Source organism: Pelophylax lessonae, assembly GCF_965119305.1.
Source record: "Pelophylax lessonae genome assembly, chromosome: 2".
Taxonomy (NCBI): Eukaryota; Metazoa; Chordata; class Amphibia; order Anura; family Ranidae; genus Pelophylax; species Pelophylax lessonae.
This window is the reverse complement of record NC_138769.1, coordinates 9,598,920-9,732,478: the sequence shown is the minus strand read 5'-3', so window position 1 is coordinate 9,732,478 and position 133,559 is coordinate 9,598,920. Positions and strand designations below refer to the sequence as shown.

The following is a 133,559-nucleotide window of genomic DNA, read 5'->3' as shown; positions in this document are numbered from 1 at the left end:
TTTGGAACCACGCAGGTCGGTGTGTGATTTGCACACTATACCCTTCTCAAATGTGAGTGCTATATATCTTTGCTTTACATCCAATAACGTTTATGGAAATTACTGCACTATGAGGGGTTTTATTTCCTTCTTTTGAGTGGCTCCCTTAAGGCATACTGTCAAGGTATCAATTCTGGGATTCATCTTTGTGAAGAGGTCCGGTCCAATTCGTCACCGAGTGTATTGCAGTTCTATGATAGTTCAAGGCCCAATATACATAACTATCTGGTAAGCGTGTTTTGAACACTCCTTTTGGTGGTGGATTCCTTTCACTTTACTGCAAATTGGTGCCGTGCAATATCACTGGTGGAAATGGACTTCATATTAAAATATGTAAGCATGCAGAGTATATTGGCTCATGTATTTTTTATTTATCTTTTATTTATTTATTCATTTTTTTTTTTTTTACTGTATAAGATAACCTCATAAGGAATCCCCCCCTCTTGTGTGATCATTACCAGAGATGTATTGGTTCATGATGTGGGTGAATGATACTGAGTTTAACAGCACCGCATCCCTAAATATAGAAAACTTGAAAATGGGGGAACTAGTCAGACATTTAAGGGTGCTTAATACAGACAATGATAAACTTTATTAAAAATTCAATAATCTGTACATGGTCTTATTGTTGTTATTTCCATAGTGGTGTAGCAGTATAAACTCCCAACATGTTTCGCCCTTTGGGGCTTCTTCAGGGATAACCGCTAATGATCTGAAAGCTATGTCAGAAAAACAGAATATAAGTGACATACTAGTATGACACACAAATAATTCACATAACATTAGTTATTCAATATTCACAGTGTTGGCCTTGTCCTGCTTACCATATAGTTTACATTTTGAAGAAACAAACAATTTTCATGGCAATGTCCAATATCAGGTTTATGTGTGACCACAGAAGGTTCAGAAGGACCAAACTAAAGTAGATACATGTACTGTAAATAAATATAGCCATTTAAAAAGAAATTGTATAAAGAGAATTATCTTCTCTTTAGACAAAACATTTTAAATGGCTCTATTTATTTACATATATCTACTTTGGTTTGGTCCCGCTGTGTTTGTATGTAGGGTAACCCGGACAAGGTTAACACTCTGAATATTGAAAAACAAATGTTTTGTGAATTATTTGTGAGTCATATTAGTATTCTGTTTTTTTGACATTCTGCTTTCAGATCATTCGTGGTTTTTTTCCCCTGAAGAAGCCTCAAAAGGCAAAACATGTTGGGAGCTTATACTGCTATACCACTATGGAAATAACAATGTACAGATTGTGTATAATTTTGTTATGAAATGTTTTAACATCCTGAATGAATAAATAATTGTTGATATAGTTTATCACTGTCTCTATTACCCTTACAATTCCCACTAGTCCCCCTATTTCCATGACCGGAGATGTGTGTATCCCAATCCTCCCTTATATTGCATATAATATATATATATATATCGTATCAGGTCATCACATTACCTCACTTCATGTAACATCCCAGCTCTCAGTCCTGTTCACCCCTCTAGGCTTTGCCGGGAGTTTGGGTAGTTTTTACGTCTCCATGCTATTACCAAAGCATGCATAATTTTCTCTTTTTTTTTGCATCTTTGTGAGATGAGAGCCCAAAATGTATGGGCATCTCCCATGTATCAGTATTCCACATACTACAGATATACAGGTCAAAAAATGATATACAAAGTCGAGCCACTGAAAGTCAAAGCCCCCTATGGAGGAATTGAACCAGGAAATCACTGTGTGAATAGCGAAACCAATCCCTGTGCTCAGAGGCGTAAGTAGAACATTCAGGGCCCTGGTGCAAGAAACCATGAAGGGCCCCCTGGACCCCTGGCAGAGGCGCTTCCCTTCAAGCTTGGGGCTCTTCCCACTGATCCTGGGGCCCTTTACTCTCGTTGCGGGGCCCTTTGTTACGGTCCTGCATCGGGACCCTTTCACAAGTGGGCCCTCTTCCTGCCATCTTGGGGCCTCCTCACGGTGGTAGAATGCCAGGGCCCGGTCGCAAGTGTGACCTTTGCGATCCTGGAAGTTCACCCACTGGTGTCAGTAGTTTTTATTTTTTTGTTATTTTAATTGTATTATTTTTTATCCTTGTATTTTTTTTTTATTTTTTTTACAATGTGACTGACTATGACTCTGTCCATTCAGAAAAGGAAGGAGCTGGTAAATTACATATTTACCGACCCCTTCCTGGTTCCCTATTGTGACACCTCCCCTGCAGCAGCCGGCAGGAGAGGGGAGAGAGCACAGTGGGGGGGGGGGGGGGCAGCACTGTGGGGGGGGGGACCAGGGGAGCACACAGTGGCCCAGAGACAGCAGCCGGAAGGAAAGGAGAGGGAGCATAGTTGGGGGGGCAGCACAGTGAGGGGGGGTCCAGAGGAGCACACAGGGGCCCAGAGACAGCAGGCAGCAGGAGAGGAGAGGGAGCACAGTGGGGGGGGGACGCACAGAGGGGGGACCAGGGGAGCACACATAGGTCCAGAGACAGCAGCCGGCAGGAGAGGAGAGGGAGCGCAGTGGGGGGGAGCACAGTAGGGGGGAGGGACACCGGGGGAGCACACAGGGGCCCAGAGACAGCAGAACACAAGTGAGCTGGATAGGAGGAGTGGCGGGGGCAGCATACAGAGGAACCAATCTCCTCCATTTTCATCCTGCAGCTACAGGAGGAAAAAGGAGGACAGTGATTTCTCTACATGCTGCCCCTGCCACCACTCCTATCCAGGTGTACAGGGGAGCCCCTGGAGCATGTGGCCTGGTTGCAATTTCAACCCCTGCAACCCCTGTAGTTACGCCCCTGGGATCTCCCATGTATCAGTATTCCACATACTACAGATAAACAGGTCTAAAAAAAATGATATACAAAGTCCAGGCGCTGAAAGTCAAAGCCCCCTATGGAGGAATTGAACCAGGAAATCACTGTGTGAATGGAGAAACCAATCCCTGTGCTGCCAGTCCCAAGCATTGGATGTAGATGCAAAGAAATTTAGCACAATATATGGACAGCGCACAGTGATGGTATTATCCTGTGAAAGAGAACCCAATGGCAGTTATTGATAATGAATGCCAGTTTATTGAGCGATTAAAATCAGGGAATACATTAGTTACCACACGGTTCTGGATGGCAGTAAGGACGTTATAGATGGATGATTACCAGTGGTCAAACCGGAACGTTCCACGCTGTGCCTCTCAGAGTAAATGGATGCATAGAAGGCCAGAAACCAAACACCCTCCATGGAGCAGGAAGAGGGATACTGGCTGGGCACCGCCGGCGCGTGTATCTGCCATTGTACAGGAGTGCCAAGGCAGCGCGGCATCCGGAATTAACGTCACTCAATGGAGACGAGCCAAGTGCAGGAACCAGCACTTGGCACTTGACTTGACAAAACGCAATGCATGTGAAACGTGTAGTCACGGGAACAGGGCTTGCTTGCGCTCCATGCTGGTTCCTGCACTTGCTTGTTTTACTATTGCTAACCAATTTTCACAATTTGTATTTAGATTGTTTTAGTGGTGCTGCGGCTTTTTATTTTTTTTATATTTTATATATTTTTTTTTATATTTATATAATATTTTTATCACTTATGGTTTGCTTTGTTTTTTTGTGTATATAGTTCTACTTAGTATTCTTTTTTTTTTTTTTAAAGAATTTTATTGTCATTTGCACAAAGAGAATACAAGTTACAAACTTCAAATACATACTGTATAAGCAAGTAAATTAATGCTTTTTTTTTTAACACAAAACAAGTATTCCATGCATATCTGCATCATTTGTACATACAACATTTTCTTTTATTAGGACAAGATCAACCTCCAATGGGGAAGAAAAAAGTGGGGATTATTTCATGCATATTACATGAATAATTATTTAGATGTACATATAAAATGTATTCAATGCTGTATATATTTATTTCTTATATATATATATATATATATATATATATATTTATTATTTATTTATTTATTTTTTTGTTATTTTACAAGTAGCCTAAAATCTATCCCCTGAGGAAACCGCTCCGGTGAAACATGTCGGGATTGCTACTCCATGCATAACTGCAAATATATATATATATATATATATATATATATATATACATATATATATATATACATATGAATTTTTTCAATAATATATACAGCAAACAACAATTGGTTTTAATTATGTTGTATGTCTGTCTATTAGTAATTTTTGGCTAATTCCTTTTTAACTACCGAAATAAAATTTGTATGTTTTAAATAATGTTCTGATGTTCAATTTACTGGCACCTTAAAAATACCCACTTTTTTCTTCCTCATTGGGGGTTGATTTTCTTGTCCATTTATATTGGGATGTGGTGTCCTTGAGTCACTCTCCAGCAGGGCTTTTTTTCTCAGAGAATAGGTGCAGGAACTCCTCCTTTCTGGGTATCCCCTTGTCTCCGCCCCTATCAACCTTCGAGAATCGTTCCTTGGTTCCAAACTCCACCCACCTCCCAGTACTGCCCCTTTCAGAGAATATAGAACATTTGTGGTATAAAGTAATTTGCATGGCATTTGTTAACGATAACAAGAAAAGCAGTAAAATACATCCCCTGCAGCCAGGAACACTGGATTCCCCTGGCAACAATGGACCACCTGCAACAAAATACTCCCCTGCCCAGCAACAATAAATTCCCCACAGCAACAACAGACCTCTCCCTCAGGCTAAAATAGATCCCCTCTAATGACAATAGATCCCATCAATAGATCCTGTAGCACACCCCAGCACCCCTTGCTATTGCATACATTTAGTGCTGGAGGTGCCGGAACTGCGTTCCCCCACGTTCCCGTTGAAAAAAAGCCCTGCTCTCCAGGCAACTCCCTTTCTTTCCTATTTCCTTTTATTAGGAAACAAGGAAAAGAGATAATTCTACACTCTTCCAACCAGAAAGTATTACCAGAGAAACATTAAAAAAAAAAATAAATAATAAAGAAAGGGAACGAAAAAGGGGGGGGGGGGTGAAATAAACTCCTAAACTTTTTGAAGTTATTACTTTTCATCTTATAACATACAATTTGTGGTAGCATCATCGGAGCCATTATGCTAATCCAAAGTAAAGTAAACTGTGAGCAATAATAGAAAAACTCGGAGACACTTTATCCTTTCCCTCCTGTTAGGGGCAACCTGCCCCTGTTTCCATGGACTCCACCCATCTAGCCCAAATTCTGGTCAATTATTTAGGACACCTTCTAGCGTCATATGTCATTCTGTGTAAGGTGACATTAGAATTGACCAAAGATTTCCAGGCTGATAGTGTAAGGCAGGGTTTCTCAACCAGGGTTCTGTGGAACCCTAGGGGCTCCTACTGAGGTTGCTAGGGGTTCCTCCTGAGATTCCTAGGGGCTCCTCCTGAGGTTGCTAGGGGCTCCTCCTGAGGTTCCTAGGGGTTCCTCCTGTGGTTGCTAGGGGCTCCTCCTGAGGTTGCTAGGGGCTCCTCCTCAGGTTCCTAGGGGCTCCTCCTCAGGTTCCTAGGGGCTCCTCCTCAGGTTCCTAGGGGCTCCTCCTGAGGTTGCTAGGGGTTCCTCCTGAGGTTCCTAGGGGCTCCTCCTGAGGTTGCTAGCGGTTCCTCCTGAGGTTCCTAGGGGCTCCTCCTGAGGTTTCTAAGGGTTCCTCCTGTGACTGCTAGAGGTTCCTCCTAAGGATGCTTGGAGTTCTTTCAGCAATGGGCAATTTCTGCATCTCAGATAAGTTCCCAATGCCACCATTGTTCCTTTTAGCTATCTGTAAGGGGTTATTCTTCCCAATGATGAGAAGAGTAAGGGGCATTCTTCCCACTGACTGTCACACTAATGTGTCATGAGTTGTAGATTTTAAATTTTTAGTCGGGGTTCCCCGAGACCAGAAATTTATTTCAAGGGTTCCTCTGTGTTGAAAAGGTTGGAAAAGGCTGGTGTAAGGTGTCCTGTCCTTATTCAATTGATTGCACACAGTTTTTGAACATAAAAGAATAATAATCTCAGAAGAGTTTTTACATTGTTATCCATAAACTCATCTTCTATTATTCCCAAAAGTCCAACCATAGGACTGCAACTTTGTATTCCTTTCAGTTATTGGGTATTGGGGTTGATCCTTTATTAAGCTAATATGATAAATAAAGTGCAATAATAAAGTGCATAATAACATTATTTAGGTATACAATGTATATCTCTCCATGTGTTTGGTTTTTTCTTTTTTTTTATTATTATTTATTTTTTTACTTTAGAAAATTAGGACCTGAGAAATCACTTGCGTGATCATTACATATTGCACAGATTGGGTCACCACATTGACATTGTGTAATGTTCCAGTGGTCAGTCCAACCTCTTCCTTACAATAACACAGTGTGCACCATTTTTCTCTTTTAAAATAAAATAAAAATGACATAAATCTTTCCCCTAGTTTGTAGACGCCATAACTTCTTGCGCAAACCAATCAAAATACCAAAAAAAATTGTAGCAGAATACAAATTGGCCTAAATTGATAAAGAAATTCAATTTTTTACATTTTTTTTTTATTGGATACGTTTTATAGCAGAGTAAAAAATATTATATATATATTTATTTATTTTATTTTTTTTAATGATCGCTCTTTTTTTTGTTTATAGCACAGGAAAAAGAAATCGCACAGGTGATCTAATACCACCAAAAGAAAGCTCTGTTTGTGGTAAAGACGTCAATTTAATTTGGGTACAGCGTCGCACGACTGCGCAATTGTTAGTTAAAGCAAAGTAGAGCCATATTGCCAAAAATGGCCTGGTCAGGATGGGGGTACAACCTTCTGGAGCTAAAGTGATTCATTTTCAACCGTGATTGGCCGGTTCCTTTAACCGATTGCCGACCGCCGCAAGTACATATACTGCGGCGGTCAGCCCCGGCCAGGCAAAGTGACGTACCGGTACGTCACTAGCCTGGGAGCCAATAGCGGGCGGGTGCGCGCCGCCGGAGGCGCGCTTCCAGCTCGGCTCGTTCATGGACACCTACGTGCGTGTGACCGGCGGACCCGATGTCCGCCGGTCACTCGCGATCGCCCGCTGTGAAGGGAGAAAGGCAGGCGTCTAATGTAAACAAAGCCGCCTGTCATTCTTCCCTGTGTAAAAGCACAGATCTAACGGTTCTGCTATGTAGGACCGTTGATCTGTGCTTTTACACACACAGCCACATCCCTGCACAGTAAGAATCACGCCCCTAGGGACACACATAGTCACTGCATCTCTAATAAAGTTAACCCCTTCCCTGCCAGTGTCATTTTTACAGTAACAGTGCATATGTATAGCACTGATTACTGTAGAAATGTCACTGGTACCCCCAAAAGTGTCAGAAATGTCAGTCAGGGGTCCGATCTGTCCGCCGCAATGTCGCAGTCCCGCAAAAAAAATCGCAGATCGCCATTACTCGTTAAAAAAAACACAACAAAAATGACAAAAATCTTTCCCTTAGTTAGTAAACGCAATAACTTTTGCGCAAACCAATCAAAATACGCTTATTGTTTTTTTTTTTTTTTTACCAAACATAGGTAGCAGAAAACAAATTGGCCAAAAATTGGCCAAAAATTGATTTTTACATTTTTTTGGGGAATTTCATATAAAAAAAATGTGAAAAATATTGTTATTTTTGAAAAATTGTCGCTCTTTTTTTTGTTTATAGCGCATGATCAAAAAATCGCACAGGTGATCAAATACCACCAAAAGAAAGCTCTGTTTGTGGGAAAAAAAGGACGTCAAATTCATTTAGATACAGCGTCGCACGACCGCGCAATTGTCCGTTAAATTCACGCAGTGCCGAATCTTAAAATACCCCCTGGTCAGAAAGGGGGTAAAATCTTCCGGGGCTTAAGTGGTTAACCTGCCTGCTTTGTGACTTCAATTTATTATGAAAAACCACTGCGCTTGCTGGGGCTCATGCTCATGAATGGTTTGGGGCACAAATATACTCAAGTGTAATATACTAGCGCACCCAGAGAACAGAAGGTGGCCCATACAGCTGGTCATAGATGGGGATGGCAGTACATGGCCATACCTAGGCTAACACCAATGTGTTCATGCATTGACATTTGCATGTCACATGTGCAACCAAATACTCGTTACTAGGAAAAATTGGGAAGCTTCCACCCTCTGTCCAGACTTGTTATACCTCTAACATACCTCTGGGGGCTTCACAGAACAGCTGTATTTATTCTGAGATTAAATGACACACAGGTGAACTATTTACTATTTAGGTGACTTCTGAAGGCAATTGGTTACTCTAGATTTTAGTTAGGGGGTATCAGAGTAAAGGGGGCTGGACAGGGCTTCTGTTAGAAATCACAGGGCTCCATACAGCCTACCTGACAGGACCCCCCCCCCCCCCCCCGGCTGAAAGTGACTGAAGACATAGATGCATCAGTCCCTTTCTCTACAGTCTCAGCTGCACAGATGGAGGAATAGGAAGCTCTCTGAGGCTTCCTGGGCATTCACAAACTGAAACATGGTATACACAGTTTACTATGCTTCGGTGATGAATGGACACAGGAGTGATTAGTACTGATCACTCACTGTGTTCATTTAGGAAAGGAGGAGGCCAGGAAATGATTTCCCCCTGTGTGCCCGCAGCAGCTGCTGGCGGGAGAAGAGGGAAGCTGGCAGCACTGCGGGGGGAAAGGGGAAAAAGGGGGGGGGGCCCAGACAGCAGATGGAAGGGAACCAATCCCTTTGCAGTGCAGACGGAGGGAGGGAGAGGAGGAGAAGCTGGCAGTGCTGCAATAGGAGACAGAAGAGTATCGGTGGCTGCAATAAGACAGCACAGCTGGCTCTTCTGCTCAGTAGGTACTGATGGGGTCCTGACTGGGCCCGGACCCCTTTTGAACTGATGGGGTCCGGGCCCCCCCCACACCCACACACACGCACACACACACTTTTCACAGATTTAGTTGAAAAAAAAATTTGAAAAACCTTTATTATTTTCCTTCCACTTCACAATGATGTGCCACTTTGTGTCGGTCTATCTACAGTGATGGGGAACCTTGACACCCCAGATGTTTTGGAACTACATTTCCCATGATGCTCATGCACTCTGCAGGGTAGTTGAGCATCATGGGAAATGTAGTTCCAAAACATCCGGGGTGCCAAGGTTCCCCATAACCGGAATCCCAATAAATACATTTATGTTTTTGGTTGTAACATGACAAAACATGGGAAATTTCAAGGGGGTGAATACTTTTTCAAGGCACTGTATATCTAGTGCTAACAGCTGCTGCTAACTATGGGGGTTTATTTAGTAAAGACAAATCCACTGTGCACTACAAGTGCACTTGGAATCGCAGTCGCTATAGATCTGAGGGGGACATGCAGGAAAAATAAAAAACAGATCTTTTGCTTGCACGTGATTGGATGATAGAAATCAGCAGATCTCCCCCCCCCCCCCCCCTTAAATCTACAATGACTGCACTTGCACCATGGATTTTCCTTTAGTAAATCAAAGGTGTCAAACACAAAGCCCAGGGGCCGAATCTGGCCCGCCAGGTCATTTCATGTGGCCCTCGCACCTCTCCTGAGCTGAGGCACCCCCCTCTTCTCCACCCGCCTCCCTGACTCAGCAGTCAGCAGCAGAGAGGAGGACAAAACTGCTGAGAGACTTGTCTCTGCCCTTGCCCCTCGTTTGAGGAGTCAGTAGCTGAGAGGAGGACAGAACTCCTCCTATAGATCTAATGCCTCTCTGTGCAGCAGAAGTTCTTCTCTCCGCCTCCCCTGGCAGAGGCGTAACCAGATCCTTCAGGGCCCCGGTGCAAGAAGCCATGAAGGGCCTCCCAGACCCATAGCCGGGGCCCTTCCCTTCAAGCCTGGGACTCTTCCCACTGACCCTGGGGCCCTTTACTCTCGTTGCGGGGCCCTTTATTACAGTCCCGCAGCGGGACCCTTTCACAAGTTCTGCAGTGGGCCCCCTTCTTGCCATCTTGGGGCCTCCCCACAGTGGTGAAATGCCAGTGCCCGGTCACAAGTGTGACCTTTGCGATCCTGGAAGTTCACCCACTGGTGTCAGTAGTTTTTATTTTTTGGTATTTTAATTGTATTATTTTTATCGTTTTATTTTATTTTTTTGGTATTTTAATTGTATTATTTTTATCATTTTATTTTTTTATTTTGGTATTTTAATTGTATTATTTTTTATCACTTTATTTTATTTTTTTGGTATTTTAATTTTATTATTTTTTTATCATTTTATTTTATTTTTTTGCAATGTCACTGACTATGACTCTGCCCATTCAGAAAAGGAAGGAGCTGGTAAGTTACATATTTACCGACCCCTTCCTGGTTCTTTATTGTGACACATCCCCTGCAGCAGCTGGCAGGAGAGGGAAGGGAGCACGGGGGGGGGGGGGGGGACCAGGGGAGCACACAGGCGCCCAGAGACAGCAGCTGACAGGAGAGGGGAGGGAGCACAGTGGGGGGGGGGGGGCAGGGGAGCACACAGGGGCCCAGAGACAGCAGATGGCAGGAGAGGGGAGGGAGCACAGTGGGGGGGGGGCAGCACCGTGGGGGGGGGGGACCAGGGGAGCACACAGGGGCCCAGAGACAGCAGCTGGCAGGAGAGGGGAGGGAGCACAGTGGGGGGAGCAGGGGAGCACACAGGGGCCCAGAGACAGCAGATGGCAGGAGAGGGGAGGGAGCACAGTGGGGGGGGGCAGCACAGTTGGGGGGGGACCAGGGGGAGCACACAGGGGCCCAGGGACAGCAGAACACAAGTGAACTGGATATAAGGAGTGGCGGGGGGGGGGCAGCACAGTGGAGGGGACCAGGGGAGCACACAGGGGCCCAGAGACAGCAGAACACAAGTGAACTGGATAGGAGGAGTGGCGGGGGGGGGGGGCAGCACAGTGGGGGGGGACCAGGGGAGCACACAGGGGCCCAGAGACAGCAGAACAGAAGTGAACTGGATATGAGGAGTGGCGGGGGGGGGGGGGGCAGCACAGTGGGGGGGGACCAGGGGAGCACACAGGGGCCCAGAGACAGCAGAACACAAGTGAACTGGATAGGAGGAGTGGCGGGGGCAGCATACAGAGGAACCAATCTCCTTCATTTTCCTCTTACAGCTACAGGAGAAAAAAGGAGGACAGTGATTTCTCTACAAGCTGTCCCCGCCCCACCCCCCCCCCCTCCTCCTATCCAGGTGTACAGGGGAGCCACACAGGCCCCCTCGAGCATGGGGCCTAGTTGCAATTGCAACCCCTGTAACCCCTGTAGTTACACCCCTGGTGGGGGGGGGGGGGCTCTTGACATCTCTGATGTAAGGGGATTGAGGTGCTCTGGACATTTAGTCTTACAGATAACAGGGGAACCATAATGCTGATGCAACTGAGTTTGACACCCCCTGCTTTAGACCCAAAACAAAAAAATGCATCAAAATAAAAAGAGAACACCAATCTCTTGGAACAATGTTAATGTATACAAAAACACCATCCAATGAAATAAAAGTCACTTTAATAATCCTAATCCATATATAAAATTGATATCACATTCTGTGTTGACCATTTCCACAACATGCCTTTAATTCCTCTCTGTTACATTCCCCTGTGCGTTACATTCCCCTGTGTGTTACATTCCCCTGTGCGTTACATTCCCCTGTGCGTTACATTCCTCCACCTTCTACAAACCGGAAGAGACTGACTTTCATCCAGTACTGGGACGGGTTCCTCCGATGCCCAGGCCATGGATGTGGAACTGCATAAAACAAAGCAGAGGCAGAGTGCTACTACCCAATAAGAGTAGGGCATTTTTTTCAGAGCTGCCTGGGTGCACAAAAAAGCAGTCGCACAGCCGCAGTGGCAATCCTGAGGAAAAATAGTCCACAACTCCTTTCTTGCTCTTTAAAATGCATTGATTCTCCATAAACAGACAGCCAAATGTAAACGTGTTCCAGCCTTGTGGGCCTTGTTCCCTACTAGCTCCCCCCCACTGTTCAGGCATGCCATAGTGTATCATGTGTCCATTTTCTTGCTCTGCTGTGCCCAGGGACAGCTGTCCCTCCTGCCCACCCCCTTGTCTCAGCCCTGCTTTTATCTAGAGGAGATTCAATCACCACCTGAGGACCCAGGACTGGTACAAGGGGAGGGGCACCCCACCATAATATACATCATTATTTCAGGTACTTAAATAGCGATGTCAATTTACACAGCACTTTACATATACATCGTACATTCACATCAGTCCCTGCCCTCAAGGAGCTTACAATCTAAGGTCCCTAAATCACATACATACACAGTAGGGACAATTATATATATATTTTTTTTATACATGATCCAATTAACCTACCAGCATGTCTTTGGATGTGTGGGAGGAAACCGGAGTATCCGGAGGAAACCCACACAGGCACAGGGAGAACATGCAAACTCCAGGCAGGTAGCGTCGTGGTTAGGATTTGAAACAGCGACCCTCTTGCTGCGAGGTGAAAGTGGTAACCACTACACCACTGTGCGGCCCAACCACTACACCACTGTGCCGCCCAACCACTACACCACTGTACCGCCCAACCACTACACCACTGTGCCGCCCAACCACTACACCACTGTGCCGCCCAACCACTACACCACTGTGCCGCCCAACCACTACACCACTGTGCCGCCCAACCACTACACCACTGTGCCGCCCAACCACTACACCACTGTGCCGCCCAACCACTACACCACTGTGCCGCCCAACCACTACACCACTGTGCCGCCCACTACACCTGTATTCGGACATTTTTGTTTAACTCAGATTAGATACAACTTTAATTTGCTAGCAGATTTGGACACATACATTTTGTGTTTTCCTGATTTCTATTAGCAACAAGTGGTTAAAAAAAAATAGGAATAAAACCTCTTCATGTAATTTTTTTTCCAACGCTGCGTTTATGTGATTTGCTACCACCAGGAGAAGTCACCACACTATGCAGAAGCAATTCTTTTATGCAGCACGCCCCTAAGGATTTGTAGAAGGATCATAAGCCTTGGAGCTGAAGCTGGGCAAAGCTCCGGGTCCCAGCTGTCAATGACAACCAGAGGTTCCAGTGCTGGTGCTGGTGGGGGACTCTCAGGAGATCTGGTCTGGATGCAGTTCTTAAGCCCCATACACTCGAGTAGCAATTCGGCCGGGAAATTTCGTCCGACGTCCAATCTGCCGATTTTCGGCTTGTTAGTATGATGCTTCCGACAACCGACTCCGACTTTTCGGCCGAAAAAATCCTGGTGTGCAGGCTATATAATTTTTGTTGACCGTCAAAACACGTCTGGTTTTCGTCTCATTAGTACAGATTTGGATGGGGAAAAATCTTATGAACAAGACTGGGCATGCTCAGAGGAGAAAGAACACAAAGAAAGCAAACCAACACATGGCATCACTTCTGAAGTAGAATTCTGTCGTACGGGAAAATTCGTGTGCAGTCTAGGCACATTCCAACCAACAGACACCACTCTGGACAAAAGACGGACGACCGGTCGGCGGAAATTCGTTGCGTGTGTACAAGGCTTTAAAGGACACCTTGGATTCAGGAGGTTAAGCTTCCAGTAGAGGATATCCACACAGAGAATATCAGAGAATGAAGCTCACGTGAGGAGGAGATGTCAAGCAGAACGATGGAAGAAGATCTTTTTTTCTTTTCATGCAGATGGCCCCCTTCATTGCTCACTCTGGAAGTTTCATTTCGGTAACGGTCACCGGTTTCCCATCTGTAAGATAGTAAATGTGTCACCTTCATCCAAATATTCTCCAAAACTGAGCAGTAATACAATAGAAATTCATTTTGAAAAAAACACCCAGTCCAACCCTCCAATCCCTTCTGTAGGACCTGATGATGTTTAGCGGTTGCTCCTTCCTAGAGCCCCTGGTGGTGACTTCACTCTCTGACCTCAAGGCAGACTGTGGAGGAACCAATGGAAATGGCTGACAGCCACTTTGCCATCTACCTACAAGATCATCCAGAGCAGCCGTTCTCAACCTTTTCAATGTGGAGGAACCCTTGAAATAATTTTCAGGGTCTCAGGGAACTTCTAAAATTACCATATTTACAACTCATGATACATTAGTGAGATGGTCGGTGGGGAGAATGCTCCTTACACTTGTGGATACTGGGAAGAATTACCCCCTTACAGATAGCTAAAAAGATCAATGGTGTCAGAGGAACTTATCTGAGAGGCAGAAACTGCCCATTGCTCAAGGAACCCCTAGCATCCTTTGGAGGAACCCCCAGCAACCTTTGGAGGAACCCCTAGCAACCTTTGGAGGAACCCCTAGCAACCTTTAGAGGAACCCCTAGCAACCTTTGAAGGAACCCCTAGAAACCTTTGGAGGAACCCCCAGCAACCTTTGGAGGAACCCCTAGCAACCTTTAGAGGAACCCCTAGCAACCTTTGAAGGAACCCCTAGAAACCTTTGGAGGAACCCCTAGCAACCTTTGGAGAAACCCTAGGTTGAGAACCACTGATCTACAGCCCAGGATGAATATGCCAACCTGTGCCCCCTTCCCCCCTCCCCTTCCAGATGTATGAGCGTTGTGTCAGCAAAAATTCCTCTAGCAACCTTTGGAGGAACCCCTGGCAACCTTTGGAGGAACCCTAGGTTGAGAACCACTGATCTACAGCCCAGGATGAATATGCCAACCTGTGCCCCCTTCCCCCCTCCCCTTCCAGATGTATGAGCGTTGTGTCAGCAAAAATTCCCCTAGCAACCTTTGGAGGAACCCCTGGCAACCTTTGGAGGAACCCTAGGTTGAGAACCACTGATCTAGAGCCCAGGACGAATATGCCAACCTGTGCCCCCTTCCCCCCTCCCCTTCCAGATGTATGAGCGTTGTGTCAGCAAAAATTCCCCTAGCAACCTTTGGAGGAACCCCTGGCAACCTTTGGAGGAACCCTAGGTTGAGAACCACTGATCTAGAGCCCAGGACGAATATGCCAGCCTGTGCCCCCTTCCCCCCTCCCCTTCAAGATGTATGAGCGTTGTGTCAGCAAAAATTCCCCTAGCAACCTTTGGAGGAACCCCTAGCAACCTTTGGATGAACCCCTAGCAACCTTTGGAGGAACCCCTAGCAACCTTTGGAGGAACCCTAGGTTGAGAACCGCTGGTCTAGAGCCCAGGAGGAATATGCCAACCTGTGCCCCCTTCCCCCCCCTCCCCTTCAAGATGTATGAGCGTTGTGTCAGCAAAAATTCCCCTAGCAACCTTTGGAGGAACCCCTAGCAACCTTTGGAGGAACCCTAGGTTGAGAACCACTGATCTAGAGCCCAGGACGAATATGCCAACCTGTGCCCCCTTCCCCCCTCCCCTTCAAGATGTATGAGCATCGTATCAGCAAAAATCTCCCCACAAAAATTGAGCACTAATCTGCATGCTTACCCCCTAAGCATAAATTCCCCCTCCTCCCATTAAAAATCCACCCCCCTGCCAAATTTACCAATTTCAGCTCAAATCTTGGCCCCCCCCCATGCCAAAAAATCCCCCCAGCACAAATGACCCCCCCCCCCCATTAAAATTCACCCCTCCTAGCACAAATCCTCTACCCCTAAAATTTCCCCTATTAATATACATCATCCCCATACTTCAACCCCCCCCCCCTAGCACAAACTGTTATTATTATTATACAGGATTTATATAGCGCCAACAGTTTGAGCAGCACTTTACAATATGCAGGAAGACAATACAGTTACAATACAATTCAATACAGGAGGAATTAGAGGGCCCTGATCCTTAGAGCTTACAATCTAGATGGGAGGGTCAAGTGAAACAGAAGGCAGTAACTGTGGGGGGTGAGCTGATGGAAAAAAGGAGGTACATTTGTTAGGGGTTGGTAGGATAGGCTTCTCTGAAAAGGAGGGTTTTCAGAGATCGTCTAAAAGCTAATAGAGTAGGAGATAATTGGACAGATAAGGGTAAGGAGTTCCATAGGATTGGAGAGGCTCTGGAAAAGTCCTGGAGGTGAGTATGAGAGGAGGTGACGAGGGAGCTAGAGAGCAGGAGGTCCTGGGAGGAACGAAGAGAGCCATTAGGTTGGTATTTTGAGACTAGGCTAGTGATGTAGCTGGGGGCTAAATTGTGGATGGCTTTGTAAGATGTTGTTAGTATTTTACCCCCAAATACCCCCACCTAGCACAAATCTTCTTCCCCCATCCCCCTCCCACCACAAATCCCCCTAAATCACCACTCTTAGCACCCCCTCTCCCGAATTTTCCCTCCTAGAACAATACTTACCCCCTGTGGCCCCTGATATTCCCCCTTCCAATACAAATCCCCTCTGCCCCAATCTTTGTGGTGCCCCCCAACCTCACCCGATACCACAGTGCCCAGGGCAGCCGCCCCTTCCATCCACCCCTTTTCCCAGCCCTGATACTACCTCCGAGGACAACTTAAAGTGCTTCCAAAGCCAGAGAGCTTTTTTTATTTTTAACCTTAATGCATTCTACGTTTTAACCACTTCAGCCCCGGAGGATTTTCCTGCTCAAAGACCAGGGCCTATTTTTGCGATTCGGCACTGCGTGACTTTAACAGACAATTGCGCGGTCGTGCGATGCTGTAAGCAAATTAAATTGACGTCCTTTTTTTTCCCACAAACATAGCTTTCTTTTGGTGGTATTTGATCACCTTTGCGATTTTTATTTTTTGCGCTATAAACCAAAAAAGAGCGTAAATTTTGTAAAAATAACAATATTTTTCACATATTTTTATATGAAATTCCCCCCAAAAAATGTAAAAATCTAAATTTTTTAACATTTTAGGGCAATTTGTTTTCTGCTACATATTTTTGGTATAAAAAAAAAATCGCATTAAGCGTATTTTGATTGGTTTGCGCAAAAGTTATTGTGTTTACTAACTACGGGAAAGATTTCTGTCATTTTTATTGTTTTTTTTTTTAACTAGTAATGGCGGCGATCTGCGATTTTTTTTTTTTGCGGGACTGCGACATTGCGGCGGACAGATCGGACCCCTGACTGACATTTTTGACACTTTTGGGGTTACCAGTGACATTACTACAGTAATCAGTGCTATACATATGCACTGTTACTGTAAAAATGACACTGGCAGGGAAGGGGTTAACTTTATTAGTGATCAAGAGGTTAAGTGTGTCCCTAGGGGCGTGATTCTAACTTTAAAGGGGCGTGGCTTGTGATGTAATCACAGAGACATACGATCCTACATAGCAGGATCGTATGATCTCTGCAGTTACACCAGGGAGAATGACAGATGGCTTTCTTTACATCAGCCGCCTGCCTTTCTCCCTCTCCAGCGGGAGATCGTGGGTGACCGGCGGACATCGGAGCCGCCGTTCACTCGCGCGGGGAAGGCAGGGAACGAGCGGGGGCGGGAGCGCACCTCCGGCGGCGCGCGCTTGCCCCCTAGAGGCTCCTGGGCGAGCGACGTAGCCCTACGTCGGTTTGCCCAGGAGAGCCAGACTGCCGCAGTAAATAGTCGTGCGGCGGTCGGCAAGTGGTTAATATCACATTAAAAAACATATAAAATAGCAAAAAAAGAAAATGATATAATATATACAAATGCTACAAAAGTTTTATTGTAATTAAATGTTATTATAAATGACTTTTTCTTTTCAATCTGCAGTCGCTGTTATTTTCTGTAATATGCAATATGGCCACCTGGAGGCGCTCTGTAGACACAGAACACTCCCATAAATGTCATTTCCTGCTTGTGTGATTGGTTCACTGATTTTCCCAGAAGTCTGCAGTAAGATTTTAAGCATCCCCTGCAATGGGAATTTTTGGTGAGATACTCCCGAAGGGAAATCACATCCAAATAGGGGCTGCAGACCCATCCCACTTTCCTCATTAGAACCCTGCAAGTGCAGCAGCTGATTGATAATTATAAAGTCGCTCCTATTTACATTCACATGGACACAGAGAAACAAACAGCTATTTCTACAGGATAACAAAAAGGTAAGAATCTGCCATAAAAGTTTGTTACAGTCCCTGCAATGTTTTTAGATCACCCAGTGGGGGGGGGGGGGGAGGTGTCTTAACAGTAGTGGAGTTACTCTCTTACCCCCTTCCCTTTTTTTCTTTTATATTTTTTCACCTAGCAATCCTGCCAATGACAACACTCACCTACTGTCCTGTATCTATGGAGGACCAGCATGTTACCCTTTAGGATGGGACACACCTCCCAACTTTCTGAGATGGGAACGAGGGACACCTAGCAAAGGTATGTAGGCATAGGACACATCCCCCACCACGCCCCCCTAAAGGAAAATTATTTTTAAAAAAATGATCCATTAAACCCATAAGCGCTTTTTTTTTTTTTACCACTACTATTCCTTTATACCAGCTTTTGAAATTTACAAATGCAGACAGGGCTGTGATAAGGGGTGGGCAGGAGGGGGCAGCTGCCCTGGGCACAGTGGAGATTTGGGGTATTTTGCTAGAAGGGGTAATTTGGAGGGGGGGTTGTGTTAGGAAAGGGGCATTTGGAGGGGGAGGGGGGCTGGATTTGTGCTAGTAGGGATGATTGGTTGCTTTGCGCCAGTAGGGGAAATTTCGGGGGGGGGGGGGGGTTTGTGCTAGGAGTGGTGATTAGGGGGGATTTGTGCTAGGAGTGGTGATTTGGGGGGATTTGTGCTAGGAATGGTGATTTGGGGGGGATTTGTGCTAGGAGTGGTGATTTGTGCTAGGAGTGGTGATTTGTGCTAGGAGTGGTGATTTGGGGGGGATTTGTGCTAGGAGTGGTGATTTGGGGGGGATTTGTGCTAGGAGTGGTGATTTGGGGGGATTTGTGCTAGGAGTGGTGATTTGGGGGGATTTGTGCTAGGAGTGGTGATTTGGGGGGGATTTGTGCTAGGAGTGGTGATTTGGGGGGGATTTGTGCTAGGAGTGGTGATTTGAGGGGATTTGTGCTAGGAGTGGTGATTTGGGGGGAATTTGTGCTAGGAGTGGTGATTTGAGGGGATTTGTGCTAGGAGTGGTGATTTGGGCACTGGATGACCTTGTCCTGGCACTGATTGCAGTAGGGATGATTTGGGGATCTGTGCTAGAAGGGGAAACTTGAGGGGGGATTAGTGGTAGAAGAGGTGACTTGGGGGGATTTGTGAAGGGGTGGAGGATTTATGCTCAGTGGAAAATATGAATGGTTAAGGATTTGTGCTAGGGGGGATTTAGGAAGGGAGAGGATTTGAGTTGAAAGGGGGAATTTGTACTAGACGAGGGCGGATTTTTGTTTGGGGAGAATTTTGGCTTGCTAGGGGGATTTATGGTTAGAGGGTAAGTGCTTAGATTAGTGCTTTCATTTATTTTTGGAGGGGAGGGAGGAGATTTTTGCTGACACATAATGCTTGGTGTGGGGGGGGGGGGGTGCTGTTTGGCATCTTCACCCTGGGCACTAGATGACCTTGGGGGGGGGGGGGGGGGTTAGTGTTAGGAGAGGTGATTTGGGGGGAATTGTGCAGGGGGGGGATTCGCAGGGAAATATATAGGGTTGAGGAATTGTGCTGGGGGGGGGGTGAATTTAGGAAGCAAGAGTATTTGAGCTGAATGGGGGAATTTGTACTGGAAGAGGGCGGATTTTTGTTTGGGGAGAATTTTGGCTTGCTAGGGGGATTTATGGTTAGAGGGTAAGTGCTTAGATTAGTGCTTTCATTTATTTTTGGAGGGGAGGGAGGAGATTTTTGCTGACACATAATGCTTGGTGTGGGGGGGGGGGGGGGTGCTGTTTGGCATCTTCACCCTGGGCACTAGATGACCTTGGGGGGGGGGGGGTTAGTGTTAGGAGAGGTGATTTGGGGGGAATTGTGCAGGGGGGGGATTCGCAGGGAAATATATAGGGTTGAGGAATTGTGCTGGGGGGGGGGTGAATTTAGGAAAGGAGAGTATTTGAGCTGAAAGGGGGAATTTGTACTGGAAGAGGGCGGATTTTTGTTTGGGAAGAATTTTGGCTTGCTAGGGGGATTTATGGTTAGAGGGTAAGATTTACATTTTTACATTGTTTTTGGAGGGGAGGGAGGAGATTTTTGCTAACACATAATGCTTGGTGGGGGGGGAGGGGAGTGTAGTTTGGCATCTTCACCCTGAGCATTAGGTAACCTTATATAGGGTGAAAGGAGCGGAACCCCATCGCTGCAAATAATTTCATTAGCGCATGGATGGGGTTCCGCTCCTTTCACACCCATATGTGTGTATGTGTATATATACATATATGTGTGTGTGTATATATACCCCTATACAGAAGTTCAGATGTCATGCCTGCCTCCAAAGATGCCCAAAAAATGCCCAATAAAACGACTGCAACAAAAACGCCCAGGTGTGAAAGGAGCGGAGCCCCATCCCTGCTCTACTAAAAATTCTAAGAAAAATGATCTTTTTTTTCTGGTTCTGGACATGCTACAGAGCTGACACTTCACAGGTACACTTTTTAGACCTCCCCAGACACTAAATCCAAAGAAATCTCATTTTTCTTTTTTCAATAATTTTTTCATTAATTGGCTCTCTATCAAAAATGACAATTTTTAAGAACTTTTTTTTGTGTGATTAATAGTCCCTGGGGCATGACCCAGAACCCTGGGCACTTTTTAGAGGCATTTATTGGGTTTTAGGGCTTCAAAATTGTGTTTTTTGATTACCGAAGTTCAGGTCCCATTGATTTCAATGGGGTTCTGGAATCCAGACCCAAACTTTCGGGAAGTTCGGGTGTTCTAGCAGTTCGATCATCCCTATTAAAGTTCATGTGCGTGTAAAGGCAGGTGTCCCAATACTTTTGACAATTCAGTGTAAATACACTTTACCCGTGCTGCTTGTTGAAGAGAAAGTGATTTTAGTTTCCACCTTGCGTTGAGTTTTCAGATCCTGTTTTATTTTCAGCTATTTCTCATTTTCTATATAAAGAGGAGGTGGAAGTAAATTTTCACAATCGATGTACACAAAGGCGTTGCAAGAAGAAGAACCATAGAGTTCCTGAAACAGATGCACAGCATTTAACCTCTTCCCATCCGCACTATAGCCGAAAGACAGCTACAGCGCGGACCTTAATTGCCGGGAGGGTGTCCATGTTCATCCTCCCAAGCACGAGCTGCCTGTGCGCACCCTGCGGAGTGCGTGCAGCTCGCTCTGTGATCAGTGAGTCCATGAGACACGGCTGATCACAGATCGGAGTAAGGGGGCGATCCCAACCCCTTACCATGTGATCAGCTGTCAGCCAATGACCGCTAATCATGTGATATAAACAGCAACCGACGATCAGCTGTTTTTTTTCTCCTCACACTGTCAGTGGGACATCGGTCCCGAAGAGGAGAGGAGCATCTGTGCCCACCAGTGCCACATATCAATGCCCACCAGTGCTACCTATCAATGCCAATCAGTGCCCCATCATCAGTGCTTCCTATCAGTGTCAACTACCAGTGCCTATCATTGCCCATTAGTGTCACCCATCAGTCTCACCTATTAGTGCCCATCAGTGCCCATGAGTGCCAGCTATCAATGTCCACCAGTGCCACCTATCAATGCCAATCAGTGCCCCATCATCAGTGCTGCCTATCAGTGTCCCCTATCAGTTCCTATCATTGCCCATCAGTCTCCCCTATCATTGCCAACTATTAGTGCCCATCAGTGCCACCTACTAGTGCCCTTTAGTGCTGCCCATCAGTGCCACCTATCAATGCCCACCAGTGCTACCTATCAATGCCAATCAGTGCCCCATCATCAATGCTTCCTATCAGTGTCACCTACTAGTGCCTATCATTGCCCATCAGTGTCATCCATCAGTCCCACCTATTAGTGCCCATCAGTGCCCATGAATGCCACCTATCAATGCCCACCAGTGCCATCTATGAATGCCAATCAGTGCCCCATCATCGTTGCTTCCTATCAGTGTCACCTACCAGTGCCTATCATTGCCCATCAGTCTAACCTATCATTGCCATCTATTAGTGCCTTTCAGTGCCACCTACCAGTGCCCTTCAGTGCCGCCCATCAATGCCACCTATCAGTGGCCATCAGTACCACCTATCAATGCCAATCCGTGTGCCATCATCAATGCTTCCTATTAGTGTCCCCTACCAGTGCCTATCATTGCCCATCAGTGTCATCCATCAGTCCCACCTATTAGTGCCCATGCGTGCCATCTATCAATGCCCACCACTGCCACCTATAACTGCCAATCAGTGCCCCATCATCAGGTTTTTCATTGCCGATACCGATATTTTGGTCAATGCATATCGGTATCTGCTGATATTTTCGTACATTTAAAAAATGATTATTATTATTTTTTTTTTCTTTGACCGGTACTCTTGTGGAGAGATCTGGGGGTCTAAAAGACCTCAAATCCCTCCTCTGCACTTAAAAGCATTCAAAACGCCAAGTTTGGGTGTTTTGAATGCTGTTATTTTTTGAATCTGGCGCCGAGTACCTGGAAGTGATGTCATGACATCACTTCCGGGTTTTTGCATGGAGACCCGATCAGAGCCGAATGCGACTTTGATCGGGTCTTCTCTTCAGCGGTGGTGGAGGTAGGATGCCCCGGTCTCCCGGCTGGACGGGAGACCTGGGGGAGCCACAGAAGGCGGTGGGAGGGGGGCTATGGACGCCGGTACCGGGGTGATACCTCTAGCTGCAGGGATCACTCTGTTACAGCACTTTCCCGAAAGATCGGCAATATCGGTAACCTCCGGGGCCGATTCCGATATATTGGGGAAAGTGCAGATCGGCTTTGCCGATAATAGGTCGATCCCTAGTCTAAACAGACCTTTGATGTCTCACCATGGAGACAGACAAAGAAGATTGAGGACACAACCCTCTGCCTCCATCTCTGCACCCTCAGCTGCACACAATGAATGTACAGGAATAGCTCTGTACAGAGGCTTCCCATTTATTCACAAACTGAAGCATAGGAAACACAGTGTACTATGCTTTAGTTATGAAAGGACAGAGTAAGTGATTGGTACGGATCACTGACTCTATTCACTCAGACAAGGAAGGGTCCAGTAAATGACACATTTAGCGGCCCCTTCCCTGTTCTCCATCCTGACAGCGTCAACCACAGCAGCTGGCAGGAGAGAGGGGGAACCCCACAAAGCTGCAGGGGAAAAGGGGGGCCAGGAGAGAGCACAGGGGCCCGGGGGCAGCAGAAGGAAGCTGGATAGGAAGGGGCAGTGGAATACAGAGGAACCAATCCCTTCCATCTTCCTCCTACAGCTGCTGAATGCCTGCGGGAGGCAGAGGAGGAGAAGCAGGCATTCTGTAGGAGAAAAATGGTGGAGATCAGTTCTTCTATTTTCCACTGCCCCTTCCTATCCAGGTGTACGGGAGGGCCACACAGAGCCTGGAACATGGTGCCCGGTCGCAATTGCGACCCCTGCGACCCCTGTAGCTATGCCCCTGGCTCAGTGGGAAGGATTTCCCCATCCGCACTGAATGTATGGATGAAAGAATTTGGCACATTTTTTTTCGTTCAACTTTCTGGTCGAATGAACAAGACAGGTTGAGTGGTCATGCTACACTGTACCCAAATAAAATGAATGTTCTTTTTTCCTACAAATATAACCTTTTTGTTGGTATTTTATCACCTCTGAGGTTTTTATTTTTTGCGCTATACATAAAAAACCGACAATTTCGAAAAAAAATAAAAATTTGGAAATTTCTGTGATAAAACATATCCAATAAAAAAAATGTAAAAAACAAATTTCTCCATAAATTTAGGCCAATTTGTATTCTGCTACATCCCAATAAGCGTATATTGATTGGTTGGCGGAAACTTTATAGCGTCCACAAACTAGGGGATATATACTGCAATTGTTTTTTTCTTTTATACTAGCAATGGCAGCAATCAGTGACTTATACCGGGACTACGATATTGTGATGGACGAATCTGACACTAACTGACACATTGTGGGAACCAGTGACATGAATACAGTGATCAGTGCTGAAAATATGCACTGTCACTGTACTAATGACACTGGCTGGGAAGGAGTTAAACATCTAGGGCAGGGGTCTTCAAACTTTGGCCCTCCAGTTGTTTAGGAACTACAATTCCCATCATGCCTAGTCATGTCTGTAAATGTCAGCGTTTTACAATGCCTCATGGGATGTGTAGTTCCGCAACAGCTGGAGGGCCGTAGTTTGAGGATCCCTGGTCTAGGGTGATCAAAGGGTTAAATGTGTGCCTAGCCAGTGTTTATGTGTGTACTGTGTGCTGTTTTTACTAAGGGACGTGCTTGGCAGGGAGAGAAAATACATTCCTTCCCACGTCACAACGTCACAATGTCACAACGAAGCTCTACCTTGTTTATCCCATTCCTCGTGTTTTCCCGTCGATGGGCAGTCATCCATTCACCGGCTGATAAGCTTCTGCTGTATGAGCAAGGATGATCAAGTTTGGGGTGGAGGAACTTGACTGACCTGCACAGAGTCCTGACCTGATCCTGATAGAACACCTTTGGGATGAATTAACCACTTTACCACCGGAGGATTTTGCTGTCTTACGTCCAGGCCACTTTTTGCGATTCGGCGCTGTGCGAATTTAACTGACAATTGCGCGGTCGTGCAACGCAGTACCCAAACGAAATTTACGTCCTTTTTTTCCCACAAACAGAGCTTTCTTTTGGTGGTATTTGATCACCTGTGCGATTTTTATTTTTGCAATATTAATAAAAAAATGCAAAAATTTTGAAAAAATAACAATATTTTTCTACTTTGACAGTTAAAAAATATCCAATATATTCAATTTTTGTCATATATTTAGGCCAAAATGTATTTAGCTACATGTCTTTGACAAAAAAATTCTCAATGAGCGCTTTAAGACCGGAAGATTTGACCCCATTCCTGACCAGGCCATATTTTGCGATTCGGCACTGCGTTAATTTAACAGACAATTGCGCGGTCGTGCGACGATGTACCCAAAAAAATTGATGTTTTTTTTTCCCCACAAACAGAGCTTTCTTTTGGTGGTATTTGATCACCTGTGCGATTTTTACTTTTTGCGCTATAAACAAAAAAAGAGCGACAATTTTGAAAAAATAACAATATTTTTCACATTTTTTGAAATTCCCCAAAACAAAATGTAAAAATCAAAATTTTTTAACATTTTAGGCCAATTTGTCTTCTGCTACATATTTTTGGTAAAAAAAATCGCAATAAGCGTATTTTGATTGGTTTGCGCAAAAGTTATCGCTGCTATCAACTACGGGAAATTTATGTCATTTTTATTGTTTTTTTTAGCTAGTAATGGCGGCGATCTGCGATTTTTTTTTGTGGGACTGCGACATTGCGGTGGACAGATCGGACCCTTTACTGACATTTTTGACACTTTTGGGGGTACCAGTGACATTACTAGAGTAATCAGTGCTATACATATGCACTGTTACTGTAAAAATGACACTGGCAGGGAAGGGGTTAATTTTATTGGAGAGGGAGGGGTTAATGTATGCCTGGTGCTTACTAACGTGTGTGGGGGGAGGGGACTATGTGACACAGACACAGATCGCAGGTTCAGCTATGCTGAATCCTGCAATCTGTCCCTGAATGTCACTTAGGAGATCCGCCCGCTTTGTTTACACAAGCGGGCGGATTTCCACACTCGATCCCTGACGATCGGGGAAGAGCAGCGGTGATCACCGCCGCTCCTCCCCTGGCCCGACTCCCGCTGTGACTGAAAACAGCGGGAGCGAGCCTCCAGCGGTGCGCGCACGCCGCCCACAAGTGGAGGAGTCCAGTGACGTAGGTCTACGTCGCTGGACGATATCGAGCCACTTTGCCGCAGTACGGTCAATGTGACCGGTCGGCAAGTGGTTAAAGCGCCGCCACAAAGTTGGGAGCATGAAATTGTCCAAAATGTCTTGGTATGCTGACGCCTTAGGAGTTCCCTTCACTGGAACTAAGGGGCCAAGTCCAACCCCTGAAAAACAACCCCCAGCCCATGATCCCCCCTCCACCAAATGATTTGGACCAGCGCACAAAGCAAGGTCCATAAAGAAAAGACATGGATGTGAGAGTTTGGGGTGGAGGAACTTGACTGGCCTGCACCTCAACCCGACAGAACACCTTCGGGATGAATTAGAGCGGAGACTGCGAGCGAGGCCTTCTTGTCCAACATCAGTACCTGACCTCACAAATGTTCTTCTGGAAGAATGGTGAAACATTCCCATAGACACACTCCTAAACCTTGTGGACAGCCTTCCCAGAAGAGTTGAAGCTGTTATAGCTGCAAAGGGTGGGCCAACTCAGTATTGAACCCTACGGACTAAGACGGGGATGCCATTAAAGGTCATGTGCGTGTAAAGGCAGGCGTCCCAATACTTTTGACAATATAGTGTATTTGGGCGCAGCACTAAACAAATGAGAACATTAGAAAAATATGTACCATTAATAAGTGGAAAAAAAAAAAAAAAAAAAAAAAAAACCTCTTTGCAAGCAGGAAAAATACAGAGAAACTATAAATGTGAAAAAATAACAACTATGAGACCAAGTAATAGTCCATTAATCAATGTGTGTAATAAGTCCACCAATTACAGAGCATATGGTGCATAAATTCCTCCTTTACGTCTTTCGTGATTTGTGAATTACACTGTGAAAATCCACTGCGCCAAAAACCACCACCAGAACTCCACACTCACCGTCAGGGCTGAACTGGCCTACCAGGATACCGAGAAATTGCCCAGTAGGCCGGCAAGTCCCCCTGCCATGGGGCTGCTTGAAGGGGAGTGGCACCCGTAAAAAATGGCTGCTGCTGGCCCAAAAAGTCAACTGCGCATGCGCCGCCGCCACTAAGGAAAGCCCATACACGCATGTGCAATGACGTGATGGCGCAGAGCGGCACGTTTTTGTAATGTAAGGCGCCTCACAGATCGTTAAGTAAGACCCATTTGCTGTGCCTGCATCTTCTGTACCATGCCTGAAGCCTCTGCCTCTCCTGTACTGTGCCCGCAGCCTCTGACATCTCCTGTACCATGTCCACAACCTCAGACATCTCCTGTACCATGTCCGGAGCCTCTGACATCTCCTGTACCATGTCCACAACCTCTGACATCTCCTGTACCATGTCCACAGCCTCTGCATCTTCTGTACTGTGTCCGCACAGCCTATGACATCTCCTGTACCATGTTTGCAGCCCCTGCATCTCCTGTACCATGTCAGCAGCTACTGCATCTCCTGTACCATGCCCGCAGTCTTTGCATCTCCTGTACCATACCCGCAGCCGCTGTCATCTCTTGTGCCATTACCACATCCCCCTGCATCTCCTGTACCATGTCCGCACAGTCTATGACATCTCCTGTACCATCTCCGCAACCCCTGCATCTCCTGTACCACGTCTGCAGCCACTGCATCTCCTGTACCATGCCAGCAGCCTATGACATCTCCTGTACCATGCCAGCAGCCTATGACATCCGTACCATGTCCGCAGCCTCTGCATCTCCTGTACCATGCCTGCAGCCTCTGCATCTCCTGTACCATGCCTGCAGCACCTGCATCTTCTGTAGCATGACCGCAGCCTCTGATATGTCCTTCTGTACTAGGTCCACACAGCCTATGACATCTCCTTTACCATGCCCGCACTTTTACCACTTTTAACCGGAATTTTCTCTGATACAGTCAGGTCTATAAATATTGGGACATCAACACAATTCGAATCTTTTTGGCTCTATACACCACCACAATGGATTTGAAATGAAACAAACAAGATGTGCTTTAACTGCAGACTTTCAGCTTTAATTTGAGGGAATTTACATCCAAATCAGGTGAAAGGTGTAGGAATTACAACAGTTTGTATATGTGCCTCCCACTTTTTAAGGGACCAAAAGTAACGGGACAATTGGCTGCTTAGCTGTTCCATGGCCAGGTGTGTGTTATTCACTCATTATCCCATTTACAAAGAGCAGATAAAAGGTCCAGAGTTAATTTCAGGTGTGCTATTTGCATTTGGAATCTGTTGCTGTCAACTCTCAATATGAGATCCAAAGAGCTGTCACTATCAGTGAAGCAAGCCATCATTAGGCTGAAAAAAACAAAACAAACCAATCAGAGAGATAGCAAAAACATTAGGTGTGGCCAAATCAACTGTTTGGAACATCCTTAAAAAGAAAGAACGCATCGGTGAGCTCAGCAACACCAAAAGACCCGGAAGACCACGGAAAACAACTGTGGTGGATGACCGAAGAATTCTTTCCCTGGTGAAGAAAACACCCTTCACAACAGTTGGCCAGATCAAGATCACTCTCCAGGAGGTAGGTGTGTGTGTGTGCCAGATCAAGAACACTCTCCAGGAGGTAGGTGTATGTGTGTCAGATCAGGAACACTCTCCAGGAGGTAGGTGTATGTGTGTCAGATCAGGAACACTCTCCAGGAGGTAGGTGTATGTGTGTCAGATCAGGAACGCTCTCCAGGAGGTAGGTGTATGTGTGTCAGATCAGGAACACTCTCCAGGAGGTAGGTGTATGTGTGTCAAAGTCAACAATAAAGAGAAGACTTCACCAGAGTGAATACAGAGGGTTCACCACAAGATGTAAACCATTGGTGAGCCTCAAAAACAGGAAGGCCATATTAGAGTTTGCCAAACAACATCTAAAAAAGCCTTCACAGTTCTGGAACAACATCCTATGGACAGATGAGACCAAGATCAACTTGTACCAGAGTGATGGGAAGAGAAGAGTATGGAGAAGGAAAGGAACTGCTCATGATCCAAAGCATACCACCTCATCAGTGAAGCATGGTGGTGGTAGTGTCATGGTGTGGGCATGTATGGCTGCCAATGGAACTGGTTCTCTTGTATTTATTGATGATGTGACTGCTGACAAAAGCAGCAGGATGAATTCTGAAGTGTTTCGAGCAATAAAATCTGCTCATATTCAGCCAAATGCTTTAGAACTCATTGGACGGCGCTTCACAGTGCAGATGGACAATGACCCGAAGCATACTGCGAAAGCAACCAAAGAGTTTTTTAAGGGAAAGAAGTGGAATGTTATGCAATGGCCAAGTCAGTCACCTGACCTGAATACGATTGAGCAGGCATTTCACTTGCTGAAGACAAAACTGAAGGGAAAATGCCCCAAGAACAAGCAGGAACTGAAGACAGTTGCAGTAGAGGCCTGGCAGAGCATCACCAGGGATGAAACCCAGCGTCTGGTGATGTCTATGCGTTCCAGACTTCAGGCTGTAATTGACTGCAAAGGATTTGCAACCAAGCATTAAAAAGTGAAAGTTTGATTTATGATTGTTAATCTGTCCCATTACTTTTGGTCCCTTAAAAAGTGTGAGGCACATATACAAACTGTTGATTATGCTACACCGTTCACCTGATTTGGATGTAAATACCCTCAAATTAAAGCTGAAAATCTGCAGTTAAAGCACATCTTGTTTGTTTCATTTCAAATCCATTGTGGTGGTGTATAGAGCCAAAAACATTAGAATTGTGTTGATGTCCCAATATTTATGGACCTGACTGTATATATAAAACCCTATGTGCTTTCATATCTGTCTTATCTATATATAATACATTCTTCAAATGTGCTTTAAAATGCATGGGTTTCCCTTTTATGAACAAGAAAATAATGGCGTTATGCTGTTGGGCCGGTATAATAATGCTATGAGGCTGGGATGAAATGATTTCCAGGGCTGAATTTTATTCCCAGTCCGGCCCTGTTCACCATAACATGTGGCTGTGAAAGGTTTTAAGCTGTGTAATCACCCAGATGACAACAGCGGTCCCTTTAAATGGATCCACCCACCAAATCTTAAAGATCCAGATCGAATGAATGTAGAGTGTGGCTGTATGGGATAAACACTCACCAAATGGAGCCAGATATACTCACAAAAGTGAGTACACCCCTCACATTTTTGTAAATATTTTATTCTATCTTTTCATGTGACAACACTGAAGAAATGACACTTTGCTACAATGTAAAGTAGTGAGTGTACATCCGTTTGTCACATGAAAAGATAGAATAAAATATTTACAAAAATGTGAGTGGTGTACTTACTTTTGTGAGATACTGTATGTATTTAAAACAGTAAAAAACATAGGTTAAAAAAAAAAAAAAAGTCGCCAGCACTTACAAACACAGAATCCAGGTGGCGGCGAGATGTCAGCATTCTAAACTCCGTCAAACGCATTTCCCGCTCTAGCGGATCTTCAGAGGCATGAGTAACTGAGTGGACATATTGCATCTGGAAATTATAAAATGATTGACCTTTGGTGTAAAATTTGAAATAAAATCATGAACCGATTTGCACCACAGCTTAGAAGATTTTATCAGATAGGCCATAATTTCTGAGGGAGAGAGCAAGAACATTGCATCTGGAAGTAAAAAAATGATTATAATTTTGTTTTGGTGACTGAGGATGGGAAAGATTTAGGCTACGTTCACATCTTGGCGTTGCTATTACAGGCGTTTTTATGGGCGTTTTTTCAGGTGTTTTTATGGGCGTTTTTGCAGGCGTTTTACAGGCATTTTTAAATTGAATAGAGACCAATGGAAAACTCCTGTAATCTGCCCAAAAAGAAGCTCATGTACTTTTTTGAGCGTTGGGCATTTTGCTCACGGCGTCAAAACGCTCAGATGTGAACAGGGGCCATTGAAATGAATAGGATTTTTCTTGTTGGGCGTTTTGAGAGCTGATCCTAGAGCAGAAAAACGCCCCCAAAACGCCCCAAAATGCCTACATGTGAACGGAGCCTTAGGGCTTTGCACCACAGATATCAAGCCTGTATGGGCAGGCCACAATTTCTGACTGACTAAAGGCCCGTACACACGCACCGATTGTTGGCCGTAAATTTTCGGCCAACGTCCGATCGGCCGATTATCGGCTTGTTAGTATGATGCTTCCGACAACCGACTGCGACTTTTCGGCCTAACAAAATCTGGTGTGCAGGCTATAAAATTTTTGTTGGCCAACAACAGAACGGCCGATTGTTCGTCAGTCAGTACAGATTTCGGCCGACAAAAATGTGATGATCAAGACTGGGCATGCTCAGTGAAGAAAAAACACACGAAAAGTAGACCAGAACAAGACATCACTTCTGCAGTTGGTTGTTGTTGGCCGACAAAATTTGTGTGCAGTCTAGAGCACATTTCAACCAACACAACAACACTGGACAAGAGACGGCCGATCGGTCGGCCAATAATCGGTGCGTGTGTACGGGGCTTAAGCATGCATATTTCGTCTCGAACACAAAAGTAAGTTCTTTTTGTGTAATATTGAAAATATAAATGTTGGATGAAATTGCACCACAGTTTTCAACCATTTCTTTGAATAGGCCACAACTTCTAAGGGAGAGAGCAAGTAGATTGCATTTGCAAGCAAAAACCCTTTTCATAGACTGAATTGAGGAAAATTTGACAGATTTGATGCTCAGCTTGTAATCCTCTTCAGCTGGAACACTTTTTCTGAGAGCGAGAGCGCAATCAAAATTAATCAAGTAGAGGTTAACAGATTAGCACCACAAAAATACTGTTTAGACAGGCTGCTAAATGTTAGCCATACAACAACCAGATTGCAACTTCCAAATGCAATGGTTATTCCTTCCCAAATAGGAGAGAGAAAAAATATTAAGAAATGCAGCACAGATTTTATACCCCTGAAGAGGCCAATAGTGTTGATATAGAGAGAGAGCAGGAAGATTGCATCCACTGGAAAGGAGGATTTATTCTATTATTATTTGAAATTTAAACCCGAAAAATTTTATTGATTTCAATGACACCTTTTTCAGCCTTTTTGGATAGACCACCAATTTCTGAGGCAGAGAGCAGGTAGATTTCAGCAATAAATATAAAATTTGATAAATCGTTACGTATATGTTTACTGTACAGATTTGCTGTAGCAAATCTCATCCTTATTAATGGAAGAATGGTTTTAAGCAGGGGCGTAACTACAGGGGTTGCAGGGGTTGCAATTGCAACCGGGCCCCATGCTCAAGGGGGCCCATGTGGCTCCCCTGTACACCTGAATAGGAGGGGTGGTGGGGGCAGCATGTAGAGAAATCACTGTCCTCCTTTTTCCTTCTGTAGCTGCAGGAGGAAAATGGAGGAGATTGGTTCCTCTGTACGCTGCCCCCAGCCACTTCTCCTATCCAGTATACTTGTGTTCTGCTGTCTCTGGGCCCCTGTGTGCTCCCCTGGTCCCCCCCCCCACTTCTGTGCTGCCCCCCCCTTCAGAATTCTCCCTTCCCTCACCGTAATAAAGGGCCCCGCAACTAGAGTAAAGGGCCCCAGGGGTCCAGGGGGCCCTTCATGGTTTCTTGCACCGGGGCCCTGAAGGTTCTAGTTACGCCTCTGGTTTTAAGGCAGAGATTAGCCCAATTTTAGCCAGAAATATAACCTGAATTAGTGTTGTTTCATATATGGGTTTTTAAAAATTGCACATATTTTCAGAAGAGAATCTCATCCTTTTCCATAGGAGGCACATTTGGAAGCACAAAGTCAGCTTCTATCAGCCAGAAATACACTTTATCAGGTACACCTGTTCAATCTCTTGGCAACACAAAGTGCTAATCAGCCAATCACATGACACTTAGTGCCGGTTCACACTGAAGCGGCACGACTTTGGGGGGCGACCTGTGAAGTCGCGTGCACAGCTGTGCACCGCGACTTCATCGCGACTTGCACGGACTTCATATAATGAATGTCTATGCAAGTCACTCCGAGGTCGCCCCAAAGTAGTACAGGACCCTTTTTCTAAGTCGGAGCGACTTGTGTCGCTCCTATTAGAACGGGTCCTGTAGCAGTCAATGGACCGCAACGGACCGCGACTTGTCAGGCTGACAAGTCGCCTGACAAGTCGCGGCAGTGTGAATGGGCTCTTTGAGTCGGTTCAGACTAATCCGACTTAAAGTCGCCCCGACTTCGGGCAACTAATGAAGTCGCCCGTGCAGTGCGACTTCAGTGCGGCTTGCAACGACTTCTCATAATAGAAGTCAATGCAGGTCGCTCCGACTTTGCCAAAAAATAGTGCAGGAACCTTTTTCTAAGTCGGAGCGACTTGAGTCGCTCTGATTAGAATGGTTCCATTGCACAGCATTGGAAGCTACTTGTCAGGCAACCAAGTCACCTGACAAGTCGGAACAGTGTGAACCGGCACTTAGGCATCCAGACATTGTGAAGACCACTTACTGAAGTTCAAACTGAATGAGGAAGGAATGGGATTTGAGAGACTTTGAACATGACATGATTGTTGGTGCCAGATGGGCTGGTCTGAGTATTTCTGGGATTTTTACACAAAACCATTTCTTGGGTTTACAGAGAATGGTGGGGAAAAGAGAAAATATCCAATGAGTGGCAGTTGTGTGGAGGAAAACACCTTGTTGAGGTCAGAGGTCAGAGGAGAATGGGCAGATTGGTTCCAGATAATAGAAAGGCAACAGTAACTCAAAAAACGACTCATTGCAACCAAGGTATGCAAAATACTATCTCTGAACACACAACACATTGAACCTTTAGGCAAATGGGTTACAGCAGCAGAAGACCACACTGGGTGCCACTCCTGTCAGCTAAGAACAGGAAACGGAGGCTACAATTCACACAGGATCACCAACATTGGACAATAGAAGATTGGAAAAACGTTGCCTGGTCTGATGAGTCTCCATTTCAGCTGCGACATTCAGATGGTCGGGTCAGAATTTGGTGTAAAAAACATGAAAACATGGATCCATCCTGCCTTGTATCACCGGTTCAGGCTGGTGGTGGTGTAATGATGTGGGGGAGGAAGGGGGGGGGGCAACAGTTCAGGCTGGTGGTGTAATGATGTTAGGGGATATTTTCTTGGCACACTTTGGACCCCTTAGTACCAACTGAGCATGGTTTAAACACCACGGCCTACCCAAGTATTGTTGCTGACCATGTCCACCCCTTTATGACTACAGTGTCCCCATCTTCTGATGGCTCCTTCCAGCAGGATAATGCACCATGTCACAAAGCTCCAATCATCTCACCACTGGTTTCTTCACCATGACAATGAAGTCACTGTCCTCCAATGGCCTCCACACTCACCACATCTCATCCAATAGAGCACCTGTGGTGGAATGGGAGATTGGCATCATGGATGTGCAGCCGACAAATCTGCAGCAACTGTGTGATGCTATCATATCACTATGGAGGAAAATCTCTGAGGAATGTTTCCAAAACCTTGTTGAATCTATGCCATGAAGGCAACAACGGGTCCAACCTGGTACTACCAAGGGGTACCTAATAAAGTGGCTGGCGAGTATACAGGTCCCTCTCAAAAAATGAGCATATTGTGATAAAGTTCATTATTTTCTGTAATGTACTGATAAACATTAGACTTTCATATATTTTAGATTCATTACACACAACTGAAGTAGTGCAAGCCTTTTATTGTTTTAATATTGATGATTTTGGCATACAGCTCATGAAAAACCAAAATTCCTATCTCAAAAAATTAGCATATTTCATCCGACCAATTAAAAAAAAGTGTTTTTAATACAAAAAAAGTCAACCTTCAAATAATTATGTTCAGTTCTGCACTCAATACTTGGTGGGGAATCCTTTTGCAGAAATGACTGCTTCAATGCGGCGTGGCATGGAGGCGATCAGCCTGTGGCACTGCTGAGGTGCTATGGAGGCCCAGGATGCTTCGATAGCGGCCTTGAGCTCATCCAGAGTGTTGGGTCTTGCGTCTCTCAATTTTCTCTTCACAACATCCCACAGATTCTCTATGGGGTTCAGGTCAGGAGAGTTGGCAGGCCAATTGAGCACAGTAATACCATGGTCAGTAAACCATTTACCAGTGGTTTTGGCACTGTGAGCAGGTGCCAGGTCGTGCTGAAAAATGAAATCTTCATCTCCATAAAGCTTTTCAGCAGATGGAAGCAAGAAGTGCTCCAAAATCTCCTGATAGCTAGCTGCATTGACCCTACCCTTGATAAAACACAGTGGACCAACACCAGCAGCTGACATGGCACCCCAGACCATCACTGACTGTGGGTACTTGACACTGGACTTCAGGCATTTTGGCATTTCCCTCTCCCCAGTCTTCCTCCAGACTCTGGCACCTTGATTTCCGAATGGCATGCAAAATTTGCTTTCATCCGAAAAAAGTACTTTGGACCACTGAGCAACAGTCCAGTGCTGCTTCTCTGTAGCCCAGGTCAGGCGCTTCTGCCACTGTTTCTGGTTCAAAAGTGGCTTGACCTGGGGAATGCGGCACCTGTAGTCCATTTCCTGCACACGCCTGTACACGGTGGCTCTAGATGTTTCTACTCCAGACTCAGTCCACTGCTTCCGCAGGTCCCCCAAGGTCTGGAATCGGTCCTTCTCCACAATCTTCCTCAGGGTCCGGTCACCTCTTCTCGTTGTGCAGCGTTTTCTGCCACACTTTTTCCTTCCCACAGACTTCCCACTGAGGTGCCTTGATACAGCACTCTGGGAACAGCCTATTCGTTCAGAAATTTCTTTCTGTGTCTTACCCTCTTGCTTGAGGGTGTCAATGATGGCCTTCTGGACAGCAGTCAGGTCGGCAGTCTTACCCATGATTGCGGTTTTGAGTAATGAACCAGGCTGGGAGTTTTTAAAAGCCTCAGAAATCTTTTGCAGGTGTTTAGAGTTAATTAGTTGATTCAGATGATTAGGTTAATCGCTCGTTTAGAGAAGCTTTTCATGATATGCTAATTTTTTGAGATAGGAATTTTGGTTTTTCATGAGCTGTATGCCAAAATCATCAATATTAAAACAATAAAAGGCTTGCACTACTTCAGTTGTGTGTAATGAATCTAAAATATATGAAAGTCTAATGTTTATCAGTACATTACAGAAAATAATGAACTTTATCACAATATGCTAATTTTTTGAGAGGGACCTGTATAGTGAATATATATTCTCAGAAAGACACTTTATGAGAACATATGTGTGGAATATAAATATGCATTAGCTAAGAATAGTGCTTTCCATTTTAATGGGAGCTAATCTTGGAGACTAGCATTCGTCTTTTTTCAACATGAAAAATAAATGAAATTGTACTTTTTTGGGACATCACATGTCAATTTGTATGGATTTGATTACTTTATCCTTTGTCATGATAACTCATGGGAACAAATGTAATTTTTTGCTGAACATAATCACATTTAAACATGTGCAGGCCGGGAAATTTTAGTTTGGTTTCGGATGCGTCCGTTCTTTAAAGAATTAATTTTGTCATATTTGTTATGTTGTTAAACCGATTCGTTTTCAGAATTCATTTTGTATCTTTGGCATTTGTTTCGTATGTTCGTAGGTCTGGGTGGATTCAAAACATTTTGCAGTTTTTCCAGAAGATTGCTACATATTCTAAATATTATCAAATTGTGCGGATTCAAACCAGAAGAATTCAATATGATTGGATGCTAGTCCCAACCCACCAAGAAAAAATGGCATGAGCTGATTGGACAATATCGACTAGTGTCATGGGCATTCGACATAACAAATGGAATAAAAATTGGATCTAGTCATTATCCAAATCCAAACTAACTGCCAGTTCGTTTGGATCCAGACGAATCCAACTAGCTGCCAGTTAGAGAATGAGAAAAGGTAGTTTCTATTTGAAAAATCACTACTTTAAAGAACACGTTTTCACAAAAAGTCTGGATTGTGCCAATGTAGGGTCAAAATGTTGATATGAACAACATGATAAAGCTTGCATGCAAGTCTAAACAGTTTCAATACTGAGAAGGACATGAGTTCATAAACCGTTGTCCATCCTCAATGCACTATAATGAAATGCAAACAATAATCACCAATGCAGTGGTTAGCCAGCCACAAAATCTAGAAAAATGCTTTAACTTTGGGAAACAGCAGCCTAAAAATGTGGCTTTGAGTTTGGTTGGTGCCACGTCGTAAACCAACACAAATATTCTTGCAGAGCACAAGATGTTACCTTTCAAAAAACATTTTATTATTTGCAATTGTGAAATGACTGCAGAAACATTGGGTGTGATGTGTTAAGTGCAGTGCTATTGATTAAAAAACATACAAAAGTCTCAAATGCAGACTAAATGAATTTAATGAAAAAACAAAAAGTAAAAACCACACAAAGTGATCAGAATATAAGAATGTGAAGAAATATAATAAAATTAAAAAAAAAAAAAAAAAAATCCGGATATGTGTAGTAATCCTAAATCCATTGACTGGTCTTCCACAAAGTAAAACAGTTCCTCCCGTGTGACACAGAGGGTGGCAGTCCACTCGCCAAACATATCAGGAAACAACAGCCATGAAATATCAATCATGAAACACCTCTTGTGTTATAAAGATATCTTCATTGTGCTCTCCCTTCACCATTCAGGTGCACTCACCAGAAGCTGGAATAAACCAAGCCCTGTAATGGTGTCAATCATATTGTTGTAGACATAGCCTGTTATACCGGTCCCAGTCCCACGATCACCGATCATATAGGGCGTACTGCACAAAAAATCTCCGCTTGGATGCACACATGCTGCAGTTGAGCTCAGATCAGGCTGCCATGTTCATCTTCACCTCTCCGAGGTAGGTTCATCTGGCCGGAGTGCTGCTGTGCCTGGCCAGGTGGGGGGGGGTCAAGGAAACGTTTGCAGAGGGTTCAATCAATCTTAAAGAGGTTGTAAACCCATTTAAAAACAATAAACAAATCCTGTAAGACAAAGGCATAATGAGCTATTATGCATCGCATACTAGCTCATTATGAAATACTTACGTTAGAACAAAGCCCTCGCAGCAACGCCCGCGCAACGCTGACACGACCGACATCTTTCCCTGTGTTTCTTCCAAGTTTGCGGACTCCTGCGCTGTGATTTTCCAGAGCCATGATGACATTGCCGCCATTCACGGCACAGGTCTCTAAAGGAATGGCACGGGTGGCCGTTGTCAGGGCTTACCTTGGTTGGAGTCTGTAGCGCAGAGATGTACGCTCACCCTTGCAGATATCCCCAGTCCAAGGTGACCAGGTAAGGAAGCCACCTGGACTGTGAATCTGAGCACGGGGGCATGGCAGGAAAGGTGCTCCAATTAGCAGGAATACAAACAGGAGGATAGTCCAGGAATAACTGTAGTCAATGGATGCCACAAGTCAGGATGAACACGGAGCGGAGGTAAGGACAGAAGCTGGAGTCAGTCTGGAAAACAAGCTCAGGAGGATAAGAACACAGGAACTAAGTCTGTCAACCAGGAACAATGAAATGACACTGCTCTCAGGGAGAGGCAGTGTTGTATACTTTGCTTAAACAAGCAATTAGCTTCAGGTGGACAATGAGAGATAGGAGCATACACAGGTAAAGTCCAGCCCCCTAGTGCTGCAGGCAATGCCAGATAAACAAGACTGGATCCATGAGCTGAACTGTGGCTCAGAAGCAGGATAACAGGACAGAACATCAAAGTACCCAGGTTCAAATCCCCTGTTAGGTACTTAACGGCGTCCATGCTTGGCCGTCTGTAAGACACGGCGAGAACCGTGACAGCCGTTCCTTCAGAGCGCATGTGCCAGTGATGTCACTGGCTGCATGCAATGTAAATATCTCCTAAACGGTACATGTTTAGGAGATATTTACAGTACCTATAGGTAAGCCTTATCATACGGGTACAAGTTACAGAGGGAGATTTACTTCCTCTTTAAAGATGGCCCTGGATCCAGAAGGGGTAATTTTAACCAGTCAGCCAGTCAACTGTGTCTAGGGATGGACAAAGACCCAGCAGTGCTGTATATTCGGCCGGGATGCTGGTGCAGGGCATTGCACACTGGGCAAGCTCTGGCAAGTGAGCCATCTTCATAACTTAGTAATCATGGGGGTCATCCATTGAAAGGGTGTCAACATTCGCCATTGACCCCATGCAATCCTCTGCTATATGATTCAGCTATTGCCAATAACTGTTGGCTGTGAATAGCGCTGGGGGCTGGATATAGAAAAATGCCTCACTTAGGCAGGTACCCCAATGACTGCTCCTTTGTTCAATGACAGTAGACTCCAAGCCATATTGTCTGTAAGACATTATACTGATGGCATTTGGAAAGAAGATTAATAGATTCCTTGTCCTCAAGGTGTTTCATTTTTTTGTTCCCTTTGCAAAGGCAGAATGCACTCTGTGCCTTAACCATTGTAACATGGATCCAGGAGGGTTCCCAACCAGTAATGCAATGCTGCATCCTGTATGAGGAGCCACTGATATGGGGGGGAGAACCCCAGCTCTTGCGAGCCTGTCCTCATGAAATACACGGTACTCATTTATGGACCACTGATGTATGTGCAGCTGCTGCAGGGGTGTCAAGGTGACCAAGGTAGAGATTTGCTGAGTGGATGCTAGACAAGGCACATGTTTGAACTTTCCCTGCTGAAGGGTGAATAGCAGGTTGGTGCCATTGTCACGCGCAACCATTCCTGGCACAAGATTGTGTGTGGTTAACCAACTCTAGGCCTGTCCCTGAAGATCTGACAGAAGCTCTGCTCCAGCATGGCTCCTGCCCCCTAGGCAAACCAGTTAAAACACTGTGTGGCATAATTTTTCCTGAGCCATTGCATTGCCTCTTGAATGCTTGCAGGATACTGGTGGCTCAGAAGGTGACTTTTGAAGTTGACATTGAAGAGGAGAAAATGGAGGCAACTGCACTGTCACTATTACCAGCTGTGAGGATAAAAGGTAGATGTCATGGTTAGGGTTAGGGGTCAGGTTTTAGAGCCTGCAACTGCAGCACAGCACAGACCACAAAGTCATGCGAAGTGGCTGAATCCACCAGCTTGAAAGGCAAGAGCTGTAAAGCTAGAATTTGTGCCACGTTGGCCGCTTGGCATGGAGGAGGCTAGAAGTGTACTTCTTTTGTTCCAGCAATTGGGAAAGAGTAACTTGCCTGCCTAATGCTACAGCTAGAGATAGCAGGGGTTGACAGAATCAGAGCATGGTAAAGAAAACACTTGCCCCTACTACGTGTTAACCCTGTTACCTGCTGTAAGAGCCATAAGGCAAACCTCTGGCACCCCTTAAAAGACTTTGATCCCTATCACCAAAGGCTGCTGATGGGGAATCTTGTATAGTGAGGGTATAGGTGTAAAGAGAGGGGGCTAGAAGAAGAAGGAGTGCATCCTTAATCTTGCTAACAGCTAGCCTTCAGGTGCTTCTCTCAACGAGCTGCATGGTTAGAGGTCACATTTCTCTTCATACATGCGTTACTCAAATGTCCAATGGTGTTGCCACTCCTGATACACTTTAGGCAGAGATTTCAAATTACTGTTGTGTGGTCTATAGCACATTTGTCCTAAAATAGTCCACACAGCTGAGCTCTGGTGAGTGGACATGGTAATAATAGTGACCTGTACCCATGGAGGTCTGCCATCCGGTGTAATAGGATAAATACCCCTTCCACTCCTGTCCCTTGATGCCTGTCAGGGAATCCCTGTGAGACGTCTGGGACATGGCCGTGCACATGCGCAGGCTATTCCCAGAAGAATGGCTAATGGGCATTCGCGCAAATGCGCATGAGCGCACGCACAACGGCGCTTGGTGCCAGACGGGCTATTTAAAGGAAGTTCAATCCTGTTTCCTTTGCTGACTGATCTTCAGCTGTACCCTGTGACCTGATGATATCTGTATGCTTCCCTGTTGCTGACCTGCCGTGTTCTGGACTTGATCTTGGATTCTGCTTCTGCCTCTCTGCTAAACCTGACCCGACTCTGTCCCCGACTTTGGCTCTGCTTATGATTTGGTACCTTGCTAGTCCGCCTGTTGATGACCCTGGCTTTCCCGCAACTCTGACTCTGTCTCTAACTTCAGCTCTCAGAGCTACTTGAGTGCCTGCCTGGCTGTCTGCTGCACCTGTTCCATACATCACTGCATGTTCCAGTTTCTGGGATCCGGACAAGCTGCCTATCTTGACCCATTAACAACTACAGTCACTCGTGTTCCTCCTGTCCCTTGATACCCTCTGTCTCACCTTCAGTGGGGTCAGGGCGGGAGATATAAGAGAGGCCGACCTCGTCAACTCAGTCTCCTCCCAGGTACGTGACAATGTCTCTGCATCACTAATGTTGTGCCTCTCCCTCACTTTCTTTCTCCTCAATATCTGGCAGAGACCTCGTCATCAACCCCTTTGCTAAAGCCAATTTGGCAGTAGTCTACAGTTGCAGGAATATCTGTGCCAACTGCTTCTCCCTGCCTGTTGTCACCTCCCTCTGTGCTCCCGTTGCTCTGTACCATTTTGGCATGTGGGTACAGATACTGCTTTCCCCCCGATTGCTACCTGGAAACCACTTCTGCCTCCCTCTTTGGGTCTCCCAAAAATTATACTGTTAAAGTGGGGCTTCTTCCCTACATTTATTAGTAGTTATTTCAAGAGCTACAGTATATGTGTATGATGAGATGCATGGGGGCACTGGAAACTGCGGTGATACTGTATGTGGACTAAACTGCACCACAATGATATGCGGTGCACCACTGCAAACAATGGGCAGCTTTTGTGGTGTCATCAACAACTTCATGCTACTGCTGACCCCCTCAGAAATGTTAAATAAATAAAAATCCTAATAAAGTTAAAACACAAACAGAGCTGAAGGGCAAACAGCAACCCTAAGACCCCATTCACACTAGTCGCGGTGGGTCACCTGTCATTGATTAGCACAGGACCCATTCTAATAGGAGCGACACAAGTCTAGCCTGTACTACTTTGGGGCGACCTGGGGGCGACCTGCATTGACTTCAATGATATGAAGTCCGTGCATGATGCTGTGCACCGCGACTTCACAGGTCGCCCCAGCAAGTCGGGTCGCCCCTGTGTGAACGGGGTCTAAAATCCTACAAGGAAGATTTAAAAAAAAATGCTAAATTGAAATAAAAAAATAAATAAAAAATACACCCCTGAATAAAACAAAAAATTGGGAACAGCAGCAATACAGCAACAGACGTTGTTGGGACCATCTTATGAAATTACAGTGAATGCTGGTGGGTTCACACTCCACTCTTCCCAGCCATATAAACTGCAATTCATTGAAAAATATCAATAGCAGTATACAGCACTGAATATAGCACTATATACATATACAAAAAAAAAAAAAAGCATGACTGCCAAAAGAAAGTAACAATATTTGAAGTCAACGGGATTGAAGGTGAATAGATATGCATAATATAGTTACATGCAAAAATATCAAACAGGAGTACTATATCCGCATAAATCCATATATCAGTCATCTCGGTTAAAGTGGAGTTCCGGCCTATTTTACAACTTTAGTGATTCCTGAAGTGCTCGCTATGCTGATCAACAATTGGGCATTTTCAATTTTTTTGGGGGGTCCCTTACCTTATTTTCAGGGCATTTTTGATTGTACTTCCTCCTTCTCCCCCCTCTGTGGCCACGGCCACCGACATCACTTCCGCCTTTGCATTGCATCCTGGGAGCTGTTTGTCATCACTCCCAGGAGGCTGGAATCAGGAAGAACTCCCAGAACACTCCCTGGAATCAGGAAGAAGGACACAGCAGATTACACTGTGGCTTCAGATGCCCACATCCAAGATGGCCGCACCCAGACAGCGTTTTTAAAAGTACGATTTTGACTAAAATCCAATACTGTTCACCTTGTAAGTATGAGAATAGCGGTTCTGTAAAGGGCGATGGATTAGTATTATAGGGGTATTTTTAGTTAAAAAAGGTATTTGAGGCTGGAACTCCGCTTTAAGTTTAACCCTAAACACTGAGTGCATAAATGAGAGGACAGATGTTAAAAGAAAAGAAGAGGAGAGAGGGGATAAAGTGGGCAAGTAAATGCAGGAAGAGAGAGGGGGAAGGGAGAGGTTAAGCACCTTGCTCAAGGACAAGATCCCAACCATGTTCATGATGAGATATATTTGACAATTATTACTAAGCAACCAAAAGCATTAATACCCATTAAATTATTATGGACTCATGGAGTTGTCGTCAGAAGCCATAATCTCTGCAGAACGAGAAGTGGACTTGAATTCTAACCAGCATACCCAAATTTTAATAAAGATAAACTGAGCCTTACGTAACTCATAGGTAAGGTCTTCCATTGCATAGATATGGTCTAAAGCAGTGGTCCTCAACTCCGGTCCTCCGAACCCACTAACAGGGCAGAGTTTAGGTATCACCTTGGGGAGATGCAGACTAGAATACTGCAATCACTGAGCAGCAAATGAAATCACCTGTGTATTTCACTTATAGAAACATAGAATGTGTCGGCAGATAAGAACCATTTGGCCCATCTAGTCTGCCCAATTTATCTGAATCCTTATCACTTATCTTGCAAACCTGGCCTGTTAGTGGGTCCTGAGGCCCGGAGTTGAGAACCACTGGAACTATAGTTTTAGTGATGGTACTTGTTTTTTTTTCCCAAAATAGGGGGGAGCAAAGCTTTTGTTGCATTAAGTAGATGGGGGGGCTAAGGGAGCATTATATAGGCCTATAGATTCAGGAGAGCAGTGGAATAGAACTAGGCAGGGGTCATCAGGCACAGAGTAGCCTTGTTTGGATAAAATTAAAGACCTAATAGAAGACCAGTAGTGGTGCATTAAAGGGCATGTCCACCATATGTGGGCATGTGTGGCCTCCAAGCCACATGCTCGCCAGCAGAGTAATGGATAATCAGGTAATAGTTGGCGTAACCTATCTGGAGAGTAATGCCCTCATGACAGCAACTTGAGGTTCATCTCAGCTGTTTTGGAGGATGATGAAGATATATAAGCCAGTTGTAATATTTTATCCCATTGGGCATCCGTGAGCGGTTGTTGTAGTTCTGTTTCCCATGCGGATAGGTAGGGTAGGATAGGTAGCTGGGTTATTCGGTGTACTCCACCTCTTGAAGGGCCAGACAGAACTGTGATATCTCCCTTGGCATGTTTCGAGGCAAATAAATGCTCTATTGAATTTAGATCTTTGTATGATCTTAGAGGTTTTCGGCAATGAGCGAAGTTGGAGAAAATGCCATTCATCCATCTTAGTAATTGTGGAAGGTGACTTAACTAGGTGGAGTAGCAACTGAGGAGAGTCAGTCCATATATGAAAACCAGTGTCCATTTTAAAATATAGCACTATATATACAGAACTGAATCTAGAACTGTATAAAGCACTGAACATAGCATTAAATATATATGTATGTATGTATGTAAAGCACTGAATCTAGTACTGTATAAAACACTAAATATAGCACTGTATATATTACTGTATATAGAACTTAATATAAGACTGAATATAGTACTGTACATAGCACTCTCCTAGTTAGGCGGCTAGGTAAATTTAGTTTGTGGCTTGCTGTTTAATTACAGGAGCGTGATTTTTCTGGTCTGATCTGTTCAGAGCTTCACATGCTGAGGGTTTGATTACTTCTCCCTGCCTCTGTAAGAAGTTTCTAGAGCTTAGGGAGGGAGAATTCAAATATCCAGCCTGAAAATTAAGCAGGGACCAGCCAATCCCTGGTGAGGCATGCCCAGATGGTGGCTGGGTTGCTGCTAAATAGTCTGGAGCCCAGAGAAGATTGTCTTTTTGCCTCTTAGGGGATGGAACTAGGAGCTGAGAGGAGAGGGGCTGCTTGCCCCTGGAGCCCTTTTGGACTGGATGCTGGATTACTTTACAAGACAATACGCCTATGGACTGATTCTGTTCCAGGATACTGTTATAGACCCTCCTCTGGAGCTGCACATCTAATTCCCCATCTGTGAACAGTGGACTGTCCCATTCTACCTTTACCTGTGCTAAAGTTAAAATATTGGTCCCCATCTGGGAACAGTGTACTGCTTCAGTCTACCTTTACCTGTGCTAAAGTTGAATTCATGGTCCCCAGCTGTGAACAGTGGACTGTCCCAGTCTACCTTTACTTGTGCTAAAATTGATTTCATGGTCTCCAGCTGTGAACAGTGGTAGACTGGGACCAGCTGTGGAACAATGTAGACTGGGACAGTCCACTGTTCACTGCTGGGGACCATGAATTCAACTTTAGCACAGGTAAAGTTGGACTGGGAAGTCCACTACTCACAGCTGGGGACCATGAATTCAGCTTTAGCACAGGTAAAGATAGACTGGGACAGTCCACTGTTCACAGCTGGGGACCATGAATTCAACTTTAGCACAGGTAAAGGTAGACTGTCCCAGTCTACCTTTACCTGTGCTAAAGTTGAATTCATGGTCCCCAGCTGTGAACAGTGGACTGTCCCAGTCTATCTTTACCTGTGCTAAAGCTGAATTCATGGTCCCCAGCTGTGAACAGTGGACCCTCCCAGTCTATCTTTACCTGTGCTAAAGCTGAATTCGTGGTCCCCAGCTGTGAGTAGTGGACTTCCCAGTCTAACTTTACCTGTGCTAAAGTTGAATTCATGGTCCCGAGCAGTGAACAGTGGACTGTCCCAGTCTACATTTATCTGTGCTAAAGTTGAATTCATGGTTTTCAGCTGTGAACAGTGGACTGTCCCAGTCTACCTTTACCTGTGCTAAAGTTGAATTCATGGTCCCCAGCTGTGAATAGTGGACTGTTCAAGTCTGCCTTTACCTGTGCTAAAGTTACATTTATGGTCCCCAGCTGTAAACCGTGGTCTGTTCCAGTCAATCTTTACTTGCATTCAACCTACTTCATGGTCCTCAGCCGTAAACCTATAGACTGTTCCAGTCTACCCATACTTGTGCTGCAGTCATCATCATGATCTGTGCTGCAATCAACATCACTACTTGTGCTACAAACTAACTCATGATCCTGACTTTGAGATTACAGACTGCTTCAGGCTAACAACTGCTTTATAATGTGCAGCTGTGAGAGAAAGACTGTACTATTTCTGCTATTTTTCTAAAGAGAAAAGTGTCCTCTATCTACTATGCCTAAGATTTTTCAATCAACCGGCGTGAATGCACTGTTGTTGCTGTGACTGGCTGCCTCTGCACTGTTTTGGGAAATAACCTCTCAAAATTCCGGCAGCCCCTACGGGGGTAGCGCTACATATACAGTATAGCTGTAGTAGCGCACTACAATGTCAACTCCTTCTCTCTCACCAACTAAATTCTCATACAGTGACCAAGGGCTGCTGGAACAGCAAACTTTTTTTTCGTGATCGTGCTATGACTTTGTTAAAAACCATTATTGGCCGAAGGTTTGACCTAAATAAATAGTGTAGAGAAAAGACAGGCGCCACTCTAAGTGCAGTAGGAAGGTTTAATGTAGCATGTCAATATACACCAATATACTCACAATTGAGCAAGTATGGAGGGCAACATATTGTATGTAATCATGTCCGTCCATAAGAAGAGTTCGTCAGGATGTCTCCGGCAGTCTCTAGTACTCCGTTGCAGCCGCTGGATATCGGCACTTCCTGGTGACTGGGACGCAGGGGTAGCATCTGGCGGCACTTCCTGGTCGTGACGTGATAGCGTGATGACGTGTAGCGTGATGACGTAGGCAATGCATTTACGGAGCATGCGCTCCTTCTTCAGGCCTCTCTTCGTAAACGCGTTGCCTACGTCATCACGCTACACGTCATCACGCTATCACGTCACGACCAGGAAGTGCCGCCAGATGCTACCCCTGCGTCCCAGTCACCAGGAAGTGCCGATATCCATCGGCTGCAACGGAGTACTAGAGACTGCCGGAGACATCCTGACAAACTCTTCTTAAGGACGGACATGATTACATACAATATGTTGCCCTCCATACTTGCTCAATTGTGAGTATATTGGTGTATATTGACATGCTACATTAAACCTTCCTACTGCACTTAGAGTGGCGCCTGTTTTTTCTGTACAGTATCCTTCAAGTTTCCCTTCTTACTTGTGGCAGAGCAGCCTTCAGTGCCAAGGACTTTTATATACATATGGACTTATATATGGACTCTTTCATGTGTATATGTGTATTAGACATTTTAATTGTGTAAGGTAGAAACCGCTGGCTTCCTTCTTCATTTGCGCCAGTATACTAATATGTTCTAAATAAATACAGGGAGTGCAGAATTATTAGGCAAATTAGTATTTTGACCACATCATCCTCTTTATGCATGTTGTCTTACTCCAAGCTGTAAAGGCTCGAAAGCCTACTACCAATTAAGCATATTAGGTGATGTGCATCTCTGTAATGAGAAGGGGTGTGGTCTAATGACATCAACACCCTATATCAGGTGTGCATAATTATTAGGCAACTTCCTTTCCTTGAGCAAAATGGGTCAAAAGAAGGACTTGACAGGCTCAGAAAAGTCAAAAATAGTGAGATATCTTGCAGAGGGATGCAGCACTCTTAAAATTGCAAAGCTTCTGAAGCGTGATCATCGAACAATCAAGCATTTCATTCAAAATAGTCAACAGGGTCGCAAGAAGCGTGTGGAAAAACTAAGGCGCAAAATAACAGCCCATGAACTGAGAAAAGTCAAGCGTGCAGCTGCCAAGATGCCACTTGCCACCAGTTTGGCCATATTTCAGAGCTGCAACATCACTGGAGTTCCCAAAAGCACAAGGTGTGCAATACTCAGAGACATGGCCAAGGTAAGAAAGGCTGAAAGACGACCACCACTGAATAAGACACACAAGCTGAAACGTCAAGACTGGGCCAAGAAATATCTCAAGACTGATTTTTCAAAGGTTTTATGGACTGATGAAATGAGAGTGAGTCTTGATGGGCCAGATGGATGGGCCCGTGGCTGGATTGGTAAAGGGCAGAGAGCTCCAGTCCGACTCAGAAGCCAGCAAGGTGGAGGTGGAGTACTGGTTTGGGCTGGTATCATCAAAGATGAGCTTGTGGGGCCTTTTCGGGTTGAGGATGGAGTCAAGCTCAACTCCCAGTCCTACTGCCAGTTTCTGGAAGACACCTTCTTCAAGCAGTGGTACAGGAAGAAGTCTGCATCCTGCAAGAAAAACATGATTTTCATGCAGGACAATGCTCCATCACACGCGTCCAAGTACTCCACAGCGTGGCTGGCAAGAAAGGGTATAAAAGAAGAAAAGCTAATGACATGGCCTCCTTGTTCACCTGATCTGAACCCCATTGAGAACCTGTGGTCCATCATCAAATGTGAGATTTACAAGGAGGGAAAACAGTACACCTCTCTGAACAGTGTCTGGGAGGCTGTGGTTGCTGCTGCACGCAATGTTGATGGTGAACAGATCAAAACACTGACAGAATCCATGGATGGCAGGCTTTTGAGTGTCCTTGCAAAGAAAGGTGGCTATATTGGTCACTGATTTGTTTTTGTTTTGTTTTTGAATGTCAGAAATGTATATTTGTGAATGTTGAGAGAATGTTGAGGGAGTATCTGTGAGTACCTGAGTACCTGTGAGTACCTGAGTATCTGTGAGTACCTGTGAGTACCTGTGAGTACCTGAGTATCTGGGAGTATCTGTGAGTACCTGTGAGTACCTGAGTATCTGGGAGTATCTGTGAGTACCTGAGTACCTGTGAGTACCTGAGTATCTGTGAGTATCTGTGAGTACCTGAGTATCTGTGAGTACCTGAGTATCTGTGAGTACCTGAGTATCTGTGAGTACCTGTGAGTACCTGAGTACCTGTGAGTACCTGAGTATCCGTGAGTACCTGAGTATCTGGGAGTATCTGTGAGTACCTGAGTATCTGTGAGTATCTGTGAGTACCTGAGTATCTGTGAGTACCTGAGTATCTGTGAGTACCTGAGTATCTGGGAGTACCTGTTACTACCTGAGCGTTGTGCGTCTGACCGGGCTGTGCGACTCGGGGTTGTGCGTCTGACCGGGCTGTGCGACTCGGGGTTGTGCGTCTGACCGGGCTGTGCGATCGGGGTTGTGCGTCTGACCGGGCTGTGCGACTCAGTGTTGTGCGTCTGACCGGGCTGTGAGACTCAGTGTTGTGCGTCTGACCGGGCTGTGCGACTCGGTGTTGTGCGTCTGACCGGGCTGTGCGACTTAGTGTTGTGCGTCTGACCGGGCTGTGCGACTCAGCATTGTGCGTCTGACCGGGCTGTGCGACTCAGCATTGTGCGTCTGACCGGGCTGTGCGACTCAGCGTGGTGCGTCTGACCGGGCTGTGCGACTCAGTGTTGTGCGTCTGACCGGGCTGTGCGACTTGGTGTTGTGCGTCTGACCAGGCTGTGCGACTCAGCGTTGTGCGTCTGACCGGGCTGTGCGACTCAGCGTTGTGCATCTGACTGGGCTGTGCGACTCGGTGTTGTGCATCTGACCGGGCTGTGCGACTCGGTGTTGTGCGTCTGACCGGGCTGTGCGACTTAGTGTTGTGCGTCTGACCGGGCTGTGCGACTCAGCGTTGTGCATCTGACTGGGCTGTGCGACTCGGTGTTGTGCATCTGACCGGGCTGTGCGACTCGGTGTTGTGCGTCTGACCGGGCTGTGCGACTTAGTGTTGTGCGTCTGACCGGGCTGTGCGACTTAGTGTTGTGCGTCTGACTGGGCTGTGCGACTTAGTGTTGTGCGTCTGACCGGGCTGTGCGACTGAGGGTTGTGCGTCTGACCGGGCGGTGCGACTCAGTGTTGTGCGTCTGACCTGGCTGTGAGATTGTGAGTGTTGTGCAACTGAGTGTCAAGTGAGTGGAGCGGAATACCAGAGGGTGAGAAGGTAGCGTTAGGAAGCCAGGAAATAGCCACATAGGATAGGCTTAAATCGCTGAATCCCCATTAGATTAGATAGTAGGTACAATGCCCGGCGGGTGTGGAGATGCGACTCGGTGTACATCTTGTGATATGTATGCGTTCCTCGGTCATGTGATCGAAGGCGAATACAAATGTGCAAAATGTGAGCACGTTGCTTCCCTGGAAGCTCAGGTCCTGAATCTAGGGAAGCAGCTGGCAACACTGAGAAGAATGTCCATACCGGAGGAGAGCCAGGATTGTACCAATCAGGTGCAGGCAGGGGTCTGCACAGAGGTGGGCGGAGTATCGGAGGTGCAGGCATCAGAGCAGAGTAGAGGGGTGACAGTTAGGAGGGGTAGAAGGGAACAAGGCAAGGAGGCTGATCCTGGGCTGGAGCACCCCAATAGATACGCCCCGTTGTGTGATGTTGGGGAAACCAGTCAGGGACCAGCATTGCTGGAGCAGAGCGACGCCCCTAGCTGCCAGGGGAAGAACTCCTCCAGTGAGGCTGGGAGAAAGGGAAAGGAAAGACAGGTGCTGGTGGTAGGGGACTCAATTATTAGAAGGGCAGACAGTGTAATCTGTGACCAAGACCGTGTGCGCCGAACAGTCTGTTGTTTGCCGGGCGCTCGGGTTCGGCACATAGCGGATCGGGTGGACAGATTATTGGGTGGGGCTGGGGAAGACCCAGCTGTCATGGTACACGTGGGTACCAATGACATAGGCAGAGGAAGACGGAGAGTCCTAAACGATTTCAGGGACTTAGGCGCTAAGTTGAGGACTAGGACCTCCAAGGTAATATTTTCCGAAATACTACCTGTACCTCGAGCCACACCAGAGAGGCAGCGGGAGATTAGGGAAGTTAACGAGTGGCTGAGGAGCTGGTGTAGTAAGGAGGGTTTCGGGTTCCTGGAGAACTGGGCCGACTTCTCAGTCGGTCACCGGCTCTTTGGTAGGGACGGATTGCACCTAAATGGGGTGGGTGCAGCCGTACTGGGTGCGAGGATGGCCAAAGAGTTAGAGGGGCTTTTAAACTAGGGAATGGGGGGGAGGGTACAGATGTAGAATTACCCAGTGGAAAGCAAGTTTCAGCGGGCAGAAATGGGGGCATTAGCGATAGGGTGTGTGGAGCTCCTATACCCAGGGTGGGTACGGGGAAAAATCAAGAGAGCAGCCTAAAAACATCAAAAGAGGATAAATATAACCGATCAAAATTACGAGGTTTGTATACCAATGCCAGAAGCCTGGCCAACAAGATGGGAGAGCTGGAGCTGCTGATATTTGAGGAGGACTTAGATTTTGTGGGGATAACTGAGACTTGGTTTGACAGCTCTCATGACTGGATGGCGTCCATTCAGGGGTATTCCCTTTATCGCAGAGATAGAGAAAGTAAAAAAGGGGGAGGGGTATGTTTGTATATTAAGAACAGTATACAGGTAAATATGAGGGATGATATTAATAATGGAGCTATGGACGAGGCAGAATCCCTATGGGTAGAGCTTCAAAGTGAAGGCACGGCGGGGAAGGTAATATTGGGCGTATGCTATAGGCCCCCCAACCAGAGGTAGGAGGGTGAGGCGGACCTCATGTTACAGATAGGATTGGCAGCAAGGATGGGAAATGTCATTATAATGGGGGACTTTAATTATCCAGATATAGACTGGGCAGAAGGAACCGCACAATCAGCAAAGGCTCGGCAGTTCCTAAATGCTTTGCAGGACAATTTCATGGGTCAGATGGTGAATGCACCGACAAGAAGCAATGCGGTACTTGACCTACTGATTACCAACAATACAGACCTGATCACGGATATAGAAATACGGGACAACTTAGGGAACAGTGACCATAGGTCAATTGGTTTCAGTATTAATTACAGTAATAGGAAACACAAGGGTAATATAAGGACGCTGAATTTCACAAGAGCCAATTTCCCTAAACTGCGCTCGCTGCTAGAAAATATCAAATGGGATAGAACCCTGGGAACAAAGAACACGGAGGAAAAATGGGAGTGCTTCAAGAGCATACTTAACAAGGGAGTGGGCCAGTGCATTCCACAGGGAAATAAATTTAAAAGAGCAAAACTAAACCCTGGGTGGCTAAACTCCAACATTAAAATGTATATTAGAGCTAAAGAAAAGGCCTTCAAAAAATACAAGACTGAGGGGTCATTGGCAGCATTTAAGCACTACAAAGAGTGTAATAAGAAATGTAAAGATGAAATCAGGGCGGCTAAAATAGAACACGAGAGACATATAGCGGAGGAGAGCAAAAAGAACCCCAAGAAGTTCTTTAAGTATATAAACAGTAAGAAAGCGAGGCCAGAGCACATTGGCCCCATAAAAGATGATAAAGGAAAAATGGCCACTGAGGACAGAGAAAAGGCGGAAGTGTTAAATAATTTCTTTTCTTCAGTCTTCACAAAGGAATCGGGGGGCTACACGAAACCCGCTTGTAAGGCCGAACTAAATAATACACCTCAGGAAGTGCCGCCATGGCTAACAGAGGATAGACTTAGAGCTAAACTAGAGAAACTTAACATAAATAAATCCCCGGGACCGGATGGCTTGCACCCGAGGGTTCTTAATGAGCTCAGCCAGGTGATTGCCAGACCATTATTCTTGATCTTTAAGGATAGTTTACAGACGGGTATGGTGCCAGCTGATTGGAAAAAAGCCAACGTGGTACCAATATTTAAAAAGGGGCCGAGATATATCCCGGGTAACTATAGGCCGGTCAGCCTAACATCAGTAGTCTGCAAAATTTTGGAGGGGATGATAAGGGACCACATACAAGACTTTAGTAATGAAAATGGTATTATAAGTAAAAATCAGCATGGATTCATGAAAAATCGTTCGTGCCAAACCAATCTGTTAACCTTCTACGATGAAGTGAGCTGCCACTTAGATAAAGGAAAGCCTGTGGATGTGGTGTATCTGGACTTCGCAAAGGCCTTTGACACCGTTCCTCACAAACGCTTACTGTACAAACTAAGGAAGGTAGGTATGGATCATAAGGTGAGTACCTGGATAGAGAACTGGCTCCAGGGGAGAGTACAGAGGGTGGTGATTAATGGGGAGTACTCGGATTGGGCGGTTGTGGAAAGTGGGGTCCCCCAGGGTTCTGTCCTGGGACCAATCCTGTTTAATTTATTCATAAATGATCTAGAGGAGGGGATATCTAGTACAATCTCAGTATTTGCAGATGATACTAAATTAGGCATGCCAATATCTTCTATGCAGGATGTGGAAATCTTGCAAGCAGACCTGAACAAAATAACGGGGTGGGCAACCACATGGCAGATGAGGTTTAATGTAGAAAAATGTAAAGTAATGCACTTGGGTGCCAGAAACCAGAAAGCAAGCTATTCACTAGGGGGTGAACCTCTGGGTGAGTCTAGGATGGAAAAGGACTTGGGGGTACTGGTAGACAACAGGCTTGGCAGTGGCATGCAATGCCAAGCCGCCGCAAGCAAAGCCAACAGAATACTGGGATGTATAAAAAAGGGGATTCACTCCAGAAATAAAGAGATTATTCTCCCGCTCTACAAGACTCTGGTCCGGCCACATCTGGAGTATGCTGTCCAGTTCTGGGCACCGGTCCGCAGGAAGGATGTGCTGGAACTGGAGAAAGTCCAGAGGAGGGCAACAAAAATAATTAGGGGAATGGAGGACATCGGCTATGAGGAAAGACTACAAGCACTGAACCTATTCTCTCTGGAGAAGAGAAGATTGAGGGGGGATATGATATCAATGTACAAATACTGTACTGGCGACCCTAGCATAAGGAACAAACTATTCAGAGAAAGGGAATACAATAAGACACGTGGCCACTCACTAAAACTTGAGGAAAGGCGGTTTAACCTTAAAGTGCGTAAGGGGTTCTTCACTGTAAGAGCGGTAAGGATGTGGAATTCTCTTCCACAAGCAGTCGTATCAGCGGGGAGCATAGATAGTTTCAAAAAACTATTAGATGTACACCTTAAAGACCACAACATACAGGGGTATACAATGTACGGTTAAAAGCAAACACACACACGCATCATGGGTTGAACTGGATGGACTTGTGTCTTTTTTCAACCTCACTAACTATGTAATATTGGTTTCACTGGTAAAAATAAATAATTGAAATGGGTATACTGTATCTTTGATTTTTGTTAAGTTGCCTAATAATTATGCACAGTAATAGTCACCTGCACACACAGATATCCCCCTAAAATAGCTAAAACTAAAAACAAACTAAAAACTACTTCCAAAAATAGTCAGCTTTGATATTAATGAGTTTTTTGGGTTCATTGAAAACATGGTTGTTGTTCAATAATAAAATTAATCCTCAAAAATACTAATTTGCCTAATAATTCTGCACTCCCTGTAGAGATCACGTGCAAAACTTTGACCAAGGACAGTTGTGCTGTTAATGCATCATGAGATGTTTAAGAAAGCCCTTGCTGCTGAGCATCCTGATAGTTCGGATTTCATCCGAACGTCCAAACAGCCAAAATTCAGTCTGAACTTAGGTACAAACTGACCCCATTAGCTCAACCCTAGCCATAGCGAACGCAGATAACAATAACTTTGAACCATGATAAACGCCTAAGGGTCTGATGAGTTGGATGCTGCTAGCTAGTGAGGGGGCAGGCTGAGGATTGGTCCATCCAGACCCAAAGTATACTGCAAAAATAGAAAGAGCTAGACTGGCCGCCGCATACCTCACCCGGCCTCAGTGGTTAGCAGGTAAAATCAGCCTCATCTCGATTCATCCAGACCACAACTATAACATGTTTCGCCCCGCCCTCGGGGCTTAATCATGGAAAATGCACCTGAGGGCAGGGCGAAACATGTTGGAGTTGTGGTCTGGATGAATCGAGCTGAGGCTGCTTTTACCTGCTAACCACTCGGGCGGGTTAAGGTGTGCGGTGGCCAGGCTATCTCTCCCTATATTAGCAATTTGAAATAACTTTGTATATTTTCAAACAGAGATTTATACAGCCAAACTTCAGATCAAATCTGTTTTGTTGCCCCGAAGAAGGGGGAGATATTTAAGCCTCTGGAATGTGTTGGATATTCTATGTTTTATTTGTGGACTAATACTATTATTAAAAGTTTTTAGACTCTCAGACTGTTTGGTCCACTCATTGGATTTATACACATGAATCTTCAAACTTTGGACCCCTGTTTGAGGGACACATTTTTTTTTGTCAAGAGCGGCCTTACCGTCGCCAGTGCTTTAAGTGGGCCGGTACACACCGGTACTCAGTACCGCCACTTCCAAATATGGCTCTTGAGGGTACCTCTCCTTAACATACCGGTATGCTCATTTTGGACATCTGCGCCAGACCAGTCACCACCAGTGAGCCCCCCTGGCTCCGGAGTCCCAGCCCAGGCCAGCAGCGGCAGCAGGGCTGCCACACTGCTGGCCTGTACTGCAGTGCACTGGTTGCTATCGCTGCTCGGCGTCTAGCAACCAGTGAGGTCATCTGAGGAGGAGGAAAGCGAGGCCCCAGCATACACTGCGGAGCCTCCTTCCTCCTCTGCTGCACGCCGAGTGGAGTGTTGGCTCCACCCACCTCCTCCCTCCAGCTACTCCAAGACAGCACAGCACAGTGAGTCCTGTGTGTCAGCTGCCCTCAGCCTAAAAACGAGAGTAGGAGCAGTTCTGGGGATCCTGATGTGGGATGGGATGGGGGGGCTCTGTGGGGACCCTAATGTGAGGGGGGTGCTCTGTGGGGACCCTGATGTGGGATGGGAGGGGATGGGGGTGCTCTGTGGGAACCCTAATGTGAGGAGGGGGATGCTCTGTGGGGACCCTGATGTGGGGTGGGGGGGGCGCTCTGTGGGGACCCTGATGCGAGGGGGGGCGCTCTGTGAGGGCCCTGATGCGAGAGGGGGCTCTGTGAGGACCCTGATGTGGGGAGACTCTGTGGGGACCCTGATGTGAGGTGGGGGGTGCTCTGTGGGGGCCCTGATGTGAGGGGGGCTCTGTGGGGACCCTGATGTGGGGAGGCTCTGTGGGGACCCTGATGTTAGATGGGGGGCTCTGTGGGGACCCTGATGTGAGGTGGGGGGGCTCTGTGGGGACCCTGATGTGAGGGGGGGCTCTGTCGGGATCCTGATGTGAGGGGGGGCTCTGTTGAGGCCCTGATGTGAGAGGGAGCTCTGTGGGGGCCCTGATGTGAGGGGGGGCTCTGTGGGGACCCTGATGTGAGGGGGGGCTCTGTGGGGACCCTGATGTGAGGGGGGCGGCTCTGTGGGGACCCTGATGTGAGAGGGGGCTCTGTGGGGACCCTGATGTGAGGGGGGCTCTGTGGGGACCCTGATGTGGGGGGGCTCTGTGGGGACCCTGATGTGAGGTGGGGGCGCTCTGTGGGGGCCCTGATATAAAAAAAAATTATAGGCTATAATAGAGTACCGGCACCTCTTTTGGGCCACTTAAAGCACTGACCGTAGCCATCATTTTTTGTCACTATCTGACTGATCTGATCATTTGAATCCAGCTCCTTGTTTCTGCTTGATCCATGGCTGAAACAGATAGCTGGGATGAAGACCAAGGGGTCTATTTATAAAACATTTTGTAGTGTGAAACTATCAGGGCTTTTTCACTCAGAGAGTAGGTGTAGGAACTCTCCCCTTCTGAGTCGCCCCTTGTCTCAACCCCCACCCACCCTCAAGCACGTCCCTTGGTCCCACCCCCAGTACCGCTCGTTTTAGAGAACACAGAACCCAGTATCATTCTGTGATGCTAAGTCATTTGTATGGAACTTGTTAATTATAACAAGAAAAGCAGCAAAATAGATCTCCTGCAGCCAGCAACAATAGACACCCCAGAAACAAAAGATCATCAACACAACAATACCCCCCCCAACAAAAAAATACTACCCCAGCAATAATAGATCCACACCAGCGACAATAGACCTCCAGCAGCAACAAAAGATTCTCCAGCAGCTAGCAACAATAGACCTCTCTCTCAATAGTAGATCCCACCTAGCACCTACTGACTCCCCAGAAATATAAGACCCCCTCCCAGCAACAATAGATCCTCCACCAGCAACAATAGACTCCCATGCAAAAAATATCCCTACCAGCGACAACAGATCCCCCTGTGGCCAATCCTCAATAGACCCTCCAGCACACCCCAGCACTTACACACTTACATTCAGTGTTGGAGGTGCCGGAACTGCGTTCCCCCCCCTGAAAAAAATCCCTGGAAACGATGCAGAATATAGATTCTCAGATTTAACCAGCTGTTGTGAGAAAGGGCAAAATCAAATGTTTTTTGGGTATTTTCGCCTCTGGTTGGATGTTCTTACGCTAGATTGTTTTAGGCTATTTTATCTTCGGTGTTATAGAGCAATCTTTTGCAACCAGGGTACTGTGGCACTCTGGGGTGTCTTCTGGGTTCTTTGGGGATTCATTGGCAAAATGCCTAAAAATTGCCCCAAATGGCCAGCTGGTGGATCAAACCTGACTTTTTTTGTTACACAAAGCCAGTTTTTTTTTATTTTTATTTTGCAGCATTGCAAGCTTGGGCACTGTTTGGGCCGGCTCCTACGAATCAATGACATCATAAGTTGATAAGGAGGATGTGAGGTGCCTGAAGATGTCCTGGTTTGCCCCCCTCCCACCCCTCTTTATCAGCACCGCTAAATGAGGAGAGATACTGAGGGAGAAGAAAAATGCTGGAATACCAGTCAGTTCCAACATTCAAAAGTATATAGCTTTGTGAAAATCACCTCTAATGTTGGGTGTTTTAGGTGAGTAGATGATGCTGCGTCATGTAAAACTATTGGTTGAATTTTTCACAATGAGGTGCCTTGAGATTGTGCACACCTTTAACCACTTTAGCCCCGGAGGATTTGGCTGCTCAAAGACCAGGGCCCATTTTGCGATTCGGCACTGCGTGATTTTAATGGACAATTGCACGGTCGTGCAACACTGTACCCAAATGAAATTGATGTCATTTGTTTCTCATAAACAGAGCTTTCTTTTGGTGGTATTTGATCACCTCTGCGATTTTTACTTTTTGCGCTATAAACAAAAAAACAGCGACAATTTTGAAAAAATAACAATTTTTTCACATTTTTTTATATGAAATTCACCCCCCCCCCAAAAAAAAAGGCCAATTTGTTTTCTCCTACATATTTTTGGTGAAAAAAATCGCAATAAGCGTATTTTGATTGGTTTGCGAAAAAGTTATTGCGTTTACTAACTACGGGAAAGATTTATGTTTACTAACTACGGGAAAGATTTTTTTTTAACTAGTAATGGCGGCGATCTGCAATTTTTTTTGCGGGACTGCGACATTGCGGCAGGCAGATCGGACCCTTGACTGACATTTTTGACACTTTTGGGGGTAACAGTGACATTACTACAGTAATCAGTGCTATACATATGCACTGTTACTGTAAAAATTACACTGGCAGGGAAGGGGTTAACTTTATTGGTGATCAAGGGGTTAAATGTATCCCTAAGGGCGTGTTTCTAACTGTGGGGGGGCGTGGCTAGTGATGTAACCACAGAGACATACGATCCTACATAGCAGGACCGTATAGTCTCTGCTCTTACACCAGGGAGAATGACAGACGGCTTTGTTTACATCAGCCGCCTGCCTTTCTCCCTCTCCAGCGGGAGATCGCGAGTGACCGGTGGACATCGGAGCCACCGGTCACTCGCGCGGGGATGTTACTGAACAAGCGGGGGCGGGAGCGCACCTCCGGCGGCGTGTGCTCGCCCCCTAGAGGCTCGTGGGCAAGCGATGTAGTATTACATCGCTTTGCCCAGTAGGGGCTGACCGCCGCAGTAAATAGTCATCAAGTGGTTAAAGGGCGCCTTGACTGAAAAAAGGTTGAGAAACACTGTTAAGCCCCATGCACACTAACAGCTGAAAAAAAAAATGCCAGAAAAACGCCGGAACAAAAACGCTCATATTTAGCGTTTTTGTCCTGGCATTTAGCACTTTTTGTGCTGGCGTTTAGCAGTGACTAGCGGATTGAGGAGTGAGCGGCTGCTGCGTCCATAACAACTGATAACTCATCAGCTGTCAGAGGAATTCAGTGGGAATGTAAAAATAAATGCAGGCATGAATTTTTTTTTTTCAAAAACTGTTTTTGACAAGTCCTTCATTAAAAAAAAATAGAAATAAAATTGTCGCCTGGTGTAGATACAATGTCAATAACGATAAACACGGGGCATTGATCCGAAAAAAAAGGGGTCTGCATTCGACGCTGGCTCCTGCTAAATGACAGCTCTGCTGCCTCCCGCTGCTAAATAAACTAAGGGGCAGGGCCGCCGGATGACATCACCTGGTGATGCCACCCCCTTGTGGCATCATCCACCAGGGCGCGCTGGTGTGCATTGACACATGATAATACTATTTGCTTCTAGAAGTACATGCCATTTTTATTTTTATTTTGGCATACACTTCCCCTTTAAAATCCATAACAGACCCTTATCCAAGCATGCAGCCCTGCAGGCCAGGAAAGGGGGAAACGAGCGACTATCCCCCTTCTGAACCATACCGGGCCACATGCCCTCAACATAGAGGGGTGCTTTGGGCCTAGGGGGGGCTCCCCCCTTCCCCAAAGCACCTTGTCCCCATATTGATAGGGACAAGGGCCTCTTCCCCACAACCCTGGCCAGTGGTTGTGGGGATCTGCGGGTGGGGGGCTTATCAGAATCAGGAAGCCCCCTTTACCAAGGGGGCCCACGGATCTTAGCCCCCTCTATGTGAATGAGCATGTGGTACATAGTACCCTTACTCTTTTACCAAAAAAAAAAGAGTTGTGTAAATAAAGACAGGAACCAGTCATTTATTTAAAACAAAAATAAAATTGTCCCCTGATGTAGACCCAACGCCAATCACGACGACCTGAAAAAAAAAATGAAGAGGTCTGCATCCGACGCTGGCTCCTGCTAAATGGCAGCTCCGCTGCCTCCCGCCGCTAAATAATCTAAGGGACGAGGCCACCCAATTACATCACCTGATGAATCCGCCCTCTTGTGACGTCACTGACCGGGGCATGCTGGTGTGCATGGGCACATAGAATAACACTATTTGCTTCTAGAAGCGAAAAGAAGCTCAAAAACTGCTGCTAGGAGCGTTTTTTTTTTTTTTTTTAAGCAAGTGTGCATGAAGCCTTATAAAGAACAGAACTCATTATTGATATGTGTGAAAGGAAACACTGGTAAATGTAGCTTGATACTTTGTAATAAGACACAATCCGATCCCAAAGACTTAACGTGCACCTAGCATGCAATCCCATGTCTCTGGTGGAAATGAGTGAATGAATGGTGTCTGCAGGAAAGATAATGACTGACATGATGAATAAATAAATCAGCTGGTGCTTCTTCTCTTCTTCTAGAGAATATTACACAGCACTCACAGATAATCAAAAGTATCAAGTTAAGTAATTAGAGCTCCTCAAAGGAATACTATGTTTCCAGTTCATACAGGTCTGAGTATTCATATGAATGGAGATCGGCATGTCCTCGGAAGAATCCAAAGACCTCTGCTGTGTCCTAGCACAATGCCACTGTTGCTGACAGGGCTCCTTTAAGAAACCACAGGGCTCCATTGAGATAATCTGACATGTGGCCCCATACAGCCACCACACAGCCAATGCTTCAGGTATATATGAATACAGTGAGTGATCAGTACCGTCGTTATTCAGGAAAGGAAGTGGCTGGTAAGTATAACCAGGGGCAGACTAGCAACTTTCAGCCCAGGGGGCGTGTACAAACCAGAGGCCCATGGTGCAGCGACTCCCCCCCCTCCTCCCACTCTTCCTCTTCTTGTCCCCCTCCTGACCCCCATTCCCGGCTGAAGTCCTGCTCCAGGTACTCTCTACTCACCGGCTGAATCCGGGTTCCCAACCTGGCCAGCAGGGGGTGGTTGGGGCTGGACAGGGGAGGAGAGTCCCGAGTGGGGCATGGAACCTGCCTCTGCTCAGACACAGTTTAAACCATCCATGCTGGGGAGGGAGGCCTGCGCTCTGTCCTTTTCTTCATCCTACACCCAGTAGGTCAGTGGCAGAGACATTTTACTTCTCTTCACCAGGAATCCTTTAGGCATGTCTGTGGCAGAAGCGGTGCAGTCTTCTTGCAGGAAATCAGAGCGGCCCGGGGGCAATTGCCCCCCTGCCCCCTGGCCCAGTCCTCCTCTGTGTATAACCTATTTACCAACCCTTCACCCACTCTACATCTTGCAATAATTTATTGTGGTGCTTGCAGTTGCTGGCGGGAAGGAGAGCACTGTGGGGCTCGGGGAGGGCACGCAGCGGGGCCTGGGCAGCAGGGGGAAATGTTTGGTGCAAAGGGAAGGTAACCGGTGTGGCAGGGAGGGGGGCAATTACCGGGACCAATCCCCTGTATGGCTCTCTCTGCAGCAGCTGAAAGCCATATACTGTAGGGGATTGGTTCCAGTAATTGACCTTCTCCCTGCCACACTGATCACCCTCCCTGCCCCCAACAACGTTCTCCTCAACACATCATATTACAAGGGAATATAATGTGATTGGTGGATGGCATTCTCCTCAATATGTCATATTATCAGGGACATAATGCGATTGGTGCCAGAGCAGCTTATTCTTCATCCTTGTCCACAACTACTCCTGCCATAGCCCTAGCATAATGCATAGAGGAGTCAGCTGAATTATTTGAACACAGCATCAGCCACTTTCACCTTGAGGATGCACAGCCATTACTTGACTCTGATATTGGTTCTGATGTTGAGGAAGAGAGTAACATAAGCCTACAGGGAGGGGAGAACACTGAGAAACACTGAGAAACAACAAATTGGCAGTCATGTTCCCGCTGCAGCGTATTGCCAAGTTGGCTCCAGTGATAATGAGGATGGAGGGGATGATGATGGTGAGGTCACTGACACAACTTGGGTGGCGGATAGAGCAGAGGAGGAAAGTGAGGGGGCGAAAAAAACCCAACGAAGCAGGATGTCCTCCAGAGACAGTCATTATAGAAGAATAGAGAGCAGCCATCGTTCCATGGGAACGTTCCAGCTGTGTGGGCCTTTTTTAGCACATGTGCAGCCGATCGCACTGTTGCAATTTGCAATCTCTGCTGCAAGCAGTTCAAGTGGGGCAAAAACACCAGCCATTTGGGTACCACATGCTTGACAAGGCATTTAACCTCCCACCACTCAGCCTGTTGGCAAGAGGACTTGAAAGCCACACACAAGGGACCCAATTCTTCTCCTCCTCACCTTTCATATCTACCCCCACTATATCTCATGACCTCTAAGTAGCCTCCGCTGACAGGAATGATGGTATAGCAAAAGGTGTCACAGGTCCTTGCAACCTGTCTGCCAGCAGCACACCACCACCTGTAAAGTATAGCAGGCAAATTTCTCTGCCCCAGCTGCTGCAGCACAAAAAAAAAAAAAATACACTCCTTGCCACCCACATGCCCAGCGTCTAAATTCCAGCTTGTGTGAATTGCTGAGTTCATGGCAATGGTCTACAACAGGCTATAGGTCTCACAGTGTAAAGTAAGATTAAATCTTCATATATTTCTTGAGGGATATTGTTGATAAAATATTACTGTCCTATTTGAAGCAAACCAAACCATATTTTCAGTGTCCAATAAGTAGCTGTCCATCATTTTCTTGGTCACCCTGTGCTCCTAATAGACACAGGGTGACTTACACATAAGAGGGGCCTAGGAAGCTGAGACAGGGATCTCGCAACCTCTTTAAGGTAAACTGTTTTCCACGGGCCCCCCCAACCAAAGTGACTCACAGTTGGGCAAGGCAGTCAGCCACAAGGTCCACATTACTTCTGACATGTGGTCCAGCAGGCATGGTAAGGAACGCTGTATTTCATTCACAGCACACTGGGTAACTCTGCTTGCAACTTGGAAGGGTGCAGGAAGGTGCTCAGTGCTGCAGCTTATTGTGCTGCCATGTCTCCATAAAGCTGGTGGTGATAATGCGAGATTTTCCGGCTCCACCCCCTCCTCCTCCTTCATGCCCTCCTCTGCCGAATTGTCCTATGAACCACCAGTACCCCCAAGCATTGAATGGGCTATTCAAAGAGTCAGGCTAAAAGATGCCAAGCAGTGCTTCAGCTGGTCTGTCTAGGGGACAGGTGCCACATCGGAGCAGAGATTATTTCAGGTCTGCAGGAGCAGGCCCAGAGGTGGTTCACAGCATGGCAGCTTGAACCAGGAATGGTGGTGTGCGATAAATGGGATTAACCTCCTGTCCGCACCCTCGACAGGAAAAGTTGACACATGTGCCATGCCTGGCACATGTCCTCAATTTAGTGGTGCAGCATTTCTTAAACAGGTACCCATAATTGCAAAATCTTCTGAACAGGCCAGAAGAGTCTGTGGCCATTTCAGGTGGTCATACACAGCTAGTGTTCGGTTGGCTAAAATTCAGCAGGAATTTCACCTGCCCGTAAACCGCCTGATTTGTGACATACCCACCACATGGAACTCAACTTTGGCAATGCTGCAGCAGCTGCACATGCAGGTGAGGGCTATGAAGGAGTACCTGTGGGAGTAGGGCACAAGGACAGGCTCAGAGCAGCTCAGCTTTTTTTCACCAATGGCTGCTGATAAAAGATGCATGCACTGTACTGTCACCATTGAGAAGGCGACAAGGATGGTGAGCTGTGACAATGCATGCATCAGTGACGCAATCCCTGTTGTGTTCCTGCTGGAGCTATTCTTGCAAAACCACAGAACACACAAGAGGAGAGGGAGGAGGATTCTGGCAGTTTTGGAGGCAAAGAAGCAGAGGAAGACATACATCAAACCTTAAGAGTTGGTTTTCAGTCCCCAGAAACCTTGGGAGTAGTATGTGGCTGGGAGGAGGCAATTTTAGATACTGAAATCCTTAGTGACCCCAAGGACTCTGCTTCTTATGCCTGCTCAAACTTGTGGTGCATGGGCTCCTTTTTTCTTTAAAGCCTGCGAAAGGACCCAATAAATTGTGGCATCAAGGATAAGGACCATTATTGGTTGGCATTCCTCCTTGAACACCATTACAAGGGGAAAGTCTCAAAACCCATCTTACTCTTGCAGAGGGAGCACAGGATGAAATATCTTAAAGCACCCAAAAGAGGAGTTTATGTAATGCCTTTCCAGACTCTAGAAGGTTACAGTTCCATGGAAAAGCTAGCTTTGAGGTTTCTTTTGGTTAAAGGAGGAGCAGTGGAGAAGGGGGCCGCCTTCATGATGCATTTCAAAATGTATTTAGTCTTCGGCACCCAGGGTTGTCAGCTTCAAGATCCCATCGGCAGTGTCTTCATTATATGGTGGAAGATTATCTGGGGGTGAAAACAGACATGGAGAGCTTTAAATTTACGATCCACTGGGTTTCTGGTTCAAGAGAATAGACCACCTGCCAGAACTTGCCCAATATGCAATTGAGCTTCTGGGCTGCCCTGCATCCAGCATGCTTTCCGATCGATAAAAGAGCGCATCTGTCCACAGACTCCGTTGACCAGTTGACATTTGTCAAAATGAATCAGTCCTGGATTAGCAGCAGCTATAAAGCCCCTCATGGCGATGTCACAGAATAAGTGTTATCGGGATCTTGAATCTCTGCAAGCTTTGTGAGTGTTGATTTTATCTTGAAGTCATTTTTTGATATAGGTTTCATGGGCACACATAACACCCAAAGACCAATTTTTCTGCAACTGTTTGACCGGGCGTCAACTTTGAATTTTTTACAGCAAGGTTATGGTGCAAAGGCACCATCAACACCCAAAGCCTAATTTTTCCACAGCTGTTTTACAGGGGTGTCAAATTTCAATTTTTTACAGCAAGGCCAATTCTTGCTTTTATCAAGAGTACTGCTAGAAGGTTACGGGGTGAAGGCACCACCAACACCTAAAGCCAAATGTTTCCACAACTGTTTGACTGGGGCATCAAATTTAAATTTTTTACAGCAAGGCCAATTCTTGCTTTCATCAAGAGTACCTCTAGAAGGTTATGGTGCGAAGGCACCATCAACACCCAAAGCCCAATTTTGCAACAGCTGTTTGACAGTGGCATCAAATGTCAATTTTCTACAGCAAGGCCAATTCTTGCTTTTATCAAGAATACCTCCAGAAGGTTATAGGGTGAAGGCACAACCACCTACCCAAAGACCAATTTTTCCACAACTGTGTGACAGGAGCGTCAAATTAAACTGTTTTAAAAGCAAGGCCAATACTTGCTATCATCAAAAGTACCTCTAGAAGGTTACAGGGTGAAGGCACCTCCAACACATAAAGACCAATTTTTCCTCAAACTGTTTGTCAGGGGTGTCAATTTTAAATTTTTTCAGCAACGCCAATTCTTGCTTTCATCAAGAGTATGGCTAGAAGGTTACAGGGTGAAGGCATCACCAACACCCAAAGCCCAATTTTTCCGCAACTGTTTGACAGGGGCTTCAATTTTAATTTTTTTTTACAGCAAGGCCATTTCTTGCTTTCATCTAGAGTACCTCTAAAAGGTTAAGGGGTGAAGGCACCACCAACACCCAAAGCCCAATTTTTCCACAACTTTTTGACAGGGTCACGAACTTTAAATTTTTTTACAGCAAGGCCAATTCTTGCTTTCATCAAGAGTACCAAGTCTAGAAGGTTGATTAGTATTGATATTCCATGTGTAGCTCGATTGCACATCAGACTTGTTCTGCTTACCTACTTTTATGTTTTATGTATTCAATTTCAATTTTGAAATATTTCAATAAAAATTATTGAAACTAAAAGTACCTCTAGAAGGTTATGGGGTGAAGGCATCACCAACAACCAAAGCCCAATTTTTCCACAACTGTTGACAGGGTCTTCAATATTATTTTTTTTACAGCAAAGCCAATTCTTACTTTCATCAAGATTACCTCTGGAAGGTTACGGGGTGAAGGCACCACTAACACCCAAAGTCCATTTTTTCCACAACTGTTTGACAGGGTCATCAATTTTAAATTTTTTACAGCAAAGCCAATTCTTGCTTTCATCAAGTGTACCTCTAGATGGTTATAGGGTGAAGGCACCACCAACAGCCAAAGCCCAATTTTTCCTCAAACTGTTTGACAGGGGTGTCAAATTTACATTTTTTACAGCAAGGCCATTTCTTGTTTTCTTCAAGAGTACCGCTAGAAGGTTACGGGGTGAAGGCACCACCAACACCCAAAGCCCAATTTTTCCTCAAACTGTTTGACAGGGGTGTCAAATTAAATTTTTTTACAGCAAGGCCAATTCGTGCTTTCATCAAGAGTACCTCTGGAAGGTTACGAGGTGAAGGCACCACCAACATCCAAAGACTGATTTTTCCAAAACTGTTTGACAGGGTCATCTATTTTCAATTTTTTACAGCAAGGCTTATTCTTGCTTTCATCAAGAGTACCTCTAGAAGGTTATAGGGTGAAGGCACCACCAACACCCAAAGCCCAATTTTTCCTCAAACTGTTTGACAGGGGAGTCAAATTAATTTTTTTACAGCAAGGCCAATTCTTGCTTTCATCAAGAGTACCTCTGGAAGGTTACGTAGTGAAGGCACCTCCAAAACCCAAAGACCAATTTTTCCTCAAACTGTTTGTCAGGGGTGTCAATTTTCAATTTTTTCAGCAACGCCAATTCTTGCTTTCATCAAGAGTATGGCTAGAAGGTTACAGGGTGAAGGCATCACCAAGAACCAAAGCCCAATTTTTCTGCAACTGTTTGACAGGGGCTTCAATTTTAATTTTTTTTTTACAGCAAGGCCAATTCTTGCTTTCATCAAGAGTACCTCTGGAAGGTTACGGAGTGAAGGCACCACCAACACCCAAAGACCGATTTTTCCACAACCGTTTGACAGCGGTGTCAAATTTAAATTTTTTACAGTAAGGCCAATTCTTGCTTTCATCAAGAGTACCTCTAGAATTTTATAGAGTGAAGGCACCACCACTACCCAAAGACCAATTTTTCACAACTGTTTGACAGGGGTGTGAAATTTAACGGTTTTAACCACTTAACGTCTAGCCACGTAGATCTACATCGGCTGACTTTGCGTGGTTATACCGGGATGATGCCTCTAGCTAGAGGCATCATCCCGGTACCGTTGTTTGAAGCCGACGGTCGGCTTTCCGTTGGTAACGACCGATGCGGCTCGGGAGCCGCTCGATCGTTACCCGGGGGGTGGGAGGGGATGCCCCCCCCTCCCGCCGCCTTCCGTGGCTTTGCTCGGGGCTCCCGTCCCACCAGGAGCCCCGAGCACCCAGCCGGCACGTCCGCCGGCTGGATGGAGTCCTGATGAATGCTGGAAACGGCATTGATCGGGTCTCCGATGAAGTAACCCGGAGGCGGCGTCCATGACGTCACTTCCGGGTTACTGTGCTGCAAAAGGCGGCATATTTGAAAAACGGCTGTATGCAAAAATGCCGTTTTCGGCGTTTTGCATACAGGGAAGTGTAGTGGAGGGGTCTAGGGTCTTTTAGACCCTCGATCCCTCCATAAAGTGTACCTGTCACTACATAATGGTGTCACAAGGGATGTTTACATTGCTTGTGACAACAATAAAAGTGATCAGATTTTTTTTTTTTTAAAAAAAACCTGTAATAAAGTTAAAAAAAAGAAAAAATAAATAGGAAAAAAAAAATGTAGCTGCCCCCGTCACCGTTAGCTCGCACACAAAAAAAAACGTATACGCAAGTCGAGCCGCGAATGAAATCGCTGTTCAAACCACACATGTGAGGTATCGCCGCGATCGCCAGAGCGTGGGCAATAATTAAAAAAAAAGAGCTACACTCCAACTCTAAACTGGTAACCGTTAAATAAATTTAAAGCGTCGCAGATTGAGATCTCTATTGACCGTAGTTTGTCGCCATCCCCAAAAAAATGGCGTTTTAAAGACTGCTGCGCAAATACCGGGTGACAAAAAATTTTGCAATGACCGAAATTTTATTCTCCAGAGTCTTTGCTAAAAAAATATATATAATGTTTGGGGGTTTTAAGTAGTTTTCTAGCAAAAAATACTGATTTAAACTTGTGAACAAAAAGTGTCAAAAATAGGCTCAGTGGTAAAGTGGTTAAAGCAAGGCCAATTCTTGCTATCATCAAAAGTACCTCTAGAAGTGGTTTGTGCGGTTCCTGACGTATTTTCTTCAGATGAACCCACGCACCTTCTAATAGATTCTGTTGAGTCTTTTGAAATTTTCTCTAGTCTTTAGGCACTATGGATCTGCTTTCCCTTGGGTTATATAGATCTTTCTGTATCACCTCCATTCTTGCGCTAGAATGTTAAGTGGGGTAAAGGTCAAGTATCATCCTTATGCTATGCTTCTATTTTGATACCTGTTCATGTTTGAATTTTGTTTACATTTTGAACATATAAAACTTTTGCAAATGGAAAACTTTTGATGGTGAGAGGACGTTAAGGTTGGACGTGGTGCTCCCCACCCCAGGATACAGTTTGTTCCCATTGGGGTGCCCAGGGGTGGTGGACATTACTCTGAACAATAGGTGAGCGTTCACATTAATATGCCTTTTGTATGCATAAGTTAGTTAAGAACTCTGTTTGTTCAATGCATAATATTGATATTCCATGTGTAGCTCGATTGCACATCAGACTTGTTCTGCTTACCTACTTTTATGTTTTATGTATTCAATTTCAATTTTGAAATATTTCAATAAAAATTATTGAAACTAAAAGTACCTCTAGAAGGTTATGGGGTGAAGGCACCACCAACACCCAAAGCCCAATTTTTCCGCAACTGTTTGACCGGGGCATTAAATTTAAATTTTTTATAGCAACGCCAATACTTTCTTTTATCAAGCGTACCTCTAGAAGGTTACAGGATGAAGGCACCACCAACATCCAAAGACCAATTTCTCTGCAACTGTTTGACCGGGATATCAAATTTAAATTTTTTTACAGCATGGCCAATTCTTGCTTTCATCAAAAGTATCTCGATAGGGTTACGGTGTAAAGGCACCACCAACACTCAAAGACCGATATTTCCCCAACTGTTGGACGCTTCAATTTAATTTTTTTTTTTTTTACAGCAAGGCCATTTCTTGCTTTCATGAAGAGTACCTCTAGAAGGTTACGGGGTGAAGGCACCATCAACACCCAAAGCCCAATTTTTCCACAACTTTTTGACAGGGTCGCAAACTTTAAATTTTTTATAGCAAGGCCAATTCTTGCTTTCATCAAGAGTACCGACTCTAGAAGGTTACGGGGTGAAGGCACTACCAACACCCAAAGCCCAATTTTTCCACAACTGTTGACAGGGTCTTCAATTTTAAATTTTTCTACAGCAAGGCCAATTCTTGCTTTCATCAAGAGTACCGACTCTAGAAGGTTACTGGGTGAAGGCACTACCAATACCCAAAGCCCAATTTTTCCACAACTGTTTGACAGGGTCTTCAATTTTAATTTTTTTTTACGGCAAGGCCTAATTCTTACTTTCATCAAGATTACCTATGGAAGGTTACGGGGTGAAGGCACCACCAACACCCAAAGCCCATTTTTTCCTCAAACTGTATGACAAGGGAGTCAAATTAAATTTTTTTACAGCAAGGGCAATTCTTGCTTTCATCAAGACTACCTCTGGAAGGTTACGGGGTGAAGGCACCACCAACACCCAAAGACCGATTTTTCCACAACTGTTTGACAGGGTCATCAATTTTAAATTTTTTTAAAGCAAGGCCAATTCTTGCTTTCATGAAGAGTACCTCTAGAAGGTTATAGGGTGAAGGCACCACCAACACCCAAAGCCCAATTTTTCCTCAAACTGTTTGACAGGGGAGTCAAATTAAATTTTTTTACAGAAAGGCTAAATCTTGCTTTCATCAAGAGTACCTCTAGAAGGTATAGAGTGAAGGCACCACCACTACCCAAAGACCCATTTTTCCACAACTGTTTGACCATGGCATTAAATTTTAATTTTTTACAGCAACGCCAATACTTTCTTTTATCAAGCATACCTCTAGAAGTTTTAAGGATGAAGGCACCACCAACATCCAAAGACCAATTTTTCTGCAACTGTTTGACCGGGGCATCAAATTTAAATTTTTTTACAGCAAGGCCAATTCTTGCTTTCATCAAAAGTATCTCGATAGGGTTATGGTGTAAAGGCACCACCAACACCCAAAGACCGATATTTCCACAACTGTTTGACAGGGGCAATACATTTTAATTTTTAACAGCAAAGGCCAATCCTTGCTTTCATCAAAAGTACCTCTAGAAGATTATGGTGTGAACGCACCACCAACACCCAAAGCCCAATTTTTCCGCAACCGTTTGACAACCGTTTCTTTTTTAATCACTTGCCGATTGCCACACGACTATATACTGCAGCAGTCAGCCTCTCCTGGGCAAAGTGACGTATGGATACGTCACTCGCCCACGAGCCTGTAGGAGGCGAGCGCGTGCCTGCGGTGGCGCGCTCCTGCCCCCGCTCATTCCCTGCCATCCCTGCACATGTGATCGGTGGCTCCAATGTCCGCCGGCCACTCGCAATCTCCCTCAGGAGAGGGAGAAAGACAGATGGCTGATATAAACATAGTCATCAGTCATTCTCCCTTAGATCATCACAGAGGCTATGCGATCCTGCTATGTAGGATCGTATGTCTCTGTGATGATCTAACAAGCCACACCCCCTAACAGTTAGAATCACGCCCCTAGGGACACACTTAACCCCTTGATCACCAATAAAGTTAACCCCTTCCCTGCCAGTGTCATTTTGACAGTAACAGTGCATATGTATAGCATTGATTACCATAGTAATGTCACTGGTATCCCCAAAAGTGTCAAAAATGTCAGTTAGGGGTCCGATCTGTCCGCTGCAATGTCGCAGTCCCGCAAGAAAAAAAATCGCAGATTGCCGCCATTACTAGTTAAAAAAAAAAAAACAATAAAAATTACATAAATCATTCCCGTAGTTAGTAAACGCAATAACTTTTGCGCAAACCAATCAAAATACGCTTATTGAGATTTTTTTTTTACCAAAAATATATAGCAGAAAACAAATTGGCCTAAAATGTTAAAACATTTAGATTTGTACTTTTTTTTTTTTTGACAATTTCATATAAAAAAATGTGAAACATATTGTTATTTTTTCAAAATTGTCGCTCTTTTTTTGTTTATAGCACAAAAAAAAAAAAAATTGCACAGGTGATCAAATACCACCAAAAGAAAGCTCTGTTTGTTGGGAAAAAAGGACATAAATTTCATTTTGGTACAGCGTCGCAAGACCGTGCAATTGTCCGTGGAAGTCACGCAGTGCCGAATCACAAAATAGGGCCTGGTCTTTGAGCAGCCAAATCCTCCGGGGCTTAAGTGGTTAACAGCAAGGCCAATTCTTGCTTTTATCAAGAGTACCTCTAGAAGATTACAGGGTGAAGGCACCACCAACACCCAAAGGCCAATTTTTCCTGCACCTGTTACTTTTATCCAAAGTCTGCGAAAGAGGCATCAGACTTTATCCAAAAAAAAATGGTTAATCTTGGACTAAGCGTACCATAATTTGGGTTCTTCACATTAGGCTTGCTCACTGTGGTGCAAATTTTTTTATTTCCATCCAGAGTCTGCCAAAGAGACACCAGAATGTATCCAAAAAAACTCACTAATCTTGCTCTGAGAGCACTAAATTGTGACCTCATCATATAGACTGGCTCCCCAAGCCGTTGTTTACTAAATAAAGAAAGCTTGTACGGAAATCAATCTAAATATAATTTTTTTTTTCTTTAAAAATGTCATTTTTGCTGCAGCAGGTTCTATACATGGTACAGATGCGCCACCTTACAGGCAGACTAAGGAGACCCCCCAGTCACTATTTTTAAAGGAATTTTTCATTTTTATTGTTTCACTTTATGCATCATTAAAATCACTGCTCCTTTAAACACTATCTTTTTTTAATTTTTTTTTGCATTGATACATGTCCCCCAGGGCAGTACCTGGGCCCCCCATACTTTTTTATATCCAATAACTTGCATATAAGCCTTCACAATTAGGACTTTTGATTTTTTTAAGTCCGGGTCTCACTGACTTTAATGGAGTTTGCCGTTTGGGTCCGAACCTTTGCGATGTTTGAGAGTTCTGGCACGAACCAAATTGGGGAGGTGTTCGGCCCATCTCTACTCAATACCAGGGGCGGACTGATAACCTATGGGGCCCCCGGGCAATATGAGATCATGGGGCCCCCCTGTGTCCATGTCCATGAGTACACATGTTGCAGCAGGAGTTAAACCCCCTGTTGCTTTTGGTGGGTTATCGTGACCCATTCAAGTGAATGAGGCCCACTCAGCAAACACCCTGCAACCATGTGCAATGCACATAGTTTCAGCATGCTAGTGTGTGATTCAAGGAGTTGAAGCAGGTGATGAGGAGGCAATACAACGCCTTCTCATTGCCTACTTTAACCCTTTTTTTTTTTTTGCTGTACTGCACAAGGTTGCACAGCCTTTGCAATGCAGCCCCATTCACATGAATGAGTTATGCTTGGCAGGTGCTACATCTGCCAAGCGTGACAGGACATATAATTCCTGATGCGGATGCAACATGTGTACACCCCTGGCCCTTGCAGTTAAAGGGGGTGTGGTGGGGGTGAGTAAATACAGGGCTCAATTCTGAGGTTTTCCTGCCCCCAAACTGCAAATTTAAACAGGCCCTTGCTGTCCTGAACAACCTATCCCAGTTGGTGTTTAGGGGACCCCTTGAAAGAGGACAGAGAGGGACCCCTGAGATAAAGACAGAGAGTGACCCTTGGAATAATGACAGAGAGTAGCCCCTGGGATAAGAACAGAGAGGGACCCCTGGGATAAGGACAGAGAGGGGCCCCAGGGATGAGAGCAGAGAGGGTCCTGGAATGAGAACAGAGAGAGGGTCCTAATATGAGAGCAGAGAGGGGGTCCAGGGATGAGAGCAGAGAGGGGGTCCTGAGATGAGAGCAGAGAGGGGGTCCTGAGATGAGAGCAGAGAGGGGGTCCTGAGATGAGAACAGAGAGGGGGTCCTGAGATGAGAACAGAGAGGGGGTCCTGAGATGAGAACAGAGAGGGGGTCCTGAGATGAGAACAGAGAGGGGACACTGGAATGAGAGCTGAGAGAGACCCCTGGGATGAGAGCAGAGAGGGGGCCTTGGGATGAGAGCTGAGAGAGACCCCTGGGATGAGAGCAGAGAGGGGGTCCTGGGATGAGAGCATCGAGGGGGCCCTGGGATGAGAGCTGAGAGAGACCCCTGGGATGAGAGCAGAGAGAGACCCCTGGGATGAGAGCAGAGAGAGACCCCTGGGATGAGAGCAGAGAGAGACCCCTGGGATGAGAGCAGAGAGAGACCCCTGGGATGAGAGCAGAGAGGGGGTCCTGGGATGAGAGCAGAGAGGGGGCCATGGGATGAGAGCAGAGAGGGGGGGTCCTGGGATGAGAGCAGAGAGGGGGGGTCCTGGGATGAGAGCAGAGAGGGGGGTCCTGGGATGAGAGCAGAGAGGGGGCCATGGGATGAGAGCAGAGAGGGGGTCCTGGGATGAGAGCAGAGAGGGGGGTCCTGGGATGAGAGCAGAGAGGGGGGTCCTGGGATGAGAGCAGAGAGGGGGGTCCTGGAATGAGAGCAGAGAGGGGGTCCTGGGATGAGAGCTGAGAGAGACCCCTGGGATGAGAGCAGAGAGGGGGTCCTGGGATGAGAGCAGAGAGGGGGCCATGGGATGAGAGCAGAGAGGGGGTCCTGGGATGAGAGCAGAGAGGGGGCCATGGCATGAGAGCAGAGAGGGGGCCATGGGATGAGAGCAGAGAGGGGGCCATGGGATGAGAGCAGAGAGGGGGCCCTGGGATGAGAGCAGAGAGGGGGTCCTGGGATGAGAACAGAGAGGGGGTCCTGGGATGAGAGCAGAGAGGGGGTCCTGGGATGAGAACAGAGGGGGGGTCCTGAGATGAGAGCAGAGAGGGGACACTGGAATGAGAGCTGAGAGAGACCCCTGGGATGAGAGCAGAGAGGGGGCCTTGGGATGAGAGCTGAGAGAGACCCCTGGGATGAGAGCAGAGAGGGGGTCCTGGGATGAGAGCATCGAGGGGGCCCTGGGATGAGAGCTGAGAGAGACCCCTGGGATGAGAGCAGAGAGGGGGTCCTGGGATGAGAGCAGAGAGGGGGTCCTGGGATGAGAGCAGAGAGGGGGTCCTGGGATGAGAGCAGAGAGGGGGTCCTGGGATGAGAGCAGAGAGGGGGTCCTGGGATGAGAGCAGAGGGGGGGTCCTGGGATGAGAGCAGAGAGGGGGGGTCCTGGGATGAGAGCAGAGAGGGGGGGTCCTGGGATGAGAGCAGAGAGGGGGGGTCCTGGGATGAGAGCAGAGAGGGGATCCTGGGATGAGAGCAGAGAGGGGGTCCTGGGATGAGAGCAGAGAGGGGGTCCTGGGATGAGAGCAGAGAGGGGGCCATGGGATGAGAGCAGAGAGGGGGCCATGGGATGAGAGCAGAGAGGGGGCCATGGGATGAGAGCAGAGAGGGGGCCCTGGGATGAGAGCAGAGAGGGGGCCCTGGGATGAGAGCAGAGAGGGGGCCCTGGGATGAGAGCAGAGAGGGGGTCCTGGGATGAGAGCAGAGAGGGGGTCCTGGGATGAGGAGAGAGGGGGTCCTGGGATGAGGAGATACGGGTCCTGGGATGAGGAGAGAGGGGGTCCTGGGATGAGGAGAGAGGGGGTCCTGGGATGAGAGCGGAGAGAGGGGGTCCTGGGATGAGGAGAGAGGGGGTCCTGGGATGAGGAGATACGGGTCCTGGGATGAGGAGATACGGGTCCTGGGATGAGGAGATACGGGTCCTGGGATGAGGAGATACGGGTCCTGGGATGAGGAGATACGGGTCCTGGGATGAGGAGAGAGGGGGTCCTGGGATGAGGAGAGAGGGGTCCTGGGATGAGGAGAGAGGGGTCCTGGGATGAGGAGAGAGGGGGTCCTGGGATGAGGAGAGAGGGGTCCTGGGATGAGGAGAGAGGGGTCCTGGGATGAGGAGAGAGGGGGCCCTGGGATGAGGAGAGAGGGGGTCCTGGGATGAGGAGAGAGGGGGCCCTGGGATGAGGAGAGAGGGGGTCCTGGGATGAGGAGAGAGGGGGTCCTGGGATGAGGAGAGAGGGGGTCCTGGGATGAGGAGAGAGGGGTCCTGGGATGAGGAGAGAGGGGGTCCTGGGATGAGGAGAGAGGGGTCCTGGGATGAGGAGAGAGGGGGTCCTGGGATGAGGAGAGAGGGGGTCCTGGGATGAGGAGAGAGGGGTCCTGGGATGAGGAGAGAGGGGGCCCTGGGATGAGGAGAGAGGGGGTCCTGGGATGAGGAGAGAGGGGGTCCTGGGATGAGGAGAGGGGGGGTCCTGGGATGAGGAGAGAGGGGGCCCTGGGATGAGGAGAGAGGGGGCCCTGGGATGAGGAGAGGGGGGGGTCCTGGGATGAGGAGAGAGGGGGCCCTGGGATGAGGAGAGAGGGGGTCCTGGGATGAGGAGAGAGGGGTCCTGGGATGAGGAGAGAGGGGGCCCTGGGATGAGGAGAGGGGGGGTCCTGGGATGAGGAGAGAAGGGGTCCTGGGATGAGGAGATAGGGGGTCCTGGGATGAGGAGAGAGGGGCCCTGGGATGAGGAGAGGGGGGGTCCTGGGATGAGGAGAGGGGGGGTCCTGGGATGAGGAGAGGGGGGGTCCTGGGATGAGTGGCAATCTGCACCTCTTTGATTTGGGGAGAAGGGGCGGTAAGAGAACATGTGCTGGGGGGTGCATTTGGAGGGGAGAGGTCAGAGTTGAAATCCCCTCACACCACCTCCTCACCTTCTAGCACAAGTCATCCCCCCTCCAAAAGCATCCCCCTAGCATATGCCCCTGCCCCCATCACATCTCCATATGTGCATCCTTGTTATCTGTCCCCCTTCCGTATCCATAAACTATGTACAGTACATACCTCAGATAATCAGTGCAGCTCTTGAAGTTAATGTCCCTCCTCCCCGGCTACTCCTCCTCCTCCTGTCTGTGTACTTCAGAGCCGTGGAGGAGGATCCTTGGTGAGCTCTGTGTGTACTGTGCAGGCATCAGTTGGGGGAGAGATGTAAGTGTCAGCTGCTGCAGAGGGACGATCGCTGCGTGAGGGAGCCCAGGCACCCTCAAAGAGATGCAGGGAAGGTGTCCTGAGTGCCCACGCTAGTGTGTCTCTGTCAGGCCAGTTACCGGAGCTCAGTGCTGGAACTTGTTCTGGCACTGGGCTCCGGGATCATCACAGATGCTTTGGAAGGTAGGTGCCAGGAGCCTTTCATGGGGCCCCCTACTAGCCCCGGGCCCTCGGGCAGTGCCCGAGTGCCCTAATGGTCAGTCCGCCCCTGCTCAATACATTATATTATGTGAGGGACATAATGTGATTTGTAGATGGTGTTCTCCTCAATATGTCATATTATGTGAGGAACATAATGTGATTGGTGGATGGTGTTCTCCTCAATGCGTCATATAATGTGGGGGACATAATGTGATTGGTGGATGGTGTTCTCCTCAATACGTCATATTATGTGAGGGACATAATGTGATTGGTGGACAGTGTTCTCCTCTATACATCATATAAGGATGGACTTAATGTGATTGGTGGATGTGTTCTCCTAAATATGTATATCACATTACCAAGGACATAATGTGATTGAAACACAAGAAAAGAGTGCAATTGTTCGGGATCATGATAATAACCCAAACGCATCCAGGGTGTGTATGTATTTAAAAAAAAAAAAAAAAAAAACAAAAAAAACAAGGGTAAAACAAGGAGATGCGGCAAATAACAATGGATAAAAAGTCAAATAAATCAAAAGTCCCTACAAACAGGGGCAGCCATCCAGGGGGACCAAAAGTAGAGTCCCAAATTGCTGCAGGAAAGAGGAGAACAGGAGGCGCCTCTAAGTATAATAGATACGTGATTTATTGGAAAAAAGTTGTAAAACAAATCACAAAATCAGAGGAGTTGAAAGCCTGTAGACTGATGTCCTGTGTGAAACGTCAGTAGTCTTCTGGCAACAGCAGATGCTGTCAGGAGGGATCCGTGCACCGTGATGGAAGGCCGGCTGATCGGTGAACAAGGGCGGCCCGGCTGACGCTGGCTAATGGACGAGCTGAAAGCGAGGCGAGGAAGCCGTGCTGGAAGAGGTGGTGATGTCACAAAAGCACGACGCGTTTCTGAGCTTGCTGGCTGGGGTGATGTATGCAGCGACGCTCCTTCTTCAATAGCGAGGACGAATAAGGAGCAGCCAGCAAGCTCGGAAACGCGTTGCACTTTTGTGACGTCACCTCCTCTTTCAGCACTGCTTCCTGAGTCCCAGGCCTCGCTTTCGGCTCGTCCATCAGCCAGCATCAGCTGGGCTGTCCTTGTTCACCGATCAGCCGGCCTTTCATCATAGTGCACGGATCCCTCCTGACAGTATCTGCCATTGCCAGAAGACTACTGACATTTCACATAGGACATCAGTCTACAGGCTTTCAACTTCTCTGATTTTGTGAGTTGTTTTGTTTCTTTTTTCTAATAAATCACGTTATTACACTTAGAGACGCCTCCTGTTCTCCTCTTTCTTTCCTGCATAATGTGATTGGTGGATGGTGTTATCCCCAATACATCATATTAGGCAAAACGTTTCATAGGTTTGGATAGAGAAAGGAAGGTTTAAAGCGCGTGCCAAGTTATTATTTTTTTTTTGGGGGGGAGGAGTTAGAACAAATCTCCCAAGGTGAGGTACTCCCATCTTAAACAGTTGTCCCTGTTGCAGGTGCCGCTAATGGAAAATTCCCACTTTCTTTTTGTTCTAGGGACAACTCTTTTTTGGATTTCCTCTCACTTTCTGTTTTGTTGGGAATGATCACCAGTACAAACATAGGGATTAATCTTCTCAATGAGAACACAGATAGGAATAAAGACCTGACAGAGGGCTTAACCCTCCCTACTCAATCCAAAACTAAAAACTGTGCTGGTGGTGTCTGGGTCTTCTAGTGGCACTTCTGGTCTTTCTCCCTGGTTTGTTTGTTGTAATTCCCCCATTAGATTAGACTTTGTTAGGTCATAATACCTGATATGACAGCTCGGGCGGTCCTCTTCAATCTCCCCTCTTTCACCTGACAGAAGTACGGTTTATTTGTTTCCACATCCAATTTCAGGATGGACTCCACCATCTTCCGGCCATTACCGATGTCAGTTATATTACGTGTTCCATGTTCGGACAGATCCTTGATCTGCTCATCATACCACTTGATCCAGGGATTCCTGAACACACCAATCTCAATACACTTCAGACGCTTCTTCCCATCAATTTGAATGACTGTAACTGTTGACTCAGCTGCATTTAAATCTAAAAATAAAATAAACTGAACGTTACAATAGAACTCCAAATTTACATTTTGTTTAAATAATATGTTGACCACTCATTTTAAGAGTGAAACATGATCACTGCAGTACTCAATGGGTTTCCAGCGTTGCCCTCTTCAGAAAGTTCTCTCCACTGCTTGTTCTCCTTTGTGTTGTCGTAACATGCAGTATTTAAAATAAAGCCCCAGGGGGATGGCATTCTAGGGGGCAATTTTTTCTTGCAATGGAAAAATGAATCAAACAAAAATGAGATGACGTATTGATTGCATAGAGTCAATACTTTGTAAAACCAGCTTTGGTTGCAATGTAAGCTATTTGGGATTTTTTTTTTTTTTTTTGGGGGGGGGGGTACCAGCTGCTTTAAACAATTAGAACTTAAACTTTTTTTTTTTTTTTAACCTGTTCCCCATATCCAAATTGGTATACTTCTATTGAGCTGGATGGAGACCTTTGCTGAATTGCAACTTTGAAGACTTGCCTCAGATTCTCAGATGGACTCTTTGACTGGCTCTTCATTATGCATATAGGTTCTTCATTTTATAATACTCCAGGGTAGACTTGGCTGTGTGTTTAGAGTCCTTGTCCTACTGAAACTTACTTGATTCATTGCCCAGTCTCAGGTCTCTTGCAGGCTGAAACAGATTTTCTTCTAGAATTGCTATGTATTGGCAACATCCATCTTGCCCCCCATGGATGGCTTCTTTCATCTCAGCTGTGGAACTTCACAGCTATCTCAGGGTTACAAATAATCTCTTGGTTGTATGTCAGATTAATATCCAGTTATGTATTCTGTGTAGCCAGCCTTCATTATGCACAGTTGTGCTGTTTTCTTTCCAGGGTTTTGATAATAGATTTGTTGTATTACACTGGGTTATATGATATGCTTCACTATTGATGCAGGATTTTTGGTTTTTGCATGAATCATTGTGAGTGCCATAAGGCAGCGAAATATCTGGGGATTATCGGCATGAAGGAGAGAGACGGATATTTGTATCAAGCCTAATTTTCCCCATTGATACATAAGGGTCAGAATAATCGAATAAACAAATCTGTCACCTATTGTTTTACAGACATGAAAGGCAGACCATTACCTAAACTCCCACTGAATACAATTCTCTTTCTATCTGTATGCTGCACAGGTCTAAGAGCTGTGGTCATGTTTTGTCTCATCTGATAACGAATGCAATCTGCTGTGCATCCAGGCTTCTCCCAGCCTGGTAAACTGCTTCTCCATATGAGCTCTTCCCAGTCCCACAGTCATGACTGTGTAAAAGCGTGTATTCCTGGCTTTGGGCCCCAGCACTCCTTGAGAGTTCTAACTTCCCCAGAGAGTGTTTTGGGTTACCCTGAGAGAGTTCCCAGTTACCTCAAGAGCAGTGGCGGCTGGTGCTCCATGGGCCGGGGGGGGTGTCAGATGGACCATAAAATACCCCCTCCGGCCCACACCAGTCTGCACACCATACCGCCCCCCCGGTCGCCGGTAACTCACCCTGAACATGTGGAGGGCAGGCGGCGGCTTCTTCTCAGTCTCCTGCGTCTCCTCCCTTCTCCGCCTTGGCCAATGGCGTGGCTTCTCCTTTTGGCCAATCTGGAAACGGGTCTCAGGACCCGCTTCCTGATTGGTCAGGAGGAGGATCCATGTGACAATAGCGAATATTAATTTGCTATTGTCACACAACTGGGTGGGCTCAGGGCGCAGTGATCTGCGTCCCGAGCATGCCCTTTTTTGAAGCCTATTAGAGCCTCTGGCTCTAATCACGTGCTTCAAAAGAAAAAAAAAAACATTGGAATCCATGTGTCCAGTGCCCTGCATGTAGATTAGGGGGCCGGATGCATGGATGGGGGCGGCGCCCCTGTGCCCCAAATGGATGGGCCGCCACTGCTCAAGAGTGTTCTGAATTACCCTGAGAGAATTATGAGTTTCAAGTTACTCTGAGAGTGTTCCGAGTTATCCCGCTAATGTTCCGAGTTATTCTGAGAGTATTCCAAGCTACCCCAAGAGTGTTTGATTACCCCGATAAAATTCCAAGTTAATCTGAGAGTGTTTTGAATTACCCCAAGAGCGTTCCGAGTTGTCATTAGAGTGTTCTCAGTTACCTCAAGAATATTCTGAATTATCCTGACAGTGTTCCAAGTTCCCTCAAGAGTGTTCTAAAATACTCCAAGAGAATTCTGAGTTCCAAGTTACTCTGAGAGTGTTCTGAGTTAACCCAAGAGTATTCCAAGATATTCTTAGAGTATTCCAAGTCACTCTGAGAGTGCTTGGAATACTCCAGCATTCCAGTGTCCTTGCATCTTCTGTAAAATCTGTATCTTCCATGTGCTACTTCATATGTCTTCAGTGACCCCCAGAGTTCTGTGACCTCCAGCACCTGTGTGCTCCAGTGGTACTGAGTGTCCCACCAGTTTAAGGGAGCCTTGCATTTCTGCTACCACATTTGTTCCAACTTGCTAACATTCGAGAGGCTTTTACACTCCCAGAGAGCTTCCTGCATTCCAACACTGTGTGTTTTGTATACTCCCTGTGAGCTTCTAGCATTCCTTAACATATGTGCCTTTGAACTTCTAGTAAGCTTTCTGTGTTCTCAGCATCCCACTGCTGCATGAGAGTCTGATTCCTGCCTTCCTGTGATCCCAGCATCCCAGTGCTCCCTAGAGACCCTTGCACTTGTGCCCTTCTGTGTGTTTAGCACCACAGTTTTCTAAGTACTTCTATTCCATAGTGCACCCCTGAGTAATAGGTACCCCCAAAATCCCTTTTTCCTTTGTGATAACTGGTCAGCTGTAGCATGCATGGGTGCATTTGAAGGCCGTAACCTGAGAGCTGTTCAGCCCATCACATCAGGGTGCTCTGGTGAATACCTACTGCACATTAGACTCTGTGCCTTAAGCACACCACTATCATACGTGCAGGCTGCTTGGTGGGCCCACAATCCCCAGCCATATGTGACTGTATAGAGTTGATGAAATGGGAAGCTAGAAAAGCTGTGTATTTTAGGCCATAGACTGCATAGAGCAGCACTTACTTCCTATGGTTAATTCCACCTTCTTGTCCCCATGGCCTTTTCCATTGGCTGCTCTGCAAAAATAAGTTCCTTCGTCATCGAAGGTGACCTCTTGCAGTGTCAGGTCCACTGTTCCCTGTGAGAAATCTTCAGACAAATGGGTGCGTTTCGTGTAGCTTATATCTTGATCTTTGAGAATATCCTGGCCATGTATAAACTTGTGAGCGATCAATCTTCTCCCATCCTTGTCCTTCTTCTCCCAGACCACTGACAGACCTTTCTGCCCATTTATAAAGGGAAACGAGCACGGGAGGATGACGGTGTCATAGAGGGAAGCAACCACTTCAGTCATATCTGTGGAGGAGAGCAGAAATATTAATTAAAAATGAATCCTTCATACAATCAGCCTCATTCTGGATATCTTTCACACGATCTCCATGTGTTACATTGTGTAATGGTTAGTATTTTTTTTTATAACACTAAGAAATGTGTACAGATATTTTGGATCATTTTCAATTTTGTGTCAAACCTTAGTAGCTCAACCAACAAACCACACAAACAAGAATGTGTAATATGCAACCAGACAACAGAGAGAAGTATCTGCATTCTGCCTGGCCAATCCTTGAAATCAGTGGAGGTTCAGGATATTGTCCTGTGGCCAGCAATGATATTAACCTGTGGCCAGAAGGATATTTTATGGTGGCCAGGAGGGACACTGTTTGATGGCCAGGAAGAATATTGTCCATTGGCGAGGAAAGATAAACAGTATATCTTCCCAGACTTCTCTGCAGAGATACAGAGAAGAAGGGTGGGATTTATAGATATCAAGAGGCGGCTGCGGCAGTTAAAACAACCAATAATATCCGGTGTGACTGAGAGTGGCAGCACAAGGAGTGGTTCAATCTTTTGATACACCTGCCACAGCTACAACTTGGTTGGAAAGAAATGAGTAGTCTAAATAAATTCTGAGACAAGAGGTACAAATCTTAAGATGGGGACACAAGGGTCTTTATATTGGTTCAGTAACATTTTCTTTATATAGGAGCATCGGGTTGGAGTTATGATTTAACCACTTAAGCCCCGGAAGATTTTACCCCCCTTCCTGACCAGGGCCTATTTTGCGATTCGGCACTGCGTGAATTTAATGGACAATTGCGCGGTCGTGCGACGCTGTACCCAAATGAATTTGACGTCCTTTTTTTCCCACAAGCAGAGCTTTATTTTGGTGGTATTTGATCACCTGTGCGATTTTTTGATCGTGCACAATAAACAAAAATAGAGCGACAATTTTGCAAAAATAACAATATTTTTCACATTTTTTTTTTTTATGAAATTCCCCAAAAAAAATGTAAAAATCAAAATTTTTTAACATTTTAGGCCAATTTGTTTTTTGCTACATATGAAAAAACAAATTTAAACCCGCGCTGCACAATAGTGATGAATTATTCAGTGAAAAAACTGTGAAAGTGTGCAGCTGCTGCAAACACTAAGAAATTCTTAGAATAAATGAATGAAAACAAATTTATGCAGCGCTAGCAACAAATTAGTGACAAAAATTGTTTGAAATGAAACCAATCTATATCATGTAAATTCAATATGTAATGATAAAATATATCAATCACATTAAAGTGCATAAATTCCTATAATAATAAAATTAAAGTGCATAATTAAACTAAAAAATTAATAAATATACATTCAAAGTGTGAGATTTAAAGTGCAAAAATAGTGGAATAAAGTCCTTATTGATGATCCAAAAAGGTGCCAAAGTGCCAAGTAAATAAAGGTGCTTGTGAGGTGAAGGTGCCCTCTTGGTTCCCCACTCACCGGAATTAGATTGTATAAAAGCCCTTGATTTTATTGCACATTTGCCCAGGATCAGATGTGGGATTCCTCCGATGTGTCCTCCGTGTTGAAATCGTTCCCGATAACACCATTAAAAGAAGAGAGGGCCATACATGGTGAAGTACGTAAGATATAATTTTATTCCCCAAAAAACGATTGAATACTTACAAAATCAAAGAGTTAAAATGGCATGTAGCAAACAAAGCAAGTGGCGCCGCTCTTGGCGTGCGTTCCACATACAGGAAGTTGCCGACCGGAAATGACGTTACGTCCGCAACCGGAAGTGCGTCAACGCGTTTCGCCGTCACACACATCGTCTTCAAACGCGTTTCGCCGTCACACACATCGTCTTCAAAGGACCTTTGAACACCTTTGGTGTTTTAATGGTGTTATCGGGAACGATTTCAACACGGAGGACACATCGGAGGAATCCCACATCTGATCCTGGGCAAATGTGCAATAAAATCAAGGGCTTTTATACAATCTAATTCCGCTCCGCCCAAATGACGGCGGAGCGGTGCGGCTCTTATTCAGCGACGACGTCATATGACGGCGCCCCAGAACAGCCTCTCTCGCGCACCCACGGAGCGTGCAGTGAGGCGATCATGGCCGCGCCGTGTTGCTAGGACATGGCGTGACCCCAATCTTGGTAAAGAGCCAATAACGTGGCTCTTTACCCATGTGATCGGTTGTGTCCAATCACAGCCAGTCACATGTAAATGAGGAAGTGCCCTTTATCGGCTCTCCTTGCCTCACACTGTCAGTGTGTGGTGAGGAGAGCCGATCAGCAGCTCCTCCTCAAAGGGGAGCCTAGGACAGGTAATCAAGGCACTGATCATCAGTGCCCTGATTACTGTAAAGTAAAGAAAAACAGTGCCCAAAAGTCCCCCCAACCAATGCCCATCAGTGCCCATCATCAGTGCCCACAGTGCCCACTATCAGTGCCCACAGTGCCCACCATCAGTGCCCATAGTGTTGCCAGTCAGTGCCTACCAATCTGTGCTGCCCATCAGAGTCCATCAGTGCCACCTGTTTGGTGCCCATCAGTGCCACCCCTCAGTGCTCATCAGTGCTGCCCATAAGTGCCATCAGTGCCATCCATCAGTGCCCATCAGTGCCACTCATCAGTCCCCATCAGTGCCATCCACCAGTGCCGCCTATCAGTGCCCATCAGTGCCAACCAGTGCTGCCCATCAGTGCTAATCAGTGCCGACTATCAGTGCCCATCAGTGCGGCGTATTAGCACCTCCTCATCAGTGCCACCTCAGTGCCCATAAGTGCCACCCCATCAGTGCCCATAAGTGCCACCTCATCAGTGCCCATCAGTAGGGATGATCGAACGGTTCGGGTCAACCATCGGTTCGGCCCGAACATTGGGTGTTCGAGGTTCGGCAACCAGAACCGACCAAAATGCAATGGGACAGGAAATGGGCTTTAAAAGCCCGTGCTTGGACCAGAACCATCAGTAAAAGCCAATTGAGGGGCAGGAGAATGCTAGGAATGTGATTGGAGTGACTAGGGGGTCCATAGGCCAATCATTAGTGAATACGCCCCCCAGTATATAAGATCGCCCCCGCCAAATTCCTAGCATTCTTGTACGGGACATGGAAGAGAGTGGAATGCTGTTCTGTTCTAATGTGTTACAAAGTGTCATTTAGCTATTTTTAGTGTGAGGAAAGGGATATCTAGTGTAGTTAGAGTGCTCCTTTTACACTTTAGTTAGCTTCAAAAATGTAGTTTCTGCAGGGAAAGTGTTAAGTGTAAGGGGACCGTAGTGTAGTGTAGGGTTAACTGACAGTGACTGCTATGGAAGGGTGACAAAACCCTTCCATAGCAGGGTGACCGCTATAGAGAAATGATCATTTCTCTGAGTTGCTTCGGAACTGGAATATGGCTTCTCACCAGCCGAGCATTTTTAATGCTGCAGCGGTTGCCACTGCCAGTGCTTTTTTGAGGACATGTTTGATGTCAGACATGACATCTGAACATGTGTATAGGGGGTATATATACACATATATGTCTGTATATATACCCCTAGACATATATAGGTGTGATAGTAGCAGAAATATATGCTTGCGCTATTTAAATCATTTACACAGATATATTTCTGCTACTATCACACCTATATATAGCTAGGTGTCTATACACATATAAGTATGTGTGTATATATACCACTATACACAAGTTCAGATTGTTCAGATTCAGTTTTGCCTGCCTCAAAAGAACCTAAAAAAATGCCAAAAAAAACGCTAGCGTCAAAAAAAAAATGCCCAGGTGTGTTTTTGCTGGCATTTTTTGGGGGTTTTTGGAGGCAGGCAAAACATCTGAACTTGTGCACAGTACCACTTTACACAAGTTCAGATGTTTTTCCTGACTGCAAAGAACCCAAAAAAATGCCTGCTATTAAACCGGCAAGGTGTGAAAACCGAGGAGAAGCCAACATCCTGTGCTGAAAGTGTTCTAATACAAACAATCTTTTTTTATGGTTCTGGACATGCTACAGAACTGAAACTTCACATGTACACTTTTTAGACCCCACAGATACGAAATCCAAAGTAAAAATCCAAAAATCTCTTTTTTTTTCTTCAATAATTGGCTTTTTTTAATCAAAAATGACAATTTTTAAGAACTTTTTTTGTGTGATTTTGTGTCTGGGGGGTCTAAAAGGTGTACCTGTTTCAGCTCTGTAGCATGTCCAGAACCAGACAAAAAAGATCATATAGGTGTAAAAGGAGGGTCCCACATCCCTGTTGTACTGAAAAATTATCTTTTTTTTCTGGTTCTGGACATGCTACAGAGCTGAAACTTCACATGCACACCTTTTAGACCCCCCAGATACTAAATCCAAAGTCAAAATCAAAAAATCTCTCTCTCTTTTTTTTTTTTTTAATTTTTTAAATAATTGGCTTTTTTTATCAAAAATGACAATTTTTAAGAACTTTTTTTTTGTGTGATTAATAGTTAATGGGGCATGACCCAGAACCCTAGGCACTTTTTAGGGGCATTTATTGGGTTTTAGGGCTTAAAAATTGTGTTTTTTGATTACCGAAGTTCGGGTCCCATTGATTTCAATGGGGTTCTGAAATCCGGGCCGAACTTTCAGGAAGTTCGGATGTTCTGGCCGAACCGAACTTTTCAAAAGTTTGATCATCCTTAAGTGCTGCCTCATCAGCGCACATCAGTGAAGGAGAAAAAATATTTATTTTCAAAATGTACTCACAGAAAATAAGAAAAACTTTTTTTTTTTCAGAATTTTCTGTCTTTTTTTTTTTTTAAGAAATAAAAAACCCAGCGGTAAATAAATACCACCAAAAGAAAGCTCTATTTGTGTGGAAAAAAATGATAAAAATTTTATATGGGTACAGTTTAGCATGATCGTGCAATTGTCATTCAAAGTGTGACAGCGCTGAAATCTAAAAATTGGCCTGGGCAGGAAGGGGGTGAAAGCGCCCTGTATTGAAGTGGTTAAAAATGTGTTTAGGAGGGGCCCCTATATATATATATATATATGAGGATTCACAAATTACACATATAAAAAAATATTTTTTCTTCTTTAGAAATAGGATGTGCATGGAGGTGATGGTTTGTTCATGGAATGTGAGGGGAATGGGTGACCTGTTAAAAAAATTGCCCTTTTTAAGAGTATCAGTACTTTATCTGCAGGAGACACATTTAACTAAAGAAACAGTGTCACGTTTAAAACATAAATGATTTCCCTATCAATATCACTCCCTACTACTCCGGTTCGCACCAGAACATCTTGAACAGGGGAAATGTTCTAGCGAACATACGAGCACAAACAATCACAAGTCCTCATTTTAAAGACTTAAATGTAAGTGACTATTAATCACCCGCTGACCAGGGCACCGAGCCAGCTGATTAACCTAAGAGTCTCTCTGCCTAACTAACTTCTATCTGAGTTTGACAGCTCCTTTATAGGGCTCTGATGTCACCAGCGCCCCATAATGCACTGCTCAGGTGCAGTGCACAAATTACTGACATCAGTAATTTAATTACTGCACCTGAGTAATGGATTATGGGGTGCTGGTGACGTCAGAGCCATATAAAAGAGCTGTCAAACTCAGATAGAAGTTAGTTAGGCAGAGAGATTCTTAAGTTAATCAGTTGGCTCGGTGGAGTAGCTGGTTGAATAACAGCTAGCAAATGAGAGGCTGGGGGTTCGAATACCCTTGCCAGCGGGTGATCAATATTAATTATGGATTTTAATTAAAACCTATTAATTGTCTCCGCCCCTTCTGACATGACATCAGTCATTTATTCACCGCACCTGAGCAGTGGATTATGGAGCACTGGTGATGTCAGAGCCCTATAAAAGTGTTGTCAAACTCAGATAGAAGTTAGTTAGGCAGAGAGAGTCTTAGTTTAATCAGCTGGCTGGGTGGTGTAGGTGCTAGAATAACAGGCTTGCAAATGAGAGGCTGTGGGTTCCATTCCCTGGCCAGCGGATGATTAATAGGGATGATCAAGCTTTTGAAAAGTTCGGTTCGGCCAGAACATCCTAACTACCTGAAAGTTCGGCCCGGATTTCAGAACCCCATTGAAATCAATGGACCCGAACTTCGGTAATCAAAAAACACCATTTTAAAGCCTTAAAACCCAACAAATGCCCCTAAAAAGTGCCTAGGGTTCTGGGTCATGCCCCAGGGATTATTAATCACACAAAAAAGTTCTTAAAAATTGTCATTTTTGATAAAAAAGCCAATTATTGAAAGAATTAAAAAAAAAAAAAAAAAAAAATGCCTGCAACAACACACCTGGGCGTTTTTTTTTTGGGCGCTAGCGTTTTTTTGGGCATTTTTTTTGGTTCTTTGGAGGCAGGCAAAACATCTGAACTTGTGTACAGTACCACTATACACAAGTTCAGATGTTTTTCCTGACTCCAAAGAACCCAAAAAAATGCCTGCTATTAAACCGGCAAGGTGTGAAAAGCGAGAAGCCATATTCCAGATCTATAATTGCACTAATACAAACAATCTTTTTTTTTTCTGGTTCTGGATATGCTACAGAGCTGAAACTTCACAGGTACACCTTTTAGACCCCCCAGACACAAAATCACACAAAAAAAGTTCTTAAAAATTGTCATTTTTGATAGATTTTTGATAGAGAGCCAATTATTGAAAAAATAACAAAAAATAAAAAAAATAAAAAAGTGGTACTGTACACAAGTTCAGATGTTTTGCCTGCCTCCAAAAACCCCCAAAAAATGCCTGCAATAACACACCTGGGCGTTTTTTTTTTTTTTTTTGCGCTAGCGTTTTTTTGGGCATTTTTTTGGGTTCTTTGGAGGCAGGCAACATTTTTTTATTTTTTTTATTTTTTTTTATTTTTTCAATAATTGGCTCTCTATCAAAAATCTATCAAAAATGACAATTTTTAAGAACTTTTTTTTGCGTGATTTTGTGTCTGGGGGTCTAAAAGGTGTACCTGTGAAGTTTCAGCTCTGTAGCATGTCCAGAACCATAAAAAAAAAAAAAAAAAGGATTGTTTGTATTAGTGCACTTATAGAACAGGTTGTTTGCTTCTCGCTTTTCACACCTTGCCAGTTTAGTAGCAGGCTTTTTTTTGGGCATTTTTTTGGGTTCTTTAGAGGCAGGCAAAACATCTGAACTTGTGTATAGTGGTATATATACCCGTATACACAAGTTCAGATGTTTTGCCTGCCTCCAAAAACCCCCAAAAAATGCCTGCAACAACACACCTGGGCGTTTTTTTTTTTTGACGCTAGTGTTTTTTTGGGCATTTTTTTGGGTTCTTTGGAGGCAGGCAAAACATCTGAACTTGTGTATAGTGGTGTATATACACACATACTTATATGTATATACACACCTAGCCATATATAGGTGTGATAGGAGCGTAACTATATTGGTGTTAATTATTTCATTAGCGCAAGTAGTTTTTTCTGCTCCTTTCACACCTATATATGTCTAGGTGTATATATACAGACATGGTTGTGTATATATACCCCCTATACACATGTTCAGATGTCATGTCTGACTCCAAACATGTGCTCAAAAAATCACTAGCAACGCCTGCAGCCAAAAAGAATGCTGGTGGCGGCGAAGCCATATTATAGAAGCGAAAGTGACTTGAGAGAAACTAGCTTTTCTCTATAGCGGTCACCTTGCTATGGAAGGGTTTTGTCACCCTGCCATAGCAGTCACTGTCAGTTAACCCTACACTACACTACGGTCCCCTTACACTTAACACTTTCCCTACAGAAACTGAATAAATTAAAGCTAACTATAGTGTAAAAAAGCACTCTAACTACACTAGATATCCCTTTCCTCACACTAATAAATGCTAAATGACACTTTGTAACACTTTGTAACAGAAGTAACAGAACAGCATTCCATTCTCTTCCATGTCCCGTATAAGAATGCTAGGAATTTGGCGGGGCTATCTTATATACTGGGGGGCGTATTCACTAATGATTGGTCTAGGGACCCCCTAGTTACTCCAATCACATTCCTAGCATTCTCCTGCCCCCTCAATTGGCTTTTGCTAATGTTTCTGGTCCAATCACAGGCTTTTAAAGCCCATTTCCTGAAGCATTGCATTTTGGTCGGTTCTGGTTGCCGAATTCCGAATTTTTTGGGCAAAAAGTTCTAAATTCGGCCGAACCTCGAACACCCAATGTTCGGGCCGAACCGATTGTCGACCCGAACCGTTTGATCATCCCTAATGATTGATATTAATTATGGATATTAAATAAAACCTATTAAATTAATTATGGATGCAGGGACTTGAAGTTCCCGCAAAGAAGCCCATTTATTCGCCATTCGGCGAATGGACAAACAGGCAGTGTTCGAGTCGAACTTAGGTTCGATTTGAACACGAAGCTCATCACTACTCCCTATCAATATCACTTATCAATAGCACAGCTTCTGGCCATGCCCAGAAGCTGTTTAGCAAGGAATGATGCGCCCGCACCGGAACAGGGCCGGTGCAGGCGCATTGACTCCTGGGAGCGATGACGTTCAGCTCCCAAGAGTCATCGCAAACAGGAAGAGACGGCAGAGAGAGGAAGTAGAAGGAAGGTAAGTATACTTTCTTCAAAAACAAGGTAAGTAAAGAAAAAAAAATCGGGAGCATCCATTTGTTTTTCAGGGCATTCGCAGCAAGCGGATGGGCCAAACTTGTTTTTGAGCCTGGAACTCCGCTTTAACAGATGTACAATGGGATGGCATAGTAACCTCAATAGATACACTATCCCTCTCAGCAGCCCAAAAGCTCACACAGTTTTACATACATCATAGAGTATATTATACGCCAATTTTTTTTTTTTTTTTTGTTTGGGGGATGATCGGATGCATCCTGCCCCAGATGTAAAGCCGCAGTTGGAGATCTGATTCATGTGCTATGGAGGTGCCCCAAGTTACATAGGTACTGGGAAGAGGTGTTGGATAGAATAAATTCAGTATTTGGACAAATTTACGACCAGATCCGGTACTATGTGTATTGGGGTACATAGAGCAAAGAGTGGGCAATGGGGCCAAGCGAACAGCAGTTTTAAGATGCTTGTATCAAGCTAGAAAAGCCGATACAGGGAAGTGAATAAAATCCGGACCACCACATATAACCGATTGGCTGAGGAAGGATAATAATAATTAATTAGAGAAAAATGGGTCTATATAAGAAGGGGAGGTATAAAAATATTTGAAAAAATATGAAAAGCACCTTTGGAAACTCCTGACATGACACCGGAGTTAGTGAATATGTAAAATGTCTGCTTGGGTAATGTAATCCCAAGTGGGGGAGGGGAGGTAAAAGGAAATATTGAATGTTTGTTACTGCTTTTGTATGTGATTTTTTTGTCTATTGAAGAAAAACTAAAAAATATAAGAATTAAAAAAAAGAAGTTGTCTTTGCTTGTGAATAGTTAATTTGGTGTATCCTACTAAATCCCTCCTCTTATCCAATTTCTCCAAAAAAAACACAAAACACCTTCCCTAGACTAGTCATTGGAGACAACGAGTGGAAGAGTGTGTGCACTTGGCTGAGTGAAAATACCCTGTAATTGGCTGTGGATTAATCATAATAATCATAATGGCATAATTATCAAAGGGGCTCCTGCGGGAGTAGAGCTACAGATATTATGCAGAGGTCAGGAAGAATATTGCTGGTGGCCAGGAAGGATATTGTGTTGTGGCCATTAAGGACATTACCCAGTGACCAGGAAGAATTTCGTTCTGTGGCCAGGAGGAATATTGTCCAAGAAGAATATTATCCAGTGGCCAGGAAGGATATTGTCCTGTGGCCAGGAAGAATATTGTTCAAGAAGAATATTATCCAGTGGCAAGGAAGGATATTGTCCTGTGGCCAGGAAGGATATTATCCAGTGGCCAGGAAGGAAATTTTACAGAGGCCAGGAAGAATTTTGTCCAGTGGCCAGGAAGGATATTATCCAGTGGCCAGGAAGGATATTATCCAGTGGCCAGGAAGGATATTATCCAGTGGCCAGGAAGGATATTGTCTTGTGGCCAAGAAGATTATTAACCTGTAGCAAAGAAGGATATTATCCAGTGGCCAGGACAGAAATTATGCAGAGGTCAGGAAGAATATTGTCTGGTGGCCAGGAAGGATATTGTGTTGTGGCCATGAAGGACATTACCTAGTGGCCAGGAAGGAGTTTGTTCTGTGGCCAGGAAGTATATTGTACTGTGGCCAGGAAGGATATTGTCCTGTGGCCAGGAAGGATATTGTCCTGTGGCCAGGAAGGATATTGTCTTGTGGCCAGGAAGGATATTGTCTTGTGACCAAGAAGTATATTGTCTTGTGGCCAAGAAGGATATTGTCTTGTGACCAAGAAGGATATTAACCTGTAGCAAGGAAGGATATTATCCACTGGCCAGGAAGGAAATTATGCAGAGGTCAGGAAGAATATTGTCTGGTGGCCAGGAAGGATATTGTGTTGGGGCCATGAAGGACATTACCTGGTGGCCAGGAAGGAGTTTGTTCTGTGGCCAGGAAGTATATTGTACTGTGGCCAGGAAGGATATTGTCCTGTGGCCAGGAAGGATATTGTCCTGTGGCCAGGAAGGATATTGTCTTGTGGCCAGGAAGGATATTGTCTTGTGACCAAGAAGTATATTGTCTTGTGGCCAAGAAGGATATTGTCTTGTGACCAAGAAGGATATTAACCTGTAGCAAGGAAGGATATTATCCACTGGCCAGGAAGGAAATTATGCAGAGGTCAGGAAGAATATTGTCTGGTGGCCAGGAAGGATATTGTGTTGGGGCCATGAAGGACATTACCTGGTGGCCAGAAAGGAGTTTGTTCTGTGGCCAGGAAGTATATTGTCCTATGGCCAGGAAGGATATTTTCCTGTGGCCAGGAAGGATATTGTCCAGTGGCCAGGAAGGATATTGTCTTGATACCAGGAAAGATATTATGCAGTGGTCAGGAAATAATTTGTTCTGTGACCAAGAAGGATACTGTTTGGTGATCAGAAAGTATACTATACTGTGTCCAGAAAAAATATATTCATGGCCAGAAAGGATGGTGTATGTGGGCCAGGAAGGATGTTGTCTGGTGGCCAGAAAGAGTGTATGGTGGCCAGGAAGGACATTGGTGGCCAGAAAGGACACTGTCTGGTGGCCAGGAAGAACATTATCCGGTGGCAAGGATGTACTGTACATTGTATGCGGGTCAGGAAGGATGTTGTCTGTGGCCGGAAAGGTGGTATGGTGGCCAGAAAGAACATTGGTGGCCAGAAAGGACACTGTCTGGTGGCCAGAAAGGACACTGTCTGGTGGCCAGGAGGGTTTATAATCTGAGGCCAGGAAGGACATTGTCTGGTGGGCAGGAAGGATTGTAGCAAGGTTTCCAGGTCTATGGCCTGATGTGGGTCTGCCATTAGTGCCGGAATCCTCTCCAGCCCATGTGAGCTGAGTCCCCAGGTGTGACAATTGAGACAGTGACAACTCCGGCATCTTTGTTTGTGGTTTTTATTGGAAATTACGGAGATGGGAGAAGGGAATGAGTGGGATACTCCTTTCGGCTTAAACTAATTACAATTGGGACTTGATCCTGGAAAAATGCCTTTGGCGCTTCCTTGACGCTAGCCAGCGTCAGCCAACGCTCACTGACTGAGAATACTCTGTAACACAGAGAAAGTGTTGAATCCCCGACTTATAGTCCTGTAGATCCAAGACTGAGAACTGTAGAACTCCTGACACTGCTGTGCTGTGTAAGCCACCAAATAATTTCCCCCGCTTGGTACAGCTTGAGGTAGTATGTTGTAGACAGGGCCGGTGCTTCCACTAGGCAAACTAGGCAGCCGCCTAGGGCGCATTGCCACCTAGGGGCGCAGCCACGAGTCAGCACTCACGCTCCATCATGAATGATCCTTGTGAGCTGAGGAAAGGGGCGGCAGTGGGGCAGGAAGTAGGGACAGAGGAAGATGCCAAGTGTCTGGGGCGGTGGCAGAACTACCAGGCCCTGGCTTTCCACCATTGTTGGGGGAGCCCCAAGGGGCAGGAAAGGAGCCCACCGGAGTGCTAGCTGCATAATGATCCTCTTCGTCTGGAGCTGAGCAGCCTAATCCCTGGGCGGGAAGTGACTCTCTAATCTGAGCTGGTGGGCAGCCGTTCATTTCCCTGGGTCGGTATTAAGCAGGGAGTGGAGGAGAGCTGAACCTGAGCCGGAGCTCGACACTGGAGGGCGGCACCTTTACTGGAGCAGAAGCGACGAGGCAACGGAATGGTCTGAGGATTCTGGTGATGAAGAAGTTGCGGAGCTCTCTGACTGCTGCTTCTCCGTCCACCCGGAGCCGGTTGGAGCTGCGGTGAGCACTGTGGTCCAGGAGAGGAGCGTCCTAGGAGAAGGAATACGCAGGATCATGGTGAAGGAGGGCAGAGTGCAGGCCACTCTCTTCATACTGCCCAGTAAGTGTCCCCAGAAAAGGGAATTAGGGTCCCAGGGTGTGACATGGAGTATCCCTGGTGTGAAAGAGAATTGCGGTCACCAGGTATGCCATGGGGAATCTGAGTCAACAGGTGTGACATGGGGGAGAGGGGTCACAAGTGTAACAGGGGTTTGGGGTCACCAGGTGTGCCATGAGGAATTGGAAACCCTGGGTGTGCCATGGGGGATTGAGATCCCCAGGTGTGACATGGAGGAACATCAGGGTCCCCAGGTGTGACATGGAGGAACATCAGGGTCCCCACGTGTGACATGGAAAAACATCAGGGTCTCCGGTTATGACATGGAGGAACATCAGGGACCCCTGATGTGACATAGAGGAACATTGGGATCACTGGGTATGACAGCATTACATGGAGGAACCATCAGATCAGGGTCACTGGATATGACATAGAGCAGTTTTTAACCCCTTCCCTTTTTATTTTTATTTTTTTTGGGGGGGCGCAAGTAGCTGATCTTGCCTAGGGCGTAAAACAGTCTAGCACCGGCCCTGGTTGTAGAACTCTGTGTAACTGTCACTGTACTGATACACTCTGCACAATTCAGGGCCCAAACTGCAGGTGCCCCCTTTGACCTCGAACTCTTCAGGGTCCACTGACTATGTACCCCCTTTACAACTTCAGGGTCCTCAACCCAGGTACATCCTTTACCGCTAGTAAAACACTGGATCCCAGAACCTCTCCCGGAGTGGTCCCCTCTGACACTAGGCAGACCCCCAGGGGCAATCCGCAGTACTCATGACCTGTGTAGGCTTTCCTGGGACTGGACCCTTCTCTCTCTCCGCAGGTTCTCGGCTCACCAGATCCCCTCAGCTCAGCTCAGCACTCTCTGGACTCTCAGGCGACACCCCAAGACATCCGCTTCCTCAGAGAGGAGGAGAGACAGCCGCACTCTCCTTCCTGAGACTCTGCTCCCACCAAAGACAACCTGTCACGCACTTCCCCCAAACTTATACCAACTCCCAGAATCCTTTGCAGCTTAATCTGCCTTCTGGGGTAGTTACAAGCTGGGATGTGTCCCCTGATTGGGCTTCCCACACTTCCCTATGAGAAGCCTCTCACAGGAGCCAGTGGGGATACTTCTCCACTCAGTAGGCACATATGGAAGCCCTGACACCCTAACTAACAAATCACAGCTCTGCTGTTAAGCAGACAAGGCCCACTATACATTTACCTAGCACCTACCTGTAGGGTGCTACAGGATATTGTCCTGTTGCCAGGAATTTCCCCCAAGACGTGTACTTCTTCAGAAGTAACATTGCAGTGACATCAATTCCTCCTCTGTAATGTAGAGTAGGAGTGGTTTCTGTCTCTATTGTGAGTTAGAATCGCAGAAGTGGAGGAGGATAAGGAGATAAAAGAACTCACTTTACCAGCATCTACCTACAAAAAATTCCATTTATGGTAGAGTGACCTTCTTACAAAAAGTTTTCTTAGGTTTATTATTATTTTAGAAAAAGTCCCTCATCGACTTACATTAGGGAAATACATGGTAATGTCTCCCATGCAGAGATACATACAACAATAAAACAGAAAAGATCACTAAATTTGCTCAGACCCTAGTCAAGCTATAGGTAACAATCTGTACATTTAATTGATTGTAAAGCTTTGATTTTTTTTTTTTTTTTAACAAAATAATAAACATGTTAAACCTACTACGCTCCGTGCAATGGTCTCACACAGAACAGCATTAATCCTGCTCTTCTGGGAACCCCTGCTGGCGCTCCTGGCTCCTCCTCTTCAGCAATTTCCCGGAAAGAAAGCAGCTTTCTATGGAAGGGGCACTTGTTGGGGCTTGCTCCCGAGCCACTCTCTCTGCATCTATTGACACAGACAGGAAGGCTAGGTTCCATCTCACAAATCCTTTGACACGATGACTCCATTGTTTTTCTTTTTTTTTTTAAAGGGATTTTTCACCTTTATTTTTACCTGCTGATCTTTCCTAGGGTGACAACACTTGCTAATCATACTGTAGTGTATACTGTATTGGGAGAACAGAAACAGGACAGGACTACGGAACACCCCCTGCCCTTCTTAATAACATAGAGGAAGGAGTTATGTAGAGATAGCAGGAAACAATATAGCTAATAGGATAGGAGTGCAGCACATGAAGAGAGCCTAGGAATTTATTAGCTCACTGGGATTCTGGCACGACCAACAGGTATTTTTTTGTACTATTGGAGCATACGTAATAAAACACTTTTGATGGAATATTTAACAGACCAAACGGGAGAAAAGAAGAGAAGACCATTGTTAGGATTTGCATCCCCTTTAATAAACACACTTCAGGACATAAAAGTGCATTTGTGCTTGGCATGTGGGAGATGATTTTGGGTCACCCTGTCCTTAAGATTTCTGGTAGTAGTAAAACCAGCACTCCAGGCACATCGGGTGACTATGGTATTCTAGTTGTTCTGCTTCTCCTTTCTGTCCGGTGCTCTTGCTGCACCTTTTTTTCACAGCTCCTCTAAGGTGTTTGCTGTCATTGTCCTTATACTTGGTTTCCATGCTCTCATTCAGGTGGTGTGAGGTTCATATGGCCCCCAATTCGTGTTGCGGTTGTTGGTGGAAATCAGACGATGTTGTTCCATCACACAATCCAAAAAGGGCATATTGTTGTCTTGAAAACCTTGATCTTTTCGTAAGAAAGTCACTCTACCCTAAGTGGAATTTATTGTAGGTAGATGCTGGTAAAGTGAGTTCTTTTATCTCCTGATCCTCCTCCGCTTTTGCGATTCTAACCCACAATAGAGACAGAAAACACTCCTATTCTACATTATTGAGGAGGAAGTGATGTCACTGCAATGTTACTTCTGAAGAATTATACATCTTGGAGGGAAACTCCTGGCAACAGGACAATATCCTTCCTGACCACCGGACAATGTCCTTCCTGGCCACAGATTATTAACCTTCCTGGCCACCAGACAATGTCCTTCCTGTCCACCAATGTTCTTCTGGGCCATCATACCACCTTTCTGGCCACAGACAACATCCTTCCTGACCCGCATACAATGTACTTCCTGGCCACCAAACAATGTTCTTCCTGGCCACTAGACAACAGCCTTCCTGGCCACCATACACCCTTTCTGGCCAACAGACAATGTCTTTCCTAGCCACCAAACAATGTCCTTCTTGGCCACCATACACCCTTTCTGGCCACCAGACAACATCCTTTCTGGCCCGCATACAATGTGCTTCCTGGCCCACATATACCATCCTTTCTGGCAACAAGAGAAACTATCTTTTCTCTATAGCGGTCACCCTGATATGGAAGGGTTTTGTCACCTTTCCATAGCAGTCACAGTCAGTTAACCCTACACTACACTACGGTCCCCTTACACTTAACACTTTCCCTACAGAAACTGAATAATTAAAGCTAACTATAGTGGAAAATAGCACCCTAACTACACTAGATATCCCTTTCCTCACACTAATAATTGCTAAATAACACTTTGTAACAGAAGTCACAGAGCAGCATTCCACTCTCTTCCATGTCCTTGTATAACAATGCTAGGAATTTGGCGGGGGCTATCTTATATACTGGGGGGCGTATTCACTAATGATTCGCCTATGGATCCCTAGTCCATAGGTCGGCAACCCGCGGCTCCGGAGCCGCATGCGGCTCTTTTGAACCTTTGCCGCGGCTCCGGGGCGGATGCTAGCGAGGGGAGGAGGCAGGAGGAGGCGCACTGTGCGCCCCGACACTCCCCACTGTGCTGTACTGGCTGTGATGTTGTGTTGGGGGCGGTGCGTGCATTAGTCAAAAAAGTTGTTTTCAAATCCTGTGATTTTTTTTACCAAAAATATGAAGCAAAAAACAAATTGGCCTAAAATGTTAAAAAATTTTGATTTTTACATTTTTTTTGGGAATTTCATATAAAAAAATGTGAAAAATATTGTTATTTTTTCAAAATTGTCGCTCTTTTTTTGTTTATAGCGCAAAAAGTAAAAATTGCGCAGGTGATCAAATACCACCAAAAGAAAGCTCTATTTGTGGGAAAAAAAAAGGACATTGATTTCATTTGGGTACAGCATCGCACGACCACGCAATTGTCCGTTAAAGTCACGCAGTGCCGAATCGCAAAATAGGCCCTGGTCTTTGAGCAGCCAAATCCTCCGGGGCTTAAGTGGTTAAAGGGGCGTGGCAGGGGTGTGTCCCTTTTGCTAATAGGTGTCCCTCGTTCCCATCTCAAAAAGTTGGGAGGTATGCTAGTTAGTCCAGTTAGTTGATCCAATTTGCTCCAATGGACAGGAAATTAATTCCTTCCTGATCCCCAAAAAGGAGATGGGATATTCCCTGGATTAACAATCCCTGGAATTATTACTAATATTTAGGGTAATGGGTTTCCATACTCACCCCTTTATCCATACATATTGATAATTTATCCTAACACAAAAATATTCTGTTCCTATTACAACCCATACTCTGCATTGTGTCCTCTGTGTTCTATGTCGTCACATTGGAATTCACAACATGGATGGAGCTTGAGAGGTTGCAATGGTGACCTCCGCCCCGTCCATGCTCCAGGGGTCCGTGCAGCGTCCCTGTCACATTAGCTTTTACAATGTGTTGCTGCATCACCATGCGTAGGTACAGTAATTCAGTAAACTCAGAGGGCCCGGGCCTGGATGGGCCCCTGCTCAGCTGGCCCAGGCCCTCTGAGTTTCCAGTTTCACCTACAAAGGGTGATGGGGCAAGATTTTTTCCTCAGCAGTGTACTCTCTGCTCAGCCCCCTTGCCTGGCCCAGTACAGCCCTTCCCTGCCCTGTTCAGCCCTGCACAATCATGCACGTGCACACAAGGTGGGGGCAGGCAGGCCACACTCTGGGCAGCCGGCTGAAAGCAGTGGGCTTGTACATGAATCTGGAAGCCAGAGTGCCCAGGCCAGGCATTATGGGAGCATCTTGACATGCGATGGAAGCAGTGGGTGGTAGTGGGGGCCACGGGTCAAAATTTGTATTGGGGCCCACAAGCTCCAAGCTACATCTCTGATCCATAATAGAAACACCCAGTAACATTAAACACAGTATGTATGTGCATAAAACAGCATATATATATTATAAACAGTATATTGTACTGTATGTGTCCATACACATAGCCACTTACCTGAGAACTGAGCATGCACAAAATGTATGTACGATACCATTGCAACCTACAACATATAAATGATACAATAGTCATTATATTGATACCAAATATTTGATAAAGATTAGCCAACAAAACACATACAGTATCTTCTATTTTTACACAGTACAGTGTCATTGGGATAAACCAGAATAAAGACTTGAGTGCTGCTCAAAGTTTATAATGATGATTGTTGGATCAGGAACTTGCCTATAGACAAAGACAGGACAAGACCACGGGCAGATAAAATCTCCTGTAGGTGCATGGCCATCAAGGCTGCTCACTTCTTCCCACTGTTAAGCCTCATACACACGCAACGAATTTTCACCGACCGGTCGTCCGTCTTTTGTCCAGAGTGGTGTTTGTTGGTTGGAATGTGCTCTAGACTGCACACAAATTTTCCCGCACGACAGAATTCTACTTCAGAAGTGATGTCATGTGTTAGATTGCTTTATATGCGTTCTTTCATCTCTGAGCATGCCCAGTCTTGCTCATAAGATTTTTCCCCATCGAAATCTGTACTGACAGCGCGAAAATCGGACGTGTTTTGACGGAGGACACAAATTTAATAGCCTGCACACCAGGATTTTTTCGGCCGAAAAGTTGGAGTCGGTTGTCGGAAGGAAGCACCATACTAACGAACCGAAAATGGGCAGATCGTTCGTCGGACGAAAATTCCCGGCCGAATTTCGACTCGTGTGTACGGGGCTTTATGCAGTGGGGATGGACTGTGTGCCTGTACCTTCCACTGGCACCTAAATGCCAGAGCCTTGGGCACCTTAGACCCAGGAAACAGGTTTCTAGCGTTCCTGAGCCCTATTGTTTCCTCTGTATCCTGCACCTTGTTCCTGGATCCTGTGCCCAATACCCTGCTCCAGATTCCTGCCACTCCGCTGACTGATTTTCTTGGTTACGACATTACCTGTTTGTGTTAACCAACAACATCTGCTACCCACCTCGACCTCTAGCCTGTCTTCAACTCTTCATCTGTTGGATGATTTGGTGAATTGCCCTTATTGCATATGAACCATCTATAGTGGGGCGAACCTGAAGTTTATTCCACCTGAGGAGTCTGTCAAACAAAACCAACTCCCCTTGAGGGGTCCCCTAATGCAAACTGAACTTTCTTTGGTTCTTATGTTCTTAGGCAAGACTACACCACCAGCGGGAGACACAGAAAGTCTGCCACTTATGGTCAGGCTTTAGTTGCCCCTTACCTTTCTTCAGCTGTCCCTGGTGCCCTACTAGCTGCATTGAGGTAGGTCAAATCCATTGCCCTCCTCTCCTACCTCCATAGGAACCGTAGATACATGTTCACCTGGTGTAAATGTACATCTGTAGAGTGGAAGATCATTGGGTGTACAGCTTGTCCAAGATGACCAAACGCCATCTAATGTGTGTAGGGAGTGTTAGATTTTGCTCCTCAGGGGATGAAAACTCCTCCTGTGAATAAACTCCAATCATCTCAAATTATGTCCAACTAGAGATGGCCTTGCGGTTCGCCCGGCGGTCGGTTCACGGCAAACTTTGCTCATTCGCAGTTCGCAGATCTTGCGAACATATGGCGATGTTCGCGGTGGCCATATTAGTTTACATTGGGGAGAACTTTGACCCATGACACATCCATCAGGTGGAACAGGACAGCCAATTGAGACATTTCAGCACATGAACATACCCCCTACCTTATAAATGGACCTGACCTGGCTGCCATTTTACATTCTGCATTTTGTCAGTGTAGGGAGAGGTTTGCTGTGGGGAGCAGGGACAGATTGTCAGTGACACAGATCGCTCTGTTAAGGTCCATAAAAGTCCTTTCAAGGGCTGGTATTTGGTATAGGTGTACTACTCTTTGGTAAACAGTGCACTATATAGGGGTGTAATACACTTATAATATACTTTCTAATATAGAAAGCATATTATAGTGGATTTGTATTGTGCACTGTGCAGCATTGTGACTGGTGTGATGAGCGTCCCACCTTCCACTACTTGCTTTGCCTTTTGCTGTTTTGGCCCCTGCCGGATTCCGTGGAGGAACCGGCAGTGCGCCACTGCGTCATTTCCGGTCACGGGCTACAGTGAGGCTGCCCATCCAGGGAGTCCCCGTTACACCCAGCATCAGCCCAGTGCCTGCACAGCCCTTCACACAGGATTAGATCACCGCCGGAGGTCTGTAGATGAGCATGCACCATCTGTCTTCACAGTGAGGATCCTTCCTAGCTACTACACAGGCTGATGACTGCAATTCCCCATGTAAGTTGCTATAATAAAGTTATCATCTTTCATTTACTCCTTTTGACCTGGCGCCCTTGCATTTTTTCTTTTTTAAAAAAGTATTATAACTGGTGTGATAGACCAGTGGCCCCGCAATACCACAGATTAAAAGTGGGGTGTTATCTAACAGTATACTTTTATAACAGTGTATTTGTGTCCTGCAAAAATATTGCCTCTTTTGCTGCATTAACTCTGCTACACACAGTGCCAAACTTACTGGCCAATTATTTGTAGAACTGGTGTGATAAACCTGTGGCCCCCCAATACCACAGATTGAAGCGGGGTGTTATATACCATCTTCCACATATACTGCGCTTCACTAGCGACTTTTGTCACAGGGTAATTAAAAAAATGGCAGGCAGAGGAAGAGGCAGGCCCTTACGCAGGGGTAGGGCAGGAGCAAGCAAAGTAGATTAACTGTCGGTGCAAATCACCTATTCCCTGCGCTCTGAGTGGTGCAATCCTCTATCCAGCTCGGCTATAGACTTGTAGATGAGAACAAAGGACACGGCAACCTTGTAATGCTTCAGCCTTGCAGCCCCTCACTAGACCAGGGATGGTCTGGGAACACTATAAACGATAAACAAACATAAGGGCGCACCGGCCTAGTGCATTATCCTTTAAGCAGGTTTATTAAAATATGAATTAAAAAATACTCACAAACGAGTTCTAGATAAAAAAGCACATCAGACAAAGTATAAAATCCTCAGCATTGAGATTGGGATTGGATCATCCCCCCGAAGCTGTACAGGCTTACGCGTTTCGAGGCAGCGCCTCTTCTACAGAGGCTCTGAAGAAGAGGTGCTGCCTCGAAACGCGTAAGCCTGTACAGCTTCGGGGGGCGATCCAATCCCGATCTCGATGCTGAGGATTTTATACTTTGTCTGATGTGCTTTTTTTTTATCAAGAACTAATTTGTGAGTATTTTTTAATTCATATTTTAATAAACCTGCTTAAAGGATAATGAACATGGCTAGTGCGCCCTTGTGTTTGTTTATTGTTTGTAGGGCAGGAGCAGTAAGCCGGAGCCAAAGTGTGAAGTTTCAGAAGGTTCGTTCGATTACGTCAAAGGACGCACCAGACTTGGTTGGGCTAATTTTGGGGCCTGGAATGGCCGACACTTACTTCTGTATCCTGTGAATGCCTAATGTACCTTCAGCCACAGAATACTACGTTCTTAGCTGTCAGGTAAACCCATGTGGGCTAATTTTTGGGGCCTATACTGGCTTACTTACTTCTTTATCCTGTGAATGCCTAATTTTTCAGACTGGAATTGAAAATCAATGGATCTGTAAAGGTTCCGCCAAATTGTGGAATGGATGCGGACCCATTTTACAGATGTGTGAATGGACCCTATATGTATTAGAAAATGTATTTACCAGATGCTGTCAGTTCTGGCTGATTTAGAAAGAAAAAAAAAACTTTTTTTGCTGGAAAAAATAAAAATACATTTTTTATGGCAACTTTTCCAATAGCAATACTTCTGTTATGACATTGTCCATGTGGTGGAACTATTTGTGCAAAGCTAGTAAGTATTTTGTGGCTGCAAATATGACCTAAAGGTTTTTAAAGTTCGCCTGCCATTAAAGTCAATGGGGCCCGCCGTGAACTTGCGGTTCGCGAACATTTGAGAAAGTTTGCGGATAACAATCGCGAACCGCCCTGGCCGATGTTCGTCCATCACTATGTCCAACCCTTCCTGGAGCACCTCTACATCTTCACATCTCCTCCTTGTTTATGTGGTTTCATTTGCATTCAGTATTCCAGAAGGAAATAACCAACAAGCATTAACAGAAGTTCATAAAAAAAAAAATCTTCAGAACCTCACCTGAAATAGAAGTCTCATAGCAGTTGGTGGTCTGACTTCTCTTCCTAGATGAAACATAAAGAGTTATTTAGATATACGGAAGAGTTGGGATGCTTACTTCCTAAGAAAACAGTCATAGGCTTTCATCACATTTCCTCCTTTTCAGTTTCTCTTTTATTTAACCAGTTGAGCTCTAGAATAAATGTTGTCTTCTGTCTGTCTGACGTGATATTTACTGTAGATCTTTTTCTGTATACGAGTTATTTACATTGGTTGGGTGTTGTTGGGGACAATGGTAATAGTGAGTGATCATGGTCCTCAGGACAAATAGAGAGGGTTATTTGCCCTAACAGGGACACAGTCAGAAATTAAAGGCTGACAGGGGGTCTAATCCCTTTCCACTCCATCCAAAACAAAAAAAAAAAGTGTTGTCTTTAGATGTACTTTAGGGACATTTGACCTGAGATACGCAAGGAAGGAATGGGTGACACAGAGAGAAAGAGAGGGGGTGACAGGGAGAGTGAGAGGGGGTGACAGGGACGGAGGGGAAGATGACAGGAACAGAGGGGGGTGACAGGGACAGAGGGGGGAGAGGACAGGGACAGAGGGGGGAAGAAGACAGGGACAGAGGGGGATGACAGGGAGAGACAGGAGGTGACAGGGACAGGGGGGATGAAAGGTACAGAGAGGGGGGGTGACAGGGACAGAGGGGGTGGTGAAAGGGACAGAGGGGAGGGGTGACAGGGACAGAGGGGGGGAGGTGGGGGAGTGACAGGGACAGAGGGGGGGAGGTGACAGGGACAGAGGGGGGAAGATGACAGGGACAGAGGGGGTGACAGGGACAGAGGGGGGTGGTGACAGGGACACAGGGGGGTGACAGGGACAGAGCGAGGGAGGTGGAGGGGGGGTGACAGGGACAGAGGGGGGAGGTGACAGGGACAGAGGGGGGAGGTGACAGGGACAGAGGGGGGAAGATGACAGGGGCAGAGGGGGATGATGACGGGGCAGAGGGGGGTGATGACAGGGGCAGAGGGGGGAGAGGACAGGAAAAGAGGGGTGAGGTAACAGGGACAGAGGGGGGAAGATGACAGGGACAGAGAGGGGAAGATGACAGGGGCAGAGGGGGGTGATGACACAGGGGGGCATGACAGGGTAGGGTGGAGTTAGTCCGGTCAAAGTGCTCATCTTACTCACTCAGTCAGAGATGTTCACCATGTAGCTGCTGGCTGCTAATGAAACTTTCCTGCCCACACATCTCCTTCACACAGGCAGGGGCTGCACTGAGTGTGTGGGTGGGCACAGGGAGAGAGAGAGAGGGGGGCGGGAGAAAGCAGAGCAGATGCAGCCTTTCCCATTCCTGGAGGGGGGGAGCTGCTCACTGGGCTATGAAGCACACACACACAGCCTTGTGACAGGAGGGGCAGGCTGAACGGAGGAGCTGCATATTCCCCCTACAGTACAGCCCTGTTACAGTACAGCCCTGTTACAGTACAGCCCTGTTACTCGCCCTGCTCATCAATCCACTCGCAAGATGCGAGCAGGTGAGTGGAATTTCTGAGGGCTGTATACATATATACAGTGCCTTGCGAAAGTATTCGGCCCCCTTGAACTTTTCGACCTTTTGCCACATTTCAGGCTTCAAACATAAAGATATAAAACTGTAATTTTTTGTGAAGAATCAACAACAAGTGGGACAAAATCATGAAGTGGAACAATGGAGCCCTTTCCCCTGTGAACAGAAGGAATTTATTGTGGATGTCATTAGGTTCGCCATGACCCACAATTAATAAGTATTACTTGCAGAATCGGGGAGTCGCGATGGAGCAAAATTTGCCCCCAGTCTAGCGAACCTGTTCATGGCCAAATGGGAGGAGGATGTCATTGATTTTGAGCCTCCGCCGCAATTGATTTTGTGACGGCGGTATATCGATGACATCCTCCTCCTATGGGATGGCGACTCCTCATCTTTAGAGTCCTTCATCTCTGGGCTTAATATCAATGATAGAGGTATCAAATTGAACTATACCAGTAGCACGACACATATTACATTTTTAGATTTGAATTTGGTGGTAGATAATGATAGAATCGTCACCACCACTTTCTTCATAAAAACTGATAGGACTAGTTTTATTCCAAATAATAGCTGTCGCCATCAATCGTGGCTTAAGGCTATACCAAAGGGACAATTTTTATGCCTGCGACATAATTGTACCCGGCTTGATGACTTTGTCCAACAGGCTGGTGCCCTTAAATCAAAATTTCTTGATAGGGGTTATGATGCTGCCCAATTGGACACTATCATCAAAGATACAATAGCAACAGATAGGTCTTCCCTACTTGTCCCCAGCCTTAAGAGGAATGACAATCAAAATTTTAAAAACTCGTTTGTCACCTCTTTCTCGACCCAACATTTTTTGATAAAAAACATCATCAAGAAACACTGGTCGGTCATTAAAAAAACGACCGCATTTTGGGTCCTATTTTATCCGATCATCCTAAAGTCATCTTTAGAGGAGTGCCCTCACTGAGACACATGATTGCTCAGAATGTGATTGAAAGACCAGTTCAACCAACTTTTTTTGGTGAGTTTAAGGGATATTATCCTTGTCATAGATGCAAGATTTGTTCGCTTAATTCCTTCAAGGGAAGAAAAATCGACAAATTTGTATCTTCAAGCACTGGCCGTGAAAATAGCATTAATTCCTTCATCACCTGTTCATCTACCAACGTAGTTTACCTACTACAATGTTTGTGTGGTAAACAATACGTGGGGTGCACCACCAGGAAGATGCAAATTAGGTTGTGAGAACACGTAGGAAATATCAGGAAGGGTTTCCCTGGACACAGCGTGTCTGCACGTTATGACCAGTGTAACCACAAAAATCCAAAAAACACACTGTTCTAAGCCATTGATAAATTTTCACCCCATTGGAGAGGATCCAATGTTAGGCGTGAAATTTCACGAATGGAAACACGCTGGATATATTCCCTCAAGACCTATGTTCCGCATGGGTTAAACATAGAATGGGAGGTTAATTATTTTATTAATAATAGTTGATTTTACAATTTCAATCATTTTATGCCTGTTTTTTTGTATTTTATTGGTATGTATAATTTTTATGAATCCTCCACGTGGTATGGGTATGTGTGGTATATTACCTTGTGTGATTTTTTAGTTTATCATGTCTGCCATCATATTGTCTTTATTTGTCACTTGCACTTTTTCAGTGTTTTTGCAGTGTTGGAATTTTTTTAAATAATACAATATTTTTTTTGATTATTTTTATCATATATATTTTTTTCACTTTCATAATATTCACTTATTTTTTTCAGTAGAACTTCATTGTTCTATTGATCCTATTTTCAATATTCATTATCCATTATGATCAAATATGTTTGTATGAATGATGGCGTCAATGTATATGTTTATATATTATCTTCTTTGTGGTATTACATGGGCCATCTAGTCACATTAGGTATTCATACATCATTTTTGGATTTAGTCCTTTTTCACGTTTTTCTTGGATAAGGGTTTGGAGGGTTAATTCCCTCCTGCTTTTTATCTCCTGTTTTGACTGCCTATATTTAGATATTATTTCTTGTTATCCTTGATGTAATATTATTTATCACTAATCACTGGCTTTAATACTATTTGTCCACAAGATGGCGTTAGTCTTTACACACATAGGTATTGTGCCACACAAAACCCATACATTACTCTAATTTACGTGGTTTTAATATATAATGTTTTAAAATACTGGATTTACTGTAGATCTATTTTTTTTAGATTGTCATGATTCTATTGAACTTAGTCCAATCGAATGTATGTGCATTTATGATTTGTATTATTTATATGAGAACATGGCACATTAAGTTCTGCCTTTGTTTTCAAGGTGATTGGCATTCTTATACGCCGTTCACCCTTCTTGTAATGATATGACATATAGTTCTCCGCCTTTGCAGAGGTGTGATTGGCCGGGTCATCCATCAATCACCTCACGGTCTGTGTGACGTGGGTTTGTCTGCTTCCGCTTCCGTCCTCCCTGCTATTGGCCGAGATCTATGTCACTCATGTAGCCCAGGGGGATTATATGGCGTGTGTTTTGCGTCTGGTAGTCACGCCCAGACAACGTCTTTTGATGACGAAACGTTGGCGACTCCAGATGCAACGTCCACACGCCCCTTCTACGAGCCGGCTATTATTGCTCATGCTGACTGGATACATGCGGGACGCCGCGATTGAATCCCCAGCCACCATTTTCTATGTGCCTGTTTGTACATCTTATACGTGAGTAGTTCTTTTAATAAATATACCATTATTATTTTACGGGATTACGCTATGGTCTTCTGTACAATTCTTTTCCATACTCCCATCTGATTTATTATGGAGCTACCTTAAGGGATTTACCATCTCTCGGCGCTACCTATGATTACTTGGAGTTCCTGAGATTTATGCTTTATCTGGCGAGGCTGTCTCATTCAGTTGAGTAGCCATGGCTTTCTGGTAAGCTGCTTCTCACATTAGTGTCCCCTCTTTTCACATTCCCTGGGTGTCACAAGGAGGAAGGATTGTCATCAAATCTACACTTCTGGATTTGTTATAAATTTGACTTTCTTTTTGGGTTTCCTAGTCACCCCTACCTTTTTTATGTTTTCCAAATGAACTTTAATTGATTGTTTGTATCATTTGTCATATTTTAGCGCTGCACTTTTTGATAATAAAAGTGGGAGGGGGGCCAAGTCGCTGCACCATGGGCTTCTGGTTTGTACTTCAAAGTGCTCCAAGTAGAATCTGTGACATTGGTGGTGCTCCACAAGCCGTGCTCCCTTATGGTCTCTCATTCACCAGAGGTCAGTCCCCTCTGGGGGGGGGGGGGTATCAGGCCTTGCAAACAACCAGCTCCGACCGCTTTAGCCGACTCAGAATCCATAACCAGATGTCACCTTAAAGTGGAGTTCCAGCCTTTTTTTTTTTTTTTTTAAATCACCCCCGTGATAGTTGCCAAATATGTATTGGAAATCTGCATATGCTGCATATGTCAACATTTTCTGTATCATTAAAAGTATTAGTACTCACTGTAGCCTTCTGTTCCAGCAAGTGTCCATCCTGAGTGTGGGCATCTGAAGCCCACTAGGAGTCTCTCTCGGGATAAGGCTACCCAGCAAGCACCTCACAATCTCACGCATGTGCAGTGGGACTTTATCACAGCCGTAGCAATGGAGCCTAGCATGGCGTCATTTCTGGTTTAGAAGCAACGCGATGCTAGCCGCGGAGGATGCCCATTGACTCCTGGGATTGCTTACACTGGTAACCCAATGCGAAAGAGGATAGGACGTACTTCGCTGCAGCTGGTTTTGGACGGAAGTAGATCTTTTTTAGAAGAAAAGGTACTATATTTAAAAAAAATGACCCTATCCAAAAGGGAATGGCGGAGTGATCAGCAGCACATGCAGATTTAAAGGCAAATTAGGGTGGAATTCCACTTTAAATCCACGTCTTAATACCCATATACATGCTGCGATATAAAAAGCAACAGCCCATAGCGCATAGCAGTTTGATACATTTTATTACAGACCTTAAAATAACGCACTTACTACAATGTGCTCTCAGTTCAGCATGTGAAAACAAACTGGAAGTCCAGGTTCAGTGCGCTCCATGGACCGTACCGGAAGTGAAGCAAACATGCTTGTGGCTCCGCCCTACGCATTTCGTCACAATGACGTCATCGGGAGCAGCGAAATATTGCCTCACTTCACGCTATTTATACTTTCCAGTTAGCTAGCAACCCCGAGTCACATGGTTTGGTGGCCATATTTGGACAAATTTTATGTCAGATGGTAATGAAATGAGTATAGGAGTTACCTAGCAACTCTGGAAAAGCCAAATATGACAGCCGTATCTGTTCCAACAAGCCGTGCTAATGGGAAGGGCACAATCTACCCTCACTTGACCTAATAATTCAGGCTCATGCAGCATAATGTCTCAGGGTATGCCACAATGATGAACTACATGTGCACTAATATGCAAATTGTAGCATGGTACAAACAAAATTACATAGGCGTGCGCACAGGGTGTGCCGGGTGTGCCTGAGCACACCCTAATCACCTAGTGGACATTAGCATTATCGCTCTGTGTGCAGGTGGGGAGATGAGAAATATCTCACTCTTACCAGCTCAGCCATAAGAGAAGTACTTAAGCACTTCTCTTTCATTGTGCCAGCAGGGAGATGAATTCATCTGGGCCATATATATTTATACACACACTTACATGTGTGTTTGAGATTTGGGGTGCACACCCTAATGCAATAGGCTGTGCACACCTATGCAAAATTATATGATCATACAGAAAAAGTTAAAATATATAACCACATAGGGAAAAAAAAAATAACTAATGCAAAAAATATATAAAAAAATTAAATTGCATTAAAAAAAAATATATATATATATATATCATTCAAAGTGTGAGAGCGCTGAAAGCTATAAATTGGTCTGGGCAGGAAGGGGTTTGTAACTGCTCTGTATGGAAGTGGTTAAGACCAACCCTCATCTCTAAGATACTTATATATTTTTTTTCAGTATGAATACAGATCATTGGTTCCCCTTCTAAATAAATAAATAAATAAATATATATATATATATATATATATATATATATATATATATATATATATATATATATATATATATATATATATATATATATATATATATATATATATATGTGTATGTATGTATCATATATATATATATATATACTGCACATTTAAAATATCTTTCCTAACATATTATATGGCTATTTTATTTATTTAAATTTTTATAGATTTCTTTCCACCTTTATAAATAAAACATTTTTTATATATATATATATATATATATATATATATATATATATATATATATATATATATATATATATATATATATATATATATATGTGTGTATATATATATATATATACATATAAATTAATAAAATAGCCATATAATATGTTAGGAAAGATATTTTAAATGTGCAGCAATATATATATATATATATATATATATATATATATATATATATATATATATTTAGAAGAGGAACTAATGATCTGTATTCATACAGAAAAAAAATATATAAAAGTGTCCTAGAGACGAGGGTTGGTTAGATATATATAAGTGTCTATTTGGTTGGTAAGCAGACTGGTTGGCAAATTGAACTGGGAATTTTATCTTTGTTTGTTTCATGTGCGTTGCCCTTCCATGTGTTCTTTGCTATGAAGGCCAGTTATAGGTGGGGGCAGAGGCCATTTTCTTTGTTGTATATGTGTACTGGTGAGTGGACATACTGGGTGCCTTTGCTGTAATACTATCAGCTGGGCTTCCATTATGCCCCCAATTACCTTTCAGGAGGGATGGGCCACCTCCAGGCTCACCTGCCCCCTATCTATCCATTAGCTTGCATGTGCTTCCACTGTGGAGACTCTTTAAAATTCATTAGAGTTAGGACTGCAGGTAACAGGGAGCCTTGACGTGGCCCTGCAGCTTTCACATGCGTTTGCAAATGTGTGCTAACTAAACCCCTGTATTGACGCAAACTATTAGACAGGCCAATTTGGTTGGTAAGCAGACTGGTTGGCAAATTGAACTGGGAATTTTATCTTTGTTTGTTTCATATATATAAGTGTCTTAACCACTTCCATACAGAGCAGTTACACCCCCTTCCTGCCCAGACCAATTTCCAGCTTTCAGCGCTCTCACACTTTGAATGATATACAACGCTATACCCAATCATTTTTTTTTTTTTTTTTTTTACACATATCTTTCTTTTGGTTGTATTTAATCACCACTGGGGTTTTTTATTTTTTTGCGATATAAGTGAAAAAAGAGTGAAAATTAAAAAAAAAACAAAAAACATTTTAGTTTCTATTATAACATTTTGCAAATAAGTAATTTTTTTTTCATAAATTTGGGCCAAAATTTATACTTCTACATATCTTTTGTAAAAATAACCCAAATTAGTGGTTATTATTTAGTCTGTGTGAATGTTATAGAGTCTACAAGCTATGGTGCCAATCATTGAAAATTGATCACACCTAATGTACTGACGGCCTATCTCATTTCTTGAGGCCCTGAAATGTCAGGACAGTACAAATACCCCCCAAATGACCCCTTTTTGGAAATTAGACATTACAGGGTATTTAGTAAGAGGCATGGTGAGTTTTTTGAAGTTGTACTTTTTTCCCACAATTCTAGGGAAAATGAAGAAATAATTTTTTTTTTTTACACAAAATGGTCATAACAACAAGTTATTTCTCACACACAGTATATGCATACTTGCAATGACACCCCAAAATACATTCTGCTACTCCTCCTGAGTATGGCGATACCACATGTGTGAGACTTTTACACAGCCTGGCCACTAACAGAGGCCCAACATGCAAGGAGCACCGTCAGGCGTTCTAGGAGCATAAATTACACATATAATTTCCTAACAACCTATCACACTTTTGAAGGCCCTGGAGCACCAGGACAATGGAATTACCCACAAAATGACCCCATTTTGGAAAGCAAACCCCCCAACGTATATTCTATGAGGCATAATGAGTATTTTGAACATGTTGTTTTTTTTCCACACGTTTTTGGAAAATGTGGAAAGAAAATGAAAACGCATGTTTTTTTACACAAAGTTGTCAATTTATAAGATATTTCTAACACATAGCATGTACATAGCAAAAATGACCCCCCAAAATACATTCTGCTACTCCTCCTGAGTATGGCGATACCACATATGTGGGACTTTGTCACAGCATAGCCACATACAGAGGTCCAACATGCAAGGAGCACCGTCAGGTGTTCTAGGAGCATAAATTACACATATAATTTCATTACAACCTATCACACTTTTGAAGGCCCTGGAGCACCAGGACAATGGAAACACCCACAAAATGACCCCATTTTGGAAAGAAACCACCCCAACACATAATCTAGGAGGCATGGGCTGCAGATAGGTACTCAGGTACTCTGATGGGCTGCAGACAGGTACTCAGGTACACTGATCGGCTTCAGAAAGGTACTCCGGTATTCTGATGAGCTTCAGAGAGGTACTCGGGTATTCTGATGGGCTAGAGACAGGTACTCGGGTGATCTGATGGGCTGCAGATAGGTACTCGGGCACTCTGGGCTAGAGACAGGTACTTGGGCACTCTGGGCTGGAGACAGGTACTCGGGTACTCTGGGCTGGAGACAGGTACTCGGGTACTCTGGGCTGGAGACAGGTACTCGGGTACTCTGGGCTGGAGACAGGTACTCGGGTACTCTGGGCAGGAGACAGGTACTCGGGTACTCTGATGGGCTACAGAGAGGTACTTGGGTACTATGATGGGCTGCAGAGAGGTATTCAGGTACTCTGATGGGCTGAAGACAGGTACTCGGATACTTTGATGGGCAGAAGACAGGTACTCAGGTACTCTACTGGGCTGCAGATAGGTACTCAGATACCCTGATGGGCTGGAGACAGGTACTCAGGTATTCTTATGGGCTGTAGATAGGTACTCTGAAGGGCTAGAGACAGGTACTTGGGTACTCTGATGACAGGTACCCGGGTACTCTGATGGGCTGGTGACAGGTACTTGGATATGCTGATGACATGTTCCTGGGTACTCTGATGGGCTGCAGAGAGGTACTCGGGTACTCTGGGCTGGAGACAGGTATTTGGGTACTCTGATGGGATACAGAGAGGTACTCGGGTACTCTCATGGGCTGGTGACAGGTACTCGGGTACTCTGATGACAGGTACTCAGGTACTCTAATGACAGGTACTCAAAGTACCCGAGTCCCTGTCATCAGAGTACCTGTCACCAGCCCATCAGAGTTCCCGAGTACCTGTCATCAGAGTACCCGAATACCTGTCACCAGCCCATCAGAGTACCCGAGTACCTGTCATCAGAGTACCTGATGGGCTGGTTGCAGGTATTCGGGTACTCTGATGGGTTGGTGACAGGTACAATGGTACTTTGATGGGCTAGTGACAGGTCCTCTTTATTGGAGGGGGCAATCAGTGTGTTTTGAGGTGCACTATGATCGGTAACTAGCTGTTACCACAATCTCGTCCTCACTCAGGATCAGTGTGTGAGGAGGAGAACATGGTGACAGCTAGTTACCGTGTTCTCTGTTGACATTCTGTGACCGACTGTGATTGGATACAGCCGGTCACGTGGTAAAGAGCCAATTTACTTTACCCTGATCAGGGATGGACTGTGTCAGAGTGACACTCTCCATCCCCTATTGGGGGCGTGCACGAGGGAAGTGCATGTGGCTGGCTGTGTCCATTGGACACAGCTGGTCACATGGTAAAGAGCCATTTTTTTAATGGCTCTTTACACCGGGGGGGCTGGAGAGCAGCAGATCCGGGTGGACGTCATATGATGTTCGCCCGGTGTAGGGGAGCCTTCCTGCCAGCATCATATTTCTATGGCCCGGTAAGGAAGTGTTTAAAGATGAGGGTTAGTTAGTTAGTAGAGATGGCCTTGCGGTTTGCCCGGCGGTCGGTTCGCGGCAAACTTTGCTCGTTCGCTGTCCCCCGATCACATATGGCGATGTTCGCGGCTGCCAAATTCTTTTACATTGTGAAGAACTGTGACCCATGACACATCCATCAGGTGGTACAGGAAAGCCAATTGAGACATTTCAGCACATGGACATACGCCCTACCTTATAAATAGACCTGACCTGGCTGCCATTTTACATTCTGCTTTTTGTCAGTGTAGGGAGAGGTTTGCTGTGTGCAGCAGGGACAGATTGTCAGTGACACAGATCGCTCTGTTATAGGTCCACAAAAGTCCTTTCAAGGGCTGGTATTTGGTATAGGTGTACTATTATTTGGTGTGCAGTGCACTATATAGGGGTGTAATACACTTATAATATACTTTCTAATATAGAAAGAATATTATAGTGGATTTGGGTACTGCAGAAATTTTGCCTCTTTCGCTGCGTTAACTCTGCTACACACAGTGACAAAAGTTACTGGGAATTTTTTTTTAAAACGGTGTAATAAACCAGTGGCCCCTCAATACCACAGATTGAAGCGGGGTGTTATCTAACAATATACTTTATTAACAGTGTATTTGGGTACTGCAAAAATGTTGCCTCTTTCGCTGCGTTAACTCTGCTACACACAGTGACAACAGTTACTAGAAAATATTTTTCATAGCTGGTGTGATAAACCAGTGGCCCACCAAAACGACAGATTGAAGCGGGGTGTTATACTTTCATAATAGTGTATTTGTACTGCAGAAATGTTGCCTCTTTCGCTGTGTTAATTCTGCTAAAAATATGCACTGTTACTGTACTAATGACACTTGCAGGGAGGGGGTTAACATTGTGGGTGATCAAGGGGTTAAATGTGAGCCTAGGGGAGTGATTGTAACTGTGGGGGGTGTGGCTTGTGAAATGACCATAGAGACATGGGATCCTATATAGAAGGATCACAGGCGCTCTGTGATCATTCCAGGGAGAAGAACGGTCTGCTGTGTTTACAACATCCGACCGTCCTTCTCTCTTAATGGGGAGCCATCGCGGTTGTCAGGAGGCAATCGGAGCCGCCTGCCCACTGCATCCGCTTCCCCACTAAGTGGGAGCAGCGGCACGCACTCACCCCCTAGCCTCTGCTCGCGACCGCCGTACAATTACGGCGATTCGCGCAGAAGTAATGCGGCGGACGGTCGTAAAGAGGTTAAGGACACGGCAGCTGGCTTGCCGGCCCGCTCCTTTACAGCTAAACATTGGTTGTTAAGGACACCAGCGGGCCAATAGCCAAGACAAAAATAATGCTGGAAACTGGCACTTAGCAGCGGCTAACAGCTTTTAGGAGCTTATAAGAGCTGTTAGCTTTTTTTTCTGCTTGGAAAATTGCTCCAAAAAAACGCAAAAAAAGCGCAAAAGCTAAAGCTTAAAAAACGCTTTTAAAAAAGGCTCAAAGCAGCTGCTAAGAGTTGAAAAATAAGGCAATGTGCATGGAGCTGGAAAATGGTTTCTTCTGAAAGGAGGTGGGACTTAGAAAAGTGGGTGTGGTGACATGGGTGAGATTTCAGTTTCCCACCTTTGACTGCAAGAGGTTGTCAGTCGCAGTGACTGCTCCACCATTGCAGGTGAAACCTTCCAATGAGTTTATGGAATTTAAAAAAAAAAAAAAAGCACCCCCCGCCCCCTCCCCCATCTCCTTTTAACCTTGGAGTTTTTGCTTTCAATGCTACTGGAGAATTCCCCAGGGTTCTGATGTTTATGTCCTTGTTGCTTTGTATTTTGGAAAATTCCAAAAAAACATGTTTAAAAAAAAAATAAAACACATAGCCACTCATCCAGAAAATCTAATGTTTTCTGTTCTGATCAAATATTCTTTATTTTTGGCAGTAGTAAAATAATATTATTATCATTATTATTATTATTATTATTATTATTATTATTATTATTATCATTATTATTATTATTAGTATTATTATTATTATTATACAGGATTTATATACAGCCGTAGCCAAAAGTTTTGAGAATGACACAAATATTAATTTTCACAAAGTCTTCAGCCTCAGTGTTTATGATGGAAATTTGCATATACTCCAGAATGTTATAAAGAGCGATCAGATGAATTGCAATTAATTGCAAAGTCCCTCTTTGCCATGAAAATTAACTTATTCCCATAAAAAACATTTTCACTGCATTTGTGAAGAAGGCTTCAGGGCGCCCAATAAAATCCAGCAAGCACCAGGACCGTCTCCTACAGTTGATTCAGCTGCGGGATCGGGGCGCCACCAGTGCAGAGATTGCTCAGGAATGGCAGCAGGCAGGTGTGAGTGCGTCGGCATGCACAGTGAGGAGCAGTGTTAATTTCGTTGACTAAAACCGACTAAAACGTTTTCGTCGACTAAATTAACACAATTTTAGTCGACTAAAATACAACTAAAACTAAAACAATTCAGATGACTAAAATACAACTAAAACTAAAATGGCATTTTAGTCAAAAGACTATAACTAAAACTAAATCGAAATTTGCTGCCAAAATTAACACTGGTGTATGCTCAATTCTTAATACCATAAATAATAACATATTAGATTTTTCACTCCAGGACCAGCAGTAATATATAATGAGTTTGGAAATTGTAGAGATTGACTAAAATGAGTTTTAGTCGACTAAAATGTAGGACGCTTTAGTCGACTAAAATGTACTGGAGTTTTAGTCGACTAAATACGACTAAAACTAAAACACTTGCAGAAGACTAAAATGGGACTAAAACTAAAATGCCATTTTAGTCCTAAGACTAAGACTAAAACTAAATTAAAATTTGCTGCCAAAATTAACACTGGTGAGGAGAAGACTTTTGGAGGATGGTCTGGTGTCAAGAAGGGCAGCAAAGAAGCCACTTCTCTCCAGGAAAAACATCAGGGACTGACTGATATTCTGCAAAAGGTCCCGGGATTGGACTGCTGAGGACTGGGGGGAAAGTCATCTTCTCTGATGAATCCCCTTTCTGATTGTTTGGGGCATCTGAAAAAAACCTTGTCCGGAGAAGAAAAGGTGAGAGCTAGCATCAGTCCTGTGCAGTGTTGGGGAGTAACTAGTTACATGTAACAAATTTAATTACAAAATAAATGTAACAGTAATTTGTTACAGTTACTGAGAAAAAATGTGTAATTAAATTACAGTTACTTGTGAAAATGTTAAAGATTACAAATAGGGTTACACTTGAATATTTTCTTTAAAAACCTAGGATATGTTGAATAATAAGAGAGGATGTGGGGAGAAGGAGAAGAGAGAGGAAGTCATACCCTGTGTGCTCCTCATATGACAAGCCCAGCCTACTCACGGTCAGATGAGAGATGAGATGATAGGGACCATGGGGCAGCCGCAGTACCATGATGACAGAGCCAGATTGGGGGATCAGAGAGACCTTCGATTGCTCTCTTCTACTACCAGTTGACACAAGGACGTTCGTCGGCACCGGCGGGCGTAGCATCATGAATCGCCGGCCTCACACAGGGACGCGCCGCACCCGGAAGTAAGATATAACGTAAGATATACAGAAGTCCCATGGCTAAATGCTCATCTATCTGGAATAAAGCACATAGATCTTCATTGGCCACAGCAGTGATTCTGGAGATTGCTAATAAGCATTTTACTGTCCCATCAGTCACAAGATGGAACTCAGAGTTCAGGGCTATCACAAAACTTGCAGGGCTCCCAGAAGAAAAGCTGAGGGAGATCTGTGATAAACTTGATGTGCCATAGCTTCATCCACAAGAGTCTGCATTCGTTAAAGAGTGCACAGAGGTTCTGAAGCCTCTAGCATTTTGCCATTGACATTCTCCAGGGTGAAAGCAAATGTTACCTAGGATTTTTAATTCCTACTTTGCTTAACCACTTTACCACCGGAGGATTTTGCTGTCTTACGTCCGGGCCTACTTTTTGTGATTCGGCGCTGTGCGACTTTAACTGACAATTGCGCGGTCGTGCGACGCCGTACCCAAACGAAATTTACATCCTTTTTTTCCCACAAACAGAGATTTCTTTTGGTGGTATTTGATCACCTGTGCGATTTTTACTTTTTGCGCTATAAACAAAAAAATAGCGTTTATTTTGAAAAAATAACAATATTTTTAACATTTTTTTATATGAAATTCCTCCCCAAAAAATGTAAAAATCAATTTTTTTTTAAATTTTTGGCCAATTTGTTTTCTGCTACATATGTTTGGTAGAAAAAAATCACAATAAGCGTATTTTGATTGGTTTGCGCAAAAGTTATTGCGTTTAGTAACAAAGGGAAAGATTTTTGTCATTTTTGGTGTTTTTTTTTTAACGCGTAATGGCAGCGATCTGCAATTTTTTTGCGGGATTGCGACATTGCGGCGGACAGATCGGACCCTTGACTGACAATTTTGACACTTTTGGGGTTACCAGTGACATTACTGCAGTAATCAGTGCTATATATATGCACTGTTACTGTAAAAATGACACTGGCAGGGAAGGGGTTAATTTTATTGGAGAGGGAGGGGTTAATGTATGCCTGGTGCTTACTAACGTGTGTGGGGGGAGGTGACTGAGTGAGTCAGGGACAGATTGCATGTTCAGCTATGCTGAACCCTGCAATCTGTCACTCCCTGTCACTTAGGAGATCCGCCCGCTTTGTTTACACAGGCGGGCGGATCTCGAAACTAGATTCCCCGAAGAGCGGGGAAGAGCGGCGGCGATCGCCGCCGCTCCTCCCCTGGCCCGACTCCTGCTGTGACTGAACACAGCGGGAGCGAGCCTCCGGCGGCGCGCGCGCCGCCCACAAGGGGCGGAGTCCAGCGACGTAGGTCTACGTCGCTGGACGATAACAAGCCACATTGCTGCAGTAGCAGCAATGTGAGCAGAGTTAAAGTGGTTAACCTCAAGACAAAGCTATTTGAAAAGATGCCTCATTTGCTCTACAATGCACACACTGTTACCAGTATGAGTGAGGCCATAGAACAGCGCTTTGGATCAGTGTTAGCCAGCCCTGAAGCAAAGATGGCGACCACAACCCTGCCAAAGTTCCGTGTAAGCTGGCTTAGCCCTGAGAAGAGAGAAGACCTGAGGAGAACCTTACTGCAGGAAGCTATTGCTCTGGAACCCCTGCACAGTCCAGCTGCAGTGAGAGATGACAACTCTGTGAAATCTGATGAGTCAGAGGAAAACTTGTCTTTAATAATGCCAAAAAATCATCTGACAGCACAACTTATGACGAAGTCAGAAAGTACTCAGAAGTTTCTGATAACAACAACCTGACGTCTTCTGGGCATTTCCCATAGTTAAGAGACTTTTTATCAAGTACAACACCACATTGCCTTCTAGTGCTCCAGTCAAGTGTCTTTTTAGTCATGGGGGCAATATTTTCATCTCATCTTGAAACAGAATGAGTGATGACCACATGGAACAGGTCTTACTGCTCCGTTACAACAAACAGCACTGTCCCACTGACCTAGCCCAAATGACTGATGTGTGATGTGGACACTTTATCTGTCGCTCTATTGTCCAGTTTGATTTTTGGAGGATAAAGAGCACACACACACACAGACCCCCAGATTTAAATCATTTATTTCCCTAATTGCATCGATGGCTATGAGACACCAGTGTTTTTTTTTATTTTATTAACTGTTTTATTGCCTATTTGGGTTTATGTATATGCTTTAAGTTTTTTTTTCAAGGCATTGTTACTTGCCAGTGTGTCCTGTTATAGCTATGCAAAGAGTTGATTCCTAAAACTGTATTAAACATTTCTTTTTGTTATGAACTCTGGTTTTGTAATGGCTGTGCTTTAATCACTTGCCGTCTGCTCACTCGAGCACTGCTGCGGCAAAGTGGCTCGTTATCGTCTGGCGACGTAGACCTACGTCGCCAGACACTCCCCTTTCTCGGCAGGGCGGCGCGCGCGCGCCGCCGGAGGCTCGCTCCCGCTGTTTTCAGTCACAGCGGGAGTTGGGACAGGGGAGGAGCAGCGGCGATCGCCGCTGCTCTTCCCCAATCATCGGGGAATCGAGTGTGGAGATCCGCCTGCTTGTGTAAACAAAGCGGGCTGATCTCCTAAGTGACAGGCAGGGACAGATAGCAGGGTTCAGCATAGCTGAACATCCGATCTGTCCCTGTGTCACTCAGTCACCTCCCCCCACACACATTAGTAAGCACCAGGCATACATTAACCCCTCCCTCTCCAATAAAATTAACCCCTTCCCTGCCAGTGTCATTTTTACAGTAACAGTGCATATGTATAGCACTGATTACTGTAGTAATGTCACTGGTACCCCCAAAAGTGTCAAAAATGTCAGTCAAGGGTCCGATCTGTCCGCCACAATGTCGCAGTCCCGCCAAAAAAAATTGCAGATCGCCACCATTACGCGTTAAAAAAAAAAACACCTAAAATGACAGAAATCTTTCCCTTAGTTAGTAAACGCAATAACTTTTATGTCTTTACAGAGGAAGACGTTCTAAGATTGCTGTCTAAAGTGAAGACAAATAAGTCACAGGGTCCTGATGAGATACACCCAAAATTATTAAAAGAGCTTAGTGGTGAGCTGGCAAAACAATTAACAGATTTATTTAACCAATCATTAAGTAACAGAAGTCGTCCCGGAAGATTGGAAATTAGCAAATGTCGTGCCCATTCACAAGAAAGGTAGTAGGGAGGAATCGAGCAACTATAGACCAGTGAGTCTGACATCAATAGTAGGCAAATTAATGGAAACCCTATTAAAGGATAGGATTGTGGAACATCTTAAATCCCATGGATTGCAAGATGAAAAACAACATGGGTTTACTTCAGGGAGATCATGTCAAACAAATCTTATAGATTTTTTTGACTGGGTGACTAAAATAATAGACGGTGGAGCTGCAGTAGACATTGCATATCTAGATTTTAGTAAGGCTTTTGACACTGTCCCACATAGAAGACTTATCAATAAACTGCAGTCATTGAGCATGGACTCCCATATTGTTGAGTGGATTAGGCAGTGGCTGAGTGACAGACAACAGAGGGTTGTAGTCAATGGAGAACATTCAGAACAAGGTCATGTTACCAGTGGGGTACCTCAGGGATCTGTACTGGGACCAATTTTGTTTAATATCTTCATAAGTGATATTGCAAAAGGCCTCGATGGTAAGGTTTGTCTTTTTGCTGATGACACAAAGATATGTAACAGGGTTGATGTTCCTGGAGGGAAACGCCAAATGGAAAAGGATTTAGGAAAACTAGAAGAATGGTCAGAACTCTGGCAACTGAAATTTAATGTGGATAAGTGCAAGATAATGCACCTGGGGCGTAAAAACCCAAGGGCAGAATATAGAATATTTGACACAGTCCTGACCTCAGTATCTGAGGAAAGGGATTTAGGAGTAATTATTTCAGAAGACTTAAAGGTAGGAAGACAATGTAATAGAGCAGCACGAAATGCCAGCAGAATGCTTGGATGTATAGGGAGAGGTATAAGCAGTAGAAAGAGAGAAGTGCTTATGCCGCTGTACAGAACACTGGTGAGACCTCACTTGGAGTATTGTGCGCAGTACTGGAGGCCATATCTCCAGAAGGATATAGATACTCTAGAGAGAGTTCAGAGAAGAGCTACTAAACTAGTACATGGATTGCAGGAAAAAACTTACCAGGAAAGGTTAAAGGACCTTAACATGTATAGCTTGGAAGAAAGAAGAGACAGAGGGGATATGATAGAAACTTTTAAATACATAAAGGGAATCAACTCGGTAAAGGAGGAGAGCATATTTAAAAGAAGAAAAACTACCACAAGAGGACACAGTTTTAAATTAGAGGGGCAAAGGTTTAAAAGTAATATGAGGAAGTATTACTTTACTGAGAGAGTAGTGGATGCATGGAATAACCTTCCTGCAGAAGTGGTAGCTGCAAATACAGTGAAGGAGTTTAAGCATGCATGGGATAGGCATAAGGCTATCCTTCATATAAGATAGGGCCAGGGACTATTCATAGGATTCAGATATATTGGGCAGACTAGATGGGCCAAATGGTTCTTATCTGCCGACACATTCTATGTTTCTATGTTTCTATGTTTCTATGTTTCTAACTTTTGCGCAAACCAATCAAAATACGCTTATTTTGATTTTTTTTACCAAACATATGTAGCAGAAAAAAAAATTGGCGAAAAATTTAAAAAAATTTTGATTTTTACATTTTTTGGGGGGGGGGGAATTTCATATAAAAAAATGTGAAAAATATTGTTATTTTTTCAAAATTGTCGCTATTTTTTTGTTTATAGCGCAAAAAGTAAAAATCGCACAGGTGATCAAATACCCCCAAAAGAAAGCTCTGTTTGTGGGAAAAAAAAGGACATAAATTTCGTTTGGGTATGGCGTCGCACGACCGCGCAATTGTCAGTTAAAGTTGCACAGCGCCGAATCGCAAAAAGTGGCCTGGACGTAAGACAGCAAAATCCTCCGGTGGTAAAGTGGTTAAAATTAAATTAATATGATCCTTATTCAAGTGAGGAAAGATTTTGAAATTCTAACAGTAAACAGAGTTGAGTACTACTATAACACCCAGCCTGTTATAAATGTTTGGAAATAGTTTAGTTGAAAATATCTATTATAAACTTAAAAGTAATTAAAAAGTAATCAGTTCCTTTACTTTTATAAAGTAATTGAAAAGTTACACTACTTATTACATTTTAAATAGGGTCATTTGTAATCTGTAACCTATTACATTTCCAAAGTAACCTTCCCAACACTGGTCCTGTGTCATGCCTCCTGATACCATTCATGTGTGGGGTTGCTTCTCAGCAGGGGCTGACTGGCAACTTTCAGCCCAGGGGCAGGTACAAACCAGAGTCCCATGGTTTAGCGATTCGGCCACCCCTCCCACTCTCCCTCTTCCCGTCCTCCTCCTGACCTCCTCCTAACCCCCATTCCAGGTACTCTCTAATCACCGGCTGAAACCGGATTCCTGACCTGGTCAGCAGGGGGCGGTTGGGGGGAGCTGGGACAGCCCAGTTGGGGCCAGAGGAGAGACTCCAGGGCGGCCTGGAACCGGCCTCTGCTCAGACACAGTTTACACCATCCATGCTGGGTGGGCCTGCACTCTTTCCTTGTCTTCAACCCGCACTCAGTAGGTCAGCGGCACAGACATTTTACTTCTCTTCACCAGAAAACTTTAGGCATGTCTGTGGCAGAAGCGGTTCAGCTTGTTTACGGGGCATCATAGTGGCCCAGGGGGCAATTGCCCCTCTGCCCCCTGGCCCAGTCCTCCCCTGCTTCTCAGCCAAGGGAGTGGGCTCACTCACAATTCTGCCTAAGAACACCGCCATGCGTAAAGAATGGTCAAAAAAAATCCTCCGAGATTACAAGGTCCTCACCAGATGGTATTTGGTTCCCACTAGGATCTCTAAATATGTGCCTCAGTACTCCCCACGTTGCTTCCGGGGATGCGAATCCCCAGGTACCCACATACATATCTGGTGGGAGTGCCCAGTGGTTCAAACCTTCTGGTCCAAAGTGCACGAAACTCTGTCTACCATGTTTGGCGTCCCTCTTGTCCCTGACCCGACATCTGCTCTCCTGAATCGTAAGCCACCTAACCTTACACACCGTCAATTCAAACTTTACCTATATGTCACGACGGCTGCAAAGCAAACCATCGCGAAAGCATGGAAATCCCCAACTCTCTGTCATCTGGCTATGCTACACAGGGTTACCCAAGCCATGCTCCATGCTAAAACGGAAGCAATTTTGTTGAACAAACTGGCCCCCTATGAACGGCTATGGCGACCCTGGATTGACCATTGCCTACCTCCTGACCTTGACGACAGCCTTGTACTCACCTGATTGGGCGTCCTCATTACCACCTGGGCCCCTAGTAGGGTTCGAGGCTCCCTCCGGGCACCTGCTGTTACCTCTCCCCCACTACCCTTCCCCACTTACCCAACTTGCCTCCCGGCCCTGCCAACCCCTCTCGGCCCCTGGCGTACCCACTTGAGAGCTATACCTTGGTTTTGGTTGAGACCCCTTCTGTGTTGGGGTCCATCCACGCAGCGTGGCCTTGGCCACACCTACAGTTTGAACGTACCTTCATTACATTCCAGACGGGACGCCGGGTCGATCCCATATATGTATTGCATTTGCTACATGTTGTTAGTATGTTATATACAGCAGTTTTGTATCTCAATGCACCTTGTTTTATCTAGGCACGTTCCTACTATTTTCACTGCATATTGCTGTACCATGTTTATTTTGCCTTCAATAAAAACCGTTTAAAAGAAAAAAATCCTCCGAGAACAACTTCTCTCAACCATCCAAGAACAGTTTTGCGAGTAGGGATGGGCTTAATTTTTGAGTCGAACGTAAGTTCAACTCGAACATCAGCTGTTCGTGTGTTCAGTGAAATGGGGCGCTCGGCGGGAAGTTCGCCCACCGCACCCGAAAAATAGAAAAATTTTAAAAAATGCCCTCACCTCTTCACGCGCCTCACACGAAATTAGCTGTTTGAGCTGTGACAGCTCTTTTATAGGAAAGGGGCGGGGACACCCCGGGCGGGGACACGTCACGAGTGCCCCATAATGCACTGTGCTGGTGCAGTGAATAAATTACTGACGCGACATCAGAAGAGGCGGTGCCATCGGGTGACGTAACCGGGTGTCCACGCCCCTTTCCTATAAAAGAGCTGCCATGGCTCAAACAGCTCATTACATGGGAGGTGTCTGAAGAGGCAGTAGTGTCGTTTTTTGATTTTTTCTATTTTTTGGGTGCAGCGGTGGGCAGCGTGATTGATGATGGATTTACATTGGGGGCACTATCTCACTATCTTTTTATTTTTATTTTTTAATCAAGGATTTGTCAAAAACTGGCTTTTGTCTTTATTTTTTTGTACACTTTTTTGGTGAATGGGTAGGGGTACGATGTACCCGATATCCATTCCCATTGGGGGGGGGGGCTGGGATCTGGGGCCCCCTTGTTAAAGGGGGCTTCCAGATTCCAATAAGCCTCCCACCTGCAGACCCCAACAACCACGGCCCAGTGTTGACCAGAAGAGGCCCTTGTCCCCATCAACCCCAGCACCCCAAAGCACCCTCCCCATGTTGAGGGCAAGCGGCCTGGTATGGTTCAGGGGGGGGGCGTTCTAGCCAGGCTGCTTGCTCCGATAAGGGTCTGGTATGGATTTTGGGCGGGACCCCACATCGTTTATGTTTTTCAATTTTGGCGTGGGGCGATCCCAAGCTGTTTTTTTTTTTCTATTTTTTTATCTGTATTGCCGGGAGCCGACAATACATTACAGCTGTGAGCAAGTTTAAATGACATTTTTTCCTTTAGAAATGTCAGTATTGCTGCAGCAGGCTCCATACATCGTACAGATGCGCCAGTTTACAGGCACATTAAGGGGACCCCCCAGGCACGATATTTAAAGGAATGTTTCATTTTTATTAAAATCACTGCTCCTGTAAAAAACTAATGTTTAAAGAAATGTTTTTTGCATTGATGCATGTCCCCCAGGGCAGTACTCGGGTCCTCATGCACTTTTTATGGCAATAACTTGCATATAAAACCTTTAAAATGAGGACTTATGATTTTTCATGTTCGTGTCCCATAGACATTTAGTAGAGTTCGCATGTTCGCTAGAACTTTTTCCCTCTTGGAGATGTTCTGGTGCCAACCGACCTGGGGATTTTCGGCCCATCACTATTGGTGAGGAAAAAACTCTGAGGACGTCACAGGAAGTGACGAAACGCGTTAGTTTGGAACGCATAGCGGCATTACGTCAGTCAGTTGGAACGCAAGCCAGAAGCACCGCTCGCCACTCTGCAGAGAGGACACGCAGCCCACACCAGCCGACCACTGACCACCACTGCTTATGCAATCTTTTACCTTTTAACCCATATTATTGGATAATAAACTTATTTGACGATACTATACTATCTGGGGCTTGTTTTTCCTTCCATAATTGGCCGAACACCATGATGTGAGGAGGAGCCAGTTAACAATCCAAAATCAGCCCAGTAGGTAAAAAAGGGGGGAACCCACCCTAGCCCAGGGGGCACTAAAGCACGAAAGGTCCTAGTGCTGTAAAGCACATAGGACCCACTGGTTCTGGTAAGTGATTTCATCTACCCACAAATCACGGCGAAATGGATTGATGTCACAGAATTTTATGGACACTCACGTTTGAGCACTTGCACCTTTGAAATCGTTGAACCATACAGTTACTAAGGACTTTTTATTATATCGAGCACCACAGTCACTTTATTCCGATTGGACTTTTTTATATATGACCATTCACGTGTTATTATTTATTTACCATTGATTGTCATTTTGATTGAACTATGTATTTAATTATGTTATTAATTATTGGGGTATACATTTGATAATTTTTATCATTACTCAGCAAGCGCTGTAGTTAGCTCTTTGGCCCAGAAGCTAATCCCTTTCATTGGTGAGGAACAATGCCTTTTCCGGCATGATGGAGCACCTTGCCATAAGGCAAAAGTCATAACTAAGTGGCTTGGGGAACAAAACATGGAAATTTTGGGTCCATTGCCAGGAAACTCCCCAGACTTTAATGCCATTGAGATCTTGTGGTCAGTCCTCAAGAGGCGGGTGAACAAAAACCCCACAAATTCTGACAAACTCCAAACATTGATTATGCAATGGGGGGGGGGGGGGGGGCGTCCATCAGTCAGGATGTGGCCCAGAAGTTGAGTGACAGCATGCCAGGGGGGATTGCAAAGGTTTTGAAAAAGAAGGGTCACCACTGCAAATATTGACTCTTTACATAAACTTCATGTAATTGTTAATAAAACCCTTTGACACGTATGAAATGCTTGTAATTATACTTCAGTATCCCATAGTAACATCTGACACAAAGATTTAAAGACACTGAGGCAACAGACTTTGTGAACTATCTTTTGTGTCATTCTCAAAACGTTTGGCCACGGCTGTACATGCCCACCTGTTGACAAGGAACATACCGACAAGAGGAAAGAGCAGCGTGAGCAGAATCAGTCTTCTGCTGCTCCATCACTATCCAATCAGCAGGCTGGAGGAAGAGAGAGGACACCAGGGCCGCTGATAAGGCAATACAACCAGCCCTGTTGTACTGGGCCCGGGCCCTATCAGCTGATCGGGGGGGGGGGGCAAACAAAAAAAATAGGGCTCAATAAATGACACCCCCGCTCCTACTTGCCTAGGGGGTGTATAATATTTTTCTGGGCTCCATTAGGTTAGCAGAGGGGCACGGGAGGTGGGAGCTGAGGAGGGACTATTTTTTCATTTTCGGGCGGAGATACACAAACCGGTGCTCAGCTGCATGCTCTAGTTCCGGGCGCTGTTCTCCTTCCCTGGTGCTTGGCGGAGTGATCTGTACAGTGCTTTCCCTGCTCCGCTGGAACGGCTAAACTAATCCTGGTGGTGGCGGAGAGTAGTGCAGCACACAGTAAGTTGAGGCAGTGGCGTAGCGTGGGTTGTCAGCGCCCAGGGCAAGGTAAGTAATTTGCGCCCCCTGCACAAGCCTACTGACCTAGCTGACCACTACAGAGACCTACCTTATTCCTAAACTGACCTACCTGACCACTACACTGACCTACCTAATTACTATACTGACACCTACACTTAAAGCGGAGTTCCAGCCATTTGACTCACCTGTCCAACGGTCCAGCGATGTGGCCGCCCGAAGCCTCGATCCTCTCCCCCGGCGCCGGCATCACTGCTGTGGGCACCCGGCTGTTACAGTTTGCGGCTTCACAGCCGGGTACCCACTGCGCATGCGCGAGTCGCGCTGCGCGCCGTGATTGGCTGGCAATCTTCTGGGACCTCTGACGTGTCCCAGAAGATTGCAGGGAGGGAGGGGGAGAGGAGAACTTCCGCTCAGGGCGCCGCGGCGCTCCGAGCGGAAGTGGGAGCGGGTACCTGTCAAAACTAGGTACCCGCTCCCCCCCACCAAAAAAATGACATGCCAAATGTGGCATGTCAGGGGGGTAGGAACACCTAAAGCGGAAGTTCCATTTTTGGGTGGAACTCCGCTTTAACTACCTAAGCACTACACAGTCCTACCTGTTTCCTGTACTAACCTTCCTGATTACTATACTGACACCTACAGAGATCTATCTGACCACTACAGAGACCTACCTGATCACTACACTAACCGACCTGATCACTACACTGACCTACCTAATTACTATACTGACCCCTACACTGAACCCTACACTGACCTACCTGACACCTTCACTGCCCCCCCTACACTGACCACTACACTGACCCCCCTACACTGATGCCTACACTGACCCCCCCCCATACACTGACACCTACACTGACCCCCCCCCCATACACTGACCCCCTTCACTGACACCTACACTGATCTCACACACTGACCCCCCTACACTGATGCCTACACTGACCCCCCCCCATACACTGACACCTACACTGACCCCCCCCCCCCCATACACTGACCTCCTTCACTGACACCTACACTGATCTCACACACTGACCCCCCTACACTGACAACTACCCAGACCCCCCCTACATTGACCTCCCCCCATACACTGACACCTACACTGATCCCCCCTACACTGACCCCTCTACATTCCCACATACACTGACCCCCCTATACTGACACTGATCCCCTCATACACTGACACCTATACTGACCCCCCCACAACGACCCCCCCCTTACACTGACCCCCCTACATTGACACCTACACTAACCCCCCTTCACTAATACATACACTGACCCCCCCCCATACACTGACCCCCTACACTGACCCTCCTACATTTCCACATACACTGACCCCCCCCCTACACTGACCTCCCTACACTTACCCCCCCATACACTGACCTCCCCATACACTGACACCTACACATATACTGACCCCCCATACACTGACCCCCCTACCCTGACCCCCCTACATTTCCATATACACTGACCCCTACACTGACACCCCCTACACTGACAGCTACACTGACACCCCCATACACTGACAGCTACATTGCCCCCTCCCATACACTGACACCTATACTGACCCCCCCTACATTCCCACACACACTGACCCCCCTTACACTGACCCCCCCCCATACACTGACACCTACACTGACCCCCCTACATTTTCACATACACTGACTCATACATAGCACACACACACATACATAACACACACACACACACACACACACACACACACACACACATAACACATACATAACACACATACATAACACACACACAAAAACATAGCACATACATAACACACACATAACACACATACACACACACACACACACACACATAACACACACACACACATAACACACACACATAACACACACACACACACACACACACATACACATAACACACACACACACACATAACACACACACACACACACACACACACACACACACACACACACACATACACATAACACACACACACATAACACACACACACAACACACACACATAACACACACACACACACACACACACACACACACACACACACACATAACACACACACACACACACATAACACACACACATAACACACACACACACACACACATAACACACATACACACACACACACACACATAACACACACACATAACACACACACATAACACGCACACATAACACACACACATAACACACACACACACAAAACACACATACATAACACACACAAACAACACACACACACATAACACACACACACATAACACACACACACATAACACACACACAACACACACAAGAAGTGTTCCTGGTAGTGTGTGTTATAGGCTTGATACAATTTTTTTACTTTTACTTTCACTTTCTATAAGCAGAGATCTCTTTTCTCAGAAATCATGTGACTTCTCTTCTCTTCTTTCACTTTATCCCAAGGGTCATCAGTGCATGAAATAAATTCCAGTCCTGACATCAGCTTCCTGTATAAATTGGCCAATGTATGTGTTAAAAAAAAAAAAAAAAAAATCAAACCAACCCAATGCATCACATTATCCTTCTCCTCTCCTCCCTTTCCTTTCCATCTCTCTCTTTCTACTTCCAATTCTTCCCTAGCCCCATCCCCTTAATATTTGAATAAGCTACCTGAACTATTATTCCTGACACCCAGGATTCTATGCCTGCTATAAACACATAGGGGCATTGGACTCCAATGGGCCAGGAGTCACATCTCAGAGGTGGGTCCACCTATCCTCCTGCGAGGGGACAAGTTGCCTCTACTGTTCAGCCATGCGATTCCCTTCTATGTTTTCCAATGTGGAATATCTCCCCCCCCCCCCACACTTACGATAATTTCTATGATGATGAAAGGGAAACCCCAAAACTCATGGGTTTCAGTAATATTTTGACTGTGGAAGCCAGATTGAAAATGATTTATTAGACAAACATGTAGGTAAACAGGTTTGGAGAGCAATTCAGTACATACATTCTGTTGATTTGATAGCCATTGCTCTTTCTTCCTAAGGACTTGTATTACAATGTGTGTGGCACCTATCTAACGTTTCTTTGAAGTCATATTTGAGTCATAGGTGTGCGCAGCCTATTGCATTAGGGTGTGCACCCCAAAGTTTAAATACACATACATGTGTTTGCCTACATGTATATGGCCCCGGTACATTACTCTCCCTGCTGGCAAAGTGAAATAGAAGTGTGTGGCACTTCTCTTATGGCAGAGCAGGTCCGAGGGAGATCTTTCCCATCTCCTCACTGGCAAACAGAGCGATAATGCTAATGTGCCCTAGGTGATTAGGGTGTGCCCAGGCACACCCGGCACACCCTGTGCGCACGCCTATGATTTGAGTCTTTGGTGACATTCTTTGATATGCACATGGTCATTTACACCACTTCCAATGCTTGCTTGCTGAACAGGTCTTCAAAGGTCTAGATCAGGGGTGGGCAAACTTTTTGACTCGAGGGCCGCAATGGGTTCATATATTGGACCCGGGGGCCGGACCAAGAGTAGATGGATGGTGTGTATGTGTGAATTAATATAAATTAAATTTCAATCTCAATACAGATATGCCAGCGTGCCCCCTTGCAATGCAGATATGCCAGCGTGCCCCCTTTCAATGCAGAAATGCCAGCGTTCCCCCTTTCAATGCAGATATGCCAGAGGGGGCCCCCCGCGAAACCAGTGCACTTACCTCAGGCAGCGCTTCTCTTCAGTCCCCCGACGTCTCCTCGAGTCCTCAGTCCTCCCGCCTCCTCCTCGGCCAATGGCATGAGGTTTGCCTTTCGGCCAATCAGGATGCGGGAGGACCCGCTTCCTGATTGGCCAGGAGGAGGATCTGTGTGACAATAGCAAATTTTCATTCCCTATTGTCACACAATGGGCGGGCTCGGGGCGCACTGCTCTGTGCGCCCCGGCCGCCACTGCCGAAGTTCCTCGGGCGGCCCGGTACCGTTTGATCCACGGGGGTTGGGGAACACTGAAAAATGATTCCCCTTTAAAATGGAAAAACGCGAACGCTAAACGCGGGTCATCGCGTTCAGACGCGTTTGGACGCGTTTGTGCGTTTGAAACGCCGGGAAACACACGTTCGAACGCAAATAATTGCGTTCTAAAAAAAATCCCTGAACGCAACTGCCTGCAAATGACTGTAAACGACCCTGTGTACATGGACAGATAAGATAAAATGTAGATGGGTTCAGGGGCTTCTGAAAAAAACGCCCAACTGCTCCTAAACGGCCATTTCCAGCGTCCCTTGTACATGGAGCCTTAAAGTTCAAGTCTAAGCACAACTCCAGTTGTGTTAATGTAACCATTTGTTTAAACCTTTGTTATATGTTTTGATACATAACAGATAGTAGTGACACAACTTTCCTACACCTCTGTACTTTTCCACTCTGAAAATCACAATAAAAATGTATTGAAATTAACCACTTGCCGACCGCCCACAGTATATTTACTGCGGCAGTCAGCCCCCCCCGGGCAAACCGACGTAGTACTACTCAAAACGGAGTGAGAAAGAAACAAAGTTCCTGTCCAAACCACTCAGCGCTTAGGTGTTATGCAATGCTCAATAGAATAGACACTAAACACCTAACAGCTCAGCAAGGTGTTAAGGCCCCTTTCACACACGCTGTCAGTTTGTCAGTTTTTCATCCATCCGTTGACGGATGAAAAACGGACATCAATGCATCTCTATGTAAAAACGGATGACAACGGATGAAAGACGGATAACAACTGACGAAAAACTGATAACAACTGACGAAAAATGGATGACAACTGACGTAGTGTGAAAGGGGCCTAAATCACAAAAAGCCAATATCCACAGCAAGCAGCTGCTATATCTTACCAATATCCAAAACAAGGTGCGCACAAGAGCAATAGCCCACATAAGCACTAGCAGCGCTAAATGCAACCTATCTGACAAAGAGCAGCGAATATATAGCTATATACATTTAGCAAGTGGATCCTTACGGACCAATATTGTTTGTAAAGTCCATAAAAAGTTCTTAGGGTGGAGTCCTACAGAAAACGAGGTGTATGGAAGACTAATGCCCCATACACACGTGCAGATTATCTGCAGACTTTTGTCTGCAGACTTACCAAAACCAGATAATATGAGGTCAAACCTAAACACTTTCAATTTGTATGCAATCCGGCAGGCCCTTGCACTACATAGAAAAGGTAAGTCTGCAGACAAAAGTCTGCAGATAATCTGCACGTGTGTATGGGGCATTAGTGTTCTGATGTTAATAGTAAGAACCAGTGCTGTATAACACAGAATCTTCCTTGCTGATCCCACAGCAGCCACCAAGATCCTTCACCACACCGCTGTGCTCCCCCCTATCAGGGCCGGTGCTAGACTATTTTACGCCCTAGGCAAGAACAGTTACTTGCGCCCCCCCCCCCAAAAAAAAATAAAAAGGGAAGGGGTTAAAAACGTCTCTATATCGTACCCAGTGACCCTGATCTGATGGTTCCTCCATGTTATGCTGTCATACCCAGTAACCCCCATATTCCTCCATGTCACACCTGGGGACCCTGATGTCCCTCTATGTCCCACCCAGGGACCCTGATGTTTTTCCATGTCACATTCTGGGACCCCAATATTCCTCCATGTCTTGCTGTCATACCCACTGACCCCGATGTTCCTCCATGTGGCACCCAGGGACCCCCGTGTTTCTCCATGTCATGCTGTCATACCCAGTGACCCCAATGTTCCTATATGTCACCCCAGGGGCCCCTGATGTTCCTCCATGTCATACCCAGAGAGACCCTGATGTTTTTCCATGTCACACCTGGGGACCCTGATGTTCCTCCATGTCAAACCTGGGGAGCTCAATCCCCCATGGCACACCCAGAGACACCAATTCCTCATGGCACACCTGGTGACCCCAAACCCCTGTTACACCCGGTGACCCCTATCCTCCATGTCACACCTGGGGACTCCGATTCCCCATGGCACACCTGGTGACCCCAATTCCCTTTCACACCAGGGATCCTCCATGCCACACCCAGGGACCCAGATCCCCTGTTCTGGGGACACTCACTGGGTGGTATAAAGAGAGTGGCCGGCACCCTCCCCTTCTTCACTGTGATTCCTTTTCCCAGGACGCTCCTCTCCTGGACCACAGTGCTCACCACAGCTCCAACCGGCTCCTGGTGGAGGGAAAAGCAGCAGTCAGAGAGTTCCGCACCTCCTTCATCACCAACCTCCTCAGACCATTCCGGTGCCTCGTCGCTTCTGCTCCAGTAAAGGTTCCGCCCTACAGTGCCGAGCTCCGGCTCAGGTTCAGCTCTCCTCCGCTCCCTGCTTAATACCGACCCAGGGAAATGATGGCTGCCCACCAGCTCAGTGCAGAGAATCACTCCCTGCACGGGGTTTAGGCCGCTCAGCTCCAGCCGAAGAGGATCATTATGCAGGCAGCACTCCAGTGGGCTCCCTTTCTGCCTTCTGGGGCCCCCCAAAGCCAAGGCTTGGTAGTTCCGCCACTGCCCCAGACACCTGGCATCTTCCTCTGTCCCTCCTTCCTCCCCCACTGCCGCCCCTCCCCTCAGCTCACAAGGATCATTAATAAAGGAGAGAGAGTGCCGACTCCTGGCTGCGCCCCTAGGTGGCAATGCGCCCTAGGCGGCTGCCTAGTTTGCCTAGTGGAAGCACCGGCCCTGCCCCCTATAGTGTGCACACGTACCCTTAGCACTTGGGTAAAGCGCTTTATTCAACCAGAGATCCAGTTGGAGTTGAATGCTAAGGTGGATCGCCATCATAAAGTGGAGGATCTCTGGTTGAATTGTCGCTCTTTTTTTGTTTATAGCGCAAAAAATAAAAATGGCACGGGTGATCAAATACCACCAAAAGAAAGCTCTGTTTGTGGTAAAAAAAAGACATCAATTTCATTTGGGTACAGCGTCGCACAACC

General features: G+C 45.4%; 1 protein-coding gene across 1 annotated transcript; it reads right to left on the bottom strand.

Moving 5' to 3' along the window:
- Positions 1-13,652: 13,652 nt before the first annotated feature.
- Positions 13,653-103,011, bottom strand: LOC309547909 (CD276 antigen homolog; the record flags this gene model as incomplete). Its single annotated transcript, XM_082247909.1, has 5 exons — positions 13,653-13,712; positions 77,409-77,687; positions 80,731-81,063; positions 102,720-102,763; positions 102,935-103,011. The coding sequence occupies 5 exons, from the start codon at positions 103,009-103,011 to the stop codon at positions 13,669-13,671; spliced, it is 777 nt and encodes a 258-aa protein (XP_082104035.1). The 3' UTR covers positions 13,653-13,668.
- Positions 103,012-133,559: the final 30,548 nt, after the last annotated feature.